Here is a 144,179-nt window from a genome sequence, read left to right on the forward strand (position 1 = left end):
TTCTTTAAGCTCAATTCTGATTGTGGAACTTTCATGTTAGGAAACTAAGTTAAACAGCACTTATTTTGCACATTATATATGCATTCAGATGGGAAGGCTCTTTCTCAAAAGCTCCTTTCCTATCTCCAATACTCTAACTGGAATTTGTAAAACTTATCTGAGAAAATGGTAGTTAATCCTGGAATGAAATTGTGAGATTTTCAAAATATATGTACATATGCTTATCATTTCAAATTCCAAACAGCAATCAAATTTATTTTACTTTGAATTATAGTGTCATATCGTAGTACCTTTTGAAGCAATACAACCATTTATCACTTTTACAGAATAAATGCAATTCCAATCTAATTATGAAGTTTGGTTACAAGAATGATACATTAAAACATAGAACTTCTTTTCTCTTAGAAAACAAGTTAAATATCTCAGTGATGATAGTTTGCCTTGAATATAAATTCTGAGCTAAATTGTATTTTGAATAAGGCTTTTCAAAGAGTTAGCAATTTATTTTACTCTTATTTACCTATAAATGTTATTATAACAGCTTTGGAAAGGATATTAATGTATTAATCCTTCTGAATTCAAAGGATTAGAATGAACATGCTGACTAAATGCTTAACTTATTTGCTTTTTGGTTAATTATTAAAAGCAATTCATGGCATGTTACAAATGCAACAATAGTGGTAAGCTAAATAGTAATATTAAGTCACTTTAATGGAAAGATTGGAGATTTGATTTGCATATTATTTAATATGCTATCAGGTCTTCCAAGATAAGAGACAGCAATCTTCCCCAAGGCACAGGAGGTGGTTAATATTGAAAGACTAGGTGATGTCCCAGGCCTCCAAAGACTCAGCAAGATCCTGGGTCATAGCTCACTCTACCTTCAAAGAAAGCAATGCATTTCATTTTGTTAACAAAGATAAATGTACATGCACAATAGAATATAATAGAAATGAAGGGAAAGAAATACATTTGAACAAGAACTGTTCATTTTAAGTTTTGAAGAGGAAGAAAAATTATTTCAAGAATACTTAATGGTTTATCTATTTTAAAGTCTTATTGTATGATTTACTAGTCATTAAATTTCTTAATGCTCACTATTGCAGAGATTTAAAGTAGAGCTGATATATATAAGGGTAGCTAAATTTAATTCAGGGTGGTTTGAGCCAGATTTGTGTTCATGTATCTAAAATATGAATTTACTTCATTAAAACATAAATTCTAAAGTCACTAGGAATGAATGAATGCTGCTAAAATGTTCATATATATAATTATATTGTTTATCACCTATTTGGAAAAGCATAACTAGAAATAAAGACTTGTGAGTCTTTTATTATGTTTCCAGCTACTATCCTCCTAAAATCTTAACAACAACAACAACAAAAACCAACAAATAAGACACCTCTCTTTTGCCTTGGACTCGCTTTATTTTTCTTCTATATCAGAGTCACTTGTTCTCTGCCATTTTCATTGCCTCTTTCTCCTTAGTCTATACTTAAAGTAGTGGTGTCATGGTCAGGTTTTCTCTAAATTTGTGCTCTGTTTGGAGCTCATAGTCATTTCAGTTCTTTTACTGCATTCAATAGGCTTATAACTCCCAAATATGTATTTCCAGCCCTTTCTCTTTCCTGAGCATTAGACCCATATTTTCACCTGTCACCCTGCCATTTCTTATAAGCACTTCATCATTGGCATGTTCACAAGCAAGCACATTTTCTCATTTCATGGCTCAGGATCACCTCTCCCAAATTCCTCTCATCACTGTGTGTTTTTGGCCTATAACAGATATAACAGCATTATATGTACTAGATATAACTAGCCTTATAAGTTGATAGCTTAAAGTTCTATTGGAAGTCGTCTTCTTCTTCTTCTTCTTCTTCTTCTTTTCCTCCTCCTCCTCCTCCTCCTCCTCCTCTACCTCCTCCTCCTCCCTCCTTTTTTTTTCTAACATTCACCGAAAAATTTTCCTTTTATTCTGACATTTCAAAATGTCTTTATAGTTTGTCTTTCCTGTGTAATATGATCTGCATTGTTCAACTTTGCCTCTAAACTAATCCTGGGATAGTTCCCAGACTGACATCACATCTATAAATTTCTTCTTCTCTCTGTAATAGTTTAAGTCTAAGTTATTCGAGGTTCTACAAAATGTAGGCATCTATCAAATCACAGAGATAATTTTACTAACATGAATGCCTTCCTATTTAAGAATGCATATATTTTAAGCATATGGGTCCATTGAAGTTCTAGTAGATTATACATAAATGCTGAGTACATAGTTGATACACAGGGTCAGGCCAGATTTAAGGGTTAGAGGGGACTTCATTTCTCAATGGGATAAGTGGAGGGCCATGTGACAAGCATGTATGTATACATGGATTTGAGGAATTTTTGGTAATTAATCTACCACATATTATCAGGTATGATTGTGGAATGATCTATTCCAAACTGAAGCCTTGGGTTGCTGCATCAGTGTACACTGTGTAAAACACAAAAAGGAACATATATTGGCAGCCGATTTATGGTTTAAATTAGATTCTATAGAATACAACCAAAGAATTGTAGGATATTGATTCCTAACTGGCACTTCAACTAATCCCTTAACAAAGCATTTTACAATAACATTAAGCCACCACAGTGGATTCTGTAGGTATTAATGTATTCCTATATTTCCTTAATCATAAATGCAGTCTCTAGTCAGAGTTGATGTTTTGTGGGAAGCCAGGAAGTGGAAAAAGAAAATTTAAATTCTCTGAATGAGAATATAGCAAAAGCTTTTTGAACAGAGAAGGTAATCTTTATCTGGAATATTCATCTCTTTACATAGGATAAATCACAGCCTTCTCCATGATGAAAGGGGTCTAATAAACCTTTCACCAGAGACTGTCTAGATATTGGCCTCTACCTTTGCCAATTAACACCCAGCAGTGGCAGCAGGTGGCCAGATTAGCCTTAATTAATGGACATGCATGTTACAGAGCCAATGCACAGTCTCCATGCCTTCTACCACAGAGATCATGTAAATAAGCCCATTGAGCAAACAGCCGGATGGCTGGAGAAAGAGACTGATTAAAATCCACAGGAAAAGTAATCTTTCCCACCTGATTATTGAAAACCTCCTTCTTTTAAATTGCCCTTTGGTGGGCTTTTACATGGCACATGAATATCTTAGTTTTTTTGGCCATTCTGAAAGATCCATATAAATAGTTCTCTACAGTTTACCTATTAACAATTTTCCAATTTTGTTCTTTGAAAGCCCCAACAATCAAAAAAACCTCCTTTACCCTTTGTTTCATAAAGTAGTGTAGATTAATTCTTTAGACTACCTCTCCTTCCACATGAAGTTGGAAACCAGATGTAAGGACCCCAAGTCTGTCCTTTATGACTACTGTCTTTCATAGCCATTCCAGAACTATGCTCTCGTATAGTAGCTATCCACTTCAGGTGAGTGCCAGTATATCATGCACAATCAACTATAAACCACACTTTCTATACTAATTGATCAAAGGGAATTCTCCATGTAGTCATCAGTGTTGGTTGAAATGTGGGTAACAAAGCAACCGGAGCAAGCACAATAGGTATCTGAGCAAACTGTATTTTTTTAATTAATTTTTTTAAATTTTGTTTATTTATTTGAGAGACAGAGTGAGTGTGAGATAAAGCACAAGTAGAGGCAGAGGGAGAGGGAGAAGCTGACTTCCCTGATGAGCAGGGAGCCCAATGTGGGGCTCAGTCCCAGACCCCAGGATCATGACCTGAGCTGAAGGCAGACACCTAACCTACTAAGCCACACAGGGGCCCCTGAACCAATTGTAATTTATATATATTTTTGCCCCAGGTCCTGCTTAGACACCATGTCAGATATACAATATCCATTGTATGTTGCTGCACAGGTCTGATTTTATTCACTGGATCAATTTATGATGAGTGATGTGTTCATATGATTTCCCACAGTCAGACATCCAACAACTATCTGGTCTAGTAGCAATCCAAAGACTGCTTTTCAGAGAATGATTGTTAGCAAAGGAAGTCATAGTCTTACTACAAAACATTAGGGGTTTGCACTATGATTGTCTAGTTGAGATTTGCCAGCTATCTCTTACATCATTCCTATCTGCTGCAAGTACTTCTAATACTTTCTGACCTCAAAGTCATAAAACTTGTAGTGGTTTTGTATTGTGTCGACATAGCTAAGCTGAAATGTTTTACAAAGGCACTTGCCTTATGTAATTTTTCATTATATTTTGTCCCCAAGAGAAGTTTTTATGAGAATTGGAATAATGCAGTTAACAGCAACCACTACCCTGTGAATGTTGGTATTGTGTGCCAGGCATCACTGCAACTTGTGCACATTGTCACTAATCTACTAGTACACATTGTTGGTGTAAGACAGCAGCTGAGTGCACAGGGTTTCCAGCCTCTGTCAGATTTTTTTTTCTTCAGTTTCATTGAACTTCAGCTAGGTATATATATGATTTCATGGTAAAGAATATCATCTTCTTTTATATGTCATCTGCATTGTCAAGGATGGTAACAGTGAGAAACAGACATGAGTTATTTGTCTTCATAGGTCCCAGCTTGTTCTAGTATATTCCTATTTGTCATCACTTCCTTGCTTCAAGATCAGGTTTTCCTCTATGTATCTATCCTGCAGACCTAAAGTTATCCCTCTCCTCTATAACACTCCTACCAAATATAATAGAGTCTGACTCTTAAATGATACTCAAATATGTTCACCTTTTTTCTTTTCCACAATCATGACTCCTATTCAACCTAAGTCACCAGTGTCAATGCTGAAATTTGAATGTGCATAGGTCGATCTTTGTCTTGATGCATTATTCCTTTGAGTCCTATGTACTCAATAGACTGTGTTATCCCAGATAACCTGGTTCTTTAATATCATTAATATTATTTTTGATAGATTGAAAATGTCTACATTTCCACTAATTTGTTTTTTTTAGGTCATTGCTAGTTCTTTCTGTTTTGATAATGTTGTCTTTAAATAATTTCAATTATAATTTTTCTATTGAATATTAATACATTAGCTGAAATGAAAACTAAAAGAGAAGCCCCTGAGTTAACTGTCAACTTTGTTCATTTTAAAATTTTAAAGTTTTGGAGCGCCTGACTAGCTGTCAGTAGGCCTGGATAGCTTCCGTTCATCAAGAAATTTTAAAGAAGAAAAAAAAAAAAAAAAAAAAGAAATTTTAAAGAAGAGAAATACCTTATGATCCAGCAATTCTACTTCTGGGTATTTACCCAAAGAAAACAAAATGATTAGTTTGAGGAGATATACACAACCCTGTGTTCACTGCAGCATTATTTACAAAGGCCAAGACATGGAAACAACCTGTGTCCATGGATGAATCAATAAAGAAGATGTGGCATGTGTGTTTTTTGTTTTTCATATCCTATATCTTGGGATATGTTTATATTGGCTTTTTTTCTCTTGTTTCTAACCCTAATCTCATGCCATGTTGCTGCTTTTCTAACCCTAATCTCATGCCATGTTGCTGCTATTCTCTTCCCTTATCCTTCTCTTACTCCACAGGCTCTTGCTTATTTCTCATGGAGAAAATTTTAGCTAGTTCTTTCATAGACTTTCTACCTAATGATTCCCTCAAGGGTTTAACCTTTTCCTAACCTTTTCCTACTTATAACTATAAGTGTATTTACTAAACAAAATCCATTTCTTTGGTAAAGGGAATAATGACATTTTCTCACACTATGAATGTGTAGGTCTATATTTGTAGCACTGCACAAATCCTGACAAACATCAGAAAACACTAGGTATCTCTGTTAGCCATCACCCCCTCCGCATTTGTCTTTTCCATCCAGCTGAACAAAATTTTTTAGAGTCATAAGATATTTTGATGAAATTTGTTCCTTTTGTCAAACCAACAAATAGGTTGCGTTTGCGCTTTGTTATTTCATTTACCTTTTGCTCCTACTTAGAACATAATTTAAGAGACTAATGCTTTTATACTCAACAACCTGTACACTTTTTAACATAAATCTTAAAGAGAACAAATCTATTTTCCTTTCTAAATACTTAGAATATAATCTGAACAAACATTAAAAAAACTGGAAAAATTTTCTCTTCACTTCAGGTTAAAATGATGCTATCTCAGAAAGAAAAAAAAAACAACAACACAGGAATATCAGATGATATAAATTGATGGGATATCCTCCACTTTCTTAAAAACATTCTGTGATGTTAGTTGTTATCTCTGACCTACAAGTTTTCTCTTATCTAGTCTACTCTTTGATACTGGATCTAGAACTATGAAAAGCATATGTCTGCTGTTCCAGCCAGCTCCATTATCCTCTGAAGATAGATGGCAGTAGAAGGAGACTATAAGTTAGTTAGGAGGAGGAAAAAGGAGCTTGATCATTCTTAGGACATTCATGTAGTCTTCTTGTCTGTTTCTCTTCTTGTGAACATTACTCTAATAACACTTCTTCAACTTGGCAGTTCCTTCCGTAGTAACAGCTAGATATAGTATGCAGTTTTTCCAACAGTAAAAGCGCTAGTTTTATTTTGTCCTTTCAGAATAACTGGCATCAGGCAACTGGTGCCCCAGGATTTAGTTTTTCTTTATTATGGTCATTCAGTTTATCCTCAATGTGCAGATGAAGTGTTCTGGATTCAGCAATAATTTCTTGTTGTTGTTGGAGTGTTCTGGATTGGGCATTATTTCTTCTTGTTTGTTTTAATTTTTAAATTTAAATTCAATTAACATATATTGTTAGTTTCAGAGGTAGAGGTCAGTGATTTATCAGTCTTATATGATACCCAGTGCTCACTACATCATGGGTCCTCCTTAATGTCCATCATCCAGTTATCCCATCCCCTCACCCCCTTCCCCTCCAGCAACCCTCAGTTTGTTTCCTATGATTAAGAGTCTCTTATGGTTTGTCTCCCTCTCAGATTTTGTCTTGTTTATTTTTTCCTCTTTTCCCCTATGATCCTCTGTTTTGTTTATCAAATTCCACAAATGAGTGAGATCATATGATAATTGTCTTTCTCTGACTGACTTATTTTTCTTAGCATAATAGCCTTTAGTTCTATCCATGTCATTGCAAATAGCAAGATTTCATTTTGATGGCTGAGTAATTTTCCATTATATCTATATATCTATATCTATATCTATATCTATATCTATATCTATATCTATCTATCTATCTGTTCATCTGTAGATGGACATCTGGGCTCTTTCCATAGTTTGGCTATTGTGGAGAATGCTGTCATACACATTGGGATGCAGGTGCCCCTTTGGATGACTGCATTTGTATCTCTGGGATTAAATCTCTAGTAGTGCAATTGCTGGGTCATAAATTAGCTCTATTTTCAACTCTATTTTCAACTTTTTGGAACCTCCAGGCTGTTTTCCAGGGTGTATGTACCAGCTTTCATTCCCACCAACAGTGTAAGACGGTTCCCCTTTCTCCACATCCTCACCAACATCTGATCTTTCCTGATTTGTTCATTTTAGCCATGCTGACCAGTGTCAGGTGGTATCTTACTGTGGTTTTGATTTGTATTTCCCTGATGCCAAGTGATGTGGAGCATTTTTTCATATGTCTATTAACCATTTGTATATCTTCTTTGGAGAAATGTTTGTCCATGTTTTCTACCCATTTATTGATTGGATTATTTGTTCTTCAGGTGATGAGTTTGATAAGTTATTTATAGATTTGGGATACTAGCAATTCATCTGATAAGTCATTTGCAAATATGTTTCACATTCTGTCAGTTGTCATTGATTTTGTCGACTGTTTTCTTTGCTGTGCAAAAGCTTTTTTTATCTTGATGAAGTCCCAGCAGTTCATTTTTGCCTTTGTGTCCCTTGCCTTTGGAGATGTGTCTAGCAAAAAAGGTGCTGTGGCCAAAGTCATAGAGGTGGCTTCCTGTGTTCTCCTCTAGGATTTTGATGAATTTCTGTTTCATAATTAGGGTTTTCATTCATTTTTAGTCTATTTTTGTGTACGGTGTGAAGAAACAGTCTAGTTTCATTCTTCTGCCCGTAACTGTGCAATTTACTCTATGGTCAACAAATATACAACAAAGCAGGAAAGAATATCCAATGGGAAAAGAAAAAAAGACAGTTTCTTCAACAAATAGCATTGAGTAAATCGAGAAGTTGAGAGTCCATTTTGGCTTCTCTATTCTGCTCCCTGGCTTCTGTATTCTGTTCCATGGATCTATCTATTTTGTGCCAATACCATACTGTCTTGAGGATTAGAGCTTTGTAATAGAGCGTGAAGTCCAGGATTGTGATTCCACCAGTTTTGGTTTTGCTTTTCAACATTTCTTTGGCTGGATGAAAAAAGTTGATAGGCATTGCAATGAATGTGTAGATAGCTCTAGGTAGAATAGACATTTTAACAATATTTGTTCTTCCAATTCATGAGCATGGAACATTTTTCCATTTCTTTTGGTCTTCCTCAATTATTCTCATGAGTGGTCTACAATTTTCTGAGAACATATTTTTTGCTTCTTTGGTTAGGTTTATTCCTAGGTATCTTATGGATTTTGGTTCAATTGTAAATGTGTTTGACTCCTTAATTTCTCTTTCTTCTGTCTCATTGTTAGTGTATAGAAATGAAACTCAATTCTTTGCATTGATTTTGTATCCTGCCACATTGCTGAATTGCTGTATGAGGTCTAGCAATTTGGGGGGAGGGGATGGATTTTTCACATATAATATCATGTCATCTGCAAAGAGTGAGTGTTTGACTTCTTCTTTTCCAATTCTGATGCTCTTTATTTCTTTTTATTGTCTGATTACTGAGGCTACAACTTCTAGTACCATATTAAACAACAGTGGTGATATAGCAAACACCCGTGTCGTGCTCCTGACCTTAAGGGAAAAGATTTCAGTTTTTTCCAACTGAGAATGATATTCACTGTGGGATTTTCATATATGAGTTTTATGATATTGAGATACGTTCCCTCTATCCCTACAAGGTGAAGAGTTTTAATCAAGAAAGGATGCTATATTTTGTCAAAAGCTTTATCTGCATCTATTGAGAGGATCATATTCTTCTTGTCTTTTATTCACGTGATGTATCACGTTGATTGATTTATTGATGTTAAACCACCCCTGTAGCCCAGGAATAAATACCACTTGGTCATGGTCAATAATCCTCTTAATGTACTGTTGGATCCTGTTGGCTAGTATCTTGGTGAGAATTTTGGCATCCATGTTCATCAGGGATATTGGTCTATAATTCTCCTTTTTTGGTGGGGTCTTTGGTTTGGGGATCAAGGTAATGCTGGCCTCATAGAAAGAGTTTGGAAGTTTTCCTTCCATTTCTATTTTTTGAAACGGCTTCGGAAGAATATATATTAATTCTTCTTTCCATGTGTTATAGGATTCCTCTGGGAAGCCATCTGATCCTGGACTCTGGTTTTTTTGGGAGATGGTTGATTATTGTTTCAATTTCTTTGTTGGTTATGGGTCTGTTCAGATCTTCTGTTTCTTCCTGTTTCAGTTTTGGTAGTTTGCACTTCTTTATGAATGCATCAATTTCTTCCAGATTGCCTAATTTGTTGGCATATAGTTGCTTATAATATATTTTTAAAATCATTAATATTTCCTTGCAGTTGGTTGTGATCTCTCCTTTTTCATTCATAATTTTATTTATTTGAGTCCTTTCTCTTTTCTTTTTGATAAATCTGGCCAGTGGTTTATCTATCGTATTAATTCTTTCTGTTCTACTGTTCTTTTGGTTTGTATTTCATTGATTTCTGCTCTAGTCTTTATTAATTCTCTTCTCCTGCTGACTTAGAGCTTTATTAGCCATCCTTTTAGCCATCCTCCAGCTTCTTTTGTAAACAAGACCTTTCTTGTTTCTTAAGAGTGGCTTGTATACTTCCCTCTTAGGACTGCCTTTGCTGTGTCCCAAAGGTATTAAACAGTTGTGTTTTCATTTTCATTTGTTTCCTTGATTCTTAAAAAATTCATCTTTAGTATCCTGGTTGACCCATTTATTCTATAGTAGGATGCTTTTTAGCCTCCATGTATTTTTGTGTTCTCTCCAAATCAGTTTCAAAGCATTGTGGTCTGAAAATTTGCAGGGAATGATCCCATTTTTTTGGTCTCTTGTAGACAGCATTTGGATGGGTCTTGTTTTTTTTTATCCAATCTGATTCCCTGTGTCTTTTTTTAAAAGATTTTATTATTTATTCATAGAAGACACAGAGAGAGAGAGAGAGAGAGAGAGAGAGAGAGAGAGAGAGAGAGAGAGAGAGGCAGAGACACAGGCAGAGGGAGAAGCAGGCTCCGTGCAAGGAGCCTGATGTCGGGCTTGATCCCTGAAGCCCCGGGCTGAATCCTCACACTCCGGGCTGAAGGTGGCGCTAAACCGCTGAGCCACCCTGGCTGCCCTCCTTGTGTCTTTTATTGTAGCATTTAGCCCATTTCCATTCAGAGTAATTACTGAAAGATATGAATTTAGTGTCATTGTATTACTTGTAAAGTCACTGTTTCTGTATATTGTCTCTGTGCTTTCTGGTGTGTTATTTTTGGGGTCTCTTCACTTAAAGGGTCCCTTTTAATATTTTTTGCAGGGCTGGTTTATTGATTACAAATTCCTTTAGTTTCTGTTTGTCTTGGAAGCTTTTTATCTCTTCTTCTATTTTTTTAAATATTTTATTTACTTATTCATGAAAGACACAGAGAGAGAGGCAGAGACACAGGCAGAGGGAGAAGCAGGCCCCATGCCGGGAGCCCGAGGTGGGACTCGATCCCGGGACTCCAGGACCACGCCCCGGGCTGAAGGCAGGGGCTATAAACCGCTGAGCCACCCAGGGATCCCCTCTTTTTCTATTTTGAATGACATCTTAGCTAGATAAAATATTGTTGATTTCATAGTTTTCTCATTTAGCACCCTGAATATATCATGCTAGTCCTTTCTGGCCTGTCAGGTCTCTGTGGAGAGGTCTACAGCCAGTCTAATGTTTTTACCTTTCCAGTTTCTGGACCTCTTGTCCTAAATTGCTTTCAGAAATTTTTCTTTGTCTCTGAGATTTGCAAGTTTCACTATTAAATATCAGAGTGTTGACCTCTATTTATTGATTTTGTGGGGGGTTCTCTCTGCCTCCTGGACTTGAATACCTGTTTCCTTCACCAAATTAGGGAAGTTTTCCACTATAATTTGCTCCAATATACCTTCTCTCTCTCTCTCTCTCTCTCTCTCTCTCCTTCCTTACTCTGGGATCCCAATTATTCTTTTTCTTTTGGGGGGGGGATCCCAATTATTCTAATATTGTTTTGTTTTATGCTATCACTTATCTCTCAAATTTCTCCTCGTGATCAAGTAGTTGTTTATTTCTCTTTTTCTTAGTCTCTTTATTCTCCATTATTTTGCCTTCTTTATCACTAGTTCTCTTCTGCCACATTTATCTTAGCAAGTAGAGCCTCCATTTTGTATTGCATCTCTAATAGCCTCATTGAATTCAATTAGATTATATTTTAGTTCTTTTACTTCTCCAGAAAGGGATTCTCTAGTGTCTTCTATGCTTTTTTTCATGCCCAGCTAGTATATTTATAATTATTATACTGAACTCTAGTTCTGACATCTTACTTATGCTGATACTCATTAGGTCCCCAGCAGTCAGTACTGGCTCTTGTTCTCTTTTTTGAGGTGAGATTTCCATCTTGTCATTCTTGCAGAAAGTAGTCACTTTTCAACTTGTAGAGTTGCAGCTATTTTTTTTAAATCTCTGGTTGAGTTTGCATTGTTCAGAATGATTTGATGGCTATCCAGCTGAATTCTGGGACCAGACAAAACTAAGGTTTTCTACTCTTCTGCCATCTTGGACTCCTGGGCAATAATTTCTTATTAACTAAAGTAAATTATGAGTATGTTGACTCTCCTTTGCCACAGACCTTACCTAAGGTGAAATGCAATGAAAGCCATATGGAAAATAAAACAAAACAATAACCTTGCTAGAGAAACCAGTCACTTCATAGAGAAGAGAAGGAGGGTAATAGATTTTCTTCATTTGTGTGAAGTAAGAGAAAACTCATTCCTTTCTGGGAAACAAGTAAATAAATAAACTATATAAATATAAACAAATTATTTGTACATACACACATTTGTTACATACATATATATGTGAATGAATAAATATACATATATATTCATGCACATATACATACTGACAATTTTTACTGCTTGGATATAAGATGAAAAGGATGCTAGGTCCCAACTATCATTTTAAGATAGAAGTATATTTTTCTAAGGGTCAGAAAAACTCTGTGAATCTCTGAATTTCAGTTTGGATTTCATATTTCCTACAATGTAAATATCTAAGATATACTATTCTCTAGTCTTTCTGATAACTTGAGGTTCAACCTAGGGACCTAATCTATGCTGCAACCACTTGATCCTCTCATATCAGGGCACTTGTCTAGAAAATGGGCAACAGATCTAATTCTTACGTTATATGAAGAGTAAAATGCTTGTAAGGAATGGAAAGGCAATGTTATCTATCTATATATTATATACAAGCAATGTTGTCTATCTATATATTGTATATATTTCTGTGTTTAAGGAGCTTAAGGTATTTTAAAGGAACTTTAAAGCTTAAGGTATTTTAAAGGAAATTGAAATATTAGTGCCTATGTATGGTTTTCTTTTTTTTAATGTTGCCTGGAGTTACACATATTGTCAGTAAGATATTGTCTAACATGCATCTCATATTTTGTTTGTTTTTCTGTACTTTTTAATCCCTATGTTCATCAGTTTGAAAAATTTCTATATACTTTTCATTGAGGTCATTAATTCCTTCTTCTTTTACATCTAGCCTTATGTTAACTACCTGCATTGAAATCTTTATTTAAGATATTTTTGTTGTTGTAAGAGATAATTTTTCTAAGTTTTCCATCTTTTAATCTAATTTTCATCCTTTTATTTAGATACTTTAACATAATAATCATTTTAAGCCTTTGGTCTGATATTTCCAACTGCTGAATACATTTTTTCTAATTATTAATGGTTTTTGTTAAATAATCACATTTTCCTCTTCCTTCTTGAGCATCTAATTTTTTAATTTTAATTTTAATTTCCTATCATATGTTGTATTTTAAAGTGCTGTCTAAAGTAGAATAAGTATTATTTACCCCGGAGACTGCACACATTTTAATCTTCAGACAGCTATGCCAGAGTTTGATTATTTTGATTCAGTAAGAACTTGGGCTGACTAGGACTATGTTGTTTGCAAATTTAGTTACTTTCAATTGACCACTGGTTCCAAAAGTCTTGTGGATAGAGTTCTAGTTTTGCAACCTGAAAATTTATTAGAGATCATTTGCACTACAATATGAATGTTGTGCAATTTAACCCACTGAACTGTTCAATTAAAAATGATTAAGTTGGTGAATTTAATGTCATACATTTTTATGATAAAAATGTCTAAATGCCCTTAGATGAATACGTAAATGGATAAAGAATATATGAGATACACACATGCACACACACACATAATTGAATATTATTCAGCCCTAAAAACAAAAGAAATCCTGTCATTTGTGACAGTATGACTGGGCATTATGCTAAGTGAAATAAGCCAAACAGAAAAAGAAAAATGCCACCTTGTATAACTTATATGTGGAAACTAAAAACAAACAAAAAAGAGTCCAAGTTCTAAAAACAGGATAGAGAATTTGCTAGGGGCTGATGAGTAGGGAAAAAGGAAGAGGTTAGTAAGAGAGTATAAACTTTTTTTATAATATGAATAAGATCTGAGAATCTAATTTATAAAATGACTACAGTTGATTATATACAATATTATTGTATTATCAATACAATAAAATACAATAGGGTATATTGTATAATCAAAATTTGCTAAGAGAGTAGAACTTAAGTGTCCTCATCACATTTATGTGATGTCACAAATATGTGACATGATGGATGTGTTAATTAACTTGATGGGGGAGTCCTTTCACAATGACTACTAAAAGTACATTAATTCATTATGTTATATACTTAAAATATCCTACAATTTTGTAATTATACTTCAGTGAAGCCAGAAAAAATTCTTGAGACTATGAACAATTTTTTGTTTATGATGGTCTTTTCCCACTAAAAACAGCTATATCTCTAAGTACTGCAAAGCATTCTAGGTCTAGCTCTTGCTTCTTGTATAAACATATATCACCCAAAAGTTTTATGAAGAAGATTTGTGAACATGGAAAACTAGTTCTGTGTTTATGTTTCTAACAGAATTCAATATGTATATTAGCCCATTTACCCCTAAAAATATCCGCTGTTCTTCTTTAATTCCAGGAGAATACCTCTGCCTGTGGCAGTCTCAATATCCTCTTACCTGGGCAGTGTTAGCACATCTCTCTATAAGAGAAAGGAGCTGTCAATATTTTCTTACCTAGCAGGGTTTTTTACTTCTGCAAAATTTAATATCTATAGACCTCTTTGAACTATAGTTCTCATATTTAAAATTAATTTGTTTTAGTTCATTTATTTTCTCCTAGCTAGCATGCTGGAAATGTTGATCAGTTACAGCCTCCTACATGCAAATTAGAACAATATACAATATTAACATTTAAAAAAATTCAAGTAATAATTAACTGAAGAAAATGTTTTGAAATATTTCATCTATTTCTCTCAACTTTATAAACTTCCTTTGATCTATATATGTAAGTGAAAATATTTTACTGCAATGCATATATTATACTAGCATATTATGCTTGTATAAACTTAGTATAGTGAAAATTAAAAATTTTTAAAGAAACCAAAGTTTGCTTTTGGCTTTAGGTGATTGATTGGACGTTACCTTAATAAATACTTACAGGTATATGGTTATGATTGTGTTTATAGTATATTATCCTAAGAATTTTAATATAGCATATTAATATTTAAACAGTTTTAATAAAACAGCTATATATACAATATATTTTAGCATTTATAAATTGTATTGAGTACATATATACAAAACTACAATTCATCATAAGTGATATGCTTTGCTATGCTCCTCTTTTAAAATATTTTTGTAAATGTATATGAAGGAATTAATTTAGAAAATACTTTAAACAATAGTCATTCCTAATTAGAAACGCAATGTAAATTCTATTATTTGTAAAGAAATGTTACCTTATGGCTACGTTAGTGTTTTATCTATTTTCTTCTATATGAGCATAAAAAATATATGTGCATACTAACCAGCTTTGAAATTTATTAGGCCAAATAATATATTATAAACTAGGAATTGTTTTTGAACTAGGAATTTTTAATTTTTTTTTTTTATTTATGATAGTCACAGAGAGAGAGAGAGAGAGAGGCAGAGACACAGGCGAAGGGAGAAGCAGGCTCCATGCACTGGAAGCCCGACGTGGGATTCGATCCCGGGTCTCCAGGATCGCTCCCTGGGCCAAAGGCAGGCGCTAAACCGCTGCGCCACCCAGGGATCCCGAATTTTTAATTTTTAATAGTGAAACTTGTTGATGGGTCATGCTCTTAACTACCTAAATATTTTGGAAAGGTATTATATTTATACATATATATACACATCATACATATTACATATATATTACATGTATATAATATATATTAGTAATTAGTAAGGATATTTATTTCTAATTAACAGATTTTTATTTGCCTATAATTGGGTTATAGTGTGGAAGTATATCCTAGAGTGAGACCTTCAAATGATCTTTCATTTTCTCAGAAAAAAATTAGACATAGATTATATAGTGAAAAAAGAAAAGAGCTTGTCTAGAATCAGCATACCGCAGGGATACAAAAATAACAAAAATAAATAATGGCTTTTATTGATGGAGTACAAATCTCCTCCACATAACATGAAGCAGGGAGAGGGGGAAGAAGAGAGAATACTTGAAAAATACTGTGCAGCCCTGGTGGCTCAGCGGTTTAGCTCTGCCTTCAGCCCGGGGCATGATCCTGGAGACCCGGGATCCAGTCCCACATCAGGCTCCCTGCATGGAGGCTGCTTCTCCCTCTGCCTGTGTCTCTGCCTCTCTCTCTCTCTGTCTCTCTGTCTCTCTTTCTTATGAATATATAAATAAAATCTTTAAAAAAAAAGGAAAAAGAAAATACTGTATACTAACTAGGATTAACAGCTACCTATAGAAGACTTTACCCAACTAAAGTGGAATACGCATGATCCTCTGACACTTTTGGAAAAAATTCCAGAACAGATAATATGCTAGCCCATAAAAGATTTCTTAATAATCTGAAAAGAGTTCAATTATGCAAGAGTTGTTCTCAAACCACAGTTGAAATAAATTAGAAATTAATTACAGAAGGAAATTTTGAAAATTTAGAACTATGTTCAAATTAAACATCATATTTCCAAATAACCAAATGGACCAAAGAAGAAGTAACAAGTAAAATTAGAAAATACTTCTAGATGATTGAAAATAAAAATGGTATACCAAAATTTATGGTATGTAGCAAAATTTATCTTCAAATTTGGTGCAATCCCTATCAGAATCTTAGCTGACTTTTTGCAAAATTTGACAAGATTATTCTAATATTCATATGGAAATATAAAGAATCCAGAATAGAAGGGGGGGATCTTGAAAAAGAACCAATTTCAAGAATTCATAGTTCTTTATTTCAAAACTTGTTACAAAACTACAGTAATCAAAATAGTAGGGTACTGCCATAAATATATAGATCAATGGAATAAAATAGAACAGAAATAAATCCTTGTAGTTAGGGTCAATTTATTCTTAACAGTAATTCCAAGCCAATTCAATGGAGGGAAAATAGCCTTTAACAAATGGTGCTGGGATAACTGGATATCTACATGGAAAAGATAAAGGTTAGCCCCGTCTTCACACCATCACATAATTACTCTAACTAGATAATAGACCTAAATATAAAAGCTAAAAATGTGAAACTCTTGTGAGAAATTTAGGAGTTTACCTTTGGACTCTCAGATTAGATAAAAGTACCTTACATGTGACACCAAAAACACAAATAATGAAAGAGAGAAAAAAAGCACATAAAATGTGCTTTTCACATTTTATTTTTCAACAAAGTGAAAAATTGTTCTCCAAAACATGCCATAGAGTTAAGTGAGAATATATAAATGGGAGAATATATATGAATGTTGTACATTTAATAAGGGACATATCTGAACTACAAAAAGAACTCTTTAAATGTGCTAATCAAAGACAAACAATCAAGTTAAGAGTTAATAATTCTCCAAAGAATATATATGTTTCATGATTTATAAGAAAAACGCTCAACATCATTAATCATTAGGGAAACTGAAATTAAAATCATGATAAGATACCACTTCACATCTACTAGAATAGCTATAACAGGAAAAAGAAAATATGAATTTTTAAAAAAGATTTTATTTATATATTCATGAGACGAGACACACACATACACAGAGAAAGAGAGAGAGAGAGAGGCAGAGACACAGGCAGAGGAAGAAGCAGGCTCCATGCGGGGAGCTCTATGTGGGATTCAATCTCAGGACTCCAGGATCACGACCTGAACTGAAGGCAGATGCTCAACTGCTGAGCCACCCTGGTGTCCCAGAAAATATGAATAGTGATGAGACTGTGGAAAAATAGGAACATTCATGCATTGCTGGTGGTAGTGAAAACTTGTGTGGCCACTCTGGAAAACACTTTGGCAGTTCTGTGAAATGTTAAACATAAAGTGACCATATAACCCAGCACTTATATTCTTAGATACATACCCAAGAAATTAGAAAACACACATGCACACAAAAAATAGTTCACAAATGTTATAGCAGCATTATTCACAATATCCAAGAAGTAGAAACAAACCAAATATCCATCAACTGGTGAATGGATTAATAAAACATAGTATAAACATAAAATGGAAAGTTATTTGGCAATAAAAATAGAGTTCTTATAAACGCTACAATATAGATGAATCCTGAAGACATTATACTAAATAAAAGAAGCCAGTCACAAAGGACCTTGTCATACTATACTATATAAGAATAGATGTGTCTTTAGAAACAGAAATTAGATAGTGGGGATCCCTGGGTGGCGCAGCGGTTTAGCGCCTGCCTTTGGCCCAGGGCGCGATCCTGGAGACCCGGTATCGAATCCCACGTTGGACTCCCAGTGCATGGAGCCTGCTTCTCCCTCTGCCTATGTCTCTGCCTCTCTCTCTCTCTCTCTCTGTGTGTGTGTGTGACTATCATAAATAAATAAAATTATAAAATAACTTAAATCTTTAAAAAAAAAGAAATTAGACAGTGATAACCTAGGGCTGATTGAACTGCGAAGAATAGGGAATGACTCATAATCGGTATGGAATTTCTTTTTTAGGTGATACAAGTTCTCTAAAATTGAGTATGGTAATTGTTCTACAACTCTCTGATTGCACTAACTCTTTCAATAGGTGAATTGTATGATACGTGAATTATTTTTAAAAATTAAAAGTATCTCACAAGCACTTGCTGTTTCTAAGGTCAGAAGTCTAGTCATGGTGTTGCTTTATTTTCCAGTTTGTCTCAACAGGCTGAAATAAAGATATTGGCTGGAGCTGAGTTTGAGTTTGAGGTTTCTTTTTCAACTCACTTGTTGGCAGAATTCAGTTTTTTGCAGTGGTAAGGTTGAGTTCCTGTTTTCCTTCTGCTGTTGATAAAGGACCTCAGTTCCTCAAGGCTACTAGTAGTTCTTGTAGCAGGACATGTGAAGGTAATTCACAGCACAGGTGATAGTTTTTTTCTAGTTTTGTAAGAATATATTTTTATAATTTAATTTTATGTGACTAGCTGGAGAAAACTGTTTTTAAAGGGTTCATATGATTTGGCCAGGACCAATTGATAATCTCTTTTTAAGGTCACCTGATTTGGGACCTTAATTACAGCTACAAAGTACCTTCATGGTAGTACCTACTTAGTGTATAACTGAATAACTAGGAGAAGATGTGTATACTCCAAGGGCCTAGATGAATAATATTCCATTGTGTGTGTGTGTGTGTGTGTATATATATATATATATATAATATAATGTACATTTTGTTATATAATGCATACATAAAATAAATATGTAATAGAATAGATATTTATATATTAATATATAGTATATAAAAATAAACCATAATAGAATAAATATATGATATATAATAAATATACATAAAATATCTATAGATATATATGTATATATTTTATATATTATCCATATAAAGATATATGATATTATATATAATAAATACATAATATAGAGTAAATATATAAGTATAGAACATATAAAATGTATATAAATAAATATAATATATAATAAATATAACCACCTCTTCTTTATCAGTCATCTGTTGATGGACATTTGGGCACTTTCCATAATTTGGCTACTGTTGATAATGTTGCTATAAGCATTGGGGTGCATGTGCCCCTTCAGATCAGTATGTTTGTATCCTTTGGTAAATACCTAGTAGTACAATTGTTGAATTATAGGTAGTTCTATTTTTAACCTTTTGAGAAACCTCCATACTGTTTTCCAGAGTTATTGCACCAGTTTGCATTCCTACCAACGGTATAAGATGGTACATCCTCCTCAACATCTGCTGTTTCCTGTGTTGTTGATTTTAGCCATTCTGACAGTCATGAGGTGAAATTTCATTGTTTTGATTTGTACTTTCCTAATGAAGGGTGCTGTTAAACATCTTATCATGTGTCTGTTAGCCATCTTCTTTGAAAAAAATGTCTATTCGTGACTTCTGTTCTTTTTCTAATTGGGTTACTTGTTTTTGGGTGTTGAGTTTGAGAAGTTCTTTATAGATTTTGGATATCAGCTGTTTATCGGATATGTCATTTATAAATATCTTCTAGCAGCTAAAAGGCTACTTTTTAGTTCTGTTGATTGTTTCCTTCACTGTGTAGAAACTTTTTATCTTGATGAAGTCCCAGTAGTTCATTTTTGCTTTTGCTCAGAAGAAATACATACCTAGTAAGAAGTTGCTATGGCCAAGGTCAAAGATATTGCTGCCTGTGTCCTCTTCTAGCATTTTAATGGTTCCCTATTCTACATTTAGGTCTTTCATCCATTTTGAATTTATTTTAATGTATTGTATAAGAAAGTGGTCCATTTTTATTTTTTTGCATATCACTATCCAGTTTTCCCAATACCATTCTTGAAGAGACTTCTTTTCCATTGGATATTCTTTCCTGATTTGTTGAAGATTAGTTGACCATATCGTTGTGTATCCATTTCTGAATTTCTATTCTGTTCCACGGATCTATATATATATATATGTCTGTTTTTGTGCCAGCACCATACTGTCTTGGTGACTATAGCTTTGTAATATAGCTTGAAACCAAAATTGTGATGCCTGCAGCTTTTCTTTCTCAAGATTGCTTTGACTATAGGGGGTGTTCTTTGGTTCCATACAGATTTAGAATTGTTCGTCCTAGCTCTGTGAAAAATGATGTTCAGATTTTGATAGGGATTGCATTCAATATATAGATTGCTTTGGGTAGTAGAGGCATTTTAGCAATATTTGTTCCTCCAATGCATGATCACAGAATGTTTTTCTATGCTTTGTGTCCTCCTCAATTTCTTTTATAAATGTCCTATAGTTTTCAGAATATAGATCTTTTAACCTCTTTGGTAAGGTTTATTTGTATGTATCTTATGGTTTTTGGTGAAATTGTAGATGGGATACATTCCTTGATTTCTTTCTGCTGCTTCATTATTAGTGTATAGAAGTGTAACAGATTTCTGTATACTGATTTTGTATCTTTCAACTTTATGAATTCATATATGAGTTCTAACTGTTTTTTGGTGGAGGTTTTTGGGTTTCCTATATAGACTATCAGGTCATCTGCAAAAAGTGAAAGATTGGCTTTCACTAAAGATGTCTTTTTTCGTTTTCTTTTTTGTTGCCTGATTACTGAAGCTAGAACTTCCAAAACAATGGTAAATAACAATAGTGAGAGTAGGCATCCCTGTCTTGTTCCTGACCATAGTGGAAGAGCTCTTAGTTATTCTTGGGCTGCAAGGGTCATTCAGTATTTTCAAATTAATCAGCATAATACACCACATTAATAAAAGGAAGGATAAGAACCATATGATCCTCTCAAGATGCAGAAAAAGCATTTGACAAAGTACAGATCCATTCTTGATAAAAATGTCCTCAACAAAATAAAGATAGAGGGAATATACTATAAAATCATAAAACTCATATACAAAAGACCTTAACTAATATTATTATCCTCAATGGGGAATATCTATACTTTATTCTTGAAGTAATAGTGAACATATATTTAAGTAAATAAAAAGTTAGCCAAACTCAAGTGCTTAAATTGAAGAAATAAAAAAAAAAACTAAAAACATTTAAAACAGTTAAATATGGCATTGAGTAATTAGCTTTTTGAGGAATATGTACATGATATAAAAATAAGTTATTGTTACTCTGTACAATCTTATCAGTCTAAAATCTTTGTCTATTTTAAAAAATCAATTTTCAGACAAAGTAATGGTCTTAATTCGGGCTCCTACCAAAACACTTGTACTTACATCTTAGCAGATAAATAAACTTTATGTAAAACTGATTTTACTTTTCTTAACTATATACATTTACATTTATTTATATTTATATTTTCATTTTAATTTACAGATAGATATAGCCATTAAGATATTTAAAATAAAAGTTCACTTTCTTTTGCCATTCAGATAGTAACTAATAGGCAATTAAGGTTTTAGTTAAAAATAACAGGTAAAATTAGAAGGCTACATATGCTATTATTATTATGTAATGCTATTACATTATTACATAATTGTACATTTTAGAGTTAAAAATAATTTTACCAGTCACCTAATCAAAACTCTTATTTTACTAAAAGTAAAATAAGCTCCCAAGAGGTTTTAACTTACCAACATCACATAGATGAAAAATATTAGAGTGGTGATATAAACCTAAATTTCTGTTGCTTTCATTGACTAATTCACAAGAAAGATTAAAGAATTAAAATATAATTATCAGAATAATATTAGGTAGTCTAATTATATTCAATTACCAACTCAATTTATTTCTATACTTATAGTTCTTTGTATTGTATTTTTCTATACCATTGCTCGCTTACACGGGGAATAATTTACAATCCACTTATGTTTAGTATTAATGCTATTCATAAAAAAGCTGTTATTCTTCTATATACATGCTTTATGTTTTAAAATGATTTATTTATTTATTTTAGAGAGAAAGAGAGGACACAGGAGTGGGGGTGTGGTGCAGAAGGAGAGAGAGAGTGAGAGTGAGTGAGAGAGAGAAAGAGAGAGAGAGAGAAGCAGGCTCAATGTTGAGTGTGGAGCCCTACACAGGTCTTGATCTCATGACCCAAGATCAGGAGTTGAGCTGAAATCAATAGTTGGATGCTCAACCCACTCAGCCACCAGGCTTTCTGCATGCTTCCTTTAAGCAGAGATAGAATAAAAAGGCAGAACTATCACAATTCTTCATTCAATGTTTGAAACACAAGATCCTATTGATAGTATTGATTGAATTATTATTTGGTACAATATATTGTCTAGCATTCATTGTTTCAGTAAGATACTGCAAAAAAAGGAAATTGTAAACACAACCTGTACTATATACCAAAGAGACCAACACAACCTGTACTATATACCACTCCCAATCATATATATTGAAAACATATGCATATTTATAATTTTGAAGAATTACATTTGTTTATAGTATTACAAATAGTTTGTCTAGTATTGGTTTACAATTCCTAAGTCAAGTCATTTGAGTTCTAATCCTGGCTTCTGGCTTACCAGTTACTGGAACCTACTTCACAGTGTTGGTCTAAAATACATAGAATGAATAAATAATAATATTTAGAAGAGTACCTGAGGTATATGAAAAATAATCACCTAATGCTGTTATCATGAATAATATTATTTTTGTTATTATTGTGGTTATAGAAGTGACATAGTGTCAAATGATTGTTATTAAGATGTTGTATTGATGCTAATGAGCAAAACAAGCCACAAAGAAAGGTGCTGGTGCAAGTCAGTTTTGGAAGGAGTACTGAAGATGAAGGAGGGCATGCACAGTGTTCTATTGTGAAACTCAGTTATTTTTAACTATGCCAGGTGCTGAAGTATGCCTATGCCTCAAATCCTCCCTCAGGAATGATTGAGAGATAGGTGTGGCTGCAGAGGCTTGAGTGACTCATACTCCTGCACTTTTTTTCAGCTCTAACCTCTGCCATGTAATGAAGCATTTTAAAATAGCGTCATGTTAAGAATTAATTCAAGTTGTAAAATAATTGTGCTATAACTGATGCTTTTGGATTTCCTATATGGATGGAAATCACGTTGTCTTTTGTGCACAGATATATGGTAACACCTCTCTCTTAGTATGATAGTCATTATCTGTTTTCACCTCCCTGTATTAATCTGCCAGGGCTTCCATTACAAAGCACCATACACTGGGGGCTAAAACAACAAAAATGTGTTTTCCAGGTTCTGGAGGCCAAAACTCCTACAACAAGGGCTGGGAAGGTTGATTCCTTCTGAAGCTGTAAGTCAGAACCTATTCCATGCTTTTCTCCTAGCATGGGCTGGCTTGCTCACAATCTTTTGCATTCCTTGATTTGTAGAAGCATCACTCTGTGATCTCTTCCTTCATCATTACATAGCATTCTCCCTGAATGTTGTGTATGTGTGTGTGTGTGTGTGTGTCTGAATTTCACTTCTTTATGATCCAGTCATGGGACGGTTGGGTGGCTCAGCGATTGAGCGCCTGCCTTTGGCTCAGGGTATGATAACAGATTTCCGGGTTCAAGGTCCCACGCCAGGCTCCCTTTGTGGAGCCTGCTTCTCCCTCTGCCTGTGTCTCTGCCACTCTCTCTCTCTCTGTCATGAATAAATAAATAAAATCTTTAAAAAAATATAATGATCCAGTCATACTGTATTAGGAGCCCACCCACTTCAGTATGATCTCATTTTAACTTAATTAATTGCATCTGTAACTCTTGTGTTTCCAGATCTCAAAGAGTTAATATATAGTAGTTCAGTGTTAAAAAGGGGGGAGGGGGAAGCTCTGATTACAAATCCCCTTGTTTAAACTTTGTTTAAAACCAGTGTTTCATAAATTTGTCTGACCATGACCTTTCTACTCCATTCACATTAATTCCTTTTTTCCCCCTCTGTGGCTGCTGTAATGAAGAGAAAAAAAAAAAAGTTACACTCTTGCATTCCCAAAGTTGTTCTGAGTTATAGCGGTTCAGAGGTATGTTCCATAAAAGAAAATGGTCTTGGTTCAACTGTTAGGAATATATGCAAATATGTCTTCTTTTTGTAGACTGACAAAATACCATAAAGTATCAAAGAATTCAAAATATCTCACAGTGTAGAAACTATTTTACTTCACAAGCAAGTGCTATGAACTAAATCTTTGTGTCCTTTCAAAATTCATATGCTGAAGCCCAAACCTCAAAGTGATAGTATTTGGGGTTAATGCCTTTTTTAGAGGTAATTAGGCTTAGAGGAGGTCATGAGGGCAAAAGGCTTAGCCTGATGGAATTAGTCCCTTATAAGAAGATGTCAAAGACTTTGCTCTTCTCCCTATTCCACATATGCAGAAAAAAAGAAGAGGTCACATGAGCATACAGCAAGATGGTGGCTGCCTATAAGTCAAATGAAGAGTCCTCAGGATAAAACCTACCTTGCTGGTACCATGATCTTGCACTTCCCAGCTTCCAGAACTGTGGGAAATAGCTTTCTGTTGCTTAAACTACCTATTTATGGTATTTTATTATGGCATCCTGAGAAGATGAAGACAGCAGTTTATATTGAGTTGAACTACTTCTCTCCTGTTTTTTTTTTCTTTTTCATTAATAATCTGAATAGCACAAGCTAGCAAAAACTAACATTGTGCACATAAGAGCCACCCTCACACTTACCCCACTTTAAGAATATTTATAGTGTGGTTTTAAAAGGAAGTGTTTAGTATGAAACATGTTATATAAGACCAACTTTCTTGCTATTTTCTACATTAATTTCCTTATTAAGAATCACTGAAGCAAATATATGGAAAGTTAGATTGACATTGATAGTAGCCTTTAATAAAAGCTAGTAGTGAAAAATTAACCTGTCTTTGCTACTCTATGCCATACTCTTTATTAAAGAAGAGGTAGAATAAAAATGAGGACAGAGAGAATGTTGGTTTTGAGCCAATAAATTAGTTATATAGAGATGACAACGATATGGGAGAAAAGTAAAGTTTGAATTCCAAGAGAATATTGTTTAGAGCAGTTATTTTGGTAAGCTACTGCAGAGAAAGAAGTACAGAATTTTAGAAAATAAGTTTAGAGTTGGTATGGGGAGCCAAGTTCATACAGTCCTAATTCTTCCCCATTATGTATTATTAACTCATCTTTTTTACCACAAGAGAGTAAGAGAGAAGGATCCACACAAATGACCTCCTAACTCAAAGAAGTGAACTCTTAGGACTTTTCCTAAGATCACCCCAGTGAGACCTGAATTACAGTGAATTTAACACAGAACTTAGTACCTAAATGTTTATATCATACATAATATATTTTAAAATCCCATTTATTCAAAAATATCTGTTACAACATGTGTTTCTTCTTCTATCAAGGAACAGTCATTTTAAATGTCCCATTTCCCTAACTACTCAACCCTATGAACACCTTTCTCCCCATCTCTTTTTCTACAAGTCATTGATCCTACCATTGTTGTATTGACCTTTATTCTCCTCTGTCTTCACTGCTGTCCTTAGATTTCATTAGTATTGTACTCATAGCTTTTCAGACATTCCAAGAAAAATCCCAACTCTGTAAAATTCAACTGTGGACTTTACTCATGAGCTACCTAGCTTAATGTTGCTACAGGGAATCTTTTGTCAACTGGTATTCTTGAATGCTAACTTCAGATGAGTCTGAAATATCCAGCATTCCCACTATAGTTGTTCATTTACAGCCACCTTCCCCACCTTCAAAAGTGACTATTTTGTAACTTAATTTTTTTCTCCTATACTTCCTATTTCACAGATGATCATAAGACAGTTTCCATCTGTCCCTGCCACTATGTCTACCCACCTATCTATGTCTACACTTCTAAATATCAGTATCTTCCCTTCATGCCAAGTAAAGCAAACCTGTCCAATTATGTTCTACTAGAGATCATGCACCATTATCCACTCAAGTGTATAGCTTCAGTAATTGTTCTTAGAGCTAAAAATACCAGTTCTTTTTTGGCTAAATGATTCTTTACCAAATCAAATGGGAGTTTAATAACTCCCATTTCAAAGGAAAAAAAGCTATCTCTTAACTATGCATTCTCCTGTAGCCAAATCCTATTGAATCTGCGCCCTTTACACTGAATTTCCTATATTATCATTCATCAATTCTTCTCCATGCATTTTGTCTTGAACTCATTTCAATCAGTAACTTTATTTTTTTTTGTTTTTTTTTTTAAAAGATTTATTTATTTATTCATGAGAGAACAGAGAAAGAGAGAGAGAGGCAGAAACACAGGCAGAGGGAGAAGCAGGCTCCATGCAGGGAGCCTGATGTGGAACTCGATCCCGGGACTCCAGGATCACGCCCTGGGCCAAAGGCAGGCACTTTAACTGCTGAGCCACCCAGGCGTCCCTATTTTTTTTAATATACATTTTATTTATTTATTCATGAGAAACACAGAGAGAGAGAGGCAGAGACACGGGCAGAGAGAGAAGCAGGCTCCCCATGGGGAGCCCGATGTGGGACTTGATCCAGGAACTCCGGGATCACTCCCTGAGCCAAAGGCAGATGCTCAATCACTGAGCCACCCAGGCGTCCTGAGTCAGTAACTTTATTATTTTACCCAAACAGCTCTTGGCTAGGTCAACAGTGACCTTCATACTGATAAATCATATGGTTCATTCTTGGCCAATCAGCTTTTGGCCCTCCTTTGAAACTTGTTTTCCTGTGTTTCTCTCTCTCTCTCTCTCTCTTTTTTTTTTTTTTACCCCTTCTCAAGTTTTTGTGCATACATTGTCTTCACTCCCTTTTGTAATATTAATAGTTTCTTTGATGGGTATATTCAACTGCCAAAGCTGGAAGTATTAATTGATCATATTCTATTATATAGTTTGTTCATATTATCTGTGGCTCCAGGATAACAGAAGCTAATTCAAAGTAGTGGCTGTATTTTTTTCATCTTTTTGTCACCAAGCCCTTGCACTGAGGACTGAGTGCATGATATCTCTCAGTGCTTCTCAGATGAATGTAAAGAAAGTAACCTTAAGCTGAAGGTAAGTTATTCTCCTTCTAATCCTACTTTGAAATACCTACCAAAGTGCCTGATCAGTAACAAGTGACTTTTTCTGATTCTCATATGAGAGAAATAATCTTTTTTTTTGAGAGAGAGAGAGAAATAATCTTAATGCAATTGATTATAATGGCATAGTAATACCAGGTACTTTAAATTTCAATTTTCTAATATGTAATGCCATAAAATGTAAGTAACTTTTAACTAAATATATAGAATGTAGCTCATCTATCCAAGTTCACTCCTCTCTTACCTGGAGGGTAACTGTTTTGAGAATCTTGTCTTTGCACAGAGGACAGAAATATTTTACCACCTATAAAATACATAATCACTGAAAGTTAATCATGCTTGCTTATTGGTAATATAATGTTGGCACTTTGTTAAGTGCAGTTCACTAAATAATAGATAGTTCTTTGTTCAGGGCAGGTATCCCTCTTGTTCCCATGCATTCTCCACACTCCATAAAATATTTTTTTTTATGACTCCAGTGTTCACTAAGCAAAAATTTCATAAATATTGTCATTGACCTTCAAATGTCAGAATCAAGTTACAATATCCCAAATATTTTACAATCAAGTAAACTACCATATAATATCTGAAGAAAAATTGAGACTCTATGACTTCATATCAAAAGAAAGGAAAAAAACAAGAAGGGATTTCTGAATAAGCATTGGGATCATTTTTGAAATAATGGAGAAATGGGTAGAGAAGTACTTGAAAAAAGGTTAAAGTAGAAATCAAATCAACTCATTATATCTATTTATATTAGGAATGTACAATTATTTTCTCCTTTTAGTCAATTTAACATAAAGTGCCTGAATGTTGTACTTAACATACCCTATAGAGACATATCTATTTATAAATAAATGGTTTAGTGTGATACATGTAATGCATCTATAAAACATATATGCCATTCTTGTTTAAATAATAATTTCAGATTATCAGGTGCCTGAGTGGCTCAGTCAGTTAAGCATCTGCCTTTGGCTCAGGGCATTATCCTGGGGTCTGGGGATGGAGTCCCACACTGGGTTCCCCACAGGGAGCCCGCTTCTCCCTCTGCCTATGTCTCTGCTTCTCTCTGTGTGTCTCTCATGAATAAATAAATAAAATATTTCAAAATGAATGAGTGAATCAATCAATCCCAGGTCTCCCCACAATCTGGTATCTACAATTAAAAAAAAAAATTCAGATTATCTGAACATAAACATACTGCTTCTAAATCATTTGGATAATCAGTCTATCAATCTATTATTCAGACATTTTTAATGGTTTTTGTACTTTTGTAAAGTACAGGACAGGCATTTTGTAGAATTTTCTTCAATTTGGATTTGCCTAATATTTCCTCATTGTTATACTGGAATTATGGATTTTTGGAGGAAGAGTACTGCATATGCAAAATACTTTTTTCATTGTTCTTAGTAAGGGATACATGCTATCAACACAACTTATTGATTATTTTAACCTTAATCATTTGGTTAAGGTAGTGACTGTAAAATTACCCTCTGTAAAGTTACTATAGGTAGAGAGAACAAAATAATTCAACAGTCTCAAGATAGGGGTATGACATATGTATAAAAGAAAATGCAGGAAAACTGGTGTGGCTGGAAAGGAGTGAGGAAAATTTTTAAAAAAATAATAAATTGTTAAAATACATGTGATGAAACTATAGTTGCAAGTAGGCATTGTATAAGAAAAGTAAGGGTCTTTAGCTTTTACTTTGTGTTTAATGTGGAACCATTGCTATGCTTTCCAAAGATTACTTTGGCTGCAGTTGAGATGAACATGGTTTGAATTAGAGTAACTAGTAGTGGTGGTGTGATAATCAATTAAATTCTTATTATATTTTGAAGATAGATTCAACAGTATAATGGATTGGATATGCAGTGTGAGAAAAAATTGAAAGATGTGGAGCACTCATAGATCTCCTTGGTCTGAGCAATAGTAAGAATGGAGACTTAGAAGAACATGGGATGAACAGATATAAAAGGTAAGTCAGTCATTTGGTTTTGGCTATGTTTAAACTCAATTGTCAATTAGATACACAACTGGAAATCTTGTGTAGCTAGTTTACAGAAGTCAAGCCCAAAGATATAAATTCATAAATTATTAGTATTTAGATGGATATAATAAGCATTACTAATATTCACCAATATTTCCAGTTATCCTCCTCTCCCCAAATACAAAGGATAAAAATACCTCTGTTGACTTTGTTTAGGTATGTCCACATGATGTCTGTTAGCCAACAAAATGTGAAGAGAAAAAGTGTCTGTCATATTGATTGGAAACATTCAAGGGTCAGCAATGATTCTCCAAGTTATCTTCCCATGTTCACGCATACCTTAGAACTTCATTCTGAGATGTTGGCTCCTCATAATGGTGAATCCAGACCAGCCTGTCTGAGTATCTATTGTGAGCACAGTCTATCAACCTACATTGCACATGTTAGATGAGAAAGAAAAATAAACATTTGTTGTATTAGACCATTTAAATTGGGACTTAATACACCTGATTAACTAATATAGGTGATATTTAAAGACATTGATTTAAATTTAATGGGGTCACCTGGGGATGAAGTAAAGATAAAAAGAGAAGAGTTTCAAGTACTGAATTCTAAGATGCTCCAATGTTAGGAAGATAAAATAATAAAAATAAATTGAGGTGGAACAACCTAGTTGAGTAAATGTACCTACAAAATCAGTATGTTAACAATATGTTGTAGGATTTTCCTTGAAAATTGTGATTTAATAAAATTCGATGACTCTTTATAAAATTTTAGCAATTGTTACTGAAATCTTACTCTTTCCCAAACTTTCTGGCAAAAATATTGAAAAGGAGTCACTGAGTTTAACAAAAGATCGTTACCAAAAGTAAGCAATCTTTGTGTTCACCATATGTAACACAGATTCATAATGTTAATTTTTAACAACTCTAAAATTGCAGTACTATTTTTTCCTAGAAATTTGATGTTGAGGAAACAGTTGACAAAAGATAAGGCAGTAGAATAATATGAAAATAGGCAGCATAACTTACAGTTTAAAAGTTATGAGTGTCAGAGTCAACCTACATGGATTCATATTCCAGCTCTGCCAGTATTATCTGTGTGGTTTGGGCAAGTTTATTAACACTTCCGTGTCTCATTTTCTTCATGTGAAATGGAAGGAAATGATGGCATCAATCTTATATGGTTGTTTTGAAGTTTAAAAAAATTATATAGGTAAAGGCTTAGGAAAAAGTCTCAGTAAGTACAATTTCGTTTTAGCTATTACTCTTATGGTTTTAGACATTGGTACGAATTATTCATTTAAAATTTTAACCAAATCCATTTTACTTGTACCCTCATGCCTATACCCATATAGACATTTGTGGCTTAAGAAAGTCACAGATCTTTGCTGACTGGTCTCATTTTAAATCCATGATTATAAACCCTCAATGAGACCTCGATGGTGCTCAGAAATTACACTTTATTTTTTAAACTATTCACTTTTCTATGCTTCTTGATGAGTTTATCACCACTTCACTTTGTTCTTCAAACTTTCAATGTCTCTTATACAATCTCCACCCCCCCCCAGCTGCTCATCACATTCTATTTATCTGAGAAAATATAAACAGTCAAATGAGATCTCACCCATTGTCACCAGAAGAACTACAAAACTACTTTCATCTGGGACCATAAGCTATGCTTTCCTTTTGTTCTTATGAATAAACTGATAATGCGTCTAGCCAAGGCCAACTCCTCATTTCATGCGGCAAAACCCATTATCTGTCACCTACTCAAGGAGACAGTTCCAATAATCATTTTAACCAAATTTTACTAAATTTTGTTTTGTCCATCATTTAATTTCATCTCATCTTTACATCTCATTTTACATCTGTATCTATATGTCTATCTATCTATCTATCTATCTATCTACCTATCTATCATCTATCTATCCATAGTGATAGACAAGAGTCAGTTTGGTGGACTGTTGGAGGAAGAGCATGAATGGAGTGAGTTTAAGAGCTAATTAGAAGAATTAAGGAAAAGCAACTCATCTAAGGAACAGGGCTGCAATATGAAGAAAGTTAGTTTGGTAGTTGGAGAATAAAGTGTGATTTGAAAAGACTACCTGTTATCATAGACGATAATATATATTGTCTCAAGGCTTGGCATATGCATTAGGCATTCACTGTCCATTACAGTTATGATACAAACAGTTATATATAGCCCATAACAGTTACATGTTGTAAAATAGCAAAACTTTCTTATTTAAGTAAAATCTTCCTGCTTAGCCATTTTTGTTTTTATATGATGCCTCTATATCCAACTGTCCTAATGATTAAAACAATGAAAACATATGACTTTAATCTTGAATTTTTGTCTTTTGGTTTCCCTTATGAAAATGCCATGAGTTACATTCAGTGATATGAATTGACTTGTCTAAAATCATAGGATTGATTAGAAACATCAGTTGATGTGCTTATTCTCCTTGTAAGTAAAGTGTAGTTTAGACACTTGAAGGTAAAATAAAAGAGTCGACAGATCTCTGATGAGATTGAAGTTAAAGTAGATTGTAGATATTAGGAAATGGAGTTTAATACTTGTACACCTTTGAATGTGGTGATCTGAGGATCAATTAATACAGCCTACTTTTTTTGGAAAATTAAGAGACTAAAAGAAGTTAGACTTTGGTAAAAGTAAACAAAAAATGTAGCTAAAGAGAAAATGACCTGGACACATAGAGGAACAGAAAACTTTTGCAGGTGAAATAATCATTTTTTATACAGATTAAGTATTTTTGTGGAATGTGCTGAGCAAATTCTTGTCTCAGTGACATTATTTTTATAGTGTTCTTCTAAGGAAGGCTTTCTACTTTGTATAACACTCTTTTATATATTCCTTTAATATCTCATTCCTTGACATCACTCAGTCTTTGCTCAAAAATGAGCCCTCTGACCAGCCTATGTTCAAAACTAAAATTCTTCTGCCCCTCATCCAAGCCCAATTATTCTATATTCTATGATATATTTTCAAATCTTCCTAGCATAAAGCATTTTACACCTCATGAGCACACACACACACACACACACATAAAGTATGTCTAAATGTATGCACATATACATATTTAAATATGTTTATAAGTATACAATTATGTAATATATAAGGACATAATTATATATTATATATATAAAATTGGTATACATAGACAACTATACAATATAAAAATGCTAATGTGTGTTAGGAACCTGTGGTCTAATATTCCAGATTTCCAATTTTTACTGTAATCTTATAATTGCACTAAGTTACATCTTTCTTCAGTTACAATAAGATGTTTATTTTATGAATTTGCCTTGTATTTTGCTTAATGAAAGAAAAAATTGCTTTTTTCCAATATTAAATATGTTTAGACTACTTAGAAGTTTAAACAAGTAATAATAGCACATTTCTCTTTTGATTTTCTTTCTGATCCTGTTGACTCCCTAAGGTGGGATATGTTAAAATAATACTTTCTAAAGGTGTTTATCAATACAATGAGTTTGGACATAAGCCTTAGATTCCTAAAATTTCAAATACTTTGGAATATTAGGTAAATTATATGACCAAGGTCCTTGGCAGTGGCTAGAACAGGTATTTTCTAAACTGAATCCTTAGCTAGGCAAAAAACTAATTACACTACAATTTATTTAAAATTGCATAATGTGATTGCTGTTCAGGGGAGTATATAGACTGTGTTGATGACAAGCACTGGCTTCAAAATATATAAGTAATTCCCGTTCTATATAAACTACTAATTTATTCAGAAAATAAAAACACCATACAAATTATTATTTCATAAAGAGTCTGTATTTCCTCAAATGTGATATGATCATGTCAAAGTAATTATGTTAGTATAATTACTTTTTTCAATTTCCCAATTTTTACCATAATTATATTTGAGTGGTTTTTAAAGAAATGCATGATTCCATTATAATGAATGCTTAATGGAATCTTGAGACTCTATTCTTCACAGTATCTAAATCATATCTGAGAGGAAAGTAAGAATTTATGAAAATAAATTACCACATACCAATATAATTTTATATATTAGAGGTTGTTCTTCTGTCAAGTGAGTGGGAGTCAGGACTCTATCTTCATACCAAGTCTAATTAATTTTTTCCATATGTAATTTCTTTTTTTTTTTTTACCATCAGAGCGGGATATTATTTACATAGGAATTACTAAGGTGTTGACTGTTGTAAGTTAACTAAATCCCATGCCACTACCTCCCTAATATGTGCAGGAGATGAGACTAAGCAGTGATTTTCAGCTATGAAAAGAAAAATTCTCCACTGTTAACTCACATTGAATAGCTGAAACACATGTGAGGAAAAATAATCTGATAGGTTTCCAGCAATAAGTTTTCTAAAAGTGGCACAGACTTAATGCCATGGGAAGAAAACTTTAGTTTAATCAGGGATGGGTTTTGAACATATAAAAGAACTTAGAATAGAGCACAACAATGGCAAGTAATTCACATGCTAATGCAAGACTTTAGAATTATTTGTAGTTTGCCAGAGTGCAAAGTGAGAGGCAGAGAGTGGTATCAGAGGTGAAACTCGAGAATCAACTACCCAGGCACAAAGTTGTCATTGGGTGACACTTCTTGAAGCTTAAAATTCGTCCACAGGTTATAGGGTAGCTATTTATTATTTGCAATTTAATGTAATTTACTGGATTTTAAAGAAAAACAGATATTTAATAAGATAATGTGCTTCTTGGGATGCCTGGGTGGCTCAGTGGTTGAGCATATGCCTTTGGCTAAGGGCATGAACCTGGAGTCCTGGGATGGAGTCCCACATGAGGCTCTTCCCAGGGAGCCTGCATCTCCCTCTACCTCTATCTCTGCCTCTCTCTGTGTGTCTCTCATGAATAAATAAATAGAATCTTAAAAAAATTGGCAGAGGAATGAGGGGCAGCTGGGTGGCTCAGTGGTTGGACGTCTGCCTTTAGCTTAGGGTGTGATCCTGGAGTCCTGGAATTGAGTCCCTGGAGTCCTGATCCCGAGGATCAGGATCCCCATATGGAGCCTGCTTCAGTCTCTGTCTATGTCTCTGCTTTTCTTTGTGTCTCTCATGAATAAATAAATAAAATCTTAAAAAGATAACATGCTTCTTGTAAAAAGTTAAATAATAAAATAATAAAGATGCATATAATAACATATATATCATGTTAAGTAATTACTTATATTTTCAAATTCACACAAGTATAAGAATATAAACTATCTTCATACCTGTTGTTATTACCCATTCAGTGTATACACAATATTTTCCATAGGTTTGTATAAAAACATTTTGTCTATGTGTATATAAAAGAGAGAGAGGAGGGGGGACTGTGTGTGTGCTGCTCTTTAGCATAGTCTTTTGTAAAAGCTTTTGAACAGACAGATTGCATAACCATAATACAGATTTATAATATAAGTCCAACAGTGTATAGAAGGTAGATTTGGTTTTAACAATTATAGGGGAAGATAAACTTTTTTTGAAAATGCAAGTAAGAACCACTGTTTCCAAGTGAGATTGAGCAGCTAATGGAGGACTAGTGTTTAGAGAAAAATAGCTAGAACATTTACATAAAATTCAGGCATTTGAAGCTGGAGAGTTATGTAGGTCATGAGAACTGGAAGGATTAAGACACCAAAGAAAGGAAAAAATCTGAGTTTGTCCGATTTCTGCAGCTCTTTTTACTCCCTGTGAGTTTGTCAGAATGCTAGCAGAAGGCTGGAACCTTGGGACTATAAGAGCTATGAAGAACAATTGTTAAGACTAAAGAAGCCCAGGAGATTCATTGGGATACTTAGGGGCCAAGGCAATGGGCAGGTTTCTCCTCAATAACAATTGCTAGATTCTGTGGTTGATGAAGTAGAAGAGTAAAATTTATGCAATTTTGGCCTATGAAACAGTAATTGTATAAGATTTGAATTTCCACATGAAACAACTAGAAAATTGAATAAAATATATGTAACCATTTCATTTAGATATTTGATACAGCCAATGCAAGATTGATCTTTGAAGGGAGGAACATCAATGAGATGAACCCTTACCATCACTCAGACTTTCTGCTTGAAGATAATTGACTGGCTATAGCAAAGGGAGGAAGACCCAAGAAGAGTCTAATAATTTTGGTGATGTGAGGAGACCTAAACCTAATTTAAGGGAGAGTGTGGTAGCTATAATTTGCTGGACAGAGTACTGAGAAAAAGGAACTATGCAAAAAAGAACTCCAAAAACCTGCTTAAAAGTCCTTTCTGTGTTTGGCTAAACACTAATCTTGGTTACACCAGGTGGAACTTAAAAAGCCAGGCAAAAAACAACTACCATAGAAAGGACAGTTAAGAAGCTGGGAATTTTCTGAGATCTCCCAGGGCTAAAAGTTCAAATTTACTACTCAGATTGGAGAAATATTGTTGCATTAATGGGGCATTTAGATACTCCCAAAGATTCCTATCATTTTAGAGGGGTTAAAATAGCCATAAGGTAGAGACCACTTAAGATTTAAAAAGACTTGAAAATACGCCTCAAAAAGATCAAGTTGGACACCTGGGGGACACAGTTACTTAAGTGCTTGACTTTTGGTCTGTGCTCAGATCCAGATCTCAGGGTTGTGAGATGGAGCCCCACATTGTGCTCTGTACTAGCACAGAATCTGCTTAAGTTTCTCTTTCCTTCTCCCTCTGCCCCTCGCTTCTGTGCACTCTCTCTTTCTCTCTTTCACACACACACACACACACACACACACACACACAAATAAATAAATAAATCTTAAAAAATAACATCAAGGACTCCCAGGTGGCTCAGTGGTTGAGTGTCTCCTCTTGGTCTAGGTCATGATCCTGGAGTCCTGGAATCAAGTCCCGCATCAGGCTCCCAGAAGGGAGCCTGGTTCTCCCTCTGCCTATGTCTCTGCCTCTCTCTCTGTGTCTCTTAGGAATACATTTAATTGAATTTAATAAATTTAATAAAATTAAAAACAAATGAACAAAAAAACAACAGAGACGCCTGGGTAGTTCAGCAGTTGAGCACCTCCCTTAGGCCCAGGATGTCCTGGAGACCCAGGATTGAGTTCTACATCAGGCTCCCTGCATGGAGCCTGCTTCTGCCTCTGCCTGTGTCTCTGCCTCTCTTTCTCTGTATCTCTCATGAATAAATAAATAAAATCTTTAAAAAAATAAAAAAATAAGAAAACAGCAAAAAATGTATGCTATGTAGATAAAATAAGAGCTTTTTGTTATACTTTCTTGAATATATTAACATTTCTTGGTTGATGCCATTCGGGCTAGGTTCTGTAGTAAAAGAGACAAACAAACCTAATGAAGGCTTTTAATTTAAGGTGGTACACCTTAATAATTTGTTCTCTCTTTTTGTACTGCATCCATGGTTTACCCATTTTTCACATCTAAAAACCAACCAATTTTTCAAATCTAAGGAGCGTCAGCCCTCTTTTAAAACCAAAAATCCTTACTTCCCCCTGCACACACAAAATCCACCACAGTTACATCTCTGCACTTTTTTATAAGCTGCTCTGTTATTTTCAAAATTATAAATATCAATTATAGCAGGGGTGGCAACAGCTGGTGATCTTATGGCTATTGTCTCTTTTGCTACTGTTGTGGGTTCTCTGGCCCTATTTTTCTCGTCTCTAATCATGTAGAACTTTTGATGAATAATAATTAACAGATTGATGAAAATATCAAAAGAGGTTAAAGTTAGGGTGGCAGTAGGCAGTGTTTACTCCCACGTAGGCTAATTTTCTCTTGAAATGAAATGCAGCGTGTACAATAAATGCAACTGAAATTATAGTTCTGTTATCTCTCAACTATAGTGTGACAAATTTGATTTTTGAAAGGTTAGAAAAAATGCATTGGTATGATTTGATATTTTAAAAGGTCAAAAATATTACCCTTTTAGTTAGTTTTCATAGCAGCAAATAAATGGTGATTACTTATTACTTAAATTTTGCAAATCTTAGTTTCTTTGTGGAGAAAAAAAGTGGTAGGAATTGATTTTAACAGTATACATATAACATTAAAGTTTTCTCATATTTCCCTTTATAAATGAAATTCAAAATTATGTTGACTATGAATCAAGAAGCTGTGAATAATAAAAGCATACCTACACAGTATGTTTTTAGGACAGTGACCTAATCAATTACCCATTCTATTTTTGCTTGCTTAGATGTTTTGTCTATAATGAAAATCCATTTAGTTTATGATCTTCTCTCAAGGAAATTATATTTTATTTGGGAAGTTAAATTATATATATATTTTCCACCGGGAGACCATAATCCTTGAAGGAAAACAAAATATTGTTTTTAGCAATATTCTGTATTGCTCAAGGAAATCATGTAGAAATGGCCTCAGAATAGAAAATATATTATTTCAAATCCTTTTTAATCTACTTACTAGTTGTTTCATACTGAGCAAATAAAATGGGAGTAATATTCTTAGTTATTACCTTTTTTAAGCTATAACTTATTTTCTTCTTTTTTAATTTATTTTTTATTGGTGTTCAATTTACTAACATACAGAATAACCCCCAGTGCCCATCACCCATTCACTCCCACCCCCCGCCCTCCTCCCCTTCTACCATCCCTAGTTCGTTTCCCAGAGTTAGCAGTCTTTACGTTCTGTCTCCCTTTCTGATATTTCCCACACATTTCTTCTCCCTTCCCTTATATTCCCTTTCACTATTATTTACATTCCCCAAATGAATGAGAACATATAATGTTTGTCCTTCTCCAACTGACTTACTTCACTCAGCATAATACCCTCCAGTTCCATCCACGTTGAAGCAAATGGTGGGTATTTGTCATTTCTAATAGCTGAGTAATATTCCATTGTATACATAAACCACATCTTCTTTATCCATTCATCTTTCAGTGGACACCGAGGCTCCTTCCACAGCTTGGCTATTGTGGCCATTGCTGCTATAAACATTGGGGTGCAGGTGTCCCTGCGTTTCATTGCATCTGTATCTTTGGGGTAAATCCCCAACAGTGCAATTGCTGGGTCGTAGGGCAGGTCTATTTTTAACTCTTTGAGGAAGCTCCACACAGTTTTCCAGAGTGGCTGCACCAGTTCACATTCCCACCAACAGTGTAAGAGGGTTCCCTTTTCTCCGCATCCTCTCCAACATTTGTGGTTTCCTACCTTGTTAATTTTCCCCATTCTCACTGGTGTTAGGTGGTATCTCATTGTGGTTTTGATTTGTATTTCCCTGATGGCAAGTGATGCAGAGCATTTTCTCATGTGCATGTTGGCCATGTCTATGTCTTCCTCTGTGAGATTTCTCTTCATGTCTTTTGCCCATTTCATGATTGGATTGTTTGTTTCTTTGGTGTTGAGTTTAATAAGTTCTTTATAGATCTTGGAAACTAGCCCTTTATCTGATATGTCATTTGCAAATATCTTCTCCCATTCCGTAGGTTGTCTTTAAGTTTTGTTGACTGTATCCTTTGCTGTGCAAAAGCTTCTTATCTTGATGAAGTCCCAATAGTTCATTTTTGCTTTTGTTTCTTTTGCCTTCGTGGATGTATCTTGCAAGAAGTTACTGTGGCTGAGTTCAAAAAGGGTGTTGCCTGTGTTCTTCTCTAGGATTTTGATGGAATCTTGTCTCACATTTAGATCTTTCATCCATTTTGAGTTTATCTTTGTGTATGGTGAAAGAGAGTGGTCTAGTTTCATTCTTCTGCATGTGGATGTCCAATTTTCCAGCACTATTCATTGAAGAGACTGTCTTTCTTCCAATGGATAGTCTTTCCTCCTTTATCGAATATTAGTTGACCATAAAGTTGAGGGTCCACTTCTGGATTCTCTCTTCTGTTCCATTGATCTATGTGTCTGTTTTTGTGCCAGTACCACACTGTCTTGATGACCACAGCTTTGTAGTACAACCCGAAATCTGGCATTGTGATGCCCCCAGCTATGGTTTTCTTTTTTAAAATTCCCCTGGCTATTCGGGGTCTTTTCTGATTCCACACAAATCTTAAAATAATTTGTTCTAACTCTCTGAAGAAAGTCCATGGTATTTTGATAGGGATTGCATTAAACATGTACATTGCCCTGGGTAACATTGACATTTTCACAATATTAATTCTGCCAATCCATGAGCATCTCTTTGTGTCTTCCTCAATTTCTTTCAGAAGTGTTCTATAGTTTTTAGGGTATAGATCCTTTACCTCTTTGGTTAGGTTTATTCCTAGGTATCTTATGCTTTTGGGTGCAATTGTAAATGGGATTGACTCCTTAATTTCTCTTTCTTCAGTCCCATTGTTAGTGTATAGAAATGCCACTGATTTCTGGGCATTGATTTTGTATCCTGCCACGCTACCGAATTGCTGTATGAGTTCTAGCAATCTTGGGGTGGAGGCTTTTGGGTTTTCTACGTAGAGTATCATGTCATCGGCGAAGAGGGAGAGTTTGACTTCTTCTTTGCCAATTTGAATGCCTTTAATGTCTTTTTGTTGTCTGATTGCTGAGGCTAGGACTTCCAGTACTATGTTGAATAGTAGTAGTGAGAGTGGACATCCCTGTCTTGTTCCTGATCTTAGGGGAAAGGCTCCCAGTGCTTCCCCATTGAGAATGATATTTGCTGTGGGCTTTTCATAGATGGCTTTTAAGATGTTGAGGAAAGTTCCCTCTATGCCTACACTCTGAAGAGTTTTGATCAGAAATGGATGCTGTATTTTGTCAAATGCTTTCTTTGCATCTAATGAGAGGATCATATGGTTTTGGTTTTTCTCTTGCTGATATGATGAATCACATTGATTGTTTCTCAACAAGATACTGGCCAATAGGATCCAACAGTACATTAAGAAAGTTATTCACCATGACCAAGTGGGATTTATCCCTGGGACACAAGGCTGGTTCAACACCCGTAAAACAATCAATGTGATTCATCTTAGTTATTACTTTAAAAATTAAAAGTAATTAAAAACCTGATTTATAGTGAATACTTTGTAAACATGCATTACACTTTTTGTTGTTATTTTGCAAACCTGGAAATAATTATTTTATAGTTATAATCCAATAAAGTAGACCTTCTATAAACTTTAACAAAGTTCAAAACCTGATATGAAATATAGATAGTTACGTATGTGAATATATAGATAGATAAAAATGAACACTGATATGGCAAGAATACTTATACACAAATATATGCACAGATATATTTCCTATTGAACATAGGAAGCCTGAATGTCTTTATTTAGTGTCAAATAGCACTTGGTTATAAACATATCCCAACTACTACCAGAAGGCAGTTTAGGGGAAAAAAAAAAAGTACTCTGTTCTTTTGTTTAGATAATAAGAGGGTAATATTCATAATCTCTCACAACAATTTGTCTACCAACAACTTTTTCATATTTACAACTATTCCTGTGAGTCTTTTTAAAATTTCTCAGAATTCATTCTAAATTATAGCTTTAATGCAACTTTTAGCTGCCATATAAACTCTTCCTACTGCCTGGATATCAAAAATGTGCAAGTAACTGACAAAGAATGGTAGAATTTTTTGAGTGACTAGGAGGGAGGAGACAATAAATGAGTGAAGTCAGAAGTCTTCCGTAGAAGGAAATCAAAAATGTGCAAGTAACTGACAAAGAAATGGTAGAATTTTTTGAGTGACTAGGAGGGAGGAGACAATAAATGAGTGAAGTCAGAAGTCTTCTGTAGAAGGAAGGAGAATGAAAAGTACTGGGAAAAATGATATTTTATCATATGTATATATTTAAAGATTAATTACCAGAAACAAAGACTCTTTCCAGGAAAACCATATATTTGTAAATATTTAATAAATGCATTTTTAAGACCACTTCAGCTATAGAAAATTGGTCCATTAACTGGAAGCCTTTGCCAGATTTCCAGCTTCCAATTTCTCATGACGTAGGTATAAAATTATACTATTATTATAATACTGTGATTAAGCGCTTTGTTTCTATTTCCTCTATCGTTGATGTATCTTTCATTGTGTGCTTTATATACTTTATTTCCTGAAGTAAAAGAGAAGGATAAAAGTAAAAGAAAAATATATGTACTTTCCTATCAAAATATTTTCAACTTTTCCCACTATGTTGCCATTTACTCTATTCTGCCCTTCAAGATGCCTTTGTTTCTGGCATTCTAAATAAAAAAAATCAGTGGTTATTTTTATTCTAATAATATAATATGAATCCCATATAGTTAAATGATTAATCCTAATTAAACAGTCTGAGACATGATGTTAAATATAAAATGAGTGGTAAAAATCACTTTATAGAAGTTCAAAGAGGAATGTGATCTCTGTTTCTCTCTATAATGTCAACTTTTATTTCTAAATAGCAAAACAAAGGAAATAATTTAGCTTAAAATTAACTCTAAAAAATATCAGAGTTTGATCCTTTCCTCTGTGATAGTTTAGGATGGAGATTCATTTCACCCTAAGTTATTAATTTGAACTGCACACTTTCAAAGAAAGATTTGTACTTTTGTGGCATAGATTTTTACTGCTGAGATGAAATTAAGAAAAACACTCTCCTGTGCAATTCTACATAGGGTATATCATTTGAATGTCACTGAAATAGGCATAAGACATTTGTTTATACCTTTACAGATTTTGCTAATAGATTCCAATACCCTTCACCCCCGTCATAGCCAACCACTTCTCAAGAGATCTTATTTCAACTACCTTAATGTATTGCTATTGATGTATATTTTCTTTGAAATTTTCTTGAAATTGCAGTGAACATAGGCAACATTGAAATATAGAACATCTTGCCTCAGGTTGAACTTTAGCTGAAAGTTTAAAAAAAAAGGCCGATAACTGAGATTACTTCACTGAGTTGTGTGTAATGATATCATGCTGAAAACAATTTATTTGGACATCTCTATAAATTCATCATTGTTTATCAATTTATTAGCAGATGTTGTAGATAGAGTGATATAGCTGATCACGGAATTTTTTAAAAGGGAAAATTATACATTCTGACATAAAAATTTATCCAATATTTTTTGTTAAATTAGAAAAACAAGGACCTTCATACTGTTTATGATTCTATATTTATATGTAAAACTAGCATTTTCATATATATATAAAGAGGTATAGATACACTCAAATGCAGAAATATGAGGTATCATTTAGGAAAGGAAAGAATACTTAAGTAGATATACATCTGAAGGGATTAAATGGAGAGGCATAAGATTTTATAATTCATTTTATATATTTCTCTAACCTTTCATTTTTCTTAGTCCACACAGAAATACCAATACTATTATTTTTAGAAACAAGAAAAGTTTGTCCAGGCCATAGAAAAAGGCCATTTTTAAAATTCCTTTTTAACATAATAGTCCACTTTCAAGAAAAAAAAAAAAAAGATTGCATTTATTTCGGCAGAAATCTTAGCATCTTTGATACCTTGACCTTGACTTTCATAGAAATTATTATTTCCTGAAACAGACATTAATTATATCATAAGCCCAAATGAAAAAAGAAATGTTCAAATTTATATAAAATTGATTATATGAATGTGTAGCTTTTCTTTAATGTTGGTACTTTAGAAAAAGTCTTTCTATGCCCTTTAAATAAACTCCTCCCATTTTACTGCTCACAGCCAGAACAAAAACTTCTAGGGGTATATTAATTAATATTTTGAAAGTATTTTAAATTTTTTAATTAAAGCTTGTGTGTATTTTTATATAGTAAAATATTTTCCAAGATGTTTACAGATGGATTATTTATATAGGTCTTGTATGTACAATGAGTGCAAATTAGAAAATAATTATTAAATTTACCATTTATAAGGTAGTTTCCAGGCCACTTTTAGAACAATTTTAAATACAGCCTAGTTAAAATTAGTGAGATAATTCTAACTCTGCATTTTGTTCCAATGATTTTGTCTCCATTCTTTATATTAAATGACAACTAGTAGGTTCTCAGCATGAACACATGTTATGTGATATACTGAAAATATCCCAAATTGTGGAACTATGAAAGCTGATGCTGGTTTTGTATTTTCCATTTACTTATTTCTTGCCTATGGCAATCAGTTTCAGTTTTCTGGGATTAAGATCCTTGAGAATGGAGTTTAAGACTACATTATCCTAAGTGTTCTATGATTCCTAAGGAAATTAAACAAAATATTAAAATTCTACTTGAGCGAATTTCTTAACCAAATATACATGAACAAAAGGTTCTCTACACTATTTTACAAGTAGTTTTAAAAAGTGACTTTTCAACAACTTCATTAGCAGTATACTTTGTATAATCTTGAACACTGATGAGAATTGCTTGATTATAATTTAAACTAAATTTTCCCCACAGTAAAGGCCAACTTGTAAACGAGAAAGAAAATAAAGAAATCACACATAGAAAGAACAAGAGGATTAAAATATGGAAGGGGTAGAAGACATTTGTAGAGAAATTAATGTCACTCTCAGCCCAACAATTGTACAGCTAATTTTTTTGAAGATTTTTATTTATTTATTTATTCAGTGAGAGAGAGAGAGAGAGAGAGAGAGAGAGAGAGAGAGCAAATACACAGGCAGAGAGAGAAGCAGGCTCCATGCAGGGAACCTGATGTGGGACTCCATCCCGGGTCTCCAGGATCAGGCCCTGGGCTGCAGGTGGCGTTAAACCGCTGCGCCACCGGGGCCGCCCTGTACAGCTAAATTAATTAAAATTTTGACTTTAATGATTCACTATAGAAAATCTGTTATTTTCCTGAACCATTCTTCTCGTTAGTTGTTCTATGAAAGTTGAACATGTTTTAATATCACTTCCAAAATTGTTATTAAGATGCCCTGGAATATATTTTTAAATTGGTATTTGAGGAAATAGTAATTAACTTTAGCAAGAATAATTCTGCTTTTCACTACATTTTTATCTATGGGACTCCCAGTGCTATTTCTGTCACTATCTCTATTTAGTACTCACTATGAGTTAGGGACAAACGGGGCTAGGCAGGACTAGGTAAGGGTCCATGGAAGCAGGCTCACAAAATCCAAAAATGCTGTGGTATAAGGAAACCAGACAGACCACCCTGTCCTAAGATGTGGGCAGGGAGGGTGTCTTCTTATAACAGCTACTTGTAACCAACAAAAAGTTATCAGACTCTAATTAGATTAGGCTCTCAATAAAAAGCCAACCACCCTACAAGCCCTCAGTGGCAACCCTATCGGGACCCCTCTCACTCCTGAGAGCTTTCTCTGTATCTTTGCTTAATGAACTTCTATTCCTTTACTCACTCTTCTGTGTCTGCGAGATTCATTCTTCGACTCCATGAGACATGAACCAAGCTCTCCTGTATCAACTAGATGTCATTTTGCTAAGATAATTATAATGTGGGTATTGTCTCCCAAATTAATTTTTAACAATATGATATCTCATTCTAAACATTGTCCTTACATAATTAGGAAAATAATAAATCTTAATGAATATAACTGGAAGAGATCTAAAAGATATTCCAGTGTAAAATATAGTGATTATTTTGTTATATCCTATTATATTATGTACTTTTACACGTATATACATATAGGTATACACACATGTGCATATATACATGCTATTATATACTCTTCTAAGATGTTATAAAATAAATGTACTCATTAGTACCAAAATGAAAAAAAAATAATGGAACAATAATAGTGTATATCCAAAAACATATACCAATAAAAGATTCTCATATTTAACCTGAGGGAATAGGGGAGTGGAAAGAGGGAGCAAAGCTGTCTCTATATTTTTGTAGAAAAATTCCTTGAAGCTTTAGAGAATATTTTATTCTTTGAAGATCATGGGGCTAACACTAGAACCCTTAATTTAATACCCTATAATTTTGGTTGCACCTTGAGAAACATGAAATATGTTCTTATATAAGTTCATTTATATATATTTGTATAAAACCAGTGTTCTAATACTTAGGCCACCTAAGACATTTTCTGTCACTAAATTCTGAGCCACAAGATCTCTCTCATATGAACTGGCAATGACATAAACCACATCAACAAGGTAGAAGATAAGAAGGAAAAGAAAAGAGGTGTTCAAATAAAAGGCTTTTTGATGAAGATAATTTTTACAATCTTAAAAATAATCCAGCAAATAAAAATTAAAGCTATAGGGAAATTTCTTAAGTGTATATACTTTCTTATTATTTTCTGCCTTTCAGGGTAAAGACATTGGTTTTCTTAGAAAAACCAAGACAACCACAAACAAAACCAAGCAACCACCCAAACAAACAGATCTCTGTGCTTTGAACTGTAAAGATGTTTCACTACAAATTAGCCACCATAATATTCTGAGAACTTTCTAATAAGTAACATTACTGATAAAGAGAGAAATTATGGTGATGAATTAATATCACTCTGAAAAACATAATTGTTTATATTGCCAAATGGTAAGGAACATTTATTTGACTTCAACCTGGCTAGAATAAATAATAAACTAAATCTATTGAATCTTTTTAACTTCGTTTTTTTATTGATAGCTGATAAAAAGTCACGTTACCACAAATTTTTTACTACAAAAAAAACTAATCAATAAATTATTAACCAACTCTTTTGATATATATATTCGTTCTTTACATGATAATATAAAATTCTTAGTTTCATAATTAACTCTATTAAGCTGCTATTAGCTCTCTTATTCCTTAAAAAGTCATAGAATTTCCACCTCAGCCTCATGGTCGCAATGTCATTTGAATAGGACATGATAAAAGTAATTATTCCAAAATCTAAATACCTGCCAAATACATATATGTATATGTAAAAAATGCATATTTTTTTCTATTATTTGTTGTTTGGGGAGTTTTGCCCAAGGGAATTATATGAAATTGAAATAAAAAGTTGAAATAAAATTTTCATAAAATATTGAAGTTTTCATAATATGTGGAAGACGAATAATATAACTGGAATACATAATAATTAATTGCAAATCTATTAGAATTAGATAACAGCCACATTGAAAGGTCAATTTGCAAAGGTAGATTTAAATGGGACAATACCCAAATTAAATCATAGTTGAGAAAAATTGCTGTAGTGTGTTTTTTAAATGTAAGGGACTCACCCTAAGACAACAGAAATGGGCATGAGGTGTTTTTGACTATTGCAGTGGTTGGGGAAAAGAAACTTTCTTGGCATTTACTGGGTATGTCCAAGATGGTTAATTTCTTACAATGTATAAGAGAGTCTGGGAGAATGAAAAATTGTCCTGTTTAAATTGCCAGTAATGCTCTCTTGAAAAATATGTAACAGCAACAATAGCAATGACAAAATAAAAACACCTATAAATAACTTTAAGGTGAAAGCTGGGACCAGTGCAAATCCTGAAAGTTTATTTAAATGCATGGAAAAGAATAGTAAATATGTGAGTTAGATAATTTAATATTTTAAATAATATCAACTCCTCTTAATTTAAATATATACAAATTCAGTTACTTTGGAAATCAGATTTTATGAAAATTGAAAATACTTTCCTAAACTTATCTGGTAAAATTAATAAATATTTGGCTTACAGTAATATAACATTAATAAAAGCAAATTATCAACTTTTAACTGTCAAAATATAACTATTTTAAATATAGCACCAGTGTAACAACGGCATGAATAAATATCACATTTCTTTTTTTATAAAAATTTTATTTCATTGGTAGAGAGAGAGCAAAAGAGTGAGAGAAGGAAAAGAGCAGGGGAGGGGCAGAAGGAGAAGGGAAAGCAGACTCCCCACTGGGCAGGAAATGTGAGATATGGGGCTCTACCTGGGACTCCTGGATCATAACCAGAGATGAAGCCTGATGCTTAACTGACTAAGCCACCTACGTGCCCAATGTCACATTTCTTACACCAGATGTTATACTAATGGCCTTCAAAATTATACTCTTTATTATAACACTTCCTATATATTGTAATAGTCTACTTTCTCTTTTATATTTTAGGCCACAATAAAAGATAAAATAATTTATTTACCGTTTAGATTTAAAACACATGTTAAAAATAATTCTAAAAATAACTGGGAAAATGATTGAATAGGATCATAGACTACTTGATAAACGTTACAGTGGCCATAGTTTTCCCACCCACATTTTCACATTTGTCAAATAAGCCTAAACTCAAGCTTTCCAACGTGGCCTAGAGATATATTGATAAAAGTGATTTTAGAAAAGGAATAATTTTTATAAATTATATGAAGAAAAATGAGTAACTTATTGGGAGAAAAAAATGATTACATTCTTCCATCAAAATCAAATGTATTCTATATGAGTAAATAAAAATCTAAAAATAATTTAATGAATAAATATCTAGAAGAAAATATTAGTTGAATCATGCATTACTGGGAAAATAAAATTCTTAAATTAAATTAAAGCCTATATTTAAGATCAAAATGTTTTAGGAGTGCCTGGGTGGCTCAGTAGTTGAGCATCTGCCTTTGGCTCAGGTCATGATCCTGGATTCTGGGATCCAGTCCCACATTAAGCTCCCATGGGGAGCCTGCTTATCCCTCTGCCTATGTCTCTTCATCTCTCTGTGTCTGTCATGAAGAAATAAATATTTTTTTAAAATCAAAATATTTCACAATTATAAAAGTTAATCTACAAGTAGATAAATCTCAAAGAAATAAACAATTAAGTGGAAGATTTTCATAGGAAATATCACAGAAAAATCACAATACAAATGTATGAAAAATACCAATGCTAAAATATAATAATTAGCCAAATATTAAAAATGGAAATGTTACAAAATAAAAATACTAACCAATTTTAATAACATGCAGTAAATTTTCTGCTTCACTAATCATACATGAACTATAATAAAGACAACCATAGGCTTTCTCATGCTTATGAAGATAACATCATTTTTCTCACTTTTTTCTTACTTTCATACTCTGCTAACAATAGTGTCATTTTTGCAGATTGCTGAAAGCAGTATGGATAAAATATTTTAAATATTTATTTTTTCACACTCCATAATTCTAGTTTTAGGATGAAAATTGAAAAAAATCCACAATATTACTGCAAAGTTATTTGTATTAGAATAATTGAAAACAATATTAACACTAGAACTAGCAAAACTAGCTAGATTGATGAAACCATTATACAACTGAAATGCTGCTGGTATTACAGTGATACCTTGCTAACAAGAAAAGAAAAAGGAATAAGAAATATATACAGCCACATAGTCAAAGATTCCTTTTCTTTATATGACTAGTAAAAATCTTAGTTCTTCGCTCTTTTTTATCCATGAAATAAAAGAATTTATAATTATATATATATATGCCTGCTCTTTATGTTGTCCAAGAGAGAGGCAATGCCTTACAAATCCATGCATTAAAACAAAGTAAAACAAACCAAACCAAACCAAGCCAAACAAAAAACAAAAACTGGAAGGTGATATACAAAACTAGTAGAAAATATTTCTAAGACAGTTGGACAATAGATGGAGGTTTCCGTTTTTCCTTTAAAAATTATTTGAGTATAGTTGGCAAACAATCTTACATTAATTTCAGGTATACAACATAGTGATTCCTTACAAATTCTTTAGAGTATAAAAGCATTATTTTTGTGCCATAGTTTTTCCTTGGAAAACATTAACATGGACATTTTTTATGAAGTAAATGGACATAATGTCCTCATCTTTTCTATACTGTCTATCAAATTTCCACTATAAATTCACTATTGATTCACTATGAACGAATCAATACAATCATGGTATACATCTAGAATGATGAGATTTTATTTTCAACACTTTTTTTTCAAAATTAATTGTTTCTATTTACTTTTCAAGTATATACTAATATGGTCTTATTCTTTTCTTTCCAAAATTCAATATTGCACTTCTCATGAAGGAAAAAAGAAAGTATTGTAAAAGATAATAAGATAATAGGTTGCTAACCTTTCCACCTCACCTCACTCAAAACAGCCTGAAATAGTACTTGAAGAAGTACAGGCGTTTTGATGCCATAGATTAGCCCATCTATTGACTCAACTTAAAGATTTGATTCTGGAGAAGGCTGTAGGAAACCATACAACATTAATGGATTTTAAATGTACGCTCCTAAGGAGGTTAAATAGGAAATAATTTACAGAAAACTAAAAAAGGCATTTTCTTTTTATTCCATAATTATAAAGATCATGAGATCAAATGATATGGCTATTTGTGTTCAAATGTATTTAATTAATACTTCATAAAATGTGATCAATGATACCTGTAAGGTTCACATCCAATTGTTGCTTTCTTTGCATTTTAGGTTATAATATGGTAAACATTTAATTTGGTTTATACTTTCTGAATTAGCACATTGCAACAAACATTACATAGGTTAAAACATAGAAGACTAATATTAAATATGGTTTTGATAATTTATTTATTTATTTATTTATTTATTTATTTATTTATTTATTTATAATACTTTATTCATGAGAGACATACAAAAAAGAGGCAGAGACAGAGGCAGAGGGAGATGCAGGCTTCCTGGGAAGAGCCTGATGTGGGACTCTATCCTGGAACTCTGGGATCAAGCCCTGAGCCAAAGGCAGACACTCAACTGCTGAGCTACACAGGCATCCCAAGTTTTGAACCATTTTGGAAGCACACCAAATTTTCACTTTCACACGCTCTGAATATTGTGTAACATTATTTAGTGTTAAGGTTTTCTGAATTTAAGTTATTAGTTTATATTTTTATTCATTTTTATGTAAGTAAATGTTTTCCAAGAATTAAGAGATCTACTTAAAAGAATATTCCAGCATTAATTTCATATCTGATAAAGTATATTTATTTACACAGTTATTTTATAAATTTTAAATCTAGGATTTTACATATGTTAATATTCCATTAATTCTCTTATGAGATGCAGCAATAAGAGCCTGCTTGAAGGGAAAGTTATACTTATGCAGTCACAGTTCATGATACAGACATAAAAGAAATACATAAATCACAAATTCATAACATTTGAGCAATTGCAGATGGATAAAATTACATAGTAAATGGTGATTTGAAGTGGTGGTTTATTCCATGGTAAATTATTACCCAAATAGGTAAGTGTAAGGAAGAGAATAGGTGAAAAATGGAAAATTAAAGCAAGAGTATGAAATTTAAATAGAATTTAAAATTATCCCAACATATATTGTTTAGAATCAATAGCTTTTAACCTCCTACTTTCATAATGATGATCTCAAACACACCAAGTACCTGTGATTTGTATTATGGAGTCTAACATAAGCTCAAATAACACTAAGTGCTCTTCAAATTATTTTCATGTACCAAACACTTGAGTTACCATCACTGTGCTTTTGTTATAGAAGTGTCATCAATTCACATCTAAAATACCATTTTAGTGGAGAGAGGTAATATCACATAATGATTCATTTCATCTGCTAAATGGTTTCTTCATGGTTCTAACCACTGCTATTCTATTCATCAAATACATATTCTATATTCTTCAGATTTTGAGGTAATCTCTTCACTGTAATTTTTATTATCTATTAGTTCCAGATGGCACATATCAAAACTCTTCCAGTTGATAATAAACTGTGGTCTTATCAACAACTACACATTAATACCCAAGCAGTTTTCATCAACTTATAAAGTCACCACTGAGTGGTTGTTAAATAATGCATCATTTTTCTGGAACACCTTATTTTACTTAAACTAAAGCTTCTACTCCCTGTGAATTCTATGATGGAGTCAAATAAACCTCCAACATAAAGATGTGCCCCACAAAGATGTGTAACCTTTATCTAACAGACTGTTATTTCCTAGAAGAGTTATAAGATTCTCAAAATAATCCACAGGAATTTCTGTTGAGACAATTTGCTATACAATAATATTAGTCGTCATAATAGTAATATTAATTTTTAGATCCATAATTGATATGCAAGCAAATGCTAGGTACTTTGTGAGGTGGGGACTCTATGCCCTTTTTAATGTGAATAAGGGGGCTTAAATTTTTTGTCGTTTATTAAGTCAGTAAGTAGTAGACCAAGAATTTGAGTACCATGTTATGTTGCAGCTCATATTTCTTCAAGCACTTCTCCAAGAAAGTGTTATCATGTCACCTAAGACTTGCTTAAATTAATGATTGTTAAATCATTGTGTTGACTTTAAATTTAACATATTTTGTTCTTCTCTTGCTAATCTTTCCTTTTCTATGAATTTACTCTCCATATCTCTTCACATTTCATCTTCCTAAGATTTTAATAGCATGCCTTACGAAACTTTATATACAGTGTTCCTTACCTATACTGATGTATACAAATTTTTCAAAAACCTAGAACTAAAATATTTTTGGTGCTCATGGAACTCATATGTGACTACTGACTTTGAGAGTTTTTAAGTGCATAATAAGCAGCTATGGAATTTGAAGCTAATGTTTTGGACTTTGAGATTCTTTGAAGAATAAATACCTTTTGCTGTCTAAGGAGGTCACAATCATGATATATTTAAAAAATGCATAGTATAAGCAAAGTCTTTTAAAAAGTATAACATATGCATGAAGTGTAAACTAAATACATGAAATTTTTAAAAGTGGTATTATGATCAGTGTAACCAGTCTAATCTAAATAATGCATTTCATCTTAAATTAACTTAAAATGTTTAATTTTAGGAGGATCTTTTTTTTTTTTTTTAGCACAAAACAATTTGGAAATGATTTTTACCTAGTCAGAAGTATATAAATGATAGTATTAATTATTCTGTTCTGTCTAGGAGTCTCTTTGTTCCAAATACAGAAAACTCAATCCATTGGCTTACATAAAAATACGGTCAATTGGCTTACATAAAAAGTCAAGCAGTAATCATGATTTCAGACACAATACGATGCAGGGTCTAGGCAATGTCATCAGGTGCATTCCCCTTTCATTGGATTGCTTCCACCTTAAGTAACTTCCGGCCACCCAGTGAGAGAAACACTAATCTCAGGTTATAATTTCATTTGACCTGTTGACTTTCATGAGTCACCTGTTCATCCCTATACCAGTATTTGTGACAATGATGGAATAGTTGACTGGCCTAATATACTTGCTATATTCCAGAGCATTGGATGGATTTAGGTTTCTAGAAAGCACATGGAATACAGTATTGTTGCTATAAGGACAGGAAACATGTTTCAATGAAAAAAAAAAAAAAGGTGAAAACAGCACAAATCCACCACATAAAGACTTTTAAATCTCTACTATACAGGTCTTAACTAAGAACTATAAGAACTATATTCTAACTAATTTCTTCCACAGTTCTTTAAAATATTTTTCTACCTTAACAAAAATTTTTGATTATAAAAATGAGTGAGCTATCAATAAGTTTAAATCATTTGTTTTTCTTAAATGATTTAGGGTTGTTTTCATTTATTTTCAATATTATGTAGCACACAAGGAATCATATTAGAAAGCCAAACAAGAAGTTTTAAAGGAAAACATATTTAGATAATATACGAGAACACTAATCAGCTTCTTTTCTTTTCTTTTTTTTTTCTTTTTGCCTGTGGGTCCTGGACACAAATCAGCTTCTTTTCTTTAGATAAAATAAGCAACAGAAATAATTTTCATTGACATAACATTTATTCTTATAAAGTTTTTGTTGATTCTTGGGCAACAAGAAAATGTTTCATACTCAGAGATGAGATGTCTTTTCCTAATTTTGCCTCTTAATTCAGCACCATTGAGAAGAATCTGTTTAACCTTATGTTAATTTAGTACAGCAATTCTTTTTTTATATATTTTATTTATTTATTCATGAGAGACAGAGAGAGAGAGGCAGAGACAGGCAGAAGCAGGCTCCATGCAGGGAGCCTGACGTGGGACTCCATCCGGGGTCTCCAGGATCACACCCTGGGCTGCAGGTGGCGCTAAACCGCTGCGTCACCAGGGCTACCCTAGTGCAGCAATTCTAGTTCATCCATAATCATGAAGTTAGAGAACAGAAGCTTCACCACAGCTTCACTTCCAATAGCTTTAAATGAGGATCCAACGAATGTTCTGTACTAATGGCACTGGTTCTTTGTTTGTCCCCGTAAATAATCATAAAGTGATTCCAGGGTTCAAATATCTCTGTTGTAGCTTCTCTAATCTTTGCGTGTAGATGCTTAGCAAACAATTCTGCCATTTTTATTAGTAATTTTACTCCTGTTTGCTTTTTCTTTGTAACCCTTGAAAGAATCAATCTAATATTTCCCAACTCAGTTTAATAATTTGAATATCTATTTTTGCTTAAATAATATCGCTCATTTTAGCATTAGGGAACCATGAATAAAGTGACTAAAAAGAATAATTATTTGGCTAAAGACAATAACTGTATGCTATTAAAATCTTCAGGAGTTATTTACTTGTCATTTAATGTCATCCATGTAAATATACTTCCTGTAAAGCAGTGTTTTTCAACATCAAAGCATTAAAGCCAGATGTTGTGCCACTTGAAGTTGAAAGGAAGATTGAGTCTGGTGCTAATCTCAAACTTTAGTATGCTGAATGGTTTCAACCACAATGATTATAAATTGACATTGTTAAAAACACTAAACTGAGCCTTGAAACGTTATCAAGAGGTGTGAATTTGAATCACATAACTAACTTAACAGTGGAAGAAAGAGTATCAGAGTCCTCTGAAATACAAAAGTAATTATTTCATATTTGCACTTTCAATGATACAGATAATATATGATAGAGGGAAAAATCAATTTAAAGGATCAATCACCCTCTCCAAATCCTTCCTACTTATCAAAGCTCAGCTCATTCATTATTCCTCCACTTGAATTCTACTTTTGCAGACCAAACCACATTTTAATTTAAGGGTTAGGTCAATTCTAGAAGGCATGGAAATAATTAGTCCTGGGAGATAGGAAAACACAGTAAGACATTTTCAGAGCAAAAGAATCAGGCAGTTTATACCAATGAACTACATTTAATGAAGAATATACCTGAACAATGGATGCTGAATCAAATCTGGAAATCAGAGCAGCTTGGCAAGGGACTGGGGTAGGGGGTGTGTGGAAAATCAGCTTGTCAGTGCAAACTACAAGTTTGGAAGCAAAGTGTGAAATCAGTAGATCAAAGGATAATCAGAAAACAAGATTTAGCTGTAACTCAAAATGACTTCAGAAATCACAAGCTCAAGAAGTAATGTGCACTTACCTGCATTGTGCAATTTTTTAAAAAAATTGCAGTATAGTTAACATACTGTGTTTCAGATATTTGTGAATGACATATCCAATAAAGGGTTAGTATCCAAGAACTTATACCACTCAACACCAAAAAACCCCAAATAATCCAATTTCAAATGTGCAGAAGACATAAAGAGACATTTCTCCAAATAAGACATACACATGAAAAGATACTTAACATCACTTATCATCAGAGAAATGCAAATCAAAACTACAATGAGATATCTACCTCACATCTAGTAGAATGACTAAAATAAAAAACTCAAGAAACAACAAGTGTTGGTGAAGATGTGGAGAAACAGGAGCCCTAGTCTACTGGGTAGAAATGATACTTGCAGATATCTCCTCCCATTCAGTAGGTTGTCTTTAGTTTTGTTGATTGTTTCGTTTGGTGTGCAGAAGTTTTTATTTTGATATAGTCCTTATTTTTTATTTTTACTTCTGTTTCTCTTCCTTCAGGAGACATATCTAGAAAGATGTTGCTACAGCTAATGTCAGAGAGCTTGATATTTAAGCTCTTTCTAGGATTCTGATAGTTTCAGGTCTTACACGTAGGTTCTTAATTCATTTTGAGTTTATTTTTGTGTATGGTAAAGAAAGTAATCCAGTTTCATTCTTTTGCAAGTTGCTCTCCAGTTTTCCTAACACTATTTGTTGAAGAGACTTTTACCCATTGCATATTCTTGCTTTCTTTGTGGAAAATTAATTGATTGCATATTTTGTGTTAATTTATGACTATCTCTTTTGTTCTATTAATTTATGTGTCTATTTTTATGCCACTACCATATGTTTTTGATCATGAAAGCTTTGTAATATAACTTGAAGTCTAGAATTGTGATGCCTCTAGATTTACTTTTCTTTTTCAAGATTTCTATGGCTGTCTGGGGTCTTTTGTGGTTCCATACAAATTTTAAGATTGCTTGTTCTAGTTCTGTGGAAAATGCTGTTGATATTTTGATGGAATTAAATTAAATTTGTAGATTGCTTTGGATAATATAGACATTTTAAGAATATTTGTTCTCTTAGTCCATAACCATGGAATATCTTTCCATTTCTTTGTGTCATCTTCAATTTCTTTCATCAATCTTTTATAGTTTTCAGAGTAAAAGTCTTCCATCTCATTGGTTAAGTTTATTTTTAGGTATTTCATTACTTTTGGAGCAATTGTAAATGTGACTGTTTTCTTAATTTCTCTTTCTGTTACTTCATTATTAGTATATAGAAATGTGATTTCTCTTTGTATGTGAATTTTGTATCCCATGACTTTACTAAATTCATTTATCTGTTAGCTTTTTGAACTGTCTGGTAGTTTTTTTTGTTTGTTTTTTATTTTTTTATTTTTATTTTTATTTATTTATTTTTTTTTGTGGAGTTCTTAGAGTTTTCTCTTTGTAGTATCATGTCAACTACAAAGTGTGAAAGTATCACATCTCCCAATCAGTACTTTTTATTTCTTTTTGTTGTCTGATTGCTGTGGCCTGGACTTCAAGTACTATGTTGATTAAAAGTGGTGAGAGTACAGGTCCTTATCTGGTTTCTAACCTTAAGGGAAAAGCTCTCAGTATTTCCCCACTGAGTATGATATTTGCTGTTGGTTTTACATATAAGGCCTTTATTATATATATAACTATTATATACAACTGCAACAATAACTATTTTGTTGAGGATTTTTTCATGGAAAGTACTTTGTCAAATGCTTTTTTTGCATCAACTGAGTGAATCAAATGGTTCTTATCTTTTCTCTTAATGATGTGATATATCATGTTGATTAATTTGCAAATACTGAACTACCTTTGTAGCCTAGGAATAAATTCCACTTCATCATGGTGAATGATTTTTGTAATGTATTGTTGAATTTTGTTTACCAATATTTTGTTGAGTATTTTTGCATCTATGTTCATAGAGATATTGGCCTATAGTTCTCTTTGTTTTGTGTTGTCTTTATCTTGTTGTATCAGGATAATGTTGGTCTCATAGAACAAGTTTGGAAAGTTGTTTCCTTCTTTTTCTATTTTTTGGAAAAGTTTGAGAAGAATAGATAGTAACTCTTTATATGTTTGATAGAATTTCCCTGTGAAACCATCTGGTCCTGGACTTTTATTTGTTGGAAACTTTTTGTTTACTGATTCAACTTCATTGCTGGTAATTAGTCTTTTCAAATTTTCTATTTCTTTCTATTTCAGTTTTTGTAGATTATATTTTTCTAGGAATTTATACATTTCCTCTAGGTTGTTCAATTTGTATAATTTCTTTTTTTTTTTTTATTTATGATAGTCACAGAGAGAGAGAGAGAGAGAGAGAGAGAGGCAGAGACACAAGCAGAGGGAGAAGCAGGCTCCATGCACTGGGAGCCCGACGTGGGATTCGATTCCGGGTCTCCAGGATTGCGCCCTGGGCCAAAGGCAGGCGCCAAACCGCTGCGCCACCCAGGGATCCCCCAATTTGTATAATTTCGTACAATATTCTCTTACAGTTGTTTGTATTTCTGGTGTTTGTTGTTACTTGTCTTTCATTGGTGATTTTGTTTGAGTTCTCTCTCTTTTTCTCTTTTTAATGAGTCTGGCTAGAGCTTAATCAGTTTTGTTTATCTTTAAAAAGAACCAGTTCCTGGTTTCACTGATCTGTTCTATTATTTTTGTAGTTTCTGTATCATTTATTTCTGCTCTAATCTTTTTTTAATTTCTTTCCTTCTGCTATTTGGGGTTTCATTTATTCTTTCACTAAGTTATTTAGGTGTGAGGTTAGGTTATTTACTTGAGATTTTTATTGCTTCTTGAGATAGGACTATATTGCTAAAAACTTCCACCGTAGAACTGCTTTTGCGTCACCCCCCAAGATTTTGGAACACTGAGTTTTCATTTTCATCTTTCTGCTTGGCATTTTCTGGTTTCTTCTTTGAAATCATGGTTGAGCATTTTATGGTTCAGTAGCATGTGATTTAACCTCCATGTATTTGTGCTATTTTCAGATTTTTTTCTTATTGTTGATTTCTAGTTTTCATAGTACTGTGGTCAGAAAGAATGCTTTATATGACTTTGATCATTTTAAAGAGTTTTTGGGACTTGTTTTGTGGCCTAATATGTGATCTATTGTGGAGGATGTTCCGTGTGCCCTTGAAAAGAATGGTATTCTGCTGTTTTAGGATGGAATGTTTTGACTTTGTCTATTAAATCCATCTGGTCAAGTGTGCCATTCAAAGCAACTGTTTCCTTGTTGAATTTCTGCTTTGATGATTTTTTGTTGATGAATTTGGTGCATTAAAGCCCTGTGCAATATTGTATTATTATTTAGTTCCCTTATGTTTGTTATTAGTTGTTTTGTGTATTTGGGTACTCCCAAGTTAGGTGTATAAATATTTACAATTATTATGTCTTCTTGTTGGATTGCCCCCTTTATTATTATATAGTATCATTTGTCTCTTATTACAGTCTTTGTATTATTTTTAGATTTTATTTATTTATTGGAGAGACAGAGAGAGAGAGAGAGAGAATGAGCAGGAGTAGGGAGAGAAGGAGAAGGAGAAGTAGACTCCCTGCTGAGCAGGGAGCCCTACTCAATCCCAGGACCCCAGGATCATGACCTGAGCCAATGGCAGATGCTTAACTGACTGAGCCACCTAGGTGCCTCCAACAGTCATTGTTTTAAAGTGTGTTATATCCAATATAAGTGTTGCTACCCCAGCTTTCTTTTGACATCCATTAGCATGATAAATATTTCTCCATGATCTCACTTTCAATCTGCATGTGTCTCTAGGTCTCAAATGAGTCTTGTAAGCAACATATAGATGGGTCTCCTTTTTTTTTTTAATCCATTATATCACCTTGTATCTTTTGATTGGAGCATTTAGTCCATTTACATTCAAAATTATTTTTATTTATTTTTATTTTTTAAAGACTATTCTCGGGATCCCTGGGTGGCACAGCGGTTTGGCGCCTGCCTTTGGCCCAGGGCGCGATCCTGGAGACCCGGGATCGAATCCCACGTCGGGCTCCCGGTGCAAGGAGCCTGCTTCTCCCTCTGCCTGTGTCTCTGCCTCATTCTCTCTCTCTCTCTGTGACTATCACAAATAAATAAAAAAATTTAAAAAAAAAATAAAGACTATTCTCAAGAGACAGAGAGAGAGAGAGAGAGAGAGAGAGGTAGAGACATAGGCAGAGGGATAAGCAGGTTTCTAGCAGGGAGCCCAATGTGGGACTCGAACCCAGGACCCTGGGATCACACCCTGAGTCAAAGGCAGATGCTCAATTGCTGATCCACTCAGGCATCCTTCAAAGTAATTTTTTTATAGGTAGGTATTTATTGCCATTTGTTACTTGTTTTCTGCTTGTTTTTGTAGTACTGATTTTGTTGAGGAAGTCTCTGTACCTCTTGGATTTGGATTGTTTCCTTCTCCAGATTCAGGAAGTTTTTGGCTATTATTCCTTCAATAATTTTTCTATCCCTTTTTCTCTCTCTTTTGGAAATCATATAATGCAGATGTTATTACATTTGATGGAGTCAGAGTTCCATAAGTCTATTTCCATTTTATGTAATTATTTTTCTCTTATCTGCTAGGCTTAATTACTTTACATTACTCTGTCTTCCAGAACACCAGTTCATTAATCTGCTTCCTCTAACCTGCTATTTATTCCATCTGGTATATTTTTAATTTCATTTACTGTGTTCTTCATCTCTGATCGGTTCTTTTTTATCTCTTTATTAAAAGTATTATGATGCCCACTAGTCTTTTCTTCCATCCATTGAGTATCTTTATGGCCATTACTTTAAATTCTCTATCAGGCATGTTATCTATATTTCTTTTGCTTAGGTCTCTTGGTGTGATTTTGTCCTGTTTTGTCATTTGAGACATTCCTTTGTCTCCACATTTTATTCAACTCTGTGTCTGTTTCTGTGTGTTAAGAAAGCTATGTCTGGTACTAGTGAAAGTAGTGGGTGGGATGCCTACTTTTAAAAGGTGGTATGGGTCTTCTTCCAGAGAGGACATGCTTCCAATTCCAAGACCTTGGTGGTTGAGAGTTCGGCAAATCATGTGTGGGTGGGTGCACAGTGCCTGCATATTTTATGTGCTGGTCCTCTTCCACAGGGGATGAGCCACTATCGCAGAGACCAGGGCCACTTGGGGCCGTTCTACATTGTGCTGTCTTTTATACCACACATTTCATAATTAACTCTCCATTCAGTATAAATTTTATTTATTTTTTTAAAGATTTTATTTATTTATTCATGAGAGACACACACACACACACACAGAGAGAGAGAGAGAGAGAGAGAGAGAGAGAGAGGCAGAGGGAGAAGCAGGCCCCATGCAGGGAGCCTGATGTGGGACTCGATCCCAGGTTTCCAGGATCACACCTTAGGCTGAAGGCAGCACTAAGCCACTGAGCCACCCAGGCTGCCCCTCAGTATAAATTTTAATGAGTAGGCATAATTGTCTTGAAATCCTTCTTAACTTTCTTTCTGTTCTTCTTAACAGAAAGAACAAGTTATATTCCTTTGGGATAATCAAAATATCTGTAATAGTGCTGTGCCCACAGTTCTGTGTCTATGTATTTTGATTCATCAATTCAAATGAGCCCATCTGTCACATGTAATGATTACATTTTAACCTATTTTATCTGATAACGCAATGTTTAGAGGATTAATAAACTATAAAAATCTTAAAATGGAGTTAATTCTAATAATAAGAATAAATTACTTTTTATTTTTTTATTTTTTTTTAATAAATTACTTTTTAAAAATTATTTTTCCCTTCTGATTATAAAAACACAGTGGTTCCCGATGAGCTGCAGTGGTTTTTCAGCATTAACAATTAAGAGGGAAAAAAAAGCAACATGACCCATATTGCTTGGGCATATGGCATAACCTTTAAAGTTTTCATGAAATATTTTTGTTGTTTTTGTTTTGCATGATGCACACATAGATGAATACATAGACATGTAGACAGATGATACATGCATAGTTACAAAATTTGAGTGTAAATATTTGTAGTCTATTTATAAACACTTGAATAATATACAGTTCACAGGTAGCTATTTCTAAAATTTTACTGAAGACTATATATTTAAAAGGGAGAATGGAAAAACATGAAATGTTTATTATTTGATGGACTTTGAACCTCATATACAATTGCAGCATACGGGCATGTCCTTTATCTCCTCATAGTTTGCTATCCATATTGCATTCTTATCACATTTATATTTGTTACACATTGTGATCTTTTTCTCGTCTCAAGTATTAGAGTTCTATACTAACAATTTCAATATCTACACAGTATTTCTTTGTTTACAAAAGGTGTTCCATTGTGTAGCTCTGCTATAATGCATATAAGAAAACTCCCTGTTGATGGATATTTATTTCCAAATTTATACTCTTACAAGTTTCTGATAAACATTCTTATGCCAAAATAATTTTTCACTTGACTCTTTCAACATGAAATACATCTTTAAAAGATAAATTATAAGGATACATAGTGCTGTTCTTAAAATTTTGGTTCATGTTGCAAAAGTGACCTCCCAAAATGTCAAGTCAATTTATGCTTATACTACTAATGTTTCTGAGTACACATTTGCCAACATTCTGGAAAACAATGAATATCCATCAACCTTTTATGACATTATGATTATGAGGTCTCTTGTATTTGGTCTCATTCTATTTCTAGTGAGTTTTACATGTTTTAAAATGTGAATTGAACATTTTTACATTTTTTCTTCCCATTTTTTTTTTGCTGCCTTCTGCTTCATATTGATTTTGTAAGAGGAATTTTTTATATTAGGAAAATTAAGTAGTACTGCATAATGTTTCTTTATATTGCTTTTATGTTATAATCTATAGAAACGTTGTTAATTGCTCTCTTATATCCTCCAGCAAGCTTTTCTTTGAGGTGATTGAATTTTGAGTTTTGCCTTAAAAAACCTACAGGCACTAGAAATTCATTGTAAACATATATATTTTTTAAAAACTTACTGATGAATGACCATGAGCTTAAAATTATTTCTGAAATTTCAAGAAGGCCATCAGAAATGGTGACAGTATTTGAGAACGCAGCTAGCCTGGCCCCAGCAGCATTATGAGATTACATGAAAAATAGAAGCTTTCTCTTTGGGGAAAAATATTTTACCTATCCTGCCATGTGAAGCCAAGTCACTGGCTCAGTGAAGTTCTTGGTTCACAGCTTACCCTCAGTGATGAAACACAGTGGTTTCCGATGAGCTGCAGTGGTTTTTCGAATTCAGTACCAGCTATACACAACAAAAACCAGTTTCTACTAAGTGGGAAGAACTCAGGGTGGTCATCAGAGCTCTGGCCAATTCTTCAGTTGGTGAGCCTTGTTCCATTTTCTTTTTCAATATTTTATTTATTTATTCATGAGAAGCACAGAGAGGAGAGAGAGGCAGAGACACAGACAGAGGGAGAAGCAGGCTCCATGCAGGGAGCCCAACATGGGACTTGATCCTGGGTCTCCAGGATCACGCCCGGGCTGAAGGCAGCGCTAAACCGCTGGGCCACCCGGCTGCCCCCATTTTCTGATTCTTTGGCTCTTGCCAATGACTTAGTAGTTTGGTCTTCCACATGGTAGACTAGAGTCTAGCAATTAAAGTCTTTGCGCACATGAACTGTAGAAACGATCTGTGGATGCCCATAAAAATATTGGAATCACTCTTGAATTTCCCATGGTTAAGGTTCATTCAGTGATGAGGCCAAATTAATCAAGCTGCTCATTGAGACTGCACCTCTCCTATTGTCATCTGCTGCTGGCAAACTAACAATTTGAGGCTTCTGAACACCTTTTTTACCTTCTCCTGAATCACATATTTAATCATATAGGACAATGTGGTCATTGAATGTGGCTGTTCCAGAAAAAGATCATTCTATCTTTTCTGTTTCTGTGTAATGATGAGGATAAAAAGTATAGCAGGTTATTTAGACCCATTTTAAAAATTCAGGATTTCACCTTGGCTATTTCCAGTCATGATACTTTATTCTTTCCTCTATTAGTGATTCCAGCCTAGCCTATTGTTACTTGTTCTAGCCTAGCCAAAAGAAGTCCCAAAGGATTCAATTAATTCTGGTTCATATACCCAGGTCTTTTTGCTAGACTGACATAATTTTAGCTTATAGGTCTAATAATCACTTTTTAAAAAATATACTAATACTACTTTCAGTCCTTGTAAAATGATTTATATGTGCCAATGTTGGTGCCATAATGTCTTTATAAGTTTACTTATAAAAATTTCCCTGTCTCTTTTACATCTGACTCCTCCAGATAAAAGGTCTGGGTAAGAGTGAGGAAGAGAAAAAAAGATGAAATTATAACTACTGGACTGTATGTGCAATTTTATTTTCAAGTTTACAGACAGCAAAACAGTGTTAAGTTAGACCCTCTGACGTATGGAGGAGGGAGGGGTATTAATGATCTTTGTCTTTTAGAACTATCCCTAGAGTCTTCTTGCCAAAGAAAATCCACTGTTGAAGCTCTCTCAAACTGTTATAAATACCTCAAATTTAACTGACTGCTGGATTTTTCATCCTGTCACATGGTGCTGATAAAGATTTGATTGCCATCCTCTGTAACCTTACAAAGAAGTTTATCAGATTCCAACTCCTGTGCATCCTAGGCCAACCAACTATCAATACCTCCTTATTTACATTTTCATAACTATTGTTTCATCAATCCAGAGTGTGGACAAATGCTCCCCATTTGGTCACATGGACAAATATGATAGAACCTCCAAAAAAAGCACTGAATTATGTTAGTTGAACTTGGAAATTTAGGATCAATGAGATATATCAGAAGCTTTTTAGATGATTTATCTGTGTCCCCAAATGATGTAAGTTCTTCCCCTACTTTTACATACAACACTTTCTTTCCAGACTGCCACACATTTCCCCATATTGTATTTCTTATGTTGGAAACCAGTCATTAATTTGGCTCCCTCATGAATAAAACATGACTTATATCTTAATGGTATTCAGAAGAAGAATTCAAATATTCAAGGGAATATATATATATATATATATATGCCATACATTATTATATAATCTCTAATAAGATTTCCCCCCAAAAGCTATCCTTGATTTCAGGATAGCTTTCAAAGGGACTCATTATTTATGCATACCTGTGGACAATTATCTCTATAATGGAAGTTACCTAATTAAAAATTGTCATAAGAAAGTTTTCCCTGGCTTTAGCTGAAATTACCAATATAACCTCAACTGTAGGAAGCATTTAGGCCAACCTCTCTCATTGGCTAAGGTTGTTTTGTGTGATAGATTTCCCCTAGATTTTCTCCTTGCTACAGTTGGTAAATATTCTGCTTTCCCTGTTGTAATGCTTCAGGCCAATTGGAAAGGTTAAATAGAGAAATTTGGAGAAAGACATTTGACTTTCAAAAGTGAGAGCCTGTAGGTTTGTAGAATTTGTTCAACCGATTGTGCCTGGGAAACAGCATAGTTCAGGTGACCAGGCTGGAGGTTAGCCTCTTTCTGCTTTTCAGTCTTATTGATGGTAGCCTTGGTTAAATTCTGTATGAGACAAAAAGACTGAAATTTTTTCAGGTCTTTTTCCATCGGATTAGTCAGAGTGGCAAAAAGAGTGATAGAGTATTGGGAAAACTTGCCAAGAGACCAGAATTCTGTAGAAATGAGAGGTGATATTGTTTGGTGATACTCATTCAAGGGCCTTTTGTATTTCTGTACATCTTGCAAACAAGAGATAGTGTCTCCTTTCAGATCATTCAAAGACAGGATATCTGCCTCTGAAATAAAGGTTAGGCATGTTTTCTTCCTGCTTGTTATGGAATGTTAGGTTCTCAAAATGTTTTCTTCCCGCTTGTTATGGAATGTTTAGGTTCTGAAAATTTGAGGTTCCTCTTTTGTGACCCAGCACCTTTTCACACTTCCCTCTGGGAGGTGAGACTCAGAGAAGTAGTGTAAATTCTGATATTCTATTGCCATTACTGTAGGTGTTAAAGTGTCTTTTGTTTCTGACCCAGGAGTCTCATGTCTTCTCCTAACATTCATGAGACTGTGGCAGGCTAATTTACTAAGACTCACTAAACATCAGTTTTGTGAAAGATCTTGACTGGTGTAATAATGAGATCAGAATATGGTCTTTGTAGAGGTGATAGTCATGCATTTGTATGTGTGTGGGGTGTGTGTGGGGGGTGCAAGCCAGATAGTCCTAAAATCTCCAAAGGAGGTATGAATAGGGTGGTTCTGGTATTATTAGGAAAAACTACATAATGGATTAAATAGCTGTTTTTGGATAAAAATCATGTACTTAGGTCAGGTAATGCTGCTTTGATGAAACTAACAGGAACAGAAAAGGAAACAAGGAACAATAAAAAGAGAGTACATCCCTTTCTTTTTTCTCCAAACATCCTGTCACCCTCTGCTTCACTTTTATCAAAGCCTATCGGGAACCAGGTGCCAAAGGAGAAATGGGAGTTTGTTCAATTTCTGCCCAGCATCACAAAAGAGAATGTAGAAGGGTAGTTTGGAGCTAAAACAAAATATTTTAGTAACTGGCATAGTCCATCCTTATGGCTACTTTGCATCTGTACCTTTCATATGCTTGTATTTGAATTTGAAAACAAGAACAAAACAACTCTATGCTTTCTCCCAACAAGATACAACCACCCATCCTATGACTGCATACACTTCTTATTATCCCAAGTAGGAAACACAGTATCTCTCTATAAAGTTCTAAGCTGAAGCTGTAAACTAGTATCATTTGCTAATTTCATAGTATGTTCCTTCTCATAATAATTTCAGATAACTTTCATAAATACTTATCAACAAGGCCATTGAGAACATAAAGTTCTGAGATTATTTACTCCATTCCTAGGGGCATTCCTCTGCCCAGTTCACTGGCACTTCCAGATGCAACAGTTTGGATGGAGGGTTGGCTGAGATGGACTGTGTTTTTACTCTGTACTTGGGAGGAATCACTGCAGACCATCTACATCCAAGTATGAAGGATTAATTCTGTTCCTGGCCTTGGGACTACATTAGACTACAATATATTCAAGGCCGGGGGCATGATTGAACCAATAGCCTTTCCTTAGATATTAGAACATCCTCTGTTTCTTTCATCAGGGAAAAGATTAACTCTCTTTTTATAAATTCCATATTGGTTCTAATTAGATGCTAATTAAATTGTTGAGAATAGCAGCATACACCTACTATTTAGCTTATCTCCAAGATTCTATTTTGTGTTTGGCTACAATGTTTTTCTCTCACCCTTTTTCTTTTACAGGAACAGATGTCTCTGAGAGGGAGAAATCCTATGATTGATGGCTGCACCTGTACTTCCCACTCCCTGAATTTCCTAACACATTTACAAAAGGGTCCTCATTCTTTGAAAACACACAGTTCAGTGTCTACCAATTTTCAATGATTTGATTAAACATGTATCCTGTAGCCAGTGAGTCTCACCATTATTCAGGTTTTTCCCCAGTCCTCATTTAATTACCCCAATTAACCCAAATGGAAAAATGAATTAAACTGGACCACAAAGTGTGTTTTAGTTTTAGAGATTGGCATATGCAAAGATTCTGTTTAGATTAGAATTCATTTAACTTAGCTTATTACAAAGTCAGTAGATATGAGGACTACAATCCTCCAAAAGTTAGAGAAAGATATTCCCCATTGTTTCATTTACTGTTCAGTAAGAAGCCTCAGAAACTCAGTGCTTATCATCAACTCACAAAAAAATGAGGAATCTACCAGACAATTCAGGGCCCACTTGGGTGCAAATGAACACTTAAGACTATGCTGTATTATCAAAGAAGATAATTTTTGCTTTTCCACAATTAAATGTTTCCATATTTTATTTCTTACTGAATCATTGTATCTACTCAAATATTCAGAGTGACAGGCCTTTGCCTTATGCATGACCCAGAAAATTAGATTCTACAAGAAAAATAATACTGATTTCAGCAAGAACTACTTTCTTTGATTTATTCTGCATTTAATTGGAAATCTTGGCTATGTAGTCTGATGATGGCATTGATTTAGAAACTGTATAAACAGTAACAGAGAATATATCCTGGCTCAATGAAACTGCTTTTATTTTTATTTCAGTGGTGTTCTTTATAAATCCACTAAGAATGTGTAAGGAATTGAGTTTCTTAACAGTTACTGGTTGGATAAAATTTCTATCTGGTTCTATTTATTTTAGTGCTTTCACTGTGTTTGAAAATATTATATCAATTGGAAAGACACTGTTAGAATTTCTCACACAATATTTTCTTAATAAGTCTGCAAAAGTGTGAGACCCTAAAAGCCACCAGAATCTCCTTAGCTTTTTGCTTTCACAGTCATTTATCCCATAAAACCATCACATGTAAAGATAGTCTTATAGGATACACACACATACACACACATATCTATACATACATACATATTATATATACATATACATGCATATATACACACTACACTATATATATACTATATTGTATTGTGTATATATATATATACACATATATATTTACAGACACACACACACATACACATATTATTTTCTAGTGTTTCTAAGGCCTTGAACATTGGACACAATTATTTTAAAAAATGTACTCCTTACCAGGGGTAATAAACATATCAAGACATTTTTTTAAAGATCTTATTTATTTATTTGACAGAAAGAGAGCATGTGCACACAAGCAGGGGGAATGGCAGGCTCCCTGCTGAGCAAAGAGCCCAATTTAGGGCTTAGTCCCACGGCCCAGGGATCATGACCTGAACCAAAGGCAGATGCTTAACTGACTGGGCCACCAAGCTGTTCCCATTCTGTTTTCTCATAAATAAATACCACAAGTGTTCTATAAAAGTAGTTACTACAAAATGACAGATAATTTATTTAAAATGCTCACACAATAACACTGGAATTTCTTCATAGTTTAGGCTTTATTAGTAGACTACATTATTTTTGCTTAGAAAATATCCAAGAAACTACTTACATGTGTATGCTTTCCACTTTGTAATGTTTTTCTGTCCTCTTTATAAACCTCTTTATATATCAAATTATAATTTGATAATGTTTATATTTGCATCTTTATTTTTAAACTATCTGACTAATGTGTCAATTACCTTAATTCTTCTGCAGAATTTACTCTGGATATAGATCTGTAATTTATAATCAAAAAGCTTACCCAAGGAAAGTTTGGAAGTAAAAGAAAATCTTTATTTCTTTAATGTCTAAATATATAAATTCAAAATGAGTCGACCAACTAACTAGGCTAATTCCATCAATCAGATATTGATAAGTCTGTATCCTTAATGACATACAATGACCTTTTCTATAAATTAGTTTCTAACTTGAAATAGATAGCATTCTTATCTATTCAACTTTAACTTAGTCTATATTGACAGGACTAATAAACTGGTTTCTAAACAAAAGATAATTTATAAAGGCCTATATATTTGCAATTGTTGACTGATTTACACGTAAAGTTAGCCAATGAGTTCTTTCTTTAAATTTATGAATGTACTTTTTGGAGTATGGCTGTGAGTGTGTGTATGTGTGTATGTATTTGTATGTGTGATTATACCTTTGATACTTGTTTTATAAATACTTTGAAATATTTATTATGATAATTCTTTAATAATTCTAAATCTCAAGGAATTTACTATGTAAGACTTCAAAAAATGTGCTGAAATTTATTAGTGTTATTTCCCTGGGGCTATGCAGAATGTGATATTTTGATGCACCTACCTGTTAAACTCTCAATTCAGTTTTGATCTTTAAGGAAAAACTTATTGGCTTTCTTACTAAAGCTAAGTAATTTTGACCTGAACTTTGATAATGGAAGAAATGTATAGAAAGATTTTTAACAGGATGATTTTTCTATATTAAACTATTTACAGGGGATCCCTGGGTGGCTCAGCGGTTTGGTGCATGCCTTTGGCCTAGGGCACGATCCTGGAGTCGGGGGATCGAGTCCTGCGTCGGGCTCCCGGCATGGAGCCTGCTTCTCCCTCCTCCTGTGTCTCTGCCTCTCTCTCTCTGTCTCTCTATGTCTATCATGAATAAATAAACAAATCTTTAAAAAAATAAAAAAATAAGCTATTTACAAAAAATAAGCTATTTACAATAAAATTTAGATAATCCCAAAGAATAAATTTTATGACTGTTACCTTTTTATTTATTAAACTCATAAAGGAAAATGACTCTAATACTAAAATCTGTCATCCATATAAATACTACTGCAAAAAATAGGACATATGTACCTTGTTTCAGTTGTTTGTAATAGAAGGATACAGTCAATAGTTACTCTTTTGTAGTGATTATGATAAAAAAAAAAGAGTAAGGAGTTGAAACTTAAATCTAAAAAAGGGAGCTTTAAAAATTTGTACAATAGCATCAATTATGTTGAAGGTATTACATGAAAACACAGTAAATTATGATACTGAGTGTGAGACTTATTTTTTAAAAGTTATCCAATTCCTTAGAGCAGAGTGAATGGGAAGAAATAGCCAAACGTGGACACAGTACTTGACCAAAGTATCTTAAAACTAAGAAAAAAAAAAGATCCTCAGGAGTTTTAAAAAGTTGTATATAATAACAAAAAACAATATCCTACTGTAAATCACTTTTCTTGATTGCAAAGTACGGACCCTATGTTTTTATGAGTAGATTTGATAATAGACTTGAGAATATATCAAGCAGCTGACTACATTGGTGGGAAGATGCTAAAGAACCACATTCAGATATGGGTAAGAATCAAGGGAGCTGGGCAGCCTCTGTGGCTCAGTGGTTTAGCGCCGCCTTCAGTCCAGGATGATCTTGGAGACCCGGGATCAAGTCCCACATCAGGCTCCCTGCATGGAGCCTGCTTCTCCCTCTGTGTCTCTGCCTCTCTCTCTCTCTCTGTGTGTCTCTCATGAATGAATAAATAAAGAAAATCTTTTAAAAATAAGTTAATAAGGGCAGCCCTGGTGGCTTAGCGGTTTAGCGCCGCCTTCAGCCCAGGACGTGATCCTCGAGACCCAGGATCGAGTCCCACGTCGGGCTCCCTGCATGGAGCCTGCTTCTCCCTCTGCCTGCGTTTCTCTCTCTCTCTCTCTCTCTCTCTCTCTCTCTGTGTCTCATGAATAAATAAATAAAATCTTTAAAAGATATATTTAAAAAAAGAATCAAGGGAGCTTAGGCCACAGGAACCACAGAAAGGGACATGTAAGACCAAGGATCAGGTACCTAGCTCTCCACAACTGCTGTTGTCTTCAGAAACTCTCTGCCACTATTGAAAAACTCTATACTTAAAACACCATTGAGTATTTAAATTCACCCCTGAACTTTTGCCCTGTTTTCTCAAGTTTCAAAGTTTTGACCAGGCACATCCAATTAACTTAGGCTATCCCATATGCAGCACTACACACGTTGTGGGATTCTCTGAAATGTAATGGTACATAGATCTTAGTGGCCAACACACACATACACACTCACATGTATGCACACATAGTAAAGACAGATATGTTTTATTGTATATTAACATACATGAAAAGAAAGACGGAGGGACCCCTGGGTGTCTCAGCAGTTGAGCATTTTGGCTCAGGGCTTGATCCCAGGGTCCTAGGATTAAGTGCCACATCAGGATTCCCACAGGGAGTCTGCTTCTCCCTCTGTCAAGGTCTCTGCCTCTCTCTGACTCTCATGAATTAGTAAATAAAACATTAAAAATAAATCCTTATCACTATGGGATTCTTATTGCAATAGTTGAGTTGTAACTTTAAACATCTTAGCAAAAAAGATTAAATTTCTAATTCTAAACTCAGATAAAATATCAGTTGAGAGAGCAAAAGTATCAGATATGTAAGAACAAAGAAATGTTGCCTTCTGTGTACTTTCTGAAAAAGTTACTTTGAGTATGAACTATAAATATATGTTAAAGAAAAGAAGAGGAGGATGTGTGGAAAAACACAGTATTGTAACAATAATCATGCACCGAAAGGAAGGAAATCCTGAGAACTACTAAAAAGAAGATAGAGAAAACAATCATTTGAGACAACTAAAGGAAGTTGAGGGCTCTGAGGAATAAATGGAATGGCTTTGAAGTGAAATATTAAATGATGAAAGAGATAATATTAATAACATGGTTTAGAAAACATAAATCCACTAAACTGGGGAAAATAAAGATAAATAAATAAAAGCAGAGAAAATGTATGAGAAACATGGATCCAAATAAAAGTCATGTTCTAATTTGATATGCTATAAAAAATATTTCAGGGAAAAAGTAATTCATTTTCAACACAAGGAATATTTTGCTGCAACTTTTACAAAGGTCATTATACTGAATTTAAAAAAAAAAGGAAGGAAGGAAAGGAGAAGGAAGGAAGGAAAAAATCCCAATGTCACTAATGTAGCTACAGTAAATGTATCTTAACAGTAAATGTATCTATAATGTGAAATATTTATATAATCATATTAGTTTACCAATTTTGTGCTTTGAGTGAAGAAAATATTAAATAATTAAATGTTATACATCAGAACATAAATAATTTCAAACGTGTAAGTAAAAGATAAATAATAGCTGAGAGAAAGTAGGAATTTGAAAGGGAAGAAACCAACCAGATTATACATAAAAAGGGAAACAATTTAAGATATAGATGTCTTTAAAATTGTGTATAAATCATATATATATATATGATTTTAGAGAGATGGAGAGAGAAAGAGTGAGAGGACAGGAGGGGCAGAGAGAGAGAGAGAGTGAGAATCTCAAGCAGACTTCCCACTGAGCACAGGAGGTAGGCTAGATCCCACAACCCTGAGATCATGACCTAAGCCAAAATCAAGAGTGTGTGGCTTAACCAACTGACCATACATGTGCCTTTTTATATTCAATGTTATTATTACCTAGTTGAATTTATGCTGCTATCTGCTTCTGATTGTCTATACAGTTGATGTTTTTTCCACTACTTCTGTTCCTCCTTTACTGTCTTTTTTGGATACTGAGTGAATTTATTCTAGTATAACATTTTAATTCCTTTAACATATGTTTTCATATGTATATTAGTTTTTATCTTAGTAATTGCTATGAGACTTACCATATATAGCTTAACTTATCAGAATTTACTTCTCAAACATACTAATTTAATTCCAGTGAGATATGGAACAGCTGTTTTCCCTTTTCCTCTTTGAATTGAATCCAAGTTACAATTTGGAATTTTTGCTACAAACAATACTATTTGAAAAGTTAGTGCCACGAGGCATATTAAACATCAAGTTACATATAATAACAGCTATTTCAAGGCTAGTAAACACTTAGCAAGTATGGTACAATTTATCTATTCTTTGCCTATAGAAGTCTAAGATAATAGATTATAGCACTTTTTTATCCCCCTTTATCTGGATACAACCTTAATTTTTTTTCAAGTTAATCCCTCAGGTAGGTATTACCAGTCTGTCATATTTGGCTGCAATTTGATACCTCTAAGCTAAACAATATCACTCATTCATTAATTTACAAAAAAAAAATAATGAGCTAATACTACCTTGAAAAATGTATATATTAGAACTGATGTATGTTTTCATATTTTTAGATTATATATCTAAATTTAAATTATTACCTGTATATTTTAAAAAGCAGAGACAAAAAGCCCAGGACAAAGTTTCTCAAATTTTTTTTAAATTTATTTATTTATTTATGATAGTAACAGAGGGAGAGAGAGAGAGGCAGAGACACAGGCAGAGAGAGAAGCAGGCTCCATGCACCGAGAGCCCGACGTGGGATTCGATCCTGGGTCTCCAGGATCGCGCCCTGGGCCAAAGGCAGGCGCCAAACCGCTGCGCCACCCAGGGATCCCAGTTTCTCAAATTTTTATATCCCTCAGAACCACCCAGTTTACCTGTTCATTTCTTATCATTGCACCCACTAGTTTCTGATACTGAAAGTCCATTGACAGCAATTTCAGAAACCCTTGTCTAAGGTAAACATCTTTCTTTACTGCTTATTTAGTTATGAAATATGTGAAAATGATAATAGGTCAATTTCATTATGCTTATTTGTCAAATGTGGATATTATTCATGAATTCATGGGATTCTTTGTAGTATTAAATAAAATTAAATACGCAATATTTGTATTTGAAGCTTAGTTTTAATTTCTGTATATTAAAATCATTACTGTCTTTTCTATATTGTATTATTGGTCAGGTTATTGTTTGCCTTCTTGTAGTCTGGAAAAATAATCTGTATTTCTAGGTCTCTGCAGAAGATTTCTTAACCATATCATACCATCAAAGGTGCTTTCTTTGAGAAATATTGAAATTAGCTTTTATTGACTTTTGTTCTTAAAACACTGGGCAGTGATTTTAGAATAATGTGCCCTTTTAATATCTGAAATAACACTGCAAAAGAACATTGCCCTGAAGTAGAAATGAGTGATAGCGTCTTATACATTCTCAGAGAAATGGGGAGGTCTGTGATCACCAGGGAGAGATTCTTTTTTTTTTTTTTCTTTTAAGGTTTACTTATTTATTTGAGAGAAAGAAAGAGAGAATGTGTGCAGAGGGAGAGGGTCAGAAGGAGAGGGAGGTAGAATCTTAAGCAGACTTCATGCTAAGCACAGAGCCCTGCAGGGGACTGATTTCATGACCCTGATATTTTGATCTGAGCCAAAATCAAGAGTTAACTGGCAGTTGCCAGCTTAACGAACTATGACACCCAGGCATCTCAGGGAGATAGTCTTTCAAATGTAGAACAAAGTGTTACCAACTAGAATGTCCTGTTACACAATCCAGTGCAAAACCTACTGGAACCAAAAGGAGATTGAAATAGTCACGTTTTATGTGCCTTTTGGAGAGCTTTTGGAATCAGGTTCTCTTTCCATCTTCTGCCATAAAAATAAATTCTCTCAATGCTAAGAAGCAAGAAAACTGTAGGTGAAATTTTATATATCTAGGAGTCAGGGGAAAGAAAAGAATTAATAAGAATAATTGACAGAAAAAAAGGAAGCATTGGCACTCTGCTGAAAAAAAAAAAAAAAGATAACTAGACTCCACTCAATGGAGGCTCAAAAACAAAGATAATTTTCACTACCACTGTAATGTAATATTACAGTGTTTTCTCCCATAGGTTTGTGTAACCTGTGAAAGCAAGGAAGAGATGTATAAAATGTTTAGGTATTACAAAGACTATACAAATGCATGGAAATGTATGCTTTTATAGGATGAATATCTTTAGGAAAATTTCTCATACTTTTCGCAATCCCATACTTGAAGTGACACTTAACATTTAAATAGATGCAGTTAATCATTCCTCTTTTCAGTTTTAATCTACAACAAATACTTTTTCTGGGGATCCCTGGGTGGCTCAGCGGTTTAGCGCCTGCCTTTGGCCCAGGGCGCGATCCTGGAGACGCGGGATCGAGTCCCACGTCAGGGTCCCGGTGCATGGAGCCTGCTTCTCCCTCTTCCTGTGTCTCTGCCTCTCTCTCTCTCTCTCTCTCTCTCTCTCTCCGTCTCTCATGAATAAATAAATAAAATCTTTAAAAAAATACTTTTTCCAAGCATCAAAATACTCCTATTTTAGGACAGAGTAAAGGATTAAAAAAAGTTACTTGTAAAGAAGCAGAAAAGTGACGTGTATTATCATTTTGTACATATATGCTTTTATTGTTTTTCATTGTTATTTAGAAAAATATGGAATGAAAGTTTAGAAAATGGTATAAAGCTAAATGATCTACTAAAGGAATTGTGTTATTTAATCAGTTTTATAATTTAAAACCTTCATGGCAAATCCAAATGAGGCCATGTTGTGTTGCAATTACCACTGAATTTCATTTCAAACTATCATGAAAGGTGATAATCTACCATTTAGAATATTTGACTCAAAAGTTACCTTCTCAATTTTTCTAAATTGATACTTAAGACATTTCTTTATCCTTATAGCAATGATGGATGAAATTTCTATTTCAAAAGTGGGAAATTGCAGCTCTATGATGGAGATAATCATTACCCAAGTTAGTTTCAAGCACTAACAATTAAACTCATCTATGAAAAAAATTTTTGGTGAAATACTGAATGCAGGAGAAGAATAGAAATAAAATAAAATAAACTTGATAACAAGTGAAGGTTGAATTTCAATTAAGTTTTAATCTGAGTGAAAATTAACTTTCTTCTTTAGTTCGGCATTCTTACACAGTTTTTGATCATATGTTATCTATTTTTTAGTATATTATGAGAATAATCCATCACTTTTACAGAAGACTGTTACAATTCTATAAAACATAACAACTAAAATACAAATAATACATAATCCTAATACTCAGAAATAAGTTTTATTTATATAATTGTATATTTGTCTTCTTGATATGGTATGATATGAATTGTTTTTTAATTGTTAAGATATTGCAATCATCTAACAAATTCAATATCTATAGCAATTTTAACATTATAAAATTATATATAAATATATAATATATCTATTAAATAATTACATATAAACATAAAACAAATTTTATCTAATTAAAAACTTTTTCAAAAACATCACTGTAGTTAATGGCACAATATCTCATTAGCTGCACTTGTCTTAACATATATAGGTCAATTCTTTTTGGGGTGGGGAGTGCAAGATATTTATTAGAGATTGGTAAGAAGAAGGAAAAAGGAAACAGGATTGGGCAGACAGAGATACTGACCTGTGATTTAGAATTAATAAACCATCATACAACCTGCAAGGAACTCTGGAGAGGATAGTCCCTAAACTTGCTGTCCTTTATTCCACTGCCTCAGTTAGTGAATAAGGGCTTTCCTGGAAGAAGTCAGACATTTGGCAAAACAATTCTCTTGTCTGATACCTACCCTGAAAAAAAATCCCAGTTCAAGGCTGTATCCTAATCCCCCAATTTCTAGGAATCGAGTTTTTCTTGAAAGGATAGATAGGCAGGGGGCCAGATATCTTATTTAAACAATGAAGTTTGAGAGCCTATGTCTCATGTAAGTGAACAACACTAATGAAACAACCTAATGAGGAATGACCACAAATCCACTGTTTATGTTTTTTGTGCTTATTAATCTATCTTCTTTTTTAAAGAAAACCTGTTGCTTTGAAATACCAATTAGTAAGGTACAAAGAAGAGTACAGACAGATCCTGTATACCCTTCACCCAACCCCCTCCAGTGCTAACAATTGCATAACTATAGCAAAATATAAAAGACAAAAAAAATGACATGGATACAATCCATTAAGCTTATTCAGATCTTACCAGGTAGGTGTGTGTGTGTGTGTGTGTGTGTGTGTGTGTATCTGTGCAATTTTATAATATTTAGTCTTGTACAACAATAACGACAATCAAGGTAATTAACTCTACCATTACCACAAACTCTCTTGCAAACCTCTTTAATCCACATTCACCATTGACCAGTTCCTAACCCCTAGAAATCACTAATCTGTTCTCCATTTCTGTAATGTTATTTAGTGAATGTTATACAAATAGAATCATAAAATATACATTCTTTTGAGATTGGGTTTTTTCATTCGAGGTTTATCTGAGTCATTAATAGCCTGTTCTCTTTTTTATGAGTATTATTTCATATGGATGTTACACTTTTGATTTAAACATTCATCCATCAAAGGATAGTTTTCTGGATTTTGGCTATGAAATCAAGCTGCTTATGAACATTAGTGTACAAATTGCTGGGTGAAAGTAGTTTTAATATCCCTGGTGTATATGTCTAAGAACATAACTGCTGGTATGGTTTATAATATGGTATGTTGATTAGTTTTCTGTAGCAATTGGCTAGCTGTAGTCCCCAGTTGTTTAACCAAACATCAATGTAGGTGTTCCTGTGAAGGCATTTTGTAAATATGATTTAATATCTACATTTAGTTAACTTTAAGTAAAAGATATTGCCCTTAATAATGTGGATTGCCTCAAAATGGAGAAATTCTGCCTCAAGACTGTCATATCAACACCTGCCAGTATATTCTATTGGTTCTACTTCTCTCTAGAACCCTAATTACACATACAGGAAGGCCATTAGTAGTTTTAGAAGGAACATCTATAGTGGCTTTGCCATTTTACTTTTTTACCAACATTATATTAGTGGTATTTCTTCACATCCTCATTAACAGTTGTTATTATCACCATTTTTTGTTTTATTTTAGTTATTCTGATAGATGTACAGTGGTGTCTCATTGTGGTTTTCATTTATTGGGATACATGTAATTGACATATAACATACTATTTTCACATGCATAACACATAACAAGTATATGTGATATACTTGTCTGTTGTGAAATAATCACCATAAGTCTAGTTAATATTCTGTACCACACATAGTTATAAGTGTTTTTTACTTGTGATCAGAAGTTTTAAAATATATTCTCTTAGCTAATTTGAAATATACCTAACAGTATTTTTAACTAAAGTCACCATGCTGTACTTTACATCCCCAGGACTTATTTTATAATTGGAAGTGTGTAACTTTTGATCTCTTCACCCATTTTCCCAACTCCATCCTCCTTCTGGCAACCTCCAATCCTTCTCTGCATCATTGAGGGGTTTTTTGTTTGTTTTAATTTTTTGAATTTCTTTTTAAAAATTTTATTTATTTATTCATGAGAGACATACAGAGACAAGCAGAGACATAAGCAGAGGGAGAAGCAGGATCCCTGCAGGTAACCACTGAGCCAGCCAGGCATCCGTTTGTTTGTTTTTAGATCTCACATATAAGTGAGATCATATGCTATTTGTTTTTCTCTATCTGATTTGTTTCCCATAGCATTATGCCCTCAAGGTATGTTCTTGCTGTTGCAAATGGGAAAGATTTTTTTACTTTTTTATAGCTAAATAATATTCCATTGTATATATTAGAGATTATGAATTCTGTTTTATTTTAAGATGCTATGTAAAAGTAATACAGTATTTGTCTTTCTCTGACTTATTTCGCTTAGCATAATGCCCTCAAGGTCCACCCATGTTGTCATAGATGGCAAGATTTCCTTCTTTCTCATGGCTGAATACTATTCCATGAAACATTTTAATAACAGCTGTTTAAAATTCTTGTCAAACCATTGTAACATATCATTTATCTTGGTGTTGACCTCTTTTGATTGTCTTTGATCATTTGAATAATGCTGTTTCTAGTTCTTGGTATGAACAAATAATTTTTAATTATATCCTGAACATATTGGTTATTATGATAGGAGACTCAATTCTATCTAAATATTAAATCTAGCTAAATTGTATTAGCAGGCAGTTATCTTATTTGTGTTTAGCTTTTAATTTTTCACCGACTTCTGTGGATTTTAATTCTAATGACAGTTAAATTTTCTGTGCCCTTGCAATAATTTTAAAGTCTGTGCCATTCTTGGAGTAGGTGGCACAAAAGCTACTGGGTCTGAGTCTCCTTAAGCCACTGGAGGGATATTAGAGAAACATGGAGGTTTGCTGTTCTTGAAGATGTGAGTATATGGGACACCATTTTCCACTCCTTTACCCCCAAATTTCTTGTCCTCTTTCAGAGTATGAAGCAGAGACCAGAATAGCCAAATGCTTCACTGCCATGCTCCTGCTTATGAATCAGACCGCCTGCAAGTGCCCCAGTTGTGAAGTAGGTGATTATTTTTGTGGCTATTATTTATTTATTCCATTAGATATATAAGAACTGAGCTTTTTTCAGCCCTGATAATCTGATAAGAATATATATATATATATATTCTGTTAAATATATTTATGTGTGTATATGTATCAATACATGGATGTGTATATGTATAATATATATGATATATATTTATATTTATGTTTTCTGCAGTAGATTTCATGTAACTGGATATCTATCTATCTATCTATCTATCTATCTATCTATCTAAAAGATATATATCCCATGAAATGTACTGTAGGAAACAGGAAATTCATAGAAGTATAGAGAAGTATATAAGGTATCTCCTCTCTTATATAGTTAAGGTTTATTTATACTTAACTTGTTTTTAAATCCAGATCCACAGTGAATTCTTTCTACAAAATAAGTAGCAATGTTGGAAATGAGTTAAGAATCAAGGTCAGGGATCCCTGGGTGGCGCAGCGGTTTAGCGCCTGCCTTTGACCCAGGGCGCGATCCTGGAGACCCGGGATCGAATCCCACGTCGGGCTCCCGGTGCATGGAGCCTGCTTCTCCCTCTGCCTGTCTCTGCCTCTCTCTCTCTCTCTCTCTCTCTCTCTCTCTCTCTCTCTCTCAATGTGTGTGTGACTATCATAAATAAATAAAAATTAAAAAAAAAAAGTCCTCTCAATAAATAAATAAACTTTAAAAAAAAAAAAAAAAGAATCAAGGTCAACAGACATTTTTCATGTTGTCTCACTGATAAGGTATAAGAGATGAATCATGATCCTATCCAAAGATGACTTATTGATTTGCTGATCTAATTAAGTTAGAACTCTTAAATTTCACCAAAATACTAAATTAAGAGATCATACTGAAAGTTTAAACATTTTATGTTCCTTTTGATTACATATGCTCTCCCTAAATGTACATCTCTCTATATTGCACATTCAGAATAGATTTATATATATGGCTAAGAATGGATATTGTCCATATTTAAATATAAAATGATTGAAAAAGATTAATAACTATAGACTTTTACCTTTCTGTAAGGAATTAGCTTTTTTTTAGATAGAAAACTGCAGTCAGTATTTTCAGAATCATGTTTGCTATTTTCTTAGATTTAGAGCTGGCCTAAAGCTTTTGCCCTTGTAGCTATTTGTCAGACTGGTCTATCTGCTGTTACTGTTTCCTATTTCTCTACAGCTATGCTCCAGTGCTTTTTAAAAACATACTCTCTCCTTTTCCTGCTTTTGATTGACCCACTTTGGTCTTTGATGGAGAAGGAATCTTTTGTGGTCCTTGTAGCTATAGAGCATTTTTTATTTTCTGTGAATTTCACAACTTTGTTCCCAGTAGCATTGTAGTTATTCTTGCATATGTTTCATGTCTCATAAAGTTATTGAGCTTACTGATGATAGGAACTGACATATATAGACATCTATCTATCTATCTATCTATCTATCTATCTATCTATCATCTATCATCTATTTCTCTCCACAATAGACTTACTCCCACAGAAAATATCTAACAGCATTTTCCACACACATAAAGGAAGTTTAATAAGCGTTTGTCAGTTGAGAGACTATGTCTCCATTCTCATTTGATTTCAAATGAAAGTGTATAAATAAAATATAAAATGGCAGTGTGGGGACATCCTGTATATAACATAAGCACTAGAGTCTGGAAGATTTGGAGCAATGCTCATGTTTCAGGGGAACAAGTGATTATGATCAACTACTTAATCGGAAATCTGTGCAGGTTCCCATGCCACAAAACTGGAAATGTACTTGGCTCTTCTTTCTCTCTCATTCCACTTACAATAATTTAACATATCTTTTTGACATAACAAACTGTAAGTTTCTTAAATCTGGTCTCTCTTCACATTATATCCTATGTCAGGAAAGAAAAAAAACCTCTTAAAATTTCTGTATGAGCCTCCTTCATCTTCTCCCTGTTTATATTCTTTATCTAACCCAATAATTTGAAAATTGATAGTTGATAGTTGAAACTATCCTAGCCACAGTGATAATTTTAAATTGGAACATGCAGCTCTGTACCTAAAAATAAAAATATCATGACCCTCTCTTACTCTTAGTATAAAATTTAAAATTTAACTCAGTGATTACAGAGCTTTTCTTTTACCTGCTTCTCCAGCTTCATCTTTAGCACTAGTCTTTTCACCATATCCTGGAGCCTTCTGAGTTATCATTATGCTTCATCCTGTCCAGCATATTATCTTTCTTTTTCATTTACCCCCATTCTTCTAGAAACACTCTCTTACTCCCTTCTTTTCCTTGTAAATTTCTATTTGCCTTCGGATTTTATCCTTAGTTGTGAAAGCAGGTGAGATCCCACAGCTAAGGGCTTCTGGAATGTTTGGTCCTTTGATACCATATCAGGCTCTGTTAGAGCCTGAGTATCTGGCACAGTGTTTGTGAAATAGGCAACAGTTAATACATATGGAATGAATCTTTATTGCTTATAGAAGTTCTCTGTTTTTTATTCTGTTGATATTTTCAAACTTACTGTAGGAAGGGATTTGTATGCTAGGCTGTTGGAGCGTATGGTGAGGCGTAACTTTTCAGTACCCCAATTTTTTCCCCGGAAACTAAGACCATGCTAGTTAAATCATCTTGAAGGTGCAATTTTCATCAACACCAGCTTCAAATCTTTACACTTCTCATTTACATTCTTCTCTAGTGGAACCATAAAATATTTTCTTTGAAATAAAATGTATAAAATCTACTACCTAAAGGTCAAATGTATTTTATTAATATGGAAAGTCAATTTGGATATTAAGAACCTGAGTCTATTTTGCCTCTAAAAATTCTTCTGAATTATAATTATATATTTCTTTAGCTAAGGACACTTTGATCAATTAACAAAAGAGAAATTATGCACTTTCTTACATTCATGGCAACTGAACATAATTTAGAAACTGTTTAATGGTGATTAGGGTTTTTTTTCCTCTTTCATCAAATACAATAAGGTGACTACACAATGAGAGTTAAGAAAGTAAGACTCGGTCATAGCAAGGCATTTTTATCCTTTCAGTTTTATATTACTGCTGCCAACTGAAAAGTGGTTAGTTACATATAAATTCAATGATTACACAATTGTTTTAACCAATAATTACAATGATTTATTTTACATATGTAAAATATATTTACAAAATGTGTATGTATATGCAGTGAAAATGATAACACTTAAAATGAATAATAGAAAAATTATATTCCATCTTTTTAGAAAGTTTGATGGGCTAATTCAGTTTTTAAAATGAAATAAGAGCACACATAGTCCCTTAAAAGCCTAATTTTTTCAATAAGTTAACATTGTATTTATTAAGTAAATCAAAATTATGTTTGGAAACAAACAAATAGTAACACAATTAAATTTTCATCACAAAAGCGTAAAAAAAAGTTCTCAACTATTTCTTTCATTTTGTCTAGAGAATAGACACATTTCTGAGCTAATAAGTCTAAAAAGGTCACAGAGATAACACCACTTAGTGTTTAAGTAAAACAAAAGTTGATAGTGGTTTTTATAGATGGTGCTAACCAATAACTAAAAATAATTTTTAAAGATTTATATATTTGAGAGAGAGATGGAGGGAGAGACAACTGGGAGAGTGATGGGCAGAGGGAGAGGGAGAGAGAGAATCAAGCAGAATCCATGCTGAACATGAAATCCAACGAGGGGCTTGACCTCATGACCCTGAGATCATGACTTGAGGGTCTTAGGCAGACTCCACATTCAGCACAGAGCACAACGTCGGGCTCACAACCCTGAGATCAGGATCTGAGCTGAGACCAAGAGTCAGATGCTTAACCGACAGCACCACCCAGGCACCCTGGGTTATAAAAGACTTTTGTTTCATGATGAAAATACTTATATTTCACTAAAAAGTACATCTTTAAAATAATTTTGCCAGTCACATATTTAATAATGAAAATGAATAAATTGAAACTTTAAAAAATAAAAAGGTTGAGTCATTGGGATGTACATATAAATGTCTGAAAAAGACTTGCACTAAGATTATATGAAGAACTATTTAAATCTAATAATAGACAAAAAATTAAAAATGAGTATAAGATTTTTAAAAATACTTTATATTAAACTTACAAAGAAAACACAGAGAGTTTCTGTTCTTTCCCTCAGTTTCCCTTAATATATGACAATTAGATGTTTATCAAAACTAAGAAATTAGTGTTGGTACTAAACTATTACCTCAAGTAAGCATTCTATTTGGGTTTCATCAATTTTTTCTGCAAAGTCCTTATTTCTATTCCAAGATACAATCCAGGATACCATATTGAATTTAATTGTGACTATTGAAAAGTTCAACATATTTGCCATGAGTTACCTAACTATGAATGCTTTAGAAATATCTTTGCTCCAGAGAAATACTCATCAGTCATTTTACATGTTACTTTTTGGAGTGATTTATCCTATAGTTACACATAGTTGAGATCAATTTGCAAAATAGATCTTATAAATATTTATTTGAGCTAAAAACTAAGTACAATGATAAGATTTTATAGAAAGCGTTAGGAAGCTAGCTACTCAGTAATTATGATATTTTATAGTGAGATTACTACTTGAAGATCAAAAAGTAACCAGTCCTTTCTGAAAGAAATATAACAATAATTCTTACAATCCCTTTACAATGATCTGTTGAGGACAAAGGGCAGAAGGCTACTCTAATTTAGGATTACAGTAGCACATTTTATTTTTTAATTAATTAGCTAATTTATTTTAAATATTTTTATTTATTTGAGAGAGAGGGTAAGAGAGAGAGAGCTCACACAAGCAGAGAGGGGGCAGAGGGAGAAACAGAGTTCCTACTGAGCATAGAGCCTGATGTAGAGCTTGATCCCAAGACCCTGAGATCATGACCTGAGCCAAAGTCAAACACTAAGCAACCAGGTGCCCCTAAGGGCACATTTTAGTGACACAAAAATAGAAGTAGTGTCAAGGGATCAAAAAATCTAAAACAGCGGAGTAAGAGAATCACAGGAGATAAAATGATGTCATAGATTCGATTTAAACATTGAATGTGGCAACACATCTCTATTTCCATATTGCAGTCTACATCAGAAAACTAGGCATTCAAAAACATGTTTTAAAATTTACTCCATTGCATATATAGGATATGAATAACACAATATTTGAACATAAGAAAATATATGAAACACAATTGACAAGTGTCATTTCATCCACTCTAATATCCCTGAGTCAGAAGATGGAGTCAACATCTGCAGTTTGGTCCTCAAATTAATTATGTATGTTGAGAAATTACATATCTCAACACATGTATCTATATAGAGACATTTATGTATGTAATATATATAATATATTACCTATTTATATATGTAATAATACTGAAGGCATATAAAAACCTGAAGGAGATGTTAATCTGTGCAAAATATTGCTTATATCAAAATAGTAGACTGATTTAAATAAAAGTTGATTTCCAAAGTTAAATGTAGATTAGCAGATAAATGTAGTTAAATGTAATTAGTTAAATGTAATTAGTAGTTAAATGTAGATTAGATGGGCAATCTGCACACTCTATTATAAAGTTAAGGCAATTTCTTATTATTTAATAAAAGACATTTTCTTAAAGTGGTTACTTTGTTTTGTTTTTTTTTTTTTTAAAGTGGTTTACTTTGTATTATGCTTGTATATTAGTAATACTGAGTCTTGAAGTATGTATTAACAATTTGGATGCAAAAGTTTGCTTGAATAAAGGCAGATGTGGACAGGTGTTATTAAATTCGGTTCCTGGGGTTACAATTATGTTCCACTTTTAACTATATCATTTGGAATTCATCACCTCTGTGTAACTCTCTGAGTTATCCATCTCATGTTATCTTACTATCATCTCTTTAGTATTTTATTTTCTCTTATCTGAAAAACACTGGACAAGAGCTTATTGAGAGAAATTAACATGGAAGTTAACTTTCAAATTTAGGAGCATTAACTTTAGACAGATTTAAGGTATTGTAATGCAATATTTAACTATTCTTTGTATGAATATTTATGCTTATTTAATTACACATAATACATTAGTATTGAATAATTTAGTAATAAGTTATTTCAAAAATATCTTATAAAATACACTGCTTTGTCACATGTATGAGTAGAAAGGCAAAGGCAAAAAAAATCCCACTTCTTTTAATATAGTTCTTCCAAATATATATATATATGTGTGTGTGTGTGTGTGTGTGTGTGTGTATGTATACTTAAAATATTTTTTCAAATTTAGAGTTTGTCAATTGGTGGAAAAGATGATAATCCTTGTTTTTGAAACATAGTACATTTAATGTAAAATATTTTTTAAGTATATTTATTTAAGAGAGAGAGTAAGAGAGAGAGAAAGCACGTGGACAAGCGGGGGGAGGGGCAGAGGGAAAGAGAATCTCAAGCAGACTCCCAACTTACTGCAGAGCCAGATGTCAAGGTCTATCCCAAGACCCTGAGATCATGATCTGAGCTAAAACCGAGTCAGACTTTCTGAGCCACCCAGACATCCCTAACATAAAACCTTTTAATTTAGGTTGTCTATCTTTGAAGAAATTAAAAATTATTGAGACACTAATATGTTCAGCATATGAACTTAATAAAAATGCAGAAATTAATTTAAAGCACGTTAAGCATGATTTAATTTTAAAATAGATACTTATTTTCTACTGGTTATAATATTAAGCTTTACAGATTCTGGTTCCTGGGCTTTTTTCTTACTGGGTTTGAAAATGAAATTCGTTTTAGCAGAGAACCCTTGATCTGTCTTATCCAGTTTTTCTTTTTTTCTAATTACAAAACTAGCAAAAATGGACCAATTTGTTTGTTCTAAGCACTGTGTGATTATCTTTCTCCAACATGTGCACAGACAGCCAGGGTATACAAAGGCTGATAAATGAGCCATTTATTTGATACAGTAATAATCAGATTTATCAGAGGCCACCTATGGGCTGCTGTACAGATGTATTAATCAGTAAGCTTTTGCTGAACCTTCACAAGGTGACAAATAGCTAAGCCTTTTCTAAAAATTTCAATTTCTTGCATTATGTAACATGAGAGAAATATTGATGAAATTTTAATCTTAGGCACCAAATGTAAGCCTCTTTATAAATCATAGCACATTCCTTTAAAAGGATATATAGAGATGATGTTAATTTTAATTTAATGTTGGACCTGATGGAATAAATTGTTTCATTTTCACCGCTTACATTCTCATTGGAAAATATCATTTATTTTAAAGTGGCAGCTTTACTAGATTTGATCTTTGTTTCTTTATAGATGACAATAACTCTAAATAATTTCTCAACACATATTATATTCATTGGCTAATAGTTTATAACTAATTTTATGTATTTATTTTACAAATAAATTGCAAGAAAGTTTTAATTTTTAGTAATGGACAATCAGGTTTTTAAACAAGTCGAAGATGGTTAGATAGGCCGGCCTATACTGTATAAAGGAAGAACACAATTTGAACCACAAATTGATGCTTTAATTGTTCTGGTTAGCATGTAAATATTGTACTAAAGGTTTTCAGAAATTGAAGGGTTAATATTTCAGGATAATACTAAATCAAAAATTGGATATTAGAGATAACTTTTGTTGAAAATCCATAGACATTTTGAGGTTAAGATTCATTTGCCTTGACATTCTGTATTTCAGGGATTAAGGCAACTCATTCTTCCTTTAGAAATTCAATAATAACCAGCCTACTCTGTAAAGTGATTTAGCTCTCAACACTACTTTGCTCCAGGCATATATTTGTGTGCGCACTGATTCGTTAATGCAGTAGACTGGAAAATGGACCATATTTTCTAGACCCCACACATTTTAGGTGGTTTATAAAGAATTATATATTTTAATATTATATTAATTATCTCCTTTTTCTGGATGTTATTATGTAAATAGAATTGAATATAGATTTAATTTCATAAAATCTAAATTATGCCACCACTGCCATTACTCATAAATCCACCACTATGGTGAAATAGTTTGTGTATATTTCATTCTTTACATTATGTAGGATCAATCAATCAATCAATACAAATTATCAGAGATGCATGTGTCAAAAAAAGGTGTTAGAATTCTTAAAGTACAATGTAATTTTTCTGCTTTTTTCCTGTTAAATGAATTTCCAACTACAACCCACTGAATTAGCTATTTATAGTACTTGTTTTTATTTTTATTTTTTACTGTTTCAAGTTTTTCTTTGTTTCAAAATCTAATTTGTCCATATAAATATTGTTACTCTGGCTTTCTTTTCACATCCATTAGCACAATAAATTGTTCTCTATTCCCTCACTTTCAACTTAGAGGTGTCTTTAGGTCTAAAATGAGTCTCTTGTAGGCAGAATATAGATGGGTCTTTTTTTTTTTTAATCTGTTCTGATAACCTATGTCTTTTGATTGGAGAATTTAGCCCATTTATATTCAGAGTGATTATTGATAAATATGAATTTAGTGCCATTGTTTTACTTATTAAGTCTTTGCTTCTGGAGATTTTCTCTGTTCCTTTCTAGTGTTTGTCACTTTTGGTCTTTCTTTCCCACTCAAAGATTCTCCTTTTTTTATTTCTTGCAGGGTTGGTTTAGTGATCATGAACTCCTTTACTTTTTCTTTGGGAGCTCGTCATTTCTCCTTCTGTTCTGAATGACAGCCTTGCTAGATAGAGTACTGTTGGCTGCACATTTTCCCATTCAGTACATTGAATATATCAGCCACTTTTTTCTGGCCTGACAAGTTTCTGTGAAGATATCTGCTGCTAACGTTATTTGTCTTCCCTCGTAAGTTAGGGTTTTTCCCATCTCGATGCTTTTAGAATTTCTTCCTTGTCTCTATATTTTGCAAATTTTACCATAATATGTCTTAGTTTTTGCCTGCTTTTGTTGATTTTGATGGCAGTTCTCTATGTCTCCTGGTTTTGAATGTCTGTTTCCTTCCTCAGATTAAGGAAGTTTTCAGCTGTAATTTACTCAAATAAATCTTTTACCCCTTTGGCCCTCTCATCTTCTTCTGGGACTCTTATGGTATAGACATTATTATTTTTTATGGAGTCACTGAGTTCCCTAAGTCTACATTCATGATCCAATATTTTTCTCTCTTCTTTTCAGCTTCATTATTCTTCATAATTTTGTCTGTTATTTTTTTAAGATTTTATTTATTTATTCATGAGAGAAACACAGAAAGACAGGCAGAGACACAGGCAGAGGGAGAAGCAGGCTCCATGCAGGAAGCCCAATGTGGGACCCAATCCCAGAACTCCAGGATCACACCCTGGGTGGAAGGCAGGCACTGAACAACTAAGCCACCCAGGGATCCCTAATTTTGTCTTTTAGATCACTTGTTCATTTCTCTGCTTCTTCCTTCTTTATGGTCTTTACATCCAGTCAGATTTAACATTTTTTTATTTCAGCCTGACTAGTTTTTAGGCCTTTTGTCTCTGTAGGGTTGGTTGCTTTTCTATGGTATCTTCTATGCTTTTCTCAAGTACAGGTAGTATCCTTATGATGGTTATTTTAAATTCTGGATGAGGCATATTACTTGTATCTGTTTTAATTGGATCCCTGGTTATGACCTTTTCTTTTTCTTTCTTTTGAGATGAATTCCTATCCTTTGCATTTTGTCTGGGTCTCTATCTTCTTCTCTGTGTTAGCAAAACCTATTATGTCTCCTGTTCCTGAGAGTAATGGCTTTTTTGGGAAGATATCATATATCATCCAGGGCCTGACACTTCAGGAACTGTTTCTGGTATATGCTATGTGCATTCTGATGCTGTCTTTTGGCTGCTCTTTCACTCAGATTTGTCCTCTGCAGTGTTGGCAGTGAGGAGTGTTTGGACTTTGCCCAGAGTGTGGTGACTTTTATCTAGGTGTGCTGTGGTTTGCTTGTTAAAAGAGGGCTGATCCTGTTTACACTCGAGCTGAATCTTTGCAGCACTTTATGGTCAGTAGACTTGGTGTGTGCAGGGGGTTTGTGCTGGTAGTCTCATGGAGGAGCCTGCTGTTCTGGTTCTCAGGCACACTTGCTCTAGTGAAGAAGCACCTGCAGAGCAAAGGGAGGTACGGCTTGGTGGAAGTGGCCCAGGCCTCCACTGATGATGCTGTGCTGCTCACTCAGGTCAGTCTGTGCTGATGGGCAGGGAGAAAAATGGCATTGATCCTCTCCCTCATCCCACAAGAGGGGAGTTTGCATCCTCCACTCCAGGAAGTCCTCACAGAAGTGCAGACAATCCTCTTGATGTGTCTTATGCCTTCCTCAGATTCCTGCCTTCACCTTGTCTGTGTTTGGGCCATCTGCCCACACAGCAGCACACAAAACTGTTTGTTTGTTTGTTTGTTTTAAATCTCAGGCACGCTGGTTTAAGTTCAAAACTCCAAACTTTAGGGACCTTGTGTTGTGCAGACTGCTATTCCTCTGGGTGTGGCAATGCTGAGGCTGGTGCCAGTTTGTTCCAGAAGAGCAGTCACACCAATGTGCAAGCGCTTGAAGTTTTGAGTCAGCTAAGATCCTGAGTCCAGTTGGCTCCCCTCAGCAGGTGTCTCTGCCCCTGTGCTTATGGTGGAGGGGAGTATGGTGGCACCCACCAGCTCTTTTATACTTGAGGAGGCAATTCCACTCTCCCAGATGCATTCCAAAAGATGAACCTGTCTCTCCTACTGCATTGTAAGTAGGATTGCACCATCCACTCCTGGGCCTCTGCTATCCTTCTTCACAGGAGCACTGCAGCACCTACTGGGCTCAACACCACTTCTCAAACTATAGTCCTTGAGCTCTACTGCTTGTGAAAACTCACGATAATCAGCTTCTCTCATTTTGCCAGTCCCTGGTTTTGGGGAAGTATTTTCCTTGTGTGATCCCCTCTGCATAGCTCTCTCTCTGCAACTCTCTTGCCTCTCTCCATTATCAGGGCTCCTTCCCCTCCTCAGCACCCATAATCCTTTTCACCTTCAAATCACATCTCCATACCTCTTACCTTCCACAATGTGGCCTCTTCTTTCCCTCTAGTTGTGTAGTTTGTTCAATCAGCTCTCAGATTGATTTATTTAGTGTCCAGAATGATTTGATATTTATTTAGTTATGTTCGAGGGAGAAGGCAAGTATAGTATCTTTCTGCTATTCCATCTGAACTCTCCCCTGCATATAATTTTTCTAGATACATCGTAAATATTTTGGAGTCTTATTGTATGAAGATGTCACTTCTAGTAATATATGAGAACTGTGTTGAATTAAAAATGACCACAAATTCTGTGATAACCTTTTCATTAAGAGATGGTGTTTATATTCTGTCTCTGAATTTGGTCTGGGTCATGATTACTTTGTCAAATAGAGAAGAGTGTGAGTGATCTTAAGCTAAATCTATGTCTAGCATTTACAAGGACTACAATTTCTGCCCTGGGTATTAAGTAAGAAGTCTAAATATGCTGTCAAGAGGCTGTGTGGAGAGTCCCTGAAACTATGTGGAGACAGCAAAAGTGGTCTAGCTAAGTCTAGTCTTCAGGCACCTCTGCCAAGTTCCTAGTTTTCACACAGGCTAAGATGCCAAGCATATAAATTAAGTCCTCATATATTTTTTGATGTTTTAAAAGGATGGGATTATTTTGCTGGGAAAGACTCTCAGAGATTATTTTGCTGGGAAATACTAGCCATACAGGTGTCCTGAAATTTTAATAGTTTTCATCAGCAACAAGTCATACTTTTAATTTGTGTTGGGTTTGGTTTTATCATTTGCATGTGGCCTTTGTATTTTATCACAAAATGAGTTAGAGGGGAGACACAGCATCTGAAAAGCCTATATTACCTGGCATTTCTGCTCACCAGATGGGCTACAATTTTGTTATAGCTATGGATCTTGAGAGTCACAAAAGAATAATGCAGAAACAAAACAAATAAACAAATAAAAAAAAACTTTTTTTGGAAAAGAAAATGTCTAACATTATTTCTTATTGTAATAATGCAGGCTATCTAGAGATACTAGAGTTAGATGCTATTTTCTATTGTGATAACTTTAGTTATCCCTGTGGAGAGAAGTTTTATTTTGCTACACAAATAAAGTTGAATAATGGTATTCGTCTGACAGATAATATTTTGATTAATTGTATCACTTCAATAAAATAGTGCGATGATTAAAATAAACTATTATAAATTCTTATAAGTTTTCAAGTAAAACTTGAGTTAACATAAACACACAATTATTCATTCTCATTTTTTGTTAGTGAAGACAATAAATAGCATCTTAATAAGTCACTACTATAGCACAAAAGTCTATAGACATTATTTAAAAAAATCCTTCCTAGATTGAAAAACTATTACCACATTGTGGCTGGTGATTGTCAAAGAGATGATAGAATAGCAGGGGAGCCTGTGTGGCTCAGTTGGTCAAGTGTCTGCCTTTGACTTGGATCATGATCCCAGGGACCTGGGATCGGGTCCTAGGATTGGGTCCTGCATCAGCCGCCTGCTCAGTGGGGAGCTTGCTTCTCCCTGTCCCACTACCTCTGCTTGTGTTCTCTCTCTCTCTCTCTCTCTGTCAAATAAGTAAATAAAATCTTAAAAAAAAAAAAAAAGAATACCATGGGACGCCTGGGTGGCTCAGTGGTTGAACATCTGCCTTTGGCTCAGATCATGATCCCAGACTCCTGGGATCTAGTCCCACATTGGGCTCCCTGTGAGGAGCCTGCTTCTCCCTCTGCCTATGTCTCTGCCTCTCTTTCTGTGTCTTTCAGGAATAAATAAATAAAATCTTAAAAAAAAAAGAATAGCAAAAGATAATGAGTTTTGTTCTCTGCTTTTATGGAGAAAGAAATGAGACTCCTATTCCCAAGAAAAGGAAGTTTGGAAAATTATATTTTTCACATTAATCTACCTTGTAATAAGAACTAATGGTTGGTATTCTAATACCAACCAGTTTAAAAATTCCAGTAAATTATATGGTAGATGCACTGATGAGAAATTATCATTTTATTCTTTATTTTATCTCCTATTCTGATTAAAACTTGGACTGAAATCTTGTTTTGTTTTGTTTTGTTTTGTTTTTGCTAATGTCTTGATCTACAGCTGAAGACTCAAAGTATTTTTTGATCCTTTATGATTTTCTTCCAACTCTCGTTGGCCATTCTTTGGTAATATTGCTTTACAATGATCAGTGGCTTAGGTTTGCTAACAGCAAATCTGTGAATCATTCTTTTATAAAGAAAACTGAAATCTCAATATTTCCAAAATCTCTCCTGCTGAAATATATTTTAGTAACTGCCTGTCTTTCTCCTATTCTTCTAAATATACCATGTCAATTTCTAACAGATGCAAATATTATAGGTAATAGATGTGTTTATAAAAATTTATGTATAATTTATATTTGGATGAATTTGATATTTCTAAGACTCATGTGATCTAAACACTTGTAGGAAAAATTTTAATCAATATGAAGCGTTATATGTAATGTATCAGATTTTAAAAAGGAAAAACAATCTAATTTTTCCACTGATTATCTATTTTATGCAGATAACAATTCTGTGTGTTATTGTTTTGTAAATTAAACAAAGGCCAAGAAAAGTCAACATAATTTTGATGAAGATTTAAAGTTGGTAGACTTCTAACAAGATATTAAAAAAAAAAAAACAGGGGTGCCTGGGTAGCACAGTTGGTTGAGTGCCTGACTCTTCATTTTAATTCAGGTCTTTGTCTAAGGGCCACGAGATCAAGTCCTGCATGGGGCTTTGCACTGAGCATGGAGTCTGCTTGAGATTCTTTCTCCCTCTTCCTCTGATCCTCCCACTCACGCTCTCTCAAATACATAAATAAATCTTTTTAAAAATGATATTACAAAACTAGAGTGACTAATGTGATTATGTTATTGGTGTAAGGATAAACAAAAAGACTAGAAGTAACTCCATGGAAACCATCAATCTAGGTAAAGTGTTGAAGTGGTATGCCTATTTATATATGTTTGATCTCAGGTCCTGACCATGCCCAAAGATCAGCAATTGATCCTTAAACTATGATTTTTAATCATGTGTGATGCCACATGCTTAACATGTCACACATGTGTAATGCAAATCACACTATCCATCAAATTACACTGATATAGACTGGTGATTCCAGAGTCACATATGCTTAACTGAATGAATATTGCTGGATCCAAGTTTTTGTCATTATATTCAGTTTCTGATATTGCCGGGTGAGGAAATCATGCTTCCTTAATAATGCAGCCCAAATCCCCCAGATTGGCTGGATGTTTGGGCTCTGCTCCAGAATAGGATGGGTGATAGTAGAAAAATCTATACCTGCTCTGCTCCTCTCTTCATGCTTCAGCAGGTGTGGTGTGTAGTTTGTCTGGTCATTTGCCTATAGTTGACAGATATATTTGATCCTATTAAAATATGTTATTTCTAAACTTTGAGGTACACAATTCATAAGAATATGTAAAGAACTTCCAATAGAAGAATGGTCAAATATATGAACAGGCATTTCACAGAAGAAGAAACACATAGGATCAAGAAAAAGAAAAAAATGATAGCAAGGTTTGTTTTTTTTTAAGGTTTTATTTATTTATTTGTTCATGAGAGACACACACACAGAGAGAGAGAGAGAGAGAAAGGAAGAGAGAGAGGCAGAGACACAGGCAGAGGGAGAAGCAGGCTCCATGCAGGGAGCCTGATGTGGGACTCGATCTAAGGTCTCCAGGATCACACTAAGCCGCTGAGCCACCTGGGCTGTCCAATAGCAAGGTTTTAAGAAGATTTGAGTTCACAGCATCTCTTATGTACTGGCAGTGGAAATATAAATTGGTACTATTACCTTGGAAAACAGTTGAGAATTATCTCATATCCCTAAGCATTTGCATATTCTGCAAGACTAGCCCTTCATATATATCAACAAATGTCTCACATATTATGATTTTTAATTTACCCCAGATATAAATATCAAGTTGAAGTTTCAAGTGCATGTGCTTTATTTGAGATGTGATCCTTAGAAATCAATCAGAGAAAGACAAATACCATATGATTTCATACATATATGGAATTTAAGAAACAAACCTGAAACTATTATTACATTGTTTGTTAACTAACTAGAATTTAAATAAAAACTTGAAAAAGTAAAGCAAAGATTTTTTTAAAAAAAAAGGAACTCTCAGTAACAAAGTGAAGAGTTAAGTCAGGAAAGGGAAGGCCATGAATAAATGATGCATTATCAAGGAAGTTACCACTGCAATTAAATGAGAATTTCTTCCTCTAGGGGAGTCTAGGAGTCAGTATAAAACCCTTGAGCACAAATCCCAGAAATATCTCAACTGAAAAACAAGGGAAATAAATATTTATACAACTGTCATCAGTTGTCATCCGAGCACTATTCTCTGTTCTGCTGTGTACCAGGACAGAACAGGAACTTTCTTCCAGAGAAAGCCTTTATTTAAAAAAAAAAAAAAAAAAAAAAAAGTAAAATATATACCCTCCTGATGGTGATGTGGAAAAAATAAGGAAGCCTTAAAAATAAGGAAGCCTTAAAAATAAGGTGAATGCTGAGATTTTCAATTTCAAAATGGAAGGTCAGTGAAGGGTTCCTTTCAGTAGTGACATTTGGGCAGAGACATGATGAAGGGGAAGGAGTGAGCCAAGGAGATATCTGAGAGAAATGGCCCTAGGCATAAAATATATAAAATTGACTTGTGGTTGCAGAATTCTAAGAAAGGTACACAAATGAAGATGATTGGAGTGAAGGTGAGGAATGTGGGTGCAGAAGAAATTAGGGAGCTTTTCAAGGTTTAAGCATAGCACCAAAAGAGTCAGCCTTACATTTTAAAAGGAATGCTCTGGCTGTTATATAGTGGGGTAGAAAGAACATTTAGGAGGCTATTATAATAGTTTAGGGAGAAATTATATTGCCTTGTTCCAAAGCTGCCGTGATAAAATTTGGGGGGAAGTTAGTATAATTATAGACAAGGAGGCTCATGAAGGGGCTGTCCTTACATGCACAGACAATTTATCCATCATAATGAAACGTAAAGCAGAGTGGAGGGACGCAGGTGCTATCAGTGAGTGGATGAGATGTGTAGGAGAATAGAGGGAGGACATGTGTGAATTTCCCCTTCTGTTTTTCCAACAAAATATAAAACATGGTTATTAACTACTGGTGAGAAATGTGGGAAATGATCTAAAGTATGGAGGAGAGGAGGGAAGACATGATGTGATCTCTAATGAAATTGAAAGATTTGATGGGTTAATGCAGTGCTTCTTGCAGTGTCTATGGTGAAGGCAATTTTCTGCTTGTTTGTTCATTTTATTTTAATTTCCAATTTCTCATGAGTATATAAAATACAATAATAAAAACAAATTGTTTGGGAAATGAAATAAAAGGCATGCAACAACATATCTATGTTTATTATTGTCTGGAATGACATTATTATTCTGTCAAAATGCTATAACATTTTATAAAAGCTGACTATTGATTTCTATACTTACTTTACATTGCACTGGATTATAGAAGTGTGGAAAGATTGGTAGGCAGACTACGGTCCCACTTGGTGTTAGGAATTTCAAATGGAAGTGTGCTTTGATATGTTTCATATGTTTAATACTTAAAACTACCCTAATCTTTGGTAATCAGTGTCGTAAGGTATATTGTAAAAATTTTTCACAGTATTTAATATTACCCGTCTGCTTCTAAGACTTATGTGACTAAAATGAAGCTGAATATATGCAGATTTGTGTTTATTACAATGTACATCTTAAATCTGGCATATCTTATATTAGAATTTTAGAAAAATAAATAGTCTCACTATAAATTGTATTGCTATTTCATAAAGAAAATACTCAAGAACTTTACAAAGTTCGTGTTAACAGTGTTAACAAGGAAGTCTGAAAAAAACTATATCTAATTTAATCTTTTGTATAAATATCAAATTTATTCAGAAATTTTGAAAATACACAGTATTTTAAACAGAAATAACCTCAGTTAATTTGAGATTTTAGGCCAAGTGGTTTTCTTATTCCCTGAATATTACATATAATATTCTAATATTCATGTTTTAACATTGCTTCAACAATACAGTAATGAATTATTTTAATAATGGATACATAAATGTAAAATTTTTCACAAAACTACATTTTCTTAAACTGCATGTCCATATAATAGGAAATCCTTTTGATACAGGGATTTTGGTTCTTGTCTCACAGAGTTGAAGAATGAATCTCGGAGACAACAGAGAGTGAGCAAAGTGATAGAAATTTATTAAGCAGAGAAACAGAGAAAACTCTCAAAAGTGGGTTCCTGACAGGTTGCCACTGGGGGCTTTAATGGTCTGTCTTTTATAGGAAACTGACCAGGGAACTTGGTAAATTTCTTGTCAATTTCAGGGTGGATATTCCAGAACAAACAGTGGACTTGTAACTATCATAATAACAAACAGAATGTTTTTGTAAGTATCATGAGCCCAAACCAGGGGTTCTTGTCTCAGGTTAATATCTCCTCCATAATACTTTTTCTACATCTCAAATTTCTGTGAGCCTAGTCAGGTAGCCCATGGCCTTGAGATTCTTGTGTGTCTTGGTTTGAGCAGGGACTATTGATAACACCTTAATGATATACTTCTTTGTGGTCTGGTGAGATTCTGTGATTACTTAGTAGATGTAGAAGGGGACTACTCCCTAACATTTTGGAGCTAGGGAGCCAGGTTTATTTTTTCTGTTTTTACTGTCTTATTTCTGTTTTCTTGGGATGGGTAGGAGCCTGATTCTGGGGCCTTTCCCTTATCTTTCCCTGCCAAGCCCCATCTGCCTCTAACTTGTTCCTAATATCACTTTCTTATTTGAAGCTACAAAAAGTGATAGAATATTAAAATTATAATTATAAGAGAAAAATCATAAATTTCTTTTCTCATTTAGACCTTTTCCTAAAAAACAATATTAGATGAACTTAGTGAGTATTTTTATCTTTCATACTAACATGGCTTGTGGTGTCTATATTGATCCGTTTCCTTTGACAGTACAGGAAATTTTGCTTTATCATTAAAACCTTAAGGCAATACAGTTTATTTGGAAAAGGGTAAATTGAAAAAAATAAAAGTCATTTCACTTCAATATTAGTTTGTTCATATCCTAAAAGGATATTTTTGTCAGTTTTTTTAGTAGATATAAACCAAATATAGTAAGGAATAGGAGAAATGAGAATTCAGATACAGAAGAAAATATAAAGAATATTTTAATACAAATGAAAACCAATAATAACAATCAAAATAAGAATGGTTTACATAATTAATAACTGAGCAGGAAATGAAAATCTTTGGAAGGAAACATTTATTATTAGTTAAAAATCTTATTACATACTTCCTTACTTAACACGCTCTAATCCTTCTTTTAAAGATAATAAAATTAAGACTCACAGTTGTTAGGTAAAGTTCCTATAATTGTACAGTTGACAAATGATAAGCTGGACATACAACCAATTTTGTATTAATTCATTGCTAGACCTATTAATCATTGTTCAGTACTCTAATAAGAAAACTGTAATGGCAAGCTAAAACACACCTTTGATAGAAGATTATTTTAAAATAACTAACAATAACAACAGCAATAGCAAAAGACTTGCATTTATTAAGCTCTTAAAAATACTAGGCACATTCTGTGTGATATACTGTTTACTTATGTAATTTAATCATCAAAACCGCACAAACTAGTTGTTGCTATTACTGTCATTTTATAGATATTAAAACTGAATCACTGAGAAGTTATGTAAATCAAAATTAAATTCAATTAAAACTTAATTAAATTAATTCAAATAAGCCAGACTGAAATAAAGGTGATCCTGCTTCAGAACCCACTCTTTTCTTTACAGTCTGTGTATTGGTTCTGCAAGTATGGATGGTTAATAAGTGGGGTAGAAGTGGCATACATTGAAATTTTGCCATATATACTTAAGAAATTAATATCCTGATTATTCATTGTTTATTATTGCTTTATACATTAGTATTATATAACCTTTACAACATAAATGCCAATTGTGAGGATATCCTTAGTTATGCATTTGGGCACCAAAAACCACCAAGTTAAGTTTAATATTTTCTCATCTCCAAAATGAGAAAGCACAGCAAGTTCAATAATATATGTTTTCTTTCAGACAAAATAACGATAAAGAATCTAACATTTTATTAAAGAAAGGATATTGATAATTATTTTATAAAAATATTATTTAAATGATGAAGACCTTTATTCAAACAATTTAATGAGTTTTAGACATTTGAATGGTAACATGAGAGAGCTCTGCTCTCCAGTCAATGAAGTAAAATTAATTAAAATTATTTTAAAAATTAACAGTCTCCAGAAATACTATAAGTATATACAACAAATGAATAAACATTTATTCAAAAAGATCAACTAAAACAAAGGGAATGGCAAGAGTTTGTATCACTTGAAACACAGTCCACTCTCTCCCTCTCATTTATAGCTCATCATGCCAGAAAATCCAATCCAAGTAGGTGCAATCAAGAATGTTGGACATTCTGTTCCTTCAGCTTAAGCTGAGAGACACATTATTACCTGAGAATTGTAGGCTGGCAGATTTTCACACATACATACATACTCTGCCCCCACTCCCGGTTTCAGAGCCTAAATTCCTAGAGTATGGACAAAAGGTTAAGTGTTCCATTATTTCACTAAATCCCCAGTGGTATAGTGGTGCTTTATCTCAGGCATGGTACATCAAGAATTTTATCAACCCACTTGTCCTTACCTCAGCTTGCTGGGGCAGTGAATGAAATCAAAACTTCCCTCATACAAAATGCAAAATTCAAGTCAAAACTGACCAAAATCCTACATGGAAGACCTAACACTATCAAACTCTTAGAAGCAAACAGGAGAATAACTTCATGACATTGAGTTGGTCAACAAATAAATAAATTGTTAATGCTGTCACCATGTTGTACATTACAAAATTTAAAACTCCTATTCGTCGAAGGACATAATCAACAAAGTGAAATGTATCTATGAAAAACCCACAGTTAACATCATACTTAATGGTTACCAATTGAATGCTTTACCTCTAATATTAGAAACAAAGAAATGTCCATTCCATCTGTACTATTTAACATATATGGAGTTTTTTTTTTTTTTAAGATTTGTTTGTTTATTCATGAGACACACACACAGAGGGGTAGAGACACAGGCAGAGGGAGAAGCAGGCCTCCCACAGGGAGACCGATATGGGACTTGATATCAGATCCTGGAATCATGCCCTGAGCCAAAGGCAAACACTCAACCACTGAGCCACCCAGGTGTCCCATACCAAGATTTTCTTAAGTGGGACAATAATGCAAGATAAAAGAAATTAAGAGTATCCATGTTAACAAGGAAGAAATAAAACTGTTTTCAGATGATGTGATCTTATAGCTAGAAACTCCTAGGAATCCACTAAAAAACCTCTCAGTCTTTTTGCAAGATACGAAATTAATATAAATCAATTGTATTTTTATACTCTTGCAATGGAAAAACTGAAAAGATCATTCCATTAAGATATGTATCCATAAAACTGTTCCAAAATATTTTTACAAATACCTATTAAACATCTACTGCATGGTATGTACTATGCAAGTTATTGGGATTCAAAAATAAGAAAAAAGCATAGTCCTGTAGTATTACAAGTCTCATATGATAGGAAGAAACTTTCTTTCTTTTTTTTTTAAGATTTTATTTATTTATTTATTTATTTATTTATTTATTTATTTATTTATTTATTCATGAAAGACAGAGAGCGAGAGAGGGGAGGGGGAGAGACAGGCAGAGGGAGAAGCAGGCTCCACACAGGGAGCCAGACATGGGACTTGATCCTGGGACTCCAGAATCACACCCTGGGCTGAAGACAGGCGCTAAACCATGAGCCGCCTGGGCTGCCCAAGAAGAAACTTTCTTTCTTTCTTTCTTTCTTTCTTTCTTTCTTTCTTTCTTTCTTTCTTTCTTTCTTTCTTTTTTTTTTTTTAAAGATTTTATTTATTTATTCATGAGAGACACAGAGAGAAAGAGAGGCAGAGACACAGGCAGGGGGAGAAGCAGGGTCCATGCAGGGAGCCCAATGTGGGACTCGATCCTGGGTCTCCAGGATTACTCCCTGGGCCACAGGCAGGCACTAAACTGCTGAGCCACCCAGGGATCCCCAGAGACTTTTTAAAATAGAAATAACACATGCATCTTTTTAAAAATTTATTTATTTATTTATTTACTTATTTATTTATTTTTATTTATTTGAAAGAGAGGGAGCATGAATGGGGGAGGGACAGAGGGAGAGTGACAAGCAGACTCTGCTGATCAGGGAGCCCTAAGCAGGACTAGATCCTATATCATGACCTGAGCAAAGGCAGGTACTTAATCGACTGAGCCACACAGGCACCCCCACTTACATGCATTTTTAATTCTCTATTATTTAAAGTTAGGTTTACAAGCTTTTTGTCTTGTGTACTACATATGTATTTAGTTTTTATCTGAGTGTTTTTAGAGTCCAGTAATATTATAAATTCTATTATAGGGGTCATATTTATTTGCTTTTATTACAACATGAGATTCATTGGGTTTTAATGCCTATTTGGGAAATAGTTCATACAAATTATCCACAAAACACACATTTCAACAATTAATTAGAAAATAAATGCTTCATTGCAGTATAAGTATTAATTAATGTCCAAGTTATTTGTTCATTAAAACTTGATATAGTTTTGGTGTGCCTGAATGCTTCAGTCAGTTTAGCACCCAACTCTGGATTTCAGTTAGGTCATGATCTCAGGGTCCCGAGTTCAAGTTCTGCCTCAGGCTGCTAGCTCAACACAGAGTCTGCTTGTCCTTCTCCTTCTGCACTTCCCTCAGCTCATGATCTCTTTCTCTCTGTCTCTCAAATAAATAAATAACATCTTTAAACAAAATTGATCTAGTTCTTGCTATTGGGGGGCACTGTTCTTGGCAGTGGGAATACTACAGATACTGAATCATTTGAATATTAATAAAGCCCTTATTGAGCTAGTATTGGATTGTGGAAGACAGTAATAAATAAGTTGACTAAGTTAAATAGGTTGAATATTATATAGTAATTATTGAAGAAATTTGAAAAAAAATTAGACTATGAGAATTTAAAATATTGAAAAATGAAGTTGGAGATTTTGATAAAGTGGTCAGGAAAAGAAAGGCCTTTCTAAGAAGTCTTATTGAAAAGACCTGTGTTTACCTTTCTCTGTGTATTCAGGGATCTTATGTTTATAAATATTACCAGTCACTTACCACCTGTCTAAGTGGTTTTACTTGAAGTGAATAAATCTAAGACAGGTGCAATTCTGCTTTGATTTCTCTTCTGCTATGTTTCTCTAACATCTCTCCCTGTCATATTTCAGAAATGAACCAAAGCAGTTCTATTAAAATGTAATTCTATGCATGGATCACCTTTCTCTCAACTAAGAGCTGCTAAAATTTCATTGTAACATTGTTGTAACAAGGTTTCACATGGCTTCTTATTAAACCACTGGATGAAAATCTACAAATTAAATTTTTGTTGTTTATGTTTTTAAACTTCATACTTCTTTGGATAATTCATTCCATACTTTATTGTGATTTTCTCTGACATTCTTTTACTGTATTAGGATCTGAAAACAGTTTTTCTGAGCAATTTACAGCAGTGTGCTTAAGAGTTTCCTGATCTGACAGCCTTGTATATTATACCTGTTTATTTGCAAAGAGGCATGAGTGGTTCATTATCCATGAAATCATAAATGAAATATATTTATAGGCTGTCACACTGTACTTCATACTGAAGTATTCACTCCTATTAAATCACTATATATTTTTTTTGTCTCTTCCCATTAAAAGCTTATGATCTAAAACAATTCCTTAAGCCACAATGGAGAATTAAGCTCAATACTTTATATATAGGATGTGTACTACATAAAATACCGTGACCAAAAAAATGCCAAATTTCAATACTCAGTTTATAAGAAGCTCAGCCTCATGTGTAAGTGGCGAATGATTGTCTGGGAGATCCAGAGTCACTATTATATGGATTATGAATTACTGTTGTATTTAATGAAACTAAACTGTGATTTCTATGAAAGTAAATACTGAAATACTGAAAATTCTCCCCCCCCAGTCTGAATTCTTAGAATCTGTAAATGCTACCTAATATGGAAAAAAAAGAAAAAGAAAAAGACTTTGCAGATGTGATTATGTTAAGGTTGAGGAGATTATCTTGGATTATCCATATGGACCCTAAAAGCAATCACAAGTGTTTTTACAAGAGGTAGCCAGAGGGAGAGTTGAAATAGAAAAGAAAGCAAAGTGACCATGGAGACAAGAGATTGGATTTAATAAGAATGACTGCAATCACCAGAAGCTAAAAGAGGTGAAGAACAAATTCTCCTGTAGAGCCTCTGGAGGAAGGATAGCCCTGCTAACACCTTGATTTTAGTTCCATTAGATTCATTTTTTATTCTGGCTTTCAAAATCATAAGAGAGGAAAACTGTGTTTCTTTAAGCCCTCAAGTTTTTGGTAATTCATTACAATAGCCATAGGAAACTACTAATAATAGATCTGTATTAACTGATGTGTATTGAAAGAGTAGAAATAGGATAACACATTGACTTTTTTTTTCTCCTGTGGATTAAGATTTCAGTACATAATTTTATAAGCTACATTTTTATGGTTATCTATTACTAGATTATTTTGTAAGTGAAACCAACCTTCTTTGGCACTCTGCCTTATATGATGCATGTGTATTAATAATATTTATAAAATATTGATTTTTATTTGATCCAGTTTTTTTCCCCTCAGGTCCATGAAAAGACTCTATGCAGAGATCTCTTCTTAAGTTATATATTAAATTTTAAAATATGCCTTAAATGTGGTTTGTTGGGCCGGCAGGATCAAGGGGGATCTGGCAGCACCAACCAAATGGCGGTGGACCCTCCACCTTGTTGCCCCCACCTCCGAACTTTCCCACCACCAGCAGACGCCCCCGCCCCCCCCCACCCCCAGGACACATCATCAGGGGGAGACTGGACCTAAGCGGGAAATCTGAACAGGACTTACCCAGACCCCATATAAGAGCGTGGGCAGTTATTACCCCAGGCCGATTTCACCAGTAATATGCCTAATACCTATCACCCCATACAGACACCCAAACCCTCTCCCCTCCGCCTTAAAAAGCCCACTTGCCCTCCCCTGGCAAGCACCACTTCCCTGCTCTCTCCCTCCCCTGCGGACCCTGTAACCTCCCCCCCGCAGAAAGCATATCCCATTTAAAGCCTGTTTTGACCAACTTTTGCCTGGCCTGTCTATTCCATTTCACTCCCGATCCAATTAAAGCTGACATGGTTGAAATAATATAAAAATGCAAATATATTATTTATTTCTAAAAATATATTTTGACCTTAATGCATTTAATGAATGGATCATATTTTTGTTTCTTTTTTAAGATCATATATGGTGAAAACACTCTTTTATAATTCATATGACACTATTTTAGATATAGAAATGTCCCTGGTGGGATTTCATATCTTCATCAGAAATCCTTCTAATACTGCGGTGCCTGATTGGTTCAGTTAGTAGAGCATGCAACTCTTGATTTTGAGTCTGAGCCCCACACTGGGTGTAGAACTAATTTATTAAAAAAATCCTTCTAATATTAATGATTTCCACAAATAAGATCTATTTATTTAGAGATGGTACCTAAATGGTTTTAAAAAGTAATATATATATATTTCATATATAATATGAAAAGAGGATTATCACTATATTAAATGATAATGAAGTGATGAAAGGAAGTAAAAATTAACCTGAGCTTCACTCTGAATGCCTCAACGTTTCAGGAAGAAATAAACACTAACTGAAAAGGTAAATATGCTGCTCTGTTCTACTAAGTCCTACAGTTGTCTGGCCAGTGCCAACCAGAAAAAAGAAATAATTCTCATTCTCCTTCAGAGACTACTGTACTGTGACATGACCAGAGTATGCTTTCTTATATCTTTTCTGTACTTGTATCTTTCTACAATCAGGCTGAGACTTTAAATCACAATAACCACTAGGAAAAAAGTGAGATTAGGGTGGGAAGTGACTGAGGGGAGGAAGGAGAGAGGCTATGCAGAAGTATCATACAAACATTTGTAGAGGTATATGACACAAGATAAGACATTCCTGTAGGACAGAAAGGAAGAACTCAGAAAATATTTCATAGGATTCCCCCCTCCTTTCTTTCTTTGTAAAAGTTGAGGGTTGCAGAATTCTAGGAGTTGGGACAAAAGAAGTTATCTTTGCTTATTATAAGGAATAAAATTAGGAGTTGTGTATAGTAGTTTGAACTTATAACTTTAACATAAGAGTAACCCATGAAAGTAGAAATAATTTCCATCTAGTTTTTCAGTCTTTGGACCAATAGCAAATCTAAGTATATTTAGCTTTGTGCTTATACCACCAACATTGGACTCAGAAAACAAAATAGCAAGACAACACAACCAAAAAGGAACAATCACTGAAAGCCTCAACTGGGTTATATCTCTGAAAATGGACTTTGGTTTTTAGCATAACTTTTCAATAACTAGTGGATTCATATACTATATTGGCTACCTATTTCACCTGTAGCATGCCAACTTCAGAATAACAAAGGAATAATCTATGCACATTTTCTTTACAATCCAGCAGTTTAGTTATGTGAGGGCCATATTCATTTCTGTACAATATTTTATCTGAAAAACTATATAAAATTTTTACTTATATAATGTCCCCTATCTATTTATACACATTCAAAGAACTAAAAAATGAGTTAATGACAGTAATGGGGAAAAAGTGAGTATTTTAACATGTTATGAACCAACAAATTTAACAAAACTCAAATAAACAAACAAAAAATAAGTGGAAACTTATCTTGTAAGATATATATTTATGTGGCTAATAACATCAAAACATATGACAGGGCAAATGCCATGGGACAAAGCTTGCTGTTAATTTTATTCATAGCAGTCCCTCACCACTCAGTGCTAGACACACCATATTCTTAATGCTGAAAGGAAATCTTTGGAGGAAAATGAAGATGGTCCACATAAGTCATATCTAATTTATCCCAAGCAGAAATTGGAATGGATAAGCATTAAAGAAATAAAAAGAAGATGAAATATGTTTTCCTATGGAAACAGAGTGATGAGGGAGTAGGATGAGGAAAGGTAACTGTTGTAAGTAAACTCTCCATGATCTGTTAGACAATTATCCAATGCACAAAAGCACTCTTCTCAGAATAGTAAGATTTGTTCATATCTTTGTGGAGCAAATAGTCTATCAGACTTGTAAATCATCTATGGAAGGAAAAGAGAAGACCAATCATCTAGGCTATACTATGGATATCTTTGGCTCAATCACATTTTCTACCTCCCATTTTTTCACAACACATTCCTAATCACAGGCTACTGAAATTAAAGGTATAAATGAGAGTAACTGAATCTGAGTTTAGGTTGGAAAAGTCAAATGTATAAGTGTATATTTTCAAACATGCTCCCCCCACTATACCCTTAGAAAGTGGTGAGAGCTTATTCATAGGGGGAAGTACAAGTTTCCTACTGTCATTGTAACCAATTACCACAAATTTAATAACTTAATATGACATAAATTTGCTATCTTACATTTCAGATTTCTGGAGATCAGAAGTCTGAAATGGCTCTTAGGGTACTAAAATCAGAGGTTACATTCCTTATGGAGTTTATAGGGGGGAATCTGTTCCTTGTCTTTTCCATATTTGAGATGCTCCCTTCATTCTTTGGCTCCTGGCTACATTGCTTAACAATGCTCCATTATCACGTTCTCTCCCCTCCTTTATATCTGTTATTACCTTCTCTGATCATTCTTCTAAGGATCCTTGTGATGACAATGGATTCGCACAGATAATACAAGATAATCTTTTCCATGTCAAGATCCCTAACTCAATCATGTTTTGAACATCCCCTTTTCCATGCAAAGTAGCAATATATGCAAATTTGGGGGAATAGGATGAGGACATTTTTGGGAAGGTGGGAGTGGGTCATTATTCAGTACCTCAGTGGGCATCAGTAGGGAGAAATGGATAATATGGAAGTAAACAATATGAAAATTTAGGAATACTTCAGCATAGAAACTAGAAGGAAGCATAGAGATCATAATATGAAAAAGACAAGTGAGATATCTCTATGGAAGGAAATACTTCTTTCAAAAAAATAAGAATTTCTTCAATTTTTTGTACAACAAAATGGCTTAAGTAGAAAAATATTGAAAATTTTCAAGATGAAATGAGAATATAACAGAAAAAAAAATCCCACCTAAGGAAATAGAGCAAAAAACAATATTGAAAGTACAGTGTAATAAGCTAAAGATCTATAGTGAAATTTTTTAAGATTTTATTTATTTATTCATGAGAGACAGAGAGAGAGAGGCAGAGACATAGGCAGAGGGAGAAGCAGGCTCCGTGCAGGGAGCCGGATGTGGGGCTCAATCCCAGGGCTCTAGGATCACACCCTAGGTCGAAGACAGGTGCTCAACCGCTGAGCCACCCAGATGTCCCTATAGTGAAATTTTTTAAGTAAACTAGTTACACACATACAATTAAAATTGATAGTTAATAAGTCAAGAAAAAAGATAAAATGGGATATAAAATGATTAACTTAATTAAAATTTTAAAAAGCAGAAGTTATACACAAAGAACACAATTAAGTTTATTTAAAGATAGTTTATTTAGTTTCAATCATTAATAATTAAATAAAAGTGATATAAGGCCCCCTTAGAAAGTAGGAATAGATTAGAAAAAAATAATTTATTACATGCTGCCGAAGAAATCTACTTTAATATAAAAATACTAGATTAAAATAAAGGTATATAAAATGATATATCGTTATAATATTGTTCCAAAGAAAGTTTGAGTGACTATATTAATATGAAAGTAGCTTTCAGAGAAAATAATGTTACCAGAGACAAAAAAAGGCCATTTTGTAATAAAGAAATGTATTAATATATCATTGCAATCATAATTCTTTTTGATTTTTTTAAAGTAATCTCTATGCCCAACTAGGGGCTTGAACTCAGGAGTCTGAGATCAAGAGTAATCTACTCTATCAGCTGAGCCAAGGAGGTGTCCCTACAATCATAGCTCTTAAGCATATGACTTTTCATGCGCCTAAGAACAGAATTTCTGAGTATATGAAGAAAAAGAGATAAAACTGCAAGAAGAAATAGACAAATCTATGATTATAGTTAGAAATTTCCAATATCTTTTATTCCACAATTAATAAAGCAAGTAGACAAAATCATTGAGTTGTACAAATATTTATCTGTTTATCCATGAGTAAGATTTTTAACTATTTAAATAACATCTTTGAATAATTCTATGAGCATAAAGACTAATAACACAACAATGGAATATACAAAATAGACAAATCAACAAATTGGATACCTCAATTTCTCCTTTAGAACCACCTATTTCACTTTATATTCACTGGCCCTTACCTTATAATTTTGGTATTTCAGTTTACTGAAACCAAGAAGAGTAGAAGTTAACCAGAGGAAAAATAAATAAATAATTATAGAAAGTTTCACTACATCATGCATCTCTTTGTTTTAATCTTAGTATTTTCCAACTTTTAAAACATAAACATTCTTCTCAATAGTAAAATTAGATGTGAGTGGTAGGTAGGAGGAAGACTAGTAGTTGAGAGCCTGCTTGATATTAACTAAGGAGTTATACCTAATTAAAGAACAATTCATCTTAGAGTTGTGATTTCAGTGTAGATATTTGGATATCTCATTTCAAAATATTACCCCAAAATTATTTAAAATGTGCTGCCAGTGGAGATTGTGTTCATTGCTCTCTTCTTTCACCAGCCACATTTTATCAGCTACCACTGCACTACTGATTCTCAAACTGAGATGAAACATTTCTAATTTCCTCTTAGCTTAATTCTGTCTTGAAGACAAAACAGTGAATCAACTTTTGCTTCTACATGGAAAGTGCCCCAAATTTTTAAGAACTTCAACCCTGTCGTTATTAAACTTTTATTCTCTTTTATGTTTTATGTTTTTTGTCACTACCTTTTCTGCACGCATTCCTTATGGCAAATGATTCCCAGTACTTAGATTGGAGTGACATATAATCTGGTCAGCAGGATTACTTTTGATGGACAGAATATTTGCTTTATAAATTCAAGATATTGAATTTGCTTTAATTATGTATTTATTTTAATTACATATTAATTAGTTTATTCATTAACTTGCATCTATGTAAGTCATTGGTGTTTAAACTTGCAGTCCATTAAAAACTTGAGTTGTTTTTTACCTCACTAGTGAGACTCCCCCAAACTGTGCTAGTTTTTTCCCCAGCCTAAATATAGGTCATTATAGCAAATTCTAAAACATTTTATCTCACTGGTTTGGTTGGTGTGACATTCATCCAGATTATTTTTTATTTTTAGATTTAATTTTTAATCTGTTCGTATGTATGTGTATATATATGTACATATATATATTATTTGTTGTCTGTACTTGCTTCGCTGATGTATGTTTTAGGATCCGATATGACTTTCTGAGGACACCCAGGTGGCTCAGCGGTTTAGTGCCACCTTCAGCCCAGGGCGTGATCCTGGAGTTCTGGGATCAAATCCCACATTGGGCTCCCTGCATGGAGCCTGCTTCTCCCTCTGCCTGTGTGTCTGCCTCTCTTTCTCTCTCTCTCTCTCGCTCTCTCTCTTTCTGTGTCTCTCATGAATAAATAAATAAAATCGTTTTTTAAAAAAGATATGACTTTCTGACTGACCGAATGACACTTCTTTTAATTGACTTATATATGTATTTTATATACTTTTAAAAATCAGAGTTCTGTGAAAGTACATGTTATTATTTGATGTATATTAAACTCTAGAAGAGAAAAACTAACCTAGTAATAACACTAAAATATGTATATACATGTAAATATTTATATGCCATTCTATCATTGAAGATTGGTTTCATTTGTTTTAGAGGTTTATAAACTATATATATAGTATGTGTATGTGTGTGTGTGTGTGTTTATGTATATGATAAAAGAGAGGAATTGATCATATTAGTGGTTGTCTGGGTGGCAGTGGGGGGTCATAATTGATTGTGCATGAGAACTTTTTGAGTAGATGTTCTTCAATAGGTGAATGGATGAATAAACTATGGTATACAATAGAATATTATCCAGAACTAAAAATAAATGAGATGTCAAGCCATAAAAAGACATGAAGGAAACTTAAAACCCATATTAGTAAATGAAAAATACTGAACTAAAAAGGCTACAAGTTGTATGATGCTAACTATATGACATTTCGGAAAAAAAGACAAACTATGAATACAGTAAAATGATGGATGGTTACTAGAGGTTAGGGGAGATGGAGTAATGAATAGTCATAACATGCAGGATTCTTAGGTCAGTGCAAATACTGTGTGTGGTACTATAATGGTTAGTACATGTTATTGTACATTTGACAAAGTCCATGAAATATGCAATGCCCAGAGTAAGCCCTAATGTAAACCATGGACTTTGGATGATTATGGTGTGTCAGTGTAGGTTCACCAGTTGTAAGGAAGGAATGACTCTGGTGGGGGATATTGATAATGAGGTAAGTTATATATATGTTGAGGCAGGTAATATTTGGGAAATTTCTGTAACTTCTCAATTTTTCTGTAAACCTTAAACTTCTTTAAATTATATATATATAATATATATAACATTATGTTATATATATACACACTAAATGTCTGAATTTGAACCATAGAATGGGACATATTTAGAAATACAAAAAAAGTGGGGAATTTTTATATTACTTTATTAGTAAACCACAAACATGGAAACCAAAGATTATTATGTATTTAGAAAATTTAGAAACTCATGTTTAGTTGGTTTGATTTACTTGTTGCCAAAAGGGAAGCTTGATACAATGAGGAATCTCTGAAGGTTGTCAATGAGAGGATGTGGAAAGAGCTCATTATAGGATTTGAGCTTGTGCTAGATGCGTTTGTGGAGAGTTCAAGGATGTAGGTCATTGCTATAAATTGGATGCTCTCAGTAAGGAAAATTCTCTGATTAGTTATGTTAATAATTTTATCTAGAAGACAAGAGAAATGAAATGAGACTAAAGCTGTAAGCTGTATCTGTTAAAGAAGCAGCTGTCACTCATATTAGCAACGATAGAGAGATGCTTGTTTTTTGTTTTTGCTTTTGTTTTAATTTCATGGCTTGGCCAATGATTTTTTGTCTGTTTTAGACATGGTTATAGAGTGAAACTGTTTAACAGGATATCACCATGGTCTAACTTGAGTATCAGGCCAGCTTCCAGCCATCAGAGACTGGCTTTCTCTTTCTCAATACCCTACATAGGAAAGAAAAAAGGCCAATATCGATACCCTTCTTATGAAATTAAAATGGAGGAAATTCATCTCCCTAGGATGTAAAGTGGAGATGTTACATAACTTAAATAGTACACAAGCAGAGTAAAAGGAAATAAATAATAAAGGTTGAATGCAATGGTTAAGAACTGAGAATGAGAAACCAGACTGCCTTGTTCCAAATCCAACCTCCTTTCTTTACTAGGCAAGTGACCTTGGGTAAATTTCTTAACCTCAGTATGCTTTAGCTTCCTCCTTTTTGCAAATAGAAATAACCTCATGGTAGTTCTATGAAGATGACATACATAAATACATGGAAATTACTTAGCACGTGCCTAGTTCATAATCAGCAATATATAAAACATTTCTATAGTAATTATAAGGACAGAAATGAATTAAATACCAAAAAAGGTGAAGTTTAGTTTTATTAAAAGACCAATAGGTATATTATAAAATAATACTATAATATATGTACAGTATATTCTTTGGGGCAGAACTTCTCAACAGTTATGCTGCAGATGATGTAATCAGAAAGGGACCAGGTATGCCTGTGGTGGTTGGAGTTCCATGGCAAGTAACCAACACCAGTTAGCATTCTATAGTGTATGAAATGTTAAATAATATAATTTTCTATGTGCACAATGCAGTAAATATCTTTGAAAAGCATTGCTTGAAGTTAAACTTACATTATATTTTTATTTTGGAAGAAAACTTATACAAGTATATCCATAGCTAAACTGTTTCAAAGCAATCTAAATGTCCTTAAAAGGGAGAATGGATATTTATCAAATTAAGCCCTTTGAAATTGATGATATACATTTTTTTGATCTACAAAAAGAATGATCTTATATGATGAGTAATCATCATTTTGTTATATGGACACAATAAAGTATAATTTATCTATAAAATTTAATGAACTGGTGTTACAGGTATCATTTGGAAGACTTTTAAAAATACATCAAAGAAATACAAAAGTAAGTTACAGGAGATTAAAAATAGAATAATTGTGTTATAAAGATTAAAAAATATAAAATAATATTAGTTGTTTTAGGATACTTGTAATTAAGGTTTTAAAGTGTTCCTGAAAAGATGGTGGTTATATTTAAGTAGGGATAAGTAGGTATAGATTTCTGGCTAAATGTATAGGCTTTGTGACAAAAAGTAGGTGAAACTGACCTATTGGCTGATCAATTCCCTGTATCCAAATCACTTTTCCCTTTCCAAATTCCTCTTGGATATATACTTGTGCTTTCCCAAACTCTTGTGAAATTAAGAGATAAACATGTAGATAAACAAATGTGACACAATTCTAGTAAAGTATACCAAGTAAGTCTCTGTTGTGGGTTTTCTAACTTATTTTCTGAACAAAATGTATAACATTGATACTTTGACCTCTTTTACCCTTCAGCCTGAATGAGAATTGATAAATTGTGCTGGGACATCTATAGTGACACTGAATAAGAACCAGGATGATTGCATAGACTCCAGCCCTAACATGATTGAACTATTAAACCAATTCCAACAACTGTTTACTTCCAGACATGTTCTTATTGGGAAAATACATCTTAATCTGCTGCCTAACGCTAAAAATACTTCTCCATTACTTAAATTTTTAAAGGTTCAATGTTTCATCAAGAAAATGATTACACTACACTAGACCACTCTCTTTCACCATACACAAAGATAAACTCAAAATGGATGAAAGATCTAAATGTGAGACAAGATTCCATCAAAATCCTAGAGAAGAACACAGGCAACACCCTTTTTGAACTCGGCCATAGTAACTTCTTGCAAGATACATCCACGAAGGCAAAAGAAACAAAAGCAAAAATGAACTATTGGGACTTCATCAAGATAAGAAGCTTTTGCACAGCAAAGGATACAGTCAACAAAACTCAAAGACAACCTACAGAATGGGAGAAGATATTTGCAAATGACATATCAGATAAAGGGCTAGTTTCCAAGATCTATAAAGAACTTATTAAACTCAACACCAAAGAAACAAACAATCCAGTCATGAAATGGGCAAAAGACATGAACAGAAATCTCACAGAGGAAGACATAGACATGGCCAACATGCATATGAGAAAATGCTCTGCAGCACTTGCCATCAGGGAAATACAAATCAAAACTACAATGAGATACCACCTCACACCAGTGAGAATGGGGGAAATTAACAAGGCAGGAAACAACAAATGTTGGAGAGGATGTGGAGAAAAGGGAACCCTCATACACTGTTGGTGGGAATGTGAACTGGTGCAGCCACTCTGGAAAACTGGGTGGAGGTTCCTCAAACAGTTAAAAATAGACCTGCCCTACGACCCAGCAATTGCACTGTTGGGGATTTACCCCAAAGATACAGATGCAATGAAACGCCGGGACACCTGCACCCCGATGTTTATAGCAGCAATGGCCACGATAGCCAAACTGTGGAAGGAGCCTCGGTGTCCAACGAAAGATGAATGGATAAAGAAGATGTGGTTTATGTATACAATGGAATATTACTCATCTATTAGAAATGACAAATACCCACCATTTGCTTCAACGTGGATGGAACTGGAGGGTATTATGCTGAGTGAAGTAAGTCAGTCGGAGAAGGACAAACATTATATGTTCTCATTCATTTGGGGAATATAAATAATAGTGAAAGGGAATATAAGGGAAGGGAGAAGAAATGTGTGGGAAATATCAGAAAGGGAGACAGAACGTAAAGACTGCTAACTCTGGGAAACGAACTAGGGGTGGTAGAAGGGGAGGAGGGCGGGGGGTGGGAGTGAATGGGTGACGGGCACTGGGGGTTATTCTGTATGTTAGTAAATTGAACACCAATAAAAAATAAATTAAAAAAAAAGAAAATGATTACAATACATGCACCTTCAAAGGGTTTCTGAAAATTAAATAAAGGAAGGCATTTAAATGTCTTAGCTCAATGTGTGGCATGTCATTAGGTCTCAGTAAATATATAAAACAAAGTAAGTAACTCTAAAAAAACAATGGACTATGGGAAGGAAAGGGTATTTAATGAATGAATTTATGTATTTTTGATGTTTGATGAATTCAAAATTACTGTCATCAGGGGAGTCTGAGAAAGAGAATCCTGAAAGATAAATGGAGGATTCAAAATTGATAATTTTATTGGTGGCTACAATGTAAGGTCCCTGCATCCAAAGAGCATAGCTTATTCATCTTTATCCATCCTATATTTGGAACAGCTAAAGAGTTCAAAAACATGTTCAAAAAATAATTTCAACAAATATATTTTAATTAACTGAATGCAGAAAGAATATTTTACAGTCAGCAAAATGCTAGGACTATGAAAATTCATTTCTTAATTATTTTACTTTTTTAATTTATTAAATAAGTCATTGTCTCAACTGATTGATTAACTGGCCATAATAGGAACATTTCATGGCTTCTTGTTCATATTAAGAAATTATAGAAGAGTTTACCTATTTAGAATTGTCTAAAGCCTTGGAGAAAACAGGTAATATTGCTATCCATTAATCTTTTCTCCCTTTTGGAAAGATCTGTGCTTAATACAGAAATCACAACTTGAATTTTTCCTCCCTGTCAATACAATCTCAATCATCACATATGTTCTCCCCATTGTGCAATAAAGAATGCTTGCCACTCCAGTACAATCAAAGAAGAATGGAATTAGGTCAGCATACTTCAATTCCTTCTTTCAGAAAATGGAAACCAGACACCTTTGTGAGATATCACACTTAATAGAAAGGCCTAAGAGTTCAGAAAAGGATCTGTCTATACATCACTTGAGGGAAGTAAGAAAACTAAAAGAAAGATTTTGCCATTTTTTTTCTATAAGACTGTATCTTCTTAAATGAATGCAGAACAAACACCTACTATTATTTGAATCCATATAGCACAATTCATCAAATTTATTGACCTTCTCAAAAACTCATCAAACTAATCAAGTTTGTATGATTTAAAACTGCAGGTTTTATTCTATATAACATCAATGCTATAGAATTTGAATTTGGCATAAAATATGTTTATATGTATAGGGAATTTCTTAGTAATCAACAGTTGGTCCAGAGTGGCAGTAGCTACACATAATTTTAGATGTGCACAGATTTTGTGGGTAGGCGTTGTGTAGGTAATGCTATCGATCTACTTTTTGGGAAACCTACTTAAGTCTAGTGCTCCTGAGACCTTAATTTCAAAATGAAGGTAATTGGGTAATTTAAGTGAAAATGGTACAGAGAAGACCTCTGAAAATTTACCCTACCATAAAACAATAAAAAAATATAGTGATTATTAGAAACAAAATTTTTAGAACTCTGAAAATTATCCAAAGGCTTGCAGCAAAGAAAGAGACATTTAGGCAAGAAAAGTGGCTGGATCTCAGTAAGAACAGCTAATGTGTGGCATCATGTTTACCCTAACCCCAGCTCTAGTCCTCAAATTTCAATCAGACTTGAAAAATAACATTTTTCATTTTTATTTATTTATGATATTTATTTATAACATTTTTATTTATTTATGATAGTCACACAGAGAGAGAGAGAGAGGCAGAGACACAGGCAGAGGGAGAAGCAGGCTCCATGCACCGGGAGCCCGACGTGGGATTCGATCCCGGGTCTCCAGGATCGCGCCCTGAGCCAAAGGCAAGCGCCAAACCGCTGCACCACCCAGGGATCCCGAAAAATAACATTTTTCATTGCTAGTACTAGAGGGAGTAAAATGGGGCAGAAGCTCTTTCAAAGCTTCTCATTCTCAAAGAAAATTCATCATTGGACCTGCCTGTGGTTCACTGAAGACACCAATCTAAAGGCCTATCTTTATTTGACCTAGTGATAAAAACTTCTGAGGGAAAGCATTGCAACATATTTATCAAATATTTTAAGATCATAGCTGAAGGAATTAGATGAAAAAATAAGCTCAAGAATAAAATAGCTATAGGGATTTTGAAAACCTCTGATATATTTCTGGGAATCTGGAGGCCTTGTGCATGATTATGACTATGCACATATTCAGGAAAGACCTAAGAAAGTCCTCATCTTTTGACTTTGACTGAACTTGACCTTCTGTAAAGGCAATAAGTTAAAGTAGATTTATAAACTGTCCAGTTGAGTGTTAAAAGCATGCCCAAACATATCCATAGTCCCTCACCAAAACAAGAAGACCTATTGCTTCCAGACATTTAAGAAAATTTCTGTCCAAAAATTACCTGACCACTAAGCCAACCAAGTAGAAATTCAGTGGACACATATGATAAAGATTCAGAACTTACAGATTTAGACATAAAAGTCACTAAGCAATTAACCATAATACCTATATTAAACAAATAAGCAAAACCCAACAACCTAAGAAAGATCTCAGATCAATAACATAAGTTTTCACCTTTAAGATAGTGGTGAAAAGAAGAGTAAATTTAACCTAACACAAGCACAAGGAAAAGAATAATAAAAAGTGCAGATTAATGGATTTTAGAAAAACAATAGTGAAAAAGTCATCAGAACTAAATTGTTTCTTTTAAAAGATCAATAAAGTCATAAACTGTTAGCTAGACCTACCTACAGAGTAGAGAAGATTTGAATTAATGAAATCAGGAATCAAAGAGAGTATATTCCTACTGATAGTACAGAAACAAAATGGGTTATATAGGAATAACATTAGCAATGATTGGCCAACAAATCAGATAACCTAAATGAAATGGACAAATTCTGAGAAAGGCAAAAACTATCAAACTGACTCCAGAAGAAATAGAAATTTTAAATAGACCTATAAAGGTAAAATAATTGATTTTTTGTAGGGGCACTTCTGTGACTCAGTTAAGTGCTGACTCTTGGTTTCAGCTGAGGTCAGATCTTGTGGTCATGGCAATGAGCCCCATATAGGGCTCCATGCTCAATGTGGAGTCTGCTTCAGATTCTCTCTTCCTCTTTCTCCTCTGCCCCTCCCCCCTCTTGTGTGAACAAACCTGCTCTCTCTCTCAAATAAATAAATAAAAATCTTTTTAAAAAGATTGATTTAGTAATCAAACATTTTCCCTCAAAGAAAGTTCAGGATAAGGTGGCATCAGTGGGATTTTACCAAACCATTAAGAATTAACAACAATCCTTCATAAACTCTTCCACAAACAGACTGCAATGGGGAAGAGGGGGAAGAGGAAGAGAAAAGGAAGGAGGAAGAGAAAAAGGAGAATATGTTTGAATTCATTCTATAAGTTAGTATTTCTCTGAAATCAAAAACCTATGCCGTGCTAATGGGTATGTGATGTATTTTTGTGATGAAGAAAATATTCTGGAATTAGAGTGTGATGAATATATTAAAAAAACACTCAACTGTACCCTTAATAATAGTTTATTTTATAGTATGTGAAATGTATCTCAAATATTTAAAAAAAGGAAATCAGGTAATCACATGATTAAGATCCCTTTTGGTCCAGCATTTTAATTTTCTGATGTGATGAAATATATAAATCCTATAATAATATTTTAATGGCACATACCTAATACTGTAGAGAAAAGCTTGAAAGAAGGGTAGAGGCATATTGCAAAGATTTATTAAAAATTAACATTAATGAATGGAGAAGGAAAGTATAAATGTTAAGTAGTGTGTTCAGATAAGTCAACCCTAGTGTGTATCAGAGGGAGTTATCATTCTGCATTGATATTCCCTATGCCTTGTGAAATGACAAAGCAGAGATCTAGTAGAAGCCCGATAGCTCTGTTCTAAGGACAGAGTGTACACAATACTTGAACAATAGGTTTGAACTGCATGGGTCCACTTATATGTGGATTTTTTTTATATAAATGCAGTACACTATTGTAGTCTTTTTTTTTTTTTTAATTTTTATTTATTTATGATAGTCACAGAGAGAGAGAGAGAGAGAGGCGCAGAGACACAGGCAGAGGGAGAAGCAGGCTCCATGCACCGGGAGCCCGACGTGGGATTCGATCCCGGGTCTCCAGGATCGCGCCCTGGGCCAAAGGCAGGCGCCAAACCGCTGCGCCACCCAGGGATCCCTAAATGCAGTACACTATTGTAAATGTGTTTTGTCTTCTTTATGATTTTCTTAATTACATTTTATTTTCTCTAGCTTATTTTTTAAGAATACAATATATAATACATACAGGAAGCATATTAATAAACTGTTTATGTTATCAGTAAGGATTCTAGTAAAAGTAGACTATTAGTGGTTAAGTTTCTGGGGAGTCAAAGTTAAACACAGATTTTTCACTGCACAGTTTGCACTCCTAACTTCCACATTGTTCAAGGGTCAACTGTATATTGATTTAAAGAGTCTTAGTCTACCCAGCTGTTCTGAGCATAGCTCATCATCTTTTCTTCCTCTGAGCAATATCCCTATCCATTATATATAGCTTCATGATCTCATATTTTCAATGCATCTTCATCTCTATACTGAGATTATTACAAAATAATACCCAGTCCTTTCACTTGCAGTTTGAACCATTACTCCTGGAGTAATGAATGCCTTGGGATTATTCTAGCTCCTTGCTGATACTGTAGAATTTTGACCCCTGTCCTCCCCTTCAAATTTGTTGGCACTGTAAAAGGGACAGACTAACTCAGAACCTACTATTCCCATCAAGGACATATAGTAAATCAACATTCAGTAGGGACTTACTTATTCCCTTTTGGATAATTATATCTTCATATATGGGCAAATCTTTGTATGCTAAATGAGACTTTGGCTCAGATAGTAAATTGAAAGATCCAAAAGTAGAGTAATCTAACCAAACTAGATCATTAATATTCTATATAGTAATATGTGACACATATGGTGTTTGGCACAAACAGATCAGCAAATTTTGCCCAAAGCAAATCCAGAGATAAAACTTTCAAGGGGAGTGTTGAATTATATTATTTAGAAAGTTTTCCAATACTACTCAGGTAAGCAGGAGTAGCTGTGGGTGTTACTTCAAGAAGAAAGAGACTTCTATTTCAGAGAGCTTTACTGCCTCCCTCATGGAATGTGGACAACTCAGAAGCTTCTAAATAATTCAGGAGTCAAAGCAGAAAACTTGAAATCCAAAAATGAATACATATCTAAATGAACTTAGTTTATAAAAACAATAACCCAATTTTACACAACCATTGTTGAGGTTAACCAGTATCAATTATGAAGACAGCCATCTAAACAAATGCATAAGCAGAAATTAAATCTTGTATTAAATTTAAGATAATCATTGGCTGGATCCTAGAATTTCTAATTCTGACAAGATCACCTGAAATTAGAATAATTCACTAAAGAAAGTCCAGATCAACACAAAAATTCCCTCATCAACACACTGATTAACATTGTATAAGTTCTTTTGGAAAGAGAAACTAGAGAATAGCATCAGGACTTAGTGATAATTCTCCTCCATTAAATCCTGAGTAAAATAATAAAAGTAAATCTGTGTATTTTTGTGTGAGGATGAACACAATTTCATTTTATTCTCTTGTAAGCACTGTCTCTGCTGGGAATACTAGCAGGTCTGGGATTAGATTATTAAGGAAATTGTCTCAGTGGAAGCATTCAGTTCCCTGAGTAGTTTCATGCCCATTTCAGGCAAATATGCATTATCAGTCCTGTTGGGGACAGTTTCTTATTTTGGAGAAAGTAGGGAAGATACAGAGAAGTAAAGCAGACACACTGGGGAAAATGTATTGATAATGAGAAAAACATGTTTTCTTTCTTTTTTTTTTAATATTTTTTTCTTTGTTTATTTATGATAGTCACACAGAGAGAGAGAGAGAGGCAGAGACACAGGTAGAGGGAGAAGCAGGCTCCATGCACCGGGAGCCCGACGTGGGACTTGATCCCGGGTCTCCAGGATCCCGCCCTGGGCCAAAGGCAGGCGCCAAACCACTGCGCTACCCAGGGATCCCAAAACATGTTTTCTTAAACAAAAATTAAGATCATGAAGGAACAAAGAAACTTAGAGTTAATATTTTGTTGTAAAGCCAGTAGTAGCAAAGATTGTGTAGGAAAAGACATGTCCACACTAGATATACCAACTATTCATATTATACCTCTCTAAACTTGGGCTTTGGACCAAACGCCATTCTCCTTATGAAATTTGGTGAGATGAAAAAATATTGGATAATGTACCAGGCAGTTAAAAGACCAAAAGCTAAAAGAATGCAAAAGATGGAGGATGAGAAGTTTATTTATTTATTTATTTATTTATTTATTTATTTATTTATTTATTTATTTATTTTTGGATGAGAAGTTTAAAATAGAAATTTCACTATCTACTAAGATTAATTGGCTTTAAAACATTTAAAACTTGGCAAATATTTAAAGAGGCAGGAACGTTTGGGTGATTGAATATTACTATTATATATATGTGAAAAATATGAAAGGAGCAAAAACATAATTCCTATTGAAATTATACTTCACTTTCAGAGACTACAGAATGCTGTAGTTAATGTACTGAGTGATGAATTGCTGACAAAGAACAGAAAAGAATTCCCTCCTCTCCTGAGTTAATGGTTGAACTACATGAAATGAATATATTTAATATATTTTCCAAAAAGAAAAAGAAAGGAAGGGAAGAAGGAAGGGAAGAAGGAAGGAAAGGAGAGAGGAAGGGAGGGAGGGAGGGAGGAAGGAGGAAGGAAGGAAAGGAAGGAAGGAAGGAAGGAAGGAAGGAATTCCTTCCGTTCTCCGCCATCCAAGCCCTCAAGAACCCTCCCCACCACGGACCTCAATGAAGGAAAGACCGCCCGAAAAAAAAAGAAAAACCGAAAGAAAGAAAGAAAGAAAAGAAAGAAAGAAAGAAAGATTTGTTTACTGAAACATTTTATGAATGTAAGGAGAGGCACACACTTCAACAAAAGATATTAATGTGTGTTAATGTTCTTTTACTACTGTGTATTGGGAGCATATGATTTAGGATATATTTTATGTACATTCTGGAAATAGATTTCTAATTTAATTCTATAAATATATTTCCTAAATACATAATACTAATTAGATATTAAGCATATTTAATGAAAAACGTATAGCCTAAACATAAAAATATGTGGGAGTGGTGAAAAAAAAACACCTATCTTGTCACTTCTGTGTGAGAAATAGTCATGATTTAATTGAATTGCTGGTACCAAAGTTGACTTGCCAATTTCCCCATTGTGTATACTTTATGGTTCAATGATGGTAAAAGAGAAACAGTGGGAGTGATTCAAAATGCCTTTTAAAAATTATTTTTCTTCTAGGATGCTTTCATGCAGCTATAATCATGGAAATTAGTTCTTAGTATTAGCATTGGGTAGTTTTTTCTAAAACATTCAACAAAATTGTAAGTAGAACACAAATATGAATAATCGTTGTTCATAAGTTATTGATTAAAATAAATATCAAGGAAAACAAAGGCTAAAGATGATCATGTTTTATTAATACTTATCTATAGTTTGTAATCTTAATCGAACTAAATCTTGACCCTTTCTATCACATGTCTTGCCCAAGACAGATAAGGGGATTTACGTTTTCTTAAGAGTATATATATTATGTTTTTTCTGATCTTGACTTCTATCAAAGATATTTCCTTGAGCAACACCAGACTGATGGAACCAATTATCTACAAAATGATGATGATGATGATGATGATGATAATAATAATAGCAGTTACTGCTAAGGTATACCTCATAAGATGCTACTTTTCATCTGACTATCCCCCTTTATTTTTTTATATATCCCCCTTTATTATTTTTATAATCAATATAATTGATTAGTATATTAAAATGCCCCAAAAAACATGAAATAGGAAATTTATATAGTAAAATTTTTTAACATTTTATTTATTTTTTCATTCATTTATTTATTTGAGAGAGAAAGTGCAAGTGTGGGGTGAGGCAGGGAGTGGAACAAGAAATGGCTTAATCCCATGACCCTGAGATCATGCCCCCAGCTGAAATCAAGAGACCACTGGCTGCTAACCCACTAAGACATCAAAGCACCCCCTGTATAGTAAAATAAATGTTAGTACCTCTGCCCAGTCCACTTTATTCCCTACTTTATTAGCTACCCTTCAAGAAATAATCACTTTTCATTGGTTTCTCTGTTAAAGGTAAAAGAACATGAAGAACTATTCCTAGATACCACTTGATTGGATAAAACAGAGTAAAGTAGCATCTTCTATTCATTAGTCTGTACATTGTATTATTGGATATATTTCCATATTAATTTATGAAAAGTTTCTCTTTCATTTTTAATATTTTAGGTATAATTTATCCTCAAGAAAATGTACAGATATTAAGTGTTAAGTTTGATGAGCTTTTTTTAAAAATTTAATTTAATTTTTTTAAAATTTGAAGGTAGTTGATACACAATGTTGCATTAGTTGCAGGTCTACAACATAGTGATTCAGCTTCTCTATATGCTATGCTATGCTCACCACAAATGTAGCTACCATTAGTCACCATACAATATCACTAGGTACATGATTATACCTTTACAATATTGCTGACTATATTCCCTATGCTCTGCCTTTTATTCCTGTGACTTATTCATTACATAAATGGAAGTCTGTATCTCCCCTTCCCCTTAACCCATTTTGCCCACCCCCTCACCTATCTAAATTTGGTGAGTATGATCACTGAAAACTGTCACCTACCACCACACAAAAGAACTTATAAAACATTTTGATCATTCCAGTGAACTCCCTCCCTACCTTGGTAACTATTTTCTAATTTCTTTCTCACTATGTAAGTTTCACTTGTTCTTTAACTTCATATAAATGCTGTCATACGATATATATTCTTCTAGATCTGGCTTGTTTTTTAATGAAATAGTTCCTTTTCATTGGCAAATTGAGTAGTATTCTATTTTATGGATAAACCACAATTCAGCCTCTCATTGATGGACATTTGTGCTGTTCCCAGTTTTGTCTTCTATAGATGTTCTAAACAGTTTTACAATATCCATCGAAGACATGTGTTTATTTACCTAAGATACATACTTAGCAATGAAATGCTTTGGCTTAAAAATGCATAAATGTTTAAGTTTACAAGACACTACCAGTGAGTTTTCCAAAACAATTTCATCATTTAGAAATTCTGTTAGTTCATATCCTCAATAGTTGTTCTTGTCAGTCTTTTCTATTTTAGCAATGCTTGTGAGTAGTATTAGCATACTTCATTATGTTTTTAATTTACATTTTTCAAGTGACTGATTATGCAGAGTACCTTTACATGTGTTTATGGCCATTTCATTCATGAAGTGTCTTTTCAGTACTTTGCCTCCTTTATTCACTTGTCTTTTAGTTAACTTGTAATTATTCATTTTATAGAATAGATATTAATATATAGACATATAGAACTATACTAATATATTCCTTGTTTGTTTTCCTTTTATTTTTTTCCAATGAATTGATGCTAATTTCGATGAAATTCTGGATACCTTTTTCTTATTTTATAGTGAGTGGTTCTGTATTTGATTGATGAAATCTTTGACTACTCAAAGATGTGAATATATTATTTCATGTTTTTTTTTCTAGAATTATGGTTTTACCTTATATGTTTAGGTCTATGATTCATAGTAAATTGATGTTTCTGTTGTATCAGCTAGTATTTGAGGCTTTCTTTTGGCTTTGATTTTTTAGTTTTGTGTTTGTTTGTTTGGGTTCAGATATCAAGTTCTTCTATCATTATTTCCTTATAAGAGTTTCCTTCCTTCATTAAGTTGACTTGACACCTTTGTTGTAATTCACTTCTCTGTATGCACTTCTCTAGTTTATCTAGACTCTTTCATTCCGTTGTTCTAGTTATCTATTCTTACATCAGTATCACTAAGTTTTATTATGGTAGCTTTGTGAAGATCTTTGTGTTGTTCTTCTTGTTGAAGATCATTTTTGTGCAATTCTAGCTTTTTGCATTGTTATAACTATAAATTTATCTTGTTGATTTTATGAAAAAAGACTTCTGTAATCTTCATTGGGATTGTGTTTAGTATACAAGATCTTTTGAATTAATAATTATGTTAACAGTATTGAGTCTTCTAATGTTATACTTTCCATACCATTAGAAATTTTTAAATTTTAGGTTTCTTTTAGTACTATTTTAGAATTCTCTCTTTCTTAAGATTTTATTTACTTATTTATGAGAAACACACACAGAGAGGCAGAGACATAGGCAGAGTGAGAAGCAAGCTCCCTGCAGAGAGCCCAATGTGGGACCGTCTTCCAGGACCCTGGGATCCCAACATGAGCCAAAGGCAGATGCCCAACCACTGGGCCACACAGGTGCCACTTTAAAATTTTCATTGTAGAGGTCTTACACATATTTTGCTAGATTTATTCCTATCTATGTAATAGCATTTAATACTACCATGAATACATTTTTAAATTCTGTTTCCAAAGTGTTTGTTGCTAGTATATAGTAATAGTATTTATTTTTACATTTGACTTACTATTTTTTTTTTTTACATTTGACTTATATCCTGTGATGTTTTACATTTCCTTATGAGGTTTAGTTATTTTTGTCTGTTTATAATAGATATATTTTTTTAATGTACTCATGATGCCTATGAATAGTGGACATTTTACTTTTGCATTATCATTCATTATGTTTGCATATTTAATAAATCCTTTAATATACTAGTTTATTGAATGCAAATGGCAAACATTATAGCTTTGCTTTGTCTTCAACCATCGATGAAAAGATTTCAGTATTTCTACTTACACGTATTTTTAGCTATATTTTTTGGGGGGGAAGTGGACAAACATATTATATAAAATTGGGAAAGTGTTTTTTCTTCCTATTTTTACCTTTCTGAGAAGTTCTTTTACTACTACTACTACTACTACTACTACTACTACTACTACTACTACTAGTCTTAGTCCCAGTCACAGAACAGTGTGAGTGACTTTTGGATTTTGTCAGATGCTTTTTCTGCATCTTTGAGATGATGATATTATCATACTGTCTCTCTGGTGAGTAATAACAACAAAGTGAATTAGGACTGTCCAATTATGGCTGTTCTTTGCTTTAAGTATCTGAGGAGGTTCATGTATTTTGTTTTTGAGTTTATGTCTATTCTGATATGTAGTTTCTGAGATGAACATTTTAATGTTTGGAACATTCCTAGAAGGCATTTTAATGTTATTTTTATGCTAGTAGCAGTATGTGAAAAACGGAGCTTGTATATTAGAATTTCAGAATTAATTTTACATGGTAGTTACTCTGGATGGTACCATACAACATACAAGATCTTGTAATCCTCAACTAACTAAATGAATCATCAACTTTTTTTAAAGGCTTCAAAAAGAGTTTCTATTTACTGTAAAAAGAGTTTCACAGATGTTCACAGGACATTTAAGAGAAACACAAATCGGCTTTTTGGGAGTGTTTTGGAATCTTCTGAATTTTATCAAAGTTAAAGATTTTTACTCGTGGATTATGTGGTCAATACCATTTACCTTAACTTTCTCCTTTACATAGTAACACTTAATTGTGCATGTACTTTTCCTTCAATATTACTGTGAATTACATCTTTTATGTCTTATCTCAGAGCAACTATCATACTATTATTTTACACATGAACTTCAAAACTTCTTTTTGATATTTCCCTCATCTCAACAATAATTTCTCATTTGAAAATCAAAATTTTCAAATAGACATTTTATGAACATCTTCAGCTTTAATTATATTAGAATTCAAGAATATCACCTTACTATTTAGCTTATTGACATTGCATAATGAGTCTTCAAAATAACTCTCGGAGAATAGAGAATTTTAGAAAAATATCAGTTTTCCCTTTTTTACCTGAGTACAGAACTATATAAAAATTGGATAGAAGAATCAGAGAAATAGAGAATAAAATGTGCTATTTATGCATAAAAGTTGTTGTAGAAATGGCTGTAATATATGACCAAGTACATTTACTGGTGCTTTAGCTTTCTTCACCCCACCATGGTCATTATCAGCATGGCAGTCTGGACTGTGGGAAGACCTACTCAAGATAAAACTGTTCTGCACTTTTCTGTGGCAAGAATGAATTATCTTTTAGTAGAACATTTGTTCTACTTAATCGACATAAACATAGACTAAATGCTGCATCTCTGAAAGGAGAAGAGGAAGAGGAAGAAGAGGAAGAGGAAGAAGAGGAAGAAGAAGACGAAGAAGAAGAAGACGAAGAAGAAGAAGAAGAAGAAGAAGAAGAAGAAGAAGAAGAACAACAACAACAACAACAACAACGTTACTTCTTTCCTTTTTCCCATACCAACATTTTCATAACTTTCATTCACTGAATCAGAATAAATGAACTGAGTGTCAAGCACTTTGCTAAATCTTGCATGTGATCAGTGTTGCAAAAACTTCCCGTCCTTACGCAATTTATCATTTGTGAGGAAGACTATTTATATCAAGAAACAAAAAAAGTATGAACATTAAGTAAAATTATAATATAATGGAAATTAACCGATTCTATGATAGAAAGAGAAGAGGATCTCTGTAGAGAAGGTAGTTTGGGAATTTTATTCTGAAGAGCTTACATATTAGCTGAGAACTGAATGATGAATCTTAGCCATCCAAGTTAGGGAGAGCATATGAAGTAGGGAGTAGAGCATAGTCTGAGGGCAAAGATAGTTATGTATGAAGGTGAGGAAAGAGAGTTAGTATAATCTGATGATTAAGAAGAGAAGCAAATGATGAGGCAGGAAAAACAGGCATGGAGCAGATCATAGCAAGTATTATAGACTGATAAGACTCAATCTGCTTAAAATGTGCATGAGGTTTCAAAACATACACAATGATAAAATGCTGCAATCTTTGAAGGTAGTCTTTGATTCAAAATAATGGTGACTAGTCCAGATGAAATATGTAAGACAGAAAAATAGTTTGGAATCAATTAATAATGGTGAAATAAATTGTCTTCTTTTTTATGTTTTGATTTTTAAGATTTTATTTATTTGAGAGAGAGTGAGAGAGAGCAAACATAAGTGGGGGTAGGGGCAGAGGAAGTGGGAGAAGCAGGCTCCCCACTAAGCAGGGAGCCTGATACAGCAATCCATCCCAGGACCCTGGGATCATGATCTGAACCTAAGGCAGACACTTAACTGACAGTGCCCCTAAATATCCTTCTTAAATACTCTAGGTACTGCATTCTTATTTGCTTCTGTGCTGAATATCTTAATCTAGACCATTTGCCAAGTGGTATTTAAAAATTGATAGGAGAGGGAAAGGAAACAAAACTCTGGATGCCCTATTGGTCCCTACTTCAATTTTCTATTTTGAAAAGGTTAATGAACATTAGTTCTTTTTAAATTAAATTTGAGATTTTTTTACAATGTTTCTTATAATAATATAAATGAAGTCATTTTTAAAAGATTTTATTTATTTATTCATGAGAGACACACAGAGAGAGGCAGAGACGTAGTCAGAGGGAGAAGAAGCAGGCTGCATGCAGGGGGCCCGACATGGGACTTGATCCCTGGACCACAGGATCACACCCTGAGCCAAAGGCAGGTGCCCAACCGCTGAGCCACCCAGGCATCCCACAAGTGAAATTATTTTTATATGTGACTTTTTAAAGGTAAGGCAGGTAATCAAGAAACAAACTGAGTGAAGGTTTTGCAGAATAATATAAGAGATCATCTATTTATGAGTTGAAAAAATGTCAGTTCACTCAGAACCCAGAATCTTCAATAAAACCCATAATTCAGATAGGAAATTTTCTAAAAATATTGGAACATTTTCACACAAATTATCAAGCTAGCCTCTATATTTTCTTTAGTGGAAGTCAGAAATTACATGTGCATTTTTGTAAAGCAAGTTGAAAAGTGCATAGTAAAAATGGAATGGAACCTTTATTTGTGACAATGCATGGAACAAAGAAAAGATAATTTTAAATTGCATGAATATATTTCATTTCAATTTATGTGCGAATCATATTCATATTGATGAGAACAATAGTGATATTTAAGGATGGCTATATCATTGTATTAACCATCCTTTTAATTTCTGTAAATGGATACCTTAATATCCACCTAAGGGACTATTAGCTATCCTTAACCAAACTGTAACTCATCCATAGCATCTGGAGTCCTTAGATAGTTTTAATGTATATACTCTAACAGTCACAGTGAATATGAATATTATGGGGGAGGGAGCCACCTTCAAATATAGCAAACCAATTCTGAGCCTGTTTGCCCTACTTTACCCTTTCCTTCTCACAGAAACCACAATAAAGTTGCTTCCCCACAATTCTCCTTTTACTTGGCTGCCTCCTGACATTCTAGTGCTTTCCCTGAATGGTTTTGCCTAGTGTATTGTGATCTCCTCAGGAAACTATGAGTATAATAAAACCTTTTTTTTGTTTTTTAATAAAACCTTTAATTGTACTAAGTCTATCTGTTAATCTGTATCCGGTTTTAAGGTACATCACTTAATGTAATATAATTAAAACAATCATGTGTTCTTAGATTCTCTGACATTATGGATGGTAGTGCAGAGCATGATAGTGTAATGTGCTTTTTTGGGGGGATCTTGATTTTTTTAAATTTAATAATTCTGTGTGGAAAAATTAACTCTGTATTCATAAGAGTTAATTTAGGTAACTGAATTAAGGAGGAGACAAAGTAACATGTATTATGTCTAGGATCAATATAAATTATTGGGAAGACATCATGTATACTTTCCAAAAACCTGTATTGATTGGGTATATACCTCTGTTTTCATAAAAGTATTTTGTATGTGTTGTTCTTTGAAGTACCTCTCAAAATGAGATACTGTGAAAATTTATTTTTGTGACTGGAATGTGATAAATGAAGTCACTTTAGCTTCTAGGATCTGCAATTCAGTGCTCCTTGACCTGAGTTGGTGTGTGATTGGTCTAGGTCAACTTTTGGTTAATGTAGTTTCTTGCTATTGAAATAAATATGTATTAAATATATCTATGAGACAAATATATTGAGATTGCCCTAAATACATATTCCTCAATTTCCCACTTGAGTTTTAAGGTTTTCTTATAACTAAAGTGATGAGACGCTCTTTGATTATGTTGAAGGAGAAGTCAACCTCTTATTCATACAAAAGATTAACTGAAAAGAATAGTGTTGCATTTATAATAGTCTGGGCTATTTATAGCCATATAAACATTTCCAAAGTATAATCTCCATTAAACCAACTACGGCAGTCTTTTACATTTAGAATTAAATTCAATATTAAACTGTTCCCACACTTATAACTTACTATAAATGTGCAATCTAATAAAAATGGCACAAGTTTCTTACATAAATTGCTGTTCTTTGGAAGTAAGAAATGCACTTGAAGTACCTCTGTAGTAAAGGAAATGTGGAAATTTTGCATTGCTCTCACCTTAAAGTTCACAGTGAAATGCCTACATGGGACTGAATCAGGAACATTAGGTAAGATCTTTCAAAATTCACAGCATGCAATATACTTTATTTTTCTCTGAAGTCTCATTTTATAGACTATTATTGGAAACAAAATAGTCTACTTGATGGAGCAATGGACTGATTCAATATGTCAGATTCCGTGTTCCTATCCAGTAGACTGACAAAAAGTCACAGGAATTTAATTTAAAATAGGCCAAATCAAGCATTGCTTTATAAAGACCATTTGCATGTCAAGTAGGAGATCTTAAACAAAAGCACTTTTGTGGTTATCTGAGCACATAAATACCTGGGCAACTTTTAAAAGCTGAACATCTTTTTTCCTCTATCAAAATTGTACTTTGACGAATAATCTAATGGATTTTTTTCGCTGTTAAAACGGATCTCAACTATTGTGCAAAGAAAATAAAATAGCACTTCTACTTAATAGCAATAGCCTTGCAATGTAAAGTGAACATAAATAGTTCTAAAAAAAAAGATTTAATGAATGGTTCTCATATTTTCAAACCATTACAGGAGCTTATTCATTTAGTTGATCTGGAATTAAATGAAAGTGTTGTAATATAATTTTATCACCTTTGGAAGCCTTTAATATTATCAAAATAATATTACATTTCTAGAATTAATTAGAGGATTTCTTAGATTTATTTATTTTATTCACCCCATGCCTGTAATGCATGCATGTGTTTGTGTACACACAAAGTAGAGGCATTTACTATCAACTGGCAACTAAAATGCATTTTAAGAATTAATGAGAAATATATCAATACTGCTTTTAGACTCTATTGTATGAGAAAACATATATATATATAGACATGTAGATATATATATTTACAATTCTCTTTATATTGAAGTTATAAAAATGTGTTTATTATTACTGTTTTTTATTCTGGTCAAATATAAGTAAAGAATGTATACCTTGTACTTTTGTATTAAGCCAAGATAAAAGTTTTGGGAAAAATATTTATATATTTTTGTTTATTTATTTATTTATTTATTTATTTATTTATTTATTTATTTAAAAAGAGAGAGAGTGCACGCGTAGGGGGAGAAGGGGAGAGAATGTTAAGGAGACTCCATGCCGAGCACAGATTCTGAGGCAGGACTCCATCTCATGACCCTGAGATCATAACCTGAGCAGAAAGAAAAAGTCATACACTTACTAACTGAGCTACCCAGGGAGTGGGTGACATAGGGAGATAGATTTTTAAAATATTAGTTCAATGAGAAACTTCCTCCTTATTAAATATATATTTTCTATGAGCATTCTCATTCATATAAGAGGAAGAAAAATGGAAAATCATTGGCATTGTCAGAAACTGTTTTCCCTATTAAATCTGATTTCTAGATAAAAAGTAGCCTTCCATAAATGAAGAAATGATGATATTGATCTTGTCATTTTGCATATTTGCATTGTGCAATCTGCCTACTTGCTTCTTTTTTGTGTGGTTATTACATTTTTCCTGTGCTCTCCTATAGTCACATTGGTTGCATACACTTCATTGCAGCTACCCTTTTAAACCACAGCACTTGAAATAAACAAATAGCCAAAGATTAATTTGCAATGTAGGATAGAGAGCATCATGTATACTAGTGTTATCTTGTTTGAATATTACAAAATTTATTTTTGTTGGTGAAAAAATAATAGAATAAGACGAAAAGAAGTAATTTGGAAGCTACTGGGGGAAAAATCACTTACCAACAGAAAAGAATGTTCTTGAAGCTTGTTAGACAAAGAGAAGTAGAAAAAGAATAAGAAATTGATCTCTATTGCATTAAACATTTATATTATTTTCTGTATAAGTTTAACATGTTATGTTAGTTAAAGTATATAAAATCCAAGGCTCTCAGATGTCCTCTTCTTATATCATGTTCAGAGGGATTTTTTTTTTAACTTTTATTTATTTATGATAGTCACACAGAGAGAGGGAGAGACACAGGCAGAGGGAGAAGCAGGCTTCATGCACCAGGAGCCCGACGTGGGATTCGATCCTGAGTCTCCAGGATCGCGCCCTGGGCCAAAGGCAGGCGCCAAACCGCTGCGCCACCCAGGGATCCCGTATCTCTAAAGCTACCGATGCAAGCTAGAGGGATAATCAATAAAAGAACATTCATACTACAGATAGAACTAAATTGTACCCAAAAACTCACATAAACTAATAAAATGGATCATTTCTTCTTACAGAATTCCTCTAATGAAGAGAACTCAGTTATGTTTTCCTTTATCAAAACATACACTTTACAGTTGACATAAACCAACTATCTTCCCAATGTTGTGCCCAAGATTACATATCTGAGAAACCAAGGAGCCGACACCGATGTAAACACACAGGAGGGTTTATTTACAAGTTCGAGCCTGGGTCCAAGTATACCCAACACAGCAGAGCAGGGATTTGGACCCCCAGGTGGGTTCCAGCTTAGTTTTATGGGCTGGTCTAAGGGACCTCCAGAAGGTGGAGGAATTTCTCAAGTTCTGTTTACATTTCTGATATGGGGCTTTCAAGGGCATTGAGCTCAGTTCTCATTCTGATATGGGGCTTCCTGCCACTGGCTTGAGCTCTGTTTTCATTCTAATATGGGGCTTTCTAGGGCATTAAACTGTAAGCTGTTTTTTTTTTTTCTGTAACTGAAGTATGTAAATTTCAGCTCATATTCACAGGGTCCTGGGATGGCTGTACTTGTGCTAACGCTAAACTTAAAATTAAATGGCCTTAATTTTCTCAGCCTCCACACCCAACACATTTCACTTTTTTCTCATTTTTGAATCTCTGCATTCTTCCCTTTCTTTTTTTTTTTTTAAAGATTTTATTTATTTATTCATGATAGTCACAGAGAGAGAGGCAGAGACACAGGCAGAGGGAGAAGCAGGCTCCATGCACCGGGAGCCCGACGTGGGATCCGATCCCGGGTCTCCAGGATCGCGCCCTGGGCCAAAGGCAGGCGCCAAACCGCTGCGCCACCCAGGGATCCCTGCATTCTTCCCTTTCATTTGGCAGGTACTCTTCTTCTCACTCATGCTCTCATGCATATACAGTAGAATTTAGGGATTTTAATTCACCGACAAATCAGAGAAGTAAGTGTGAAGTGATTTTTCTAAATTTTACTTCACTTTACCAGAGTACATACAGAAAGAAAGGAAAGAAAGAAAAGAAAGAAAGAAAGAAAGAAAGAAAGAAAGAAAGAAAGAAAGAAAGAAAGAAAGAAAGAAAGGATTAGAGATCGATCATGGTGAACGATAGAACTTATCATATAAAAGTTATTTTTAGGAGACTAATAAATAACATTTTACTTTATTTTTATTTACTGTTTTTTTAAATTTTAATTCCAGTACAGTTATCATACAGTGTTACATTAGTTCAGGTGTAAAATCTAGTGATTCAACAATTCTATACATTACTCAGTGCTCATCTTGGTAAGTCTACTCTTTAATCCATATCACCTATTTCACCGTCCCCCACACACTTCCCTTCTAGTAACTGTTTTCTATAGCTAAGTCTATTTCTTGATTTCTCTCTCTCTTCTCTTTGCTCATTTTTCTTTAATGTTACGTATGAGTTAAATCATACTTTGTCTTTCTTTGACTGACTTATTTCTCTTAGCATTATACCCTCTAGATCCATCCATGTTTCCATGTTGTTGTAAACAGCAAGACTTTATGATGAATAACATTTTAGAGTGATTGATACAATACACCAAATGAAGAGAATAAATTCTCATTTCATAAAAACCTGAATAACTATTACTATTTTCTTAAATTTTCTACTGAGATTTGAGTTTTTAAACTGTAATGGAGGACATAGAAATTGCTAAGCTAATAAATATGAAAAATATTATAAATCATAAATAGATTAAGGATATGAGAAAACAGAGACTTTCAAATGTTACCAGTATAAATTAATAAAATCATTTAGTTAAAAAATTATTATACTCTATGAAAATTCATATGTATCCATCCTGAGATCCAACAATTCCATCTGTTTATAGTTGGTGTAGAAACAAATGCATTCAGAAAGAATGATGCCACTTTTTATCTCCAAGCCTTTTGAAAGTCCCTTTAAAAAGAAGTAAAAGGGGGGAAATTTTTTTCAATAAAAAAATAAAAAGAACCACTGGGAGAATTTTAAAAGTGTTTACCTGCAGTTTGGAGGATGCTCCTTAAACTATGAAGGATAGAGGGGTTTTCCCACTATACTCCCAGTCTCAGCATTTATAGTTATAGAGGACCCCCAAGTTCTGCTTTAACATACCTTTGGCACAAGTGAGAAAGGGCAGATGTGGGATTATCGTGGATCCTGTCTAAGAGGGCTGCCTGAGGGGATATCTCAGCAGACGGAGATGCAGGTAAACATCTGAAAGCTCAGAAGTGAAAGGAAGACCAAAGCACATAACTCAGAGAGAAGATCCCTCACATTAGTCAAAAGAACTGAAAGAGATGGGTCCAGCTGGGAAGCCTTTAAAGTACCCAGGAAAGCACCTCCTGAGGGCAAATCACATTTAATTATCTGGCAGTCTCCAGACAGCTCAAACTGCAATACCAAGTAAGAATTTTCTCCTCTTTGCTCTACTTGACAAATAGCTATGGCTGAATTTGTAGCTAGCCAGTAGGGACAAAGATGAATGAGCTTAGAGATCATAAACTTACAGTAAGAAAATAGAAGCATTCTGCTTTCTTTGCCATGTAGCTTTAGCCTGAGAAAATCCCAATGGTTAAAACAAGAAGATTAAAAGCTAAACAGTTGCAAAATGTTGACTCTCACATAAGCCTAGATAACTTATTTTCAAAATTGAGGTATAGCTATGTTTTGATTACAATTCAACACCTAATGTTCATTTTACACATCATTCACAGATGATAATGAGTGAAAAGAGCAAGTTCCACAAGGACTTTATATTTTTAAAATATATATTGATATATGAGATTAATAGATATATCACATAAACACAAACATTATACAAATGCAGAGTGAAGGGCCCCAGTGAATCTCTACTACGCAGTTAGGAGAGGCCACTTCTGTAGAAGAGGGGGAAAGACTTGGATTCAGGGGGGGACAAAGGAGACTTGTAGTTGTGTACAAGTTTTTAGTTTTGTTTTATTTTTAGAGTTTTTGGCAAAATTTATTTATTTTAGTGTATTTGATAAGACATCTAAAAATTGCTCAAATGCCTTAGGAAAACTCCTAAAATTTTAACATTTTTAACTTTAATTATCACTATGATGATAAGTGTAGGAGGTCTTTAAGAGTGATTTTTAAAGCATGACTCACTGCTTTTCTAAATTATCTGATGCTCTGACTATCCATTTTGAAGGTCTTCTCAGAATTCAGATTTCCTTGACATTTATCCTCTCCCTTTAAAACACTTCTTATTTTTAAAATAACAATTAACTGGCATGGTAGACACACAGTCACTTCACTTTTAAGGAAAAACAACCCTTAAATCTCTTTTCTTAAAATGCTCTTTTCTAATTTTATTAATCAGTCCAATTTTTTAAATAGCTGAGACCAGCCAGATAACTTAGCAAGAAAAAAGAAAAAAAAAAAAAAAGAAGAAGAATGTCAGGCTAGCATACAATAATATCAAATAAAATCTGGAGATGACCTATTAATTAATTTTTATATCATTAATTGGTCTACCCTGTGGAGCCCATTTGCTCAAATCTGTTTTATAGATAGCAAATCTACACCGGTAATATGAACTGGAAGCCACCAATGAATTAAAACAGCTTGGCACTGTTTTATCAATTCATAATACCTACTTACTAGATGTGATTACCTAGAGGACAACTCTGGAATGCACCATCTCAGAGTGCTTTCACATAAAAAGTCACAAAGGTAAGTACCACTAGGATTCAAATCCACTTACTCTAAAATGGGATTCTTGTTTTTTTTTTTCTGCAAAAAGGGATTTTAGATAACAATTGATAAGCAATTTTATCAATTTTTAATGCAAATGACAGTGACATATCCTGTGTACATTTGCCTGTTACATAATGTACATACACAGACTTGTGAAATAGTTTTTAGTACAATTACAGAGCCTGATAGCCTTATATGAAGGCTACTGGAAAGAGTTACATTCAAAATCTATTCATACTTAGACTTTATATGGTTCCTATAATTTCACACATCAGATTAAATTTCACGCAGTGTTATAAATAACATATTTACCATGCACTTTCAAAATGACAAAAATACCAAGGACTAGCCTTAAAAATTAGTTACTGATATTACTAGGGCTTATAAAGTATTTATAAAATGTAGCATTACATTTACTTGTTATGAGAACATGAAACCCTTTGTGGCAAAATTGAAAATATTAATAGCATTACATTTACTTGTTATGAGAACATGAAAACCCTTTGTGGCACAGGTGGAATAGATCCTTATCAAAAACATTTTTTAAAGAACAAATGTTACAGCTGCATTCGATTAGATTGATTGCTGGCTATTTTCTTCCCCAAACCTCCTTTAGGCAAGTCAAGCTCCTTGGCTTTTTTTTTCAGGAATGCCTTTTGATGCTTGTTTTGCCATATGCCCATTCTTATCAGTGGGGATTCCACCTGTGAAACAATTTTGGAAGATGCCTTCGACAAAATGTGGAAAATAAGCATTGGCCTCTGAAGGAAGATGATAGCCTCAAGGAGAAAAATGCAGATGTTTTAGAAAATAAAGCTTTTCTTTTTCCTTAAAAAAATTAAGCCCTAGGGCTCTTCTTCAGTTGCAAAATTTTTTTTAGAAATCTAAGTGCCCTAAAGCAGGCAATAGATACACCTGGCAGTCTAGTGTGAGGAATGGATCACTAACTATCTGGCTTAAATTGGTATTTTTATCCATACCTAACAATTGATAGCTTTTTGTTTGTACTATCATACATAGAGCAATAATGCAGATTATTTCAGTACTCTACAGTCATCAAAAGTGTCAAAATGATTGAGCATTTCCAGCAAGCATTGCTATGAACATAGGGAAGAGAAACATATGTATGGAAGGTTAATAAGCTAGCTACTCAAACCAAAGAAATATTCAATTAACTTATGGGACATTGGGAGGGGGAATTAAAAAAAAAAAAAACAAGAAGCAAGCAAACAAAACCCATTAATCATTGGTACCATCATAGAATCATTGATAATAAAAATTGATGGGAATTACAGATACTCCCTAGAGCCACCCTGGCCTGATTTTAAAGTTGAAAAAATTAAAGCTCATGGACAGTTAGTGGCTTAAAATGTGAGACAGCTTTTAAGACCTATTTAATCTATTAAAATATTATTTCTATTGCATATCAAAATTGTATGTGTGCAAGCAATTCTTTTAATATTTAATACTCCATAAACAACGCACATTTTAATTCTTATTTAATCTAACTTTATTTTCACAGGTATATTTCATTTAGTGGAAAGTTATACCAATTTATCTTTAGTAATTTGGAGAATAAAATATAAAAATCTGAATTTTATTTTATTTTATTTTATTTTTTTTAATTTTTATTTATTTATGATAGTCACATAGAGAGAGAGAGAGGCCGAGACATAGGCAGAGGGAGAAGCAGGCTCCATACACCGGGAGCCCGACGTGGGATTCGATCCCGGGTCTCCAGGATCGCGCCCTGGGCCAAAGGCAGGCACCAAACCGCTGCGCCACCCAGGGATCCCAAAAATCTGAATTTTAAATAACTTACTGCTTTCATCCACCTTATGGAATCTTAACTCTATTTGGCGTGTGGACAGGGGTAGAAAAATGAAACTGTGATTTTGGGATTGAAATGCATTCTCCTTACTTAGATAATATTAAAGCATATGCTGTATTATTGCTAAACTATTTGCCCCACATATATGTAAACAAATAATATCCATAGTGTTGTTTCTGTTCTTAGGAAACAGTGTTTGTCATAATTAGTTATGGAGTCTTTTAAAATACTTTTTCTTATCACAGAATATTCTGTTTCATCCAAAATGAGAGCTCAGTCTAAGATGAGACTATCAACTACAATAGTATATTAACTACTATATCAGGTAATTAAAATGTGTGCTATTCGTGGGAAAAAAAAAAAAAACCTGAGACACACTGGTATAGATGAATAATGATGATCACATGTTTTGGCTCATTTTTCCCTGTCATAAAAGATACTTATCTAGATTAATTCATGTCACTTGTTTTGCTATTGAATGGAAAATATATTCTAAGATTCCAATGTTTAGTTAAATAATACAGTGATAGTGGGACAGAAAAAAGTCCCTACAAACATGGTCTTTGGTACCTGTTTAACTATAAATAAATTCAATTTTCCAGTAACTATTCTTATGAATGTGTAGAGTAGCCTAACATCTCTGAATCAGGCATAGGCAATTTATATCTTAGACTATTTAATGTAAGAAGATTGCATGAAACCACACATGAAATTACTTCAAATTTTAATGTTTTATTATATTAATTACTATCACTCTCATGAGCTAGTCAAGTTTCAGGCTTCACTAGAATTTTTTTTAAAGAACTTAATTAGCCATATTATTCAATTTTTTGCTGTTTTATGTAACTGGTTGACATTATTAAGCAAGAAAGCTGCAGGACTTCACACTTAACTGGCTCATTCTCAAATTCTTACAGTGAAAAATAAATACATTTTTTCTGTATAATATGTAATAGCTTTTATTTACTTTTTAACTTATTCACTTATTTTGTTTTATTATCAGTGTCTTATTTACCATTATTATTTTAAAATCTGGACCTGAAGCAGTGTCATTTCAAACTTTTCAGAAAAAAAGTTCCTATTTTAGATAATATCATAACTTTTAACTGTGTCAAACATTATACTTTTTAGGGTTGCCTGAGTGGGTCAGTCAGTTAAGTTCTGCCTTCAGCTCAGGCCAATTTTTATGCCATAAGCTCTCAATATCTTTAAACAAATTTAAAGTTTCCTGTCTCTGCCCTGTATGTTATTATTTTACATGTAGATAACAATATATCTTAATTCTGCCTTATGTCCTGGCTTTCACTGCTGTTTTTGCAACTGCATTGATAGAACCTTCTTTAAAGTAGGAGTCATTTTATTTGCTTTGTGACCTCCATTGTTATAAGGGAGTATGTGATGCATACCAGGGGTAAAATAATTATTGAATTTAATTGGAAAATTAGATTATTATGTATTCTAAAGATATGAAGAGATATGGAAAGTTAGTAGATCGTCATTTACAGTGCTTTACATCAGGGGCCAGCAAAACGATATCCTATAGGCCAAAAACAAACAATTGCTGGTTTTTATTTTCATTCATTTGCCAAGTTCAGACTGTTTTCTACAATTTTGAAAGATTGTGGGGAAATGCCTAAAAAGGAAGAATAATATTTTGCAATATATAGAGATGATGTGAAATTTAAAATTCAGTGTCCACAAATAAAGTTTACTGAACATAATACATTTAATCTTTTCCTTACTATCAACAGCTGCTTGGGGGCTGTAACAGCAGAGTTGAACCATTGTGACAGACTTTAACACTGGCAAAGCCAAAAATATTTACTATCTGACCCTTTACAGAAAAAGTTGCCACCTCTGCTTTATGTTTTCACAGTACTTTATAATTTATAATATACCTTCACCATCTGTATCTCATTTGAGATTCATAGCATTCCTATGAATTATGACATATTTGTCTCCAGTGTGCCACAAATAATAAGAACTACAATCTGTACTTTACAAATAAGAAAACTAAACCTTGTAGATTTTCAGTGGAGCTTTCAGAACTTTTAATACAATTCTTTGGACTCTGGGCTTGATAGTTTCACGACACAATGGTCTCTTTTTCCATTAAATATTATGAGAGAATTCCAACTTTGTTTTATAAAAGTTCTATGAACAATACAATTCTGTAGAGAACTTCAATTACAGAAAACTATGACCCAGTATACAAACAAATTCACTAATACGAGTTAGAAACCTCTAAATGATTTTATGATAGCCTATTTAAAAGTTGGTTAAAAATCAGACATTTAAGCATTCTACTTTTAAAATAAATAATTTACAGGTTATAACATTGCAAATCTCTCTGTCAAATTTTCATTTTGTGTCCACCTAATTGTTTCCTTTCACTTCACAGTTGATTTGTAGTTTATAAAATTATTTTTAAAAAATGAGCCATTGCAGTAAAAGTTGACTTGGGTCAACTTTACATCTATAAAATAGGAATAAACACTGGAATCAAATGGCAAAATGCTAAAGTCATTAAATCTCAGAAGAAAAAAAATAAAGTCATTAAATCTCTTCCTCGATCTAATTTCTGGAGTAAAGGATAGTTTTTACTGCTCTGCAAAGGGACTCTTCATTTTAGTGACAACTAACTTAAAGAAAAGTAGATATAGAAGTTTTTAACTATAAGAACTAATGCCAGGGGCGCCTCGTGGCTCACTCAGTTAAGCATCCAACTTTTGATTTTGGCTCAGGTCATGATCTCAGGGTCATGAGATTGAGCTCCATCTTGAGTTATGTGCTCATCATGGAGCCTGCTTGAGATTCTCTCTCTCTCTCTCTCTCTCTCTCTGCTCCCCCTCCCGTTTCAGGTATGCACACACACTCTCTCAAAGTGGGGGACATAAGTTAGGCTATTCTGCTGAGTGAAAAAGGAAAAAAATGGTCAACAAGAGGTATAAATTATGGTGGAAAATAATACATTATTGAAGAATAGGGTTCTGATTTATTATGATAAATAGTAAGTCAGACAAATAACAAATGTTTTCTGTTACCGAGAGAGAGAGAGAGAGAGAGAGAGAGAGAGAGAGAGAAAAGGCTAAATGCAAAGCTTAGAAGAGAAAATAAAATAGAGGGAAGAAAGATAAGACCACACAATCCAAGGAATTTTAGAGTTTAAAGGGGGGATTATCATATTCTCTTGCATTAATAACCATTTAGATGAAGAAAGAATAAACTAAATAAAATGATCAAATATAAAAGAAATTACTTGATTTTATATTCCATGCCATTTTAAATTGAAAAAAGACTAAGCTAACTAGATATCAGTAGACATCAGTAGATATCAAATAGATAGCTCAAAATTTATTAATTGAAATAGAGATGAGTTCAGAGAAAAGTTCTCTAATTACTTACCTTGGACCCAAACTCAAAATTGCACCAGAATTTTCCCAAAGACCTCTTTGTGTGTATAAAATTGCTACCTTGGACATACCTTTTTAACAAAGTAATGGGACAAAAATATCAATCTATTTTTTTATCTTTACTGTGAACATCACTACAGCTAGTGGTCCTCCCAAACCAATCTTTGTTTAAATAAGCAAATTCACTGTTCATTCATTCAAATGTTATTTATTGATATGACAAGTAAGTGCCAGAGAGAACTGCTTCAAAGTCTATTATTTTTTAATTAAGTAAAACAAATTATGCTTTTTGTGGAGAGGGATTTGATTTGTGAAATGAAACAGCATCATGTTTTTTCATTTTTCCACATTTTGTGTTTCTATTTTTTGTGTGTTTGACATCTTCATCTCGGACTATATCTTGGAGTGAATTGCACTGTCACTAACTGTATATCTAACTAGATTTTTAGTTGTAAGCAATAGCTCATTTTGAATAAAGGAGTAAAAGAATCGACTAAAAGTTATTAGATTCTAATGGTTAGAAATTTCCTATGTCATCAGAATTAGTCTTGGAGGCTATCTAGCTAGAAACAAGGAGAGGCTGCTCCAAGGAAGACTGTACTACACCTGCCCACTATGTCCAGATATGAAGCTCATGCTGGTGATACTCAGTGGTGGATGCCAATCTGCCTATTACTGCTGCTCTCTTCCCATAACAGTGGGGATACCGGGCTGTATTACATGTTTATAATCTGGATGACAGAGCATGAGAAAAGTAGATTCAAGTTTCCTCCTATAGGAAATTTTTTTTTTCCTCCTATAGGAAATTAATTGAGCACAGAAGTATCCAAATGAAGTTGGGCAGCCAAACCATGCAAAATACCACTACATAAACATTAAAAGGAGTTAGTTAATAGAAAAAAATCCTTATATATGCCTATTGTACAATTCCCTTGATAAAATGCCTTTTAGTTAATTTGTTCATCAAACACTTACCATATGTGATACAGTCTGCATTACGCTAGGTGAATTGGACATAGTTCTTACTCTGAAGGATTTAACAATTTAATAGAAGTGATAAATAAATTAAATACATTAAAATATACTCAGTGGAGCCATGTATATTGCAATAGGTTATAGTGGAAGAAGATTTTATTTCTGATGTGTACATGGGTTTCCAATAGGTCAGGAAACATTTCTTATAGCAGGTAACACTAGAAAGGAATGGAAGAAGGAGTGGATTCTTAGAAGGATCAAAAAAAAAAAAAAAAAAAAAAAAGGCATTCCAAGGGGAAATAACCAACTAGATCATCACTGAGGCAAATAGAATAGATATCAGGATATAAAAGAGCAAGCATTGAGATACTAAAATAAATGTAAAATAAAAGAAACATAAAATCACATAACTTTACATTTCATATAATCATTACATTGCATGATTACTTTCCCATATGGATTTATTTTATAAATGATGCATGAGTACCTCATTCTGCTAAGCAAAATTTTGCATTGCACATTATTTACTTTGTTAGCTACTTCATGGTATGCATTGTTTCTGGTATACATTACTAATTTTTAACGAGTTCTTTAATCACACTTATTACAATACTTAAGTCAAAATTTCTGAAGTTTATTTCCAAAGAAATAAGGGCTATATCTCAAAACTTTAAATGAGAAAATATTCAATTTTTTGTCCTGAAAAATGTGAGATCTTACTATGTATCTTAAATGTTTGAAAATTTTTAAAACTCTGTTTTAGGAAGTGAATAATAAAGACCATTATATATGATTTTTAAGGGTGAGAGGGGGGCCAGGAACTGGTCTTCCTTTCATTCCTTCCATGAGACTGCTTCTGCTCTGGAAGTTCATGGAGCAAATGTTGATCCCTAAAGCAGTCAAATTTAAACACTTGAATCAGAGGCTTTGCAATTTTCATATGCTGTATATAACACAATAATCTAGGGACAAATAGAAATTTCTTGAATGAAGAAAAGCATTCTGTTTAAGAATTTTGAGATACTCTCTTGAAGAAGTCCAGAAACTAACCCCTAGCAATTAAGCTAGGATACAGCTTTGGCCATATCTTAGCAAATTTATAATATTCAAAGTATCTTATTATGAACATATATACATACATATATGAACATATTTGTATATCCATTCTAATGGACATATATTCATACACACACACATTATATATATGACTGTAAAACCTGAATCATACTATCATTTTCTAAATTTTCAAATTGCAGCCAAGTTATAGCACCAATATCTTTTTTTTAAGCCTTATATATTTAGGAGTTTTAGCTACCTCTTAGATGAAGAAAAACTGGAGAAGAAGAGTTTAAACTGGAGTAAAACTGGAGTTTTGAGGAGAAAAAGAGAAAAAAGGGGAGGGTGTGGGGGAATGGGGTAACGGTGATAGACATTAAGAAGGGCATGTGATGAAATGAGCACTGGGTGTTTTATATAACTGATTAATCACTGAAATCTACCTCTGAAATTAATGATACACTATATGTTCATTAATTGAATTTAAATTAAATTTAATTCAAAAAACAAAAATATTTACTTTCAGATGAAAAACATTTATTGATTTTATTATTTTAGAGAAATAGTTTATGATTCTTTAGAAAATAATAAAATGAGATAATACAGAAAATTGATAGAGGAAAAGAAAGATCACTGGTAATCCCACCAATTAGTGATAAGTATTATGAAAAGCTTGCCAGTCTTTGTTAACCCTTATATGCGTTAACATATATATGCTTAACAGTATGATGTCATGAGAAATATACTTTCTAAGTCAATTTTTCATATATTAGCACATATATATGTGCACAGGTTTACATACACATATACATGAATTTCTTTTTTATTATTACATGAATTTATATACACACACACACGAGCATATCCACAAGCATAAGTGTTTCATAATGGAGCACTTCTCAGTGTGGTAAGGAACTATAAAAATCCACTTCTCCAAAATATCGACAAGAACACTGAAAAACAATTTTTTTTCAAATTCAACTTCTTCAGAACTCTTGGATTTAACCAAAGGCTTGCAATAATTCAAGGAAAACAGCTTCATGTTGGAAAGATCAGCCAGCTTAATACTGTTCTAACTTGCCAGTGGCTGTCTTCTCCTGAGCTCAAGAGTATTCTTTAGAAACAACCTTGAAACCATAGAAGCTGTGAAAAAAGGAATGCCTAATAATCACAACATGGGCCAAAATAGATTGGACATATTCCAAAAGTCCATCATCAGATTTTTTTTAAAGTGTTGTTATTATTTTGTCATCTGACAGTCTCCAGAAATATTCTTTTTCAGAGCTTATCTTTACACTTCCTAACTCACCTTAGCTCAAAGTATAAAGCCCCAGCACTGGGGCATCTGTTGAAATAATTTATCAAGTATTTAATATTTATAATGTTTAATATTGCAGCTACTTGAGACAACAGAGTCACAGAAATTACCCATTATATAGAATTTGTATTTATTAGAATATTTTTAAACTATAGCAAAAATTGACAAGTTGACAATATCATCTTACAATTCATGAAAATGTAGGTCTTCTCATTTATTTAGCTCTTCTTTATATTCCTCAATAAAGTTTTATTGCTTTTTATTTATTCTTCGGCACTGCATATATTAATGCCATTCTTGTTTTCTTAAAAAAGTATTTCCTGATTGTTGTTTTTATAGGAAATGCAATAGATTTTATATATTGATTTTTGTATGCAGCCATACTAATTCTCTAAATTTACCTCTAAATTCTTTTGGTGTTTCTATATATACTCTCTTTTTGCCTGAAAATGTCATTTTTTTTAATCTTTTTCCAAACCACATAATGACAGTTGCTTTCTTCCTGTTCCAACCATATAGATTTTACCCCATTTTTTCCTTAATGCACTATTTAGCAATTCACTGTATAGTTTCATAGAAGAGCAGATAATGAATACTCCCAAATTAAGAATCATTCTACAAAAACCAAACCAAAACAACACATATGAGCCAGGATAATAGATGATTTTATACTAAGCCATTGAATTTTGGTGGAGGGTGGTTGGTTATGTAGCAATAGCTAATTGATATGGTGCCATTTCTTTTAAAAGCTCTTGTAATGCAGGGATAAAAAACAAAACATACAAAAACAGAACAAAAAAAAGATACTGGTCTCTAGTTTTAGAAATTATGTAGGTCACAAGAGTCAAAGAGATTCTCAGGAACTTTTTTAGGTTGAAGGAAATTAGACACATAACTAAAGGCAATATGTGATTGATTCTGAATTGGATCTCTTTGCTATAAAGAACATTATCGGGATACCTTGTAAAGCTTGACTATTTGAATATCACATGGTAATAATGTGTCAATGTCAATATCCTGATTCCGATAATAGTATTGATTATGTTAGAAAATATCTTTGTAAGGAATGTATCCCACAAACTATTTAGAAGTGATGGAGCATTATGTTACTAACATACTTTCAAGTAATTCAAGGGGGGAAATTGAACTTCGTTAGCAACTTTTCTCTAAATTTGCAGTTATTTCCAAACATATAATCAGTCAAAAAAGTGAAATGACTACTTATTAATCTATTCGCTTTCAGCTTTAAACCCACTTTCTCATATTCTACTTTGTAACTTGTGGGGTAGGACTTTGTAAACATTTCTGCCTTGCCATTTGGCACCAGTCATGGGCAATAGAGGAAAACTGTGGGCATGGAAGAGGAAGAAAGGACCATTCTTTTATACGTACTTCCTGTGATCTTCCTGTCTACATCCCTTCTGCTTGCAGTTCCTTTGAGCATCACTAGAGCCCACCTTTTCCTATGGCAGAAGCAGATCTGTCATATTTGTAGCCAAATCACCCATATCCAACAAACCCACATCCAGAGATGACAGTGCTACCTTGGCTATTTCTCCTCAGATATTTGAGTTTCAGCCTTACACAGACATTGATCCAACCTTCTAAGTTTTAATAATTCCAAATTCCTTTGTTTTCCACAGCCCTTGGGGTGGAATTTGCTTTAGCAGTTGCTACACAGGATATATTTTAGAGTTTTCTCTCTCTCCCTTCCTTCCTTCCATCCCTCTATCGTCTCTTTCTCTTACCCTTTCAGTTACCTAGTTAATAACTTTATACCTAGTTAACATATCTTTATATAAGCTCTCTCTGTTAAGATGATGATTGGGTAATCTTTTTTAAATTTTCAACTGTTAGTTACTATAATAGATTTTTTAAAACAATAACAGGAAAGGCTCATGATTATAAATTGTGGGTGAACGTGACACATCTTGAAATTATACATTCATCAATTATACATTTTCCTTTATAATTGCTACCATGTCAACAAAGTGGCTGATGGAAGAACAACCAACATTTCAAGGTTAAGATTTTTGAGAAATACATAACTTTAATTTTTAGCACTTATGATGACAGTAAATG

At 33.6% G+C, this 144,179-nt stretch overlaps 1 long non-coding RNA gene across 2 annotated transcripts; it reads left to right on the plus strand.

Moving 5' to 3' along the window:
- The first annotated feature begins 27,059 nt into the window (after window positions 1-27,059).
- LOC111095151 lies at window positions 27,060-111,099 on the plus strand. Of its 2 annotated transcripts, none has more exons than XR_005356778.1 (5): window positions 27,060-27,246; window positions 29,118-29,250; window positions 65,644-65,811; window positions 77,852-77,940; window positions 110,732-111,099. It is a non-coding gene; the product is annotated as an uncharacterized LOC111095151 (long non-coding RNA). The 2 variants fall into 2 exon arrangements; XR_005356777.1 differs by having other exon boundaries at window positions 27,061-27,246; window positions 29,114-29,250.
- Window positions 111,100-144,179: the final 33,080 nt, after the last annotated feature.

This window comes from Canis lupus, chromosome 3 (genome assembly GCF_011100685.1).
Source record: "Canis lupus familiaris isolate Mischka breed German Shepherd chromosome 3, alternate assembly UU_Cfam_GSD_1.0, whole genome shotgun sequence".
Taxonomy (NCBI): domain Eukaryota; kingdom Metazoa; phylum Chordata; class Mammalia; order Carnivora; family Canidae; genus Canis; species Canis lupus.